Genomic DNA, 141,032 nt, shown 5'->3' with positions numbered 1-141,032 from the left:
TTTTTTAATGAGGTACGGGTCTGAGGCTCTAAATATTTGCGTCTGTATCATTGTTTTTGTAATTTTGTGTAGGCATTTGATTGCTTAACAACACTGCTTCTTTATGCTTGTCAAAATCCATATCTATTTTACAAGCTGGGTTTTTGTTTTTTAATTTTTGGAGAACGAGATGATGAGGAATATGCTTCCCTATTTGTTTGATTGCAGGTATGAAGGCATCGATCATGTACTAGCTCTAGCTGATCTTTCTCGTTCTCCACACAAAAATTCTATACAATTTAATTTAGTTTCCTGTATTTTTATTAAAAAAACATAAGGCGCAAGTTTGAGATTTTGTCCCATTCTCTATGAAATAGTCACAAAATGGGAGGAATTAAATAATGCACACTATTTAGTATAAAGGAGATTTGTTTTAGTGTTTTTTAGGCCAATGAAATATAAACATTTAGATAATATTATTTAATTTTTGCTAAAAATTAGTTTGATTTGATAGGATAAATTTATTTATAATTTCAAGTAGATTTTTATTATTAAAACATGTCATTTTATTTGAAAAAATGATAATAGTTGTTGGGAAAATTAACAAGAAATAAAGTTTAATAGTGTAGGGTGGGGCTTCGCGGGTCTTTGTGGGGCCTTAAGAGGCGGGGATGGGGCAAGAAAAATCCATGCGGGGCAGGGGTGAAGATCTCATCCTTCAGTCCCGCCCCGCCCAATTACCATCCCTAGACTTATGCATTGTGTGAGAGAGAGAGATTGTTTTCCAAATTTCTTTTTTGGAAAAAAATCTATAGAAAATAAGCCTTATTTTTATAAGAGTTTTCTATTGACTAAAATAATTTTCCAATGATCAATATTTTTTTATATTATCAAACACTGAAAAAGGTGAAAAACTACCTTTATAGAAGATTTTTCAACCATCAAAAAAGAAAAAGAAAAAACCCACCCGCAACGAGATAAAAAGTTAATGATAGTCCAAAATGTACAACCAGAAAGCCCAATAAGCCCAGCCCAGAAGAATATTCTCATCATAAACCGGTCCATCTCTCTCCAAACCAGAAACGCTGACTGTGACAAATACAAAATCAACCTCCCAAATTCCCAATTCTCCATTTCATTCATCGAATCAAGGCCGAGCGAGCTAGAGCTCTCACTGAACCCTAGCGAACAAGATCAAAGATTCAGAAGCGAGAGCAAAAGAGAGAGACCCAGCAAAGCCAAAATCGCCATGGATTCAGCTGCTAGAAGAAGCACCGCCGGAGGAGGCATCTTCGAAGGGCTTTACAAGGTGCTCATGCGCCGCAACTCCATCTACGTCACCTTCGTCGTCGTTGGCGCTTACTTCGGAGAAAGGGTCAGCTTTTTCAATTTCCGCATTTCAATTTCATTTTTTTCTGCTGAGAAATCTGATTGGAAAGACTAAGGAAAATTATATTCTTTGACTTTGATAGGTCTAGCTTTGAGTTCAGATCCATAACATGGTTGTGTAATTTTTTTTTTTTTTTTTTGAAACCCATTAGATTGGACTATTAAGAAATTACTGAATATCACCTTTGAAAGCTAATATCTTTCCCAACAGTCAAGTTGAGATTTATTTTTTGGTTGCTGTAGTGACTGGTTATGGTACATTTCAGATTCAAAAATTTTAGTATTACTTTGTGCCAATGAGCTCTCCCCTTGTAAAAAGCAAGGCGGAGAGTGAGGTTATGGGTTCGAAACCCAATGGGTTGGTGTGTGAATATCGAGAAAATATCTCATGTATCAGATGTATGCATCATCCCTCTATGTTGAATCCACATATCATGAGAGAGAAGTTGTACATACCAAATCCATAAGAAAATTTTTGTCGTGTAACTTCCCAATAAAAAATGTGGGTTTTTGCGCTGCACATATTGCTAGTAAATAAATAGAGGACTGGGAAATGTAGGTCATTTTTTTTCTTGTCATTTGTGGGGATTGAAATAGAAGCTTTAAGAGAGTTGGGTTACATTGATTCTCATACTGAAGTTTTTGGGTACTGGGTAATTAGAGTGTCCCGTTCGATGTTATTGCTAAAATTTTATTTGCTTCTGTATTGTCGGTTATTAAAAGAAGAATTATATGAGAAGTCTTCTAATATTTTCATAACTGGGTGCAGGCTGTGGATTATGGAGTTCATAAACTCTGGGAAATGAACAATGTTGGGGTATGTCATCTATTACTATAATAGAATTTACATTTATGGTTTGTTTGCTTGCTCTTACACATTGTTGAGTTTTACACTGCATTAAAAGCTTTATAATTATTTGGCTACTTTATATCAAAATTCTATTTGTGTGCTATATGAAGATATGTGGGCTTAAGAAATTATGCTTTTTTCCTTTCTTCTGGACCTGCTATGGTTGAGCTGTAGTGTTTGAAATGAGTTAGACTTGCTAATGCCATCTGCTGACAAGTTTGTAGAAATTTCTGTTAGGTACAGAGCATTGTACAAGATAGAATTGTAAACCTTTTATTTATTGATTGCATTGATTTCACTCGCATTCTGTTTTTTGTCTCGTTATACGGTTGGTTTTTGCTGTATGGCCAGAGGTTTTGCATGTCTTGATTAGGTTGAGTTCTTGCAAATGTTTGGATACTCAAGCCCTTGGTTGTACATCGTAACATCAGGATGGTCATGATTAGATCTTTGTTGACAAGCCAATCTGAATTGGGTTTCAAATTTTAATACAATTCAAGTTCAGATCATATTATTGAATATTACTGTATAGTAGGTTTTGACCCTGATCTTTCTGATTCACTTGAATCCTATCAGTTTCGGCCTTGTTATTGCAAATTGTTTTGTTTCCCTTATTCTATTTGCAATGGATTGAAATGATTTAAGTTTTAGACTTGTTAGACTTGTGTGCAGTGTAAGATTGGAAGAAGGAAATAAAATTTTCCTTAGATGTAAATTTGATAAAGTAGATATGACGTGAGACGGCAACACAAAGGTTGAATTGACAGATTTAGATTGCTGGAATTTACATGGGAGTGGGTTTATTGGATTTGGGATGGCTAGGATTAGGGGTTTATTGATGGAAAGGGGTTGGAAAATAGAAGGAAATAAAATTTTAATGGTAAAAAGGAATAATAGGATTTGAGGATGAAACAAAGGGGAAATTGAGTTGCCGGCTTGCCGCTCTAGGGAAGTGAATAGTAACCCAAGAACAAATTAGATTGTTTGTAGGATATGGTGTAAAACCTACTATTTGTACCCTCCAATAAATTATTGCCACATCAGGTTTTTTTTCAAAGTGTAACACGGATTATAGTTTAGGGTGCTAACCGTGCATTCTGAAAGTTTAGGGTGCTAATTGCAAGTTGTAAATTGAGATATAGTTTATGGTGGTAAAGTGTAATTACCCCAAAATATGGACTTCTTGAAACCCTAATAAGAGGGGTTCTACAATGAAGCTCAAACTAGATAACTAAACTAAAACAAAAATAAATAAAAATAAGACTCAGTGGACCATTAGTATAACCGATGCATGTAAACCAGAAAATTGCAAGATTACCCCTATTAAAATTAAGTAAAATTTATAAGAAGTCTGACTAGAGCTATTTAATTCCCAAAAGCATAATAAAATACAAGTCATAAACTCATAATCTACTTTCAAACGCCTTTTCAAGCTCCTAAATACCTTTGGTGTCATCTGACATGTGCCAAATTAATGTTTGGGTATGGTATTATATACCTCTAATTGGCAAAGTTGAAGTTCTATACTACTGTGCAGGCCAGAAACACTTGTGCAGTAGTTATAATTTCTCAGCTATAGTATTGTATAATGCTCTGTTTACTTCACTAGTCTTAGATTGTAATGCTGCCTGCTATTAGTTATCTATTGGCTTGAATTTATGTGCATCAGTGTATAATTGAAACTTAAATATGGAGGCTTCATGTGGTGAAGCAATAAGATCAGATGCATTAAGCTTGAGCAGGCACTTAAACCTACAGGGCCAACTCTTAAGTGGAGAATCTAACCAGCTGTACCTAGGAATTAGAATACCTTACCAAATTGATAAATTTGAAACTGAAGGAAATATATTTGAAGTATATCCAGTTGACAATTGATTTGTATTCAATAGCATGTGCTAGTAGAAAATCTGCTTGACAGTTAATATAACCTGTTATAACGTAACATCTAATTGCTGTTGAATGTATTTACTAGTTTTACGTCCATATTTGATTTGATTTCTTGTTATGCTGCAGAAACGTTACGAAGACATTCCAGTTTTGGGTCAAAGGCCTGCAGAAGAATGATTTTTTAAATACCTCTACTCGGCGTTTTTCAAGTCCCATACCTTTGGCAATTTGAAGCATTTATGTGCTTAGGTAGCATTTGCATGTTTGCAATAAGTGTAATATGCCTGTGTGCATTAGACATCTTTTCCAAGCATAGTTTGGGCTTTTTTGGAAATATTGAATTGGTATAAATTCTGGATGGCTACAATGATTTCTATGAGAACATTGTATTTTTCCGTTTACCGTCTCAGTTTCTTATCAGGTGATCTGCTTATGATTGATATGATAATGATGCTGATTTTACTATAAAATGAAGGAAAATTTGTGGAACCCATATTTATATGAATGTTTTGTATTCTCTGAACTCTTTAAAATAAAACAAAAAGAAGGAAGAAGAAAAAAAAAAAAAAACAGAAACCGATTGCGAAATGAAGACAAAATCAGGTGTTTGATTTAATGATAATAGAAGGGGGGGCAAGTTTTTATTATTATTATTATTAATATTATTTTATCAATTAAATGAGGGAAAGTTGCTAGGGGGCATTTGGATAATTGTAATGTAACACTCACATTGCTAGGATAATGTTTAGTAATGTGAAATAACGACGTTTGGTTTATTTATTTATGCACAATTTTACAGTAATTATCAATATGATTATTCTAAAGTGACTAAAGAAATCCCAAAACAAGAAATTAGCTAAATTATCTCAAAATGTTCAAATATGACCAATAGTTAAACCTAAGAAATTGGTCGGGTCAACTGTGTTAGGATGAAAAACTTATGTCTAAAATAAGTTGTTATTTTTATGACATTGGCCTAGTTTTTTTTTTAGAGAATTTTAACTTATGGCATCTACTATCTCTTATTCTAAAGATTTAATCTGTTGAGTTAACTGAAACTCACTCTGACATTGACCTAGTTATTTGGTCTCTTACAGGTCAAATTAACCATTTATCAACTTTTTTTTTTTTTTTTCACCTAACAAAAAATTTGAACACACTTCTAAACTTTTTTTTTTTCATACTTTTTTCTATACAAATAAAAATGAACAAAATTAAAATACTTCTTTCAATACAAATAAAAGAACAAAATTAAAAACTTAAGCTAAAAGTTGAATCATACATAAATCCTTTATACAAAATTAATAATCAATTCTTACAGTGTACAAAAGTTAAATCATGGCTATGTTAGTTTTGCCAAAAGAACCAATTCTATAATCTTAACGTCACGAGAGTCATCCACCTTCACAATTCCGTCACTGCCATCCACACCAATCAACTTCCCAGTGGTACCACGTTGCACACCAGCCATAATTTTGACCTTGTCGTTTTTCCTTGGTGCCACCACCTCCATTTCATCAGGAAGAGCTGTCATGGTTTCACCATTTTCGCCAAGAACAATCCTACAAGACCCATCCATAAGCACCTCTCGAACAATTCCAACAGCAGATTCTTCCTCTCCCAACCTGCGAACATTTACCAGTATGTCTGGCATGAAATATGGTCCTTCATTGTCACCACCTATAACAGGAGACATTGTATCCAGACCACCAGTTCCAGGAGTGCTTGGAAGATAGGAAGCTGAATTTGGAGTTGAAGGCAAGTAAGGGCTAGGAGCATTGACATAAGGAGAAGAACTACTATCATATGGAGAAGGACTTCCTGGTTGATACTGTGGAGTACTCGGTGTATAAGGATTCCATGCTTGATCACGCATAGGTGTATAAGGATTCCATGCTCGATCACGCATAGGTGTTCTCATGCCATCATGAATTGGTGTTGTTCCAGGAATATTATCCCTCATAGGAGTTCGAGAAGGATGCATTGGAGTCTCACTCCCGCGATATGGGGTAGAATTATAATCAACCACATTCCTTTTTTCAGAGATAAATTTGCGATCAACTGTGACAACTTTAGTCTGTGACTCCAATTCAACCCGAACTAATGAGCCCGTAACTTCTTTGACAATCCCATGGTAGCCTTTGTAAAGAGGCTGCCGGATCATCACTCTTTTACCAACCAAATCATCATGCCCTCGAGAAAATCTATTTGACAATTGAGGATTACTGCGAGATGGAGCACCATAATTTCTAGTACCATTGGCACGTGATCCTCCAGCAATAACACAACAATTGGCTTTAGCACAGATAAAGCCAGCATGCTCAAGGTGATGGCGATCATAGATGAACAAGACTCCTCCATATATATGTTGCACAGGGCCTTGTTTCCCTTTGCAAGGACCCGAAACGATCTTCACAACATCTTTTGTAGCTACTGTATTCTGATTCTGATCTTGCACACTGATTTTCTTATCAATCTTGAATTTGATCTCTCTCAATTTCACAAGAGCAACCTGACCATGTATGTCAGGAACTCCCATGAGAACTCGACAAGCTTCCGTACTTTCTATGCCAATTATTACACCAAAGCTCTTATTATTTAGAAGCACTAGATCATGAATCTCGTAGTCCCCAATTCTTGTGAGAGTACCAGAAGTAATTACCTCAGAGCTTTCCACAACATTGTCAGCAAATACACGAATGTGTTCCTTATTTGTATCAGACAAAATTACGAGGACATGTTGCTCTACCTTAACAACCATACCAGTTGTACCTTCCACTGTACCAGAGACAACCTTGACATGATTCCCAGGTTCGAAACACTTACAAAGCTCTTTTTCATTCACAGAAATAGTTTTAGGAAGGCCCTTCATATCTGGTCTGATGTGAACATTATCTTCCTCAACTTTCTCAACCCATCCTTTCAAGTTCTTGAGATCTCCCTTGACAACAATAACCGCATCACCCTTCACAAAATGCCCTTTCTTTCTATTTGCAAATAAAGTCGATAAATTGGCTGTTATATCACCAAATTTTTCAACTTCATCCAAAGTAGGCTTTATATTTTGAGAGCTGATTGATTTCATCGATACCTTTTTGTACAAGAAACCATCTTTAAACATCATGGCATCAATTTTGTCAAAATAATCTCCAGTCATTGGATCTCGACCGCGCTTTACAGTAATATTCAGTGCTCTAGCCTCATCAATGTTCATAAAACGTGGAGGAGGAACAACAACACCTCTTCCCTTCGAACCCGATTTGTTTCCAACAGCAAGAGCCTGCAAGTCTATCCTTGGAATCAATTTCACAGTAACTCTTTGCCTCACATTATCAACATTCACCACCTTTGCAAGATCTCCTTTATATGTCCCATTCTTGATTCTGACCCAACAAAGATCCATTGCTTTTGCTTTGTTTTCAACCGCAAGAACATCGGTCATCTCTTTGATAGGAACAAGCTTAGGCATTCCTTTCTGGGAAGCAAATATATTGCGCAAACCTTTGCAAGCCTCCTTAACATGGGCTTCTTTGTCAGCTTCAACATAGACATAACCTTTGAGATGATCAAGAGCAATAGCAGACCTAATATTCACTTCAGACCCTTTATCAATACACTTTTGCATCAAGCAAACAACCACTTCTTGTTCATGGCCAATCGCACATTTCACCATCCACAGCTTCGGGTCTTTAACAGAAGGCAAATAATATTGATGCTCTACTTCACCTTCTTCGTCTCCTTCATACTCTTCGCGCAAAGCATATCTCTCTTGGATTCTCTTCTCAAGAGCCTCAACATCTTCCTCTTGTTCTTCATCTTCTCGTGGCAGCAATGGGCGACGATACATTCTTCTACGACGATCATCATCATCGCCATCATCTTGAAGATCTGCACCGCCATCAATGAAGTCATCCTCGCCATCCTCACCTTCTTCTTCTTCCTCGTCAGTGTCGACCTGTGCCTCATCATCTATGTATCGAAAGCCGCTGCTCTTCTTCCTCTTCTGTTGCTTCTTGCCACTGCCCCCATCAAAATCTTCATCGTCGTCGTCTTCGTCATCTTCTTCATCATCATCATCATCCTCCTCGGCAACATCGTCTATGAAAACTGATCTGGGGCGCTTCCTGCTCGAATTGGCTCTCTCTTCCTGCTCCTCCTCGTACTCTTCTCTGTGACGACGGCGCGACATCTCTTCTATATGTCTCTCTCTCTCTCTCTTTTGAAAAAACTTTGTGAGTTTTCAGAGTGAAACCCTAGGTTTTGTAGAATAGGAGCTAGTGAGCTTATTTGAGTCGGTGAGTGAAGATGAGGAGAGCGGCCGTATTTATATAGGAAATTGTGCTTGGGGTTCAAGTAAAGTAGAAAACGGAAAAGGTTAGTCGGTTTCCTTTTTCTTTTTCTTTTTATTTATTTATTTATTTAAGGGTTTTGTCTTATTATATATTTTTTAAAGGGTTTATTCTTAGAAAACGGAAAAAGTTAGCAGGTTTCCTTTTTTCTTTTTCTTTTTATCTATTTATTTATTTAAGGGTTTAGTATTATTATATATTTTTTAAAGAGTTTATTCTCATTATATAATTTAATAATTCTGTTTAATCTGATCTCAAAATAATAAATAAACTAAATCTGTTTAATCAAATTATATATGTTCTTTTTAGGGTCCACTGTCACAAGGCATTGTTAAGACTTTCTTGAATAATCATATTTTTGATGTGATGGTCACTCCATAAGTATAAATATTTGTGAAATGTGGGAGGTAAAGGCTGAGATTTAAAAGTGTGTTTATTTGGAAATGAAATAGAGTGGATAAAAAACTTTAGAGAGAAAATGAAGAGTAAAAACTTTTTAAAGAGTGTTTGGTTGGAAGACAGGAGAGAAAAAAATTCTCAGGCCCACCAAAATGTTTTTCTCACAAAAATTTGGAGAAAAATAAGAAAGAGAGTGTAATTTGTTATATGGACAAAACTGCCCCCAAATGTTTTTTTGGGCAATGTTGGCTTTTTTTTTTTTTTTTTTTTTCCCTAGGCACTCTTTTTTTTGGGGCAAACGTTGACTCTTTTTTTTTTGGGGGGGGGGGGGGGGGGGGTGGTGGTGGTGGTGAAGAAGGAAGGGTCGTTGGCTCTTTTTTTTTTTCTTTTGCTTTCGTGGGACATTTGCCTTTTCCTTTTGAATTCCTGAGATAGTGATTGTTTTGTTTTTGTTCTTCTTATTTTTTTTTTTTCTTGTTTAACTAGATGTGAATTTTTTTTCTTGATACGATTTTTTTTTTTTTTTTGGCTTGTTTGTCACTTTTTTTTTTTTAACAATGATATGTAAGTAAATCTATACAAACTCATTTTTTTCATCCATCAACTTTTTCATTCCTAACCAAACAAAAAGGAGGCAAATTAAAATATTTTCTATCCTCCCACTTTTCTATCTCTCCAACCAAATGGACCTCAAATCTCCAGAAGGGAAACTCACACGCATATATACTTAGATTAGACTAAAGTAAATTTTCTATCTTGTATAAAATAAATAAATAAAAAGACATTCATTATATTAAATTTATAATGTTGTTTATTGCTTTTAGTTTAAAGATCATTTGTTTATTAGTTTTTATTAGTTTTTAGGTTATACCTATTAAAAAAAAAAAAGACATATCATATCATATCATATATTGATGTTGATTTTTTTTTAGAAACATCATATATTGATGTACTCCTCGTGACTTATGAATTATCAAGATAGTTGATTTTATTCCCTATAAAAAAAAAGTTTATTTTATGATAAAAGAAAAAAAAAAACTTTAAGTAGAACTCTATAATATAAGTTTCAAAAATTTTAAATTCAAGAGGGAGCTTCACACTCTTGGCATGATGGTCATTTTATAAATATAAAGTTATTGTGGGGTGAGTAACAAGAGCTAGAATTCAAGTCTCCAAAAGGGAGATTCATACACATACTACACTTAAATTATAATAGAGTATAATTTCTATATTGTATAAAAAAAATTAAATCTTAATTTCAATAAAATTCTATTTTCAAAATTTTCAACTAAAAGATTATGTTTTATTTAAATTATTTTGATCATTATCATAATTTTGTGTCTTAATTTAATTAAACTAACATCCTACATAAAATGCTTGTGCCAAGTAGATATTTGTATCACACAATGTAAAATTTTATTTTTATGTTTCATAGGACACAATATTAATTAATGTGATTTTACTTTATTCTTTATTAATTATCAAGATTGTTAATTTATTTTTTATTTCAAGTTAAAATATTAAATGACTTACTATTTTTTTTTAAGAAATGACTTACTAATTATTGAAATAGATAAATGTTACGTTAATAATATTTTCACAATAAATTCTAGGTGGTAAATTATTACTGGTTCTAATTTAAACCCACAATTGAAATTATTTCTATGCCCATCAATAACAGCCAATAACAACCTACCACTTTAGGTTTTGTTGCGAAATGTTATGAATATAACATTTCTTATTAAAATAAGGACAAAGTTTAGCTTAGAACATGTTTGAAGTTTAGGGTTCCAACCTCTAATAAGAAAATGATATTTGTCCTTGTTATGAGTAATCGATATACACAATTAAAGTTAAAATTAAGAGAAAATTTAATTAGATTCTAAATTGGATTTCAATTGTTGTCTAATTTTGCGTCATGTGTCTTGTAGGGCCACAGTTTGAGACCTAAACCAAAAGTGTATGGAATCTTGGTTTAATGAGCCAAATACAATGAATTTGTAGAGAATGAGTCAAAGAACTAGGTCCTAATGAATTGGACAATGGTTAGTATTAAATTGCACGGCGTTCAAACACGAACTAAGGATGCTGATATCAATAAACTTCCAGTTCAAGGAGGTTAAATCTGGATATAATGTTTACTCTAGAATATCAGAATGATTTAGATTGCTTTTCTATCTTTTCTCTCTCTCTCCCCCCCCCCCCTCTTCTCATAGAGGGTCTTTCACATTATATAGCTGCTCTTGAATCATCTTAATTCTACACTTGTTGATTATTTGAGTCCCTACTTGAGTACCAGTCCCATCAAACACCCCTTTCAGCCTTCTGTGAGTTGTGGAAACCGAGGCAGCACTGTTCAGAGGTCTTCTCCACATAAATGTGGCCAGAAAAGTAGTTGCAATGCATTTAATGTGAATGTAGCAGCTTTTCCTTAGATATTTTGAGTTTCCTTCCTTCTCGTACATTCATAGGGCATATTTAGTACATACTTGGACTACATTTGTTGTATCCGAGGGGATATTCCTCCTCGGATATCCTTCCATTCATCCCTCACTTATGAGATTTTAACTAGGAGCCCCTTAGTAATTATTTATTCCTCCTCGGACTTGTCTATGTCCTCGACAAGGCCCAAGGGCTAATGCACTATTTTGGGCCCTAGTCCCTACATGTCTTATTTAAAATTTTTTGAATTTTAGTTCTAAGTGAGTTAATGTTGTGCAAAAAACGAAAAGTTAATATAAATAAATCATCAAAAACCCAATAAATTAAAAAAACACAAAAAAAAAGTATAAAACTCATGTATATATAATTTGAAGTTTTGAACCCAGATATGAGTGTAATTGTAATTATTTTTAATTGTATTGTGCACAACTACATATGCACGGGTTATATACTGGTGTCTTATTATTTGAAAAATGATATTTGTCCTTATTATTTGGCTCCAACCACTGTATGCTATTGAGTATATTGTTGAAGAAAATCTAAATCTTAAATATAGGGGGGCAAAATAAAAATAATCCAAAATATAAAGGATCAAATTTACAATATTGTATTCTTGAACCCTCGGGACGTGGCTAGGGTTTTGATTTATAAGATCCAAATGCGCAAATTTATACTTCTCTTCTGCCATCGCTCACTCTCTGTACCGCCTCCCAAAACCCTTCTCTTCAGGTCCCTCTCTCTCTCTCTCTCTCTTTCTCAATCTCACATTCATTGCAAAGCTCTATATAACATCTTTGATCTCCAAAAATTGTTTAACAAAAAATCTTTGTTTGCAGAGGCATTTGAAAAAGGTGTAAAGCGATGAGTAAGCTCCAGAGCGATACATTGAGGGAGGTGATATCGCAGGTGGTGAACAATGCGAAGGAGAAGAAGCGCAACTTCACGGAGACCATTGAGCTCCAAATCGGGTTGAAGAACTACGACCCTCAGAAAGACAAGCGTTTCAGTGGCTCCGTCAAGCTCCCCCACATTCCTCGCCCTAAGATGAAGATTTGTATGCTTGGTGATGCTCAGCACGTTGAAGAGGTCCACTCTTTTTTTCTAACCCTATTTCCATTCATTTCTACTTTTTGTGTATATATTGTAATTGTGGGTCAAACTTAGTTACAACTCCTTATGTTTGCATTTGGATTTGAAGAACAATTGCTTGTTATTATGTGAATTTTTGAGATTTTGCTCAATGTAAAAACAATTGTGATGCAATGGATTTGAAATGGAATCTTTGTTATCGTTATTTCAACTCACATATTAGTAAAAATCAAATCTTTGTTTTTTTTGTTGTTGACATATCACATCCCATTTGGGTTATTTAAACTTAGGAAGCACGGACACGGGCATGGGTACAACACAGCAACACGAGCAATTTCTGAAAAATTATAACACGAAATGGCTGGTATGACAAGGATACGACATGGGTATGACACCCTAAAAGAAGGATTCGTGCTTCCTAGATTTAAACTAAAAATTGAAATCCAAATCCTTTGCTTTAAATGCTTCTGTCCAAACAAAATGTAGGTGTTGTATATGAATGGGTGTGCCACATTGGCTAATGAACAACATGGTTGAAATTAATTGGAGAGCTTTGTGTTCAACACCTAAGAATAAGTTAGTTTTGGATGTATATATGACATTGCACCTAAAAATTTTAAGTGCATCTATTTATTTATTTTAGGATGTATATATGAAATGTTCATTGGAGTTGTTGCTTCTACCGCAATGCTGAATGGTTCATATGTTGTTTCTGTTATTGTAAATACAGGCAGAGAAGGTGGGATTGGAGTATATGGATGTGGAAGGGCTGAAGAAGCTCAACAAGAACAAGAAACTGGTGAAGAAGCTTGCCAAGAAGTACCATGCCTTTTTAGCATCTGAGTCTGTGATTAAGCTAATTCCTCGTCTTTTGGGTCCTGGTCTTAACAAGGCAGGCAAGTAGTTTTTATGTTTTTTGGCTTTTGGTTATCTTTTTGTTGTTAAACAATGGGGTCAACTTCTCTTTTTGGTTGTGGTTTAAGAAGCTCTTTTGTGGTTCTGAGGCTTTCCAATGTGGTCTTGTCTCTGAAGCAGTTGGTCATTATTTCACATTGCTATATCTCAAAATGTCATTCGTTGGTTCTGTTTGATCTGTATGAATTTTGTAAATAAGGGTGGGCTGTTTGGTGATGCATAAGAAGCTCTTTTATGGTTCTGAGTTTTTCTAATGTCGTCTTGACTCTGCAATAGGTGGTCCTTATTTGACATTGCTATATCTCAAAAGGTCATTTGTTGGTGCTTCTGTGTGATCTGTATGGGTTTTGCAAATGTGGGTGGGTTCCTTCGTTCATTGTGCCAAGTTGCTAGGTGATACATAGAACTTTAATTGGAAATTAGGAAGCTTGGTGGCTTTTTATGTCTTTCAATTAGTTGTTTGTGATTGAAAATATTTTAATTGTCCAGATTGTGGCACATGATTTGTTTATTTGCAGGCATTAAGGCAAGGGACTGTAAAATAGTTTGTTTAGTTGTCAACCTTACCATTTACACTCTTTTCTGCGGTTATTCCAGAAAACTTTTGTACATGCTCTTAAGTATTAGTTTGACACAGATCTGCCTTTCCTTTACTGGTGCACTGGTTAATAACTTGATCTTCTGATTTTTTTTTTTTTAAATAAATTTGGTCTTCTGAAAATTTGGAATGCAAAATACTGACAGAATTTTATTCGACTGATTAGCAGGCTTTTCTTTGTGGTCCCCAACCTTTTGTTTTGATTATCATTGTACATAGGTTGGCTACTATTCTGTATCTTTCTTATATCACTGTGGATGTGAATGCAGGTAAGTTTCCAACACTGGTGACTCATCAAGAATCCTTGGAGTCAAAGGTTAATGAAACAAAAGCAATGGTGAAGTTTCAACTCAAGAAGGTTCTTTGTATGGGGGTCGCTGTTGGAAATTGCAGTATGGAGGAAAAGCAAATCTTCCAGAATGTGCAAATGAGTGTCAACTTCCTTGTTTCATTGTTGAAGAAAAATTGGCAAAATGTAAGTTCATTAAAAACATTCTTAGTGTTTATCTTCCCATTGTTCAGTGGTAATCAATTTTGTGCATTTGGTGTGTGCTTGAATAGGTGAGGTGCTTGAATCTGAAGAGTACCATGGGGAGTGCTGTACGCCTTTATTAAGTCCATTTTTGCTGTTTGTGAGAGTTATGTAGGAGAAGCAGCATGAGTGAATTGTCGTTTGAGCATTATGTTCGCAAGACATTCCTTGGGGAATTTTCCTGAGGTCCTTTTTGTTTTCTTTTGTTTTGGATTCTTTAGCTTCAAAGTTTAGTTAATGATGATATTTTTGTTTAAATTTGATGTTATTGGTTGAGCAAAGAAAGCTTCTTATGTTTGTTTTTGGTATGGTTTAGTGGCGTGATTTGATTCAAGTCCGTTCTGTTATTATTATGCTCATAAACGTGGGCATTTTTTTTTTTTATGTTTGAACTTCTCATATGATAAGATAGCTTCATTGCCTTACCAATTGAGAGAAGGAACCTAAGAAGTTTTTTTTTTAATTGATTTTTTAATGATGACAATATTTTACATGTAAAACATTTTCAAATGTAAAATATTTTATATGAAAAATATTTTCACTAAAATATTTTTATTTTACCGTGTTTGATTGTATACATGAAATGCTCTAAAAATCATTTTCAGTGTTTGTTTAACTGTAAAATGAAATTTTTTTCCTAGTTCTCAAAACCCACCAAATGCAAGCACAGTCACACAAACCACTGCCACCACCAAAACCATCAGCCACCAAACCACTACCAAATATTCAAAAAACACCCACCAACTACCCATAAAACAACCGCCAAATCACCACCAACCTCCAAACCATCACCAACTACCCAAAAAACAACCGCCAACAACACAAAAAATCTAGATCAGAAAGCCAAAAAAAAAAAACCAAAGACTAGATCAACAACCCAAAAAGAAAACTCACGAACACAGAACCTCATCTGAAAATTTAACAACCTAGCAAATCCAGCTACAGCGAGATCGGAGTAGCCACTGGGCTGGTAACACCGATGATGGTGGGTGGTGTTAATCGGTGGGCGGCACCACTGGGTTGTGGGAGAGAAGGATTGGTGGGTGAGGTAGTGGCTTGCGTTGGAGGAGAGAAGAAACAAGAATGAGAGAAGGGGAGTGTAACGAGTGTTGAGAGTGTGTTGGGCAAAAAGTGCAAAATGTTTTACGCTTTTTTCAAGTGTAAAATGTTCTCCAAAATTTTGCCTTATTTTGCTTCTTTGACAGAAAATATTTTCCTACAAAACAAATATGGTAAAATGTGAAAACATTTTTCTGAAAATATTTTACTTCAAAACAAATGGAGTGAAAAATTCTAAAACTACTACAAATTCTACTAGAAAAACATTACAAGTTGATGCGGCAAAAATGTGATGCTATTTAAACACCACAATAGATGAATGCTTGAATTACTTTTTTGTGATTAGTGATATGTCAGTTGGTAAGGTTTATTTTATAAACTTTCTACTATCCCTAGCAGCACTCGATAGCGAAGGCCGAAGGGTGCTAAGTTCTTTGCTTCAATGATTTTTACTGCACCAAGATGGCCTGGGTGGGAGAAAAATTACTGAAATCATTAGTCATGGCAACAGACCCCTGTAAGAATTCCCTTCTGCAATTTTTATAACTGGCATAGATTTGTTGTGATTGGGACAATATCACTGTCACCTTGGACCGGCATTCATATTTTGTTATCATGCATCAATTGCAACAATATCATTAGTAGTGAAAAAGGATGTGATTAATTTTTTACATTCATCAAGTTCATCTTTCATATGGGTCGAGCATAGGCTTGATATCAATGTAATCCACGTTTCCCCATGCTGGAATCAGCTCTATTTAGGAACTGTGCATTGGGGGAAAGAACTTTCAAAACATAGACGACTATGATTGATTCAAAACTGGCATAACCTGAAGCAATCGATGGCCGCACGGGCGTTTGGAGAATTATGGCTCCCTCCGCGATAGTCTGTTTAGTGTCTTAGGACCACCATATATGGAAAGCCCCGGGCCATTTCGAGACCGAAAACGAGTCTAGCCAAGTACAAGTTTGGGCAGCGCAACAATTGGCTAGCTTTTCATGTTGGTCCTGAGACACTTACTGGCTACATGACCAACCCACTGTTCGTATGTTAGCTGGTGATGCTGATCAAATGTAAATAGAAAGACATGAATGATATTCTTCATACGGCCTGCTTCACTATCAGTTCAGCTGAGAAGAACTCAGAACTAGAAAGAACCTGTTGAATGCTATGGGATGATATGGTTTGAATGGACCACTCTCAGGTAGTATTTTGTTCTGTCTTGCCACACTAGGAAGACTGAGAACTCAAGAGTCAAGACAAGCTATTAAGGTATTGTGGTTATTTTTTATTCCATCATAAAATGCAAAATTGAATGAATAATATCCATCTTCTGCAGATTTTGAATTATAATGATAGTATCTTACACCATTAATTGATAATAAAGTCGCATTAACATTAACGTGTAAATTGTATAATCTATGCCAAGAATGTTTCTTTACAAAACTAATATAAAAACTCATAAAACCTTTGAGCAAGGAGGCTATATCTACATATTCACTGAAGGATGGACTTAGGGGTTCTTCAATCCCATCCAACACGCTCAGCCATTGCATATAGCCCTTGGAGCTGGAACATTCAAAATAACCCAATTGCCACATAACACCCTTTATTCCCAAAAACCTTCCATTTCATAGGCATACCAATATCAAAACAAGGCAAGAAACATGCTTGCTTGGCCTACAATTGTGCCTCACCTTTCCCAATTGGCCAGGAAAAAGACTAAGGTAGTCAATGGCATATTGGTGCCATGAACCGTATTGGGCATTAAACTGATACCGCTACTCATCTAAAACATACCAATTAAAATACACAACAATTTTGGAAATTTTTTGACTGTTTCAACTGGTACAAATATAAAATGTTATAAAAATGTTATTTAAGCTAATACATTAGCTTCATGTACTTAAACTAATATTTGAGCCTATGTAATATGTTGATTTTAAATTATATGTTCCAAAAATAGCATGTGTTATAAATTTGAAAAACATCTTACAACTAGTCCTTCAAATCTAAAAACTTTTTAAGAATTTGAAATAACATCTTACACCTAATTATTTCAAATTTATATATTATTGAAATTCAAATCCATCCATGAATTTCACAAAATTTGTACTTTGTTGGTGAAAATACCATTTTGGTAGGCATGCATTTTAGGGTAATTGTCAAGTTGATCCTTGCTATTTTCAACTTGCAATCAATTTGGTCTCCATTATTTTCAATTTGCAGTCATTCTAGGTCCAAATTTGGGTTTGTTTTAGTTGCTAAGTTTATATGTGAGTCTACAAGAGTTGGAGATTGATAAATTTGATTTGTTTTTGGTTGTCAAAAAGTGCAAGAAAATGCAAAAAAAGATGTGAGTTGACGACGGTGACCAAATTGACTATAAGTTGAAAATAATATGGACCAAATTAACTACTACCAAAATGGTATTTTCTCTAACTTTATTCAAATCATGTAAACTAAAAACTAAAATCGAATTTAGAATTTGCTGAATTCCCTATATATTAAATAATAAAAAAATTGCTGAATCCCCTGCACTTGAGTTTCCAAGGACAATACACCCAAACCCACAAACATCAAAACTACTTTAGTTTCAGTCTAAAGAAAAACAGTACTAAAGAAACCATTAGCATATGTCACACCTAGAACATGAAGTGAGTGCATATTTTTATCAACTGGCTTTAATTTTCCCACTCTTCAACCACAAAATAAGTGTTCACTGACTTGTTTTTAAAATTTTATGTTCTTTCAAAAACCTAAAGTTTGCTCTCTCTAGTTTCAGCCAAAAGAAAAAAAGTACTAAAGAAACCGCATATGTTACACCTAGAACATCATGTAAGTTCAGCTTTTTGAGAAAAGCATGAAAAATGAGAAACATGTATGTTGTAAGCACAACTCACCAACAGATCCTGCATTCAGATCTCACCCAAACAAACCATTTAACAGTGTGCGAGAGATATAGGACAATGAGCATCAAAGATTAGGAACAATCACCAAATATAAAGACAATTAGGGGATACCTGTAAGTGAATAAAAAGAATCACAACCGTGAAATTAGGTAAATCTAGCTTGCCTGGGTTGCAGAAACAGCTACATATCAGTTCTCATCTGGTGATATCAAATACAGAGTACAAAGCCACCAATGCAACCTAAGGCAAAACGTTAGCATGCTAAACAGCATGTGAGAACATCATTGAATGAAAAAATTGATGGACAAAGAAGTATTCTTCCTGGCCTAGAAAAAAATAAAATAATGAAAAACCTAAAGTATATGCTTTTCACAAAAATCAAATGGAGGAGACTGGCATACATGTTATTATCAAATTAATAACCAATTTGCTGCCGTATTATACATCTCAGTTCAATTTTCAAGAAAATGGATGTAAATTGGAATGATAAAATGTTACGAAACCAATGTAGATTTACATATGCCAATCTGACCCTTTTCTTTTTAATTAATGTACTTCCAATATAAACCACAAGTTAATGGGGCTAACAAGTTTCAGACTTCATTTATATCAAAATACAGTGTAACACCACCTCATCGTAAAGGACAACGAAATTTTACACCACAATCACTCAACCTCCACTTGAACTTGTATGACAAACGAACTGATAATTCTAACACCAAGTATTACAAACCAGTGATCTTCACCATCTTGCTCCTCACCAAAAAAAATAAACAAATAAAATAAAGGCCAAGAAGAAAAACAGAGACTCACCATGAACCACAAGTGGAGTAATTGTCTATCCATTTCCATATACTAAATTACCAAAGTGAACAAAAACACAAATCTACAGACACAATGGCAAGGCCGAAATCTTCAACCATTATGAGGATGACCAATTAATGACAAGTGAAACTACAGTTTTTGCAAGAAAAGTTTCCGAGTGCTTTTAGCAGATTTGAAATCCTCAATCTAAGAAGGATTTGATTTTGAACCTGTATATCAGCTTCTTCTTTTTTGAGGTTGGATTATCAACGGTGAGCAATATTTTGCCTAGTTCATCAACTTTGTAGGTGTGTGAGACCACTGGTTCATCAGATGGAGCCTTCTTCGTGGCTTTCTGTATATTAACTGTATAAGCACCTTCAGCATTAGGCACGAATTCAGCACCATAGCTCACCTCCCAGCCCACTACACGAAGCTCCCAAGTAAGGATACATTTCTGCAATTTACCCCATCTCCAATTATTAAAAGAACAACTCTTTCAATCATCACCAATCATGCATATGCAAGCCAACATTACATATTAAGAATCTGAAGTTAGAATGAGTACACAAAAAAGTATGCAGAACACAAAGTTAATAATGTAATCAGACCTCATAGACTATGATTTCCACAGTTTGCTTGGTTGCTGGTTTAACTGTAATCTCTGTGGCTGGATCAGAAACACTGAAGTCCGGGTTACAATCACAGTAATCGACACTCAAGCCACCATATTGAACTGGCACTTGCTCGGGAGATATGTATCTAATTTACCAATCAACATCAATTCATAGTTAAAACCAGCCAGCCACAAAGAAGGATGCGAAATTGTAAAACTAAATTAAGGTCCAAAATATGTATAAATAAATGGTTATCCACTAACTTGAAAAGGGTTTCAGCAGATTTTGATGGTCCTGCAAAGACAAACTTGCTCTTGGTCCTCTGGGTCAAGAATGGATTGATGATCGCATAGAAAGCAAGATACCACCAAGGAACATTGATAAACACCTTAAGAAATGAAAAACCAAAAATCAAAACAAGTAATCCAATGAATCTAACAAAACAGAATCAACATAAAAGTCAAGCACCAAATACCCAACATAAACATTCAAATAAGCCCAAAAACAAAAACAATTGGGATATTCTGTTAGAACAATTGTTAAATCGATTAAAATAACCACTTCTTAATAGTTTAAGCTTTTAGGACAATCGGTCACTTATACCTGTTTCGCGACAAATTCAGGATAATTGTCTTGAAGCAACTGAAGAGCTTGTTTGGTAGCCAAACGGAGCTCTCGCTTTCCGGGTCCCGGAGAATTCTTGAGGTCATTAACCTGAAAGAGTGTGGAAACACCAGGTGGATAAAAATCAAGTTTCCTGATACCCTTCTCAAGAAACTGTACCCTCCATTTCAGGAAATTGTCTCTCTTCTCCACATCAGCAAACGCCTTTGCATACAACTCCTTGTTCTGAAACTCACCATAAACATTGTAACACACCGGGTGTCCTTCTCTGTCATATCCGTGCATGAACACCACTTTATCCCACTCATCCCCAAGGTCCTCGTTCACAAGCGCATCGATCCCGAACTGTTTCCTCCATTTGATCGTGTTCTTGATCATCAACAATGAATCTTTCACCTTGAAATCCCTGGCTCGTAAGAACTTGAGAAGAATCACATCGCTCCTGTCATCTTTAAGAAGAGGAATACCCCAGATGGATATTTCTCCTTCTTGTTCTTCTGCTTTGTTTTCCTCCACTTGGCCTTCCTGCTTTTGAGTGAACTGTTTAGTGTCCAGAGCTTCTTGGACGAGTTGCCTCAGGTCTTGTAAAGCTTTTCGCTCGGAATCTGAGAGATCGGATAACAGGTTGCTCTCTTCTTTGAAAGAAACAACAGAGTGAGAAATCTGCTTGGTGGGTTTCTCAGATTCCACAGTAGGAACAGCAACAGCGACAGCAGCAGCAGAAACAACCTCTTGCTCTTGTGTAGATGTAGTTTTCACCTCCACTGCAGCTGGCGGCGGCGGCGGCGGTGTGAGAAGCTCTTCTTTCACTGGGGGTGGCTGAGAGAGTGACCCTTCTTCTTCTTCTTCTTCTTTCGCAGTACTCTCAGACTCAGTCACTGTCACAGTGACAACAGCTGCTGGTGCTGGTGCTGGTTCTGGTGGCGGCGGCTGTGACTCTTCTTCTTTATCAGCCGCCACCGCCGCCGCTAGAGATAGATGACCATCGGAAGGTGGTGGGGCCACTGCTTGAGGTGGTGGGTTTGGTGTTTCATCGGCCATTTTGAAAGTGACTGCGCTTTTGCTTTTTTTGTTTTGTGAAAGAATAAAAAGAAAAAGAGTGACGATGAGATTTTTAGAATATAATGAGATGAGAGAGTTCGGTGAGACCGACAAAGAGCAAAGTGAGGTTGAGAAATGTCTGGAATCTAATTATAGTAGTAAATATTACTATAATACAAAACAATTTGCTTTTTCATCACCTTTTTACAATTTCCTTCAAAATATAAATATCTTGCCCAACCAAAAGTAATTATTCCATTTTCTTTTTAGGTTAATTGTTATACATTACACAATTGAAAACAGAAAGATAAATCAAATACTTCTTATTACACTTTGTGCTATAAATTTTGAAATTTCGTATAAGTTAACAGCAAACTTAATATAATAATAGTTATAATAAAGGATTGAGATGTACAATTTAAAAAGTTTAGGATCTAAAGTATAACATGAGTATAGTTTAAAATAATAAAGTATTTTTTGAACTAAAATTATGATTTCAATACGCATTTTTAGTTCAAAAATAAGATTATGTGTATTTTGTGTATAATAGAATAACAATCCCTCTTTTTAATAGTATTTATTGCAAAATCTTAAATTGCAAGTGTTCCCATAAAATAAATAAATAAATGCTTTGCACAAGAGTTTGGTGACTGGTGCTTTTATTCAATAAGGGTGAATGGGGTGAACTCTCTTCACTAACTACTGGGTCAAGTTAATATGTTTTTTCAATTAAACATTTTAATACTTAATTAACAAAATAACACTAAGACTTAGAGTTTTGTAGTTCAATTGATTAACATTTTCTTTTGGGGTTTTGAGCTTCTCCAACGAGTTCTTGACTGTGCAATAGTTGGTACTTATTTGACATTGCTATATCTCAAAAAGATTATTTGTTGGTGCTTCTGTTTGATCTGCATGAGTTTTGCAAATGAGGGTGGGTTGTTTAGTTCATTGTGCCAAGTTGCTTGGTGATGCATAAAGCTTTAATTGGATATTAGGAAGCTTGGTGGCTTTGTATGTCTTTCAATTAGTTGTTTGTGATTGAAAATCTTTTATTTGTAAAGATTGTGGCACATGATCTGTTTGTTTGTTTACTTGTGAACCTTGCCATTTACAATAGGTTGGATACTAGATTCTTCTGTATCTTGCTTTTCTCATCGATGATGTGACTGCAGGTAAGTTAACAAAAATGGTGACTCATCAAGAATTCTTGAAGTCGGCTAATGAAACAAAAGCAATGGTGAAATTTCAACTCAAGAAGGTTCTTTGTATGGGGTTTGCTGTTGGAAATTGCAGTCTGGAGGAAAAGTAGATCTTACAGAATGTCCACTTTGACATGAATTTCTTTTATTCTCCTAATGACTGCTGTTACTGTCAAAATTTGTTACGTTATCTTAATTGCACCTTTTTTTCAAGCCTGTATTCCATATAGAAGATAGGCCAAATCAAGGTCCAACGGCGTATAATAATGGATATATATCATTCTCATTTCTTAACAACAACAATGATAATAAGAACAACTACACATTAGAAAGAATGGAAATGACAACTTTTAAGAGATTTTTATAGAGATAATAAACAACAATAAAACAATAGTCAAATCATAAATTGATTCCTCGCATACAACATGTGAGATACTTCAAAAGCTTGAGGCCCTTGATTTTGAAATTTGATTGTAATACAACCGACACAATGGTTTATTCTTCTAATTTTTTTTGAATATTGCATACCTTGTATTTTGAATTAAACTATTAACTACCTAGGGAACTTAGACTATTCATTTATAGTTGGGATCTGGGGGATTGAGGGAATGGTTGGCAATGTGGGTTTTGGGAGTGTTGGCAATGAAGGCAAAGGCGGAAGTGTTGGCAATGGGGGCAAAGGTGGCAGTACCGGCTTTGGCAATGAGGGCAAGGTTGGCAGTGTGGGAATGATTGGTAATGTGGATTTTGGAAGAGTTGGGATAGTGGGAAGAGGTGGAATTGTGGGCTGTGGGAATGTTGGCAATGAAGGTAAAGGCGACAATGTTGGCTTTGGCAACGTTGGAAATGAGGGCAAAGGTGGCAGTGTTGGCTTTGGCAATGAAGGCAAAGGTGGCAATGTTAGTTTAGGCAAAGTGGGAATGGATGGAATTGTGGTATGTGGGAATGTTGACAATAAAGGCAAAGGTGGAAGTGTTGGAAACAAGGGCAAATGTGGCAATGTCAGCTTAGGCAAGGTTGGCAAAGAGGGTTGATCAATAGATTGTAAAAGTATACGAGTTGCAAGGCTAACATTAATGTTTGAGATGGACATTGCAATGAATATAAATAAGATGAAGTACTTGAAAAATGCCATACTATTGGAGTACTTTGTGTTACAAGATTGGAAGAAAAAGTCTCTGTTGTGTAACAACAAAGGTAACAACAAAGGAGGTAATGGTTGGTGGGGGTGATGATGGTGAGTGGTATATATTGAGGTACCGATAATAAATGTACATAACTTGCAATTTATTTTTCATTTAATGAATATGACCATTGAATGGAAAGTTACTAAGGCCTCTTATCAAAGTTACAAATGTATTTATTTTTAATCTTAAGAGTTACAAAATTTTTAATTTTGCTTGAGACTTATTCAACCGTTTAACTCATGTAACTCTTTAGCCCATAGTGCCTATTAATAGTCTTTTAACTTAAACACCCTTTGTCGAAATTATGGTGAAACTGATGGTCATTTTTGTTGTTGCACTTTCACTGAAAGAATACAGAAAAGACTATGTGACAAGTGTAAATTTGCCGTAAAATATACAAGAACTTGGGCACACACATTAAATGGACTGGTAATGGTTGCTGTTGTTTACTATACTATGAAGGAAAGTTAGAGTCAGAATTAGTCTTCTTAGGCAGGTTAGTTAGAAAGAAAGACTATCCGTTTTTTTTTACAGCTAAAGGACCCTTCAATGTAACTCCTGTGCTTCTTGTTTTAATGAGATTTCTTCTCTATAAAGCAAAAAAAAGAAATAGTTTCTCTTAATCAGGCGAGTGAGAGAGAGATGCTACATGCATCTGATACAAAAGAAACCACCTTCTAGGTAGTCTTCTTAATCAATAGTTGGATTTCCCTTATGTGTACAACTGATTGCCTAGTTATCTTAAGTTTTGTTCTGATGTTGATGAATGTCACAGCAAAAAAGGAATAGCTTGGAGAATGACCTAAGCTACCAAAATTAGCAACATAAAATGGAACTGGCAATCATTTTGGATTTTTTTTTAAATAAATAAATTTCAATAAGTTTAAGGACACACCTAATTTTACATCTAGCTAATATATTAAGTTATGCTTGGTGCATGATAAAATAATGTCAATGGTAGATCTATGTAAAAGTGATACTACTCTTATCATACGTTAACACAATAATATGGTTTGAAATTGGGTGTGTATGTAGAATTGTTGAATAAAGCTCAATAATTTCTATGTTTTTTTGAGCCCAAATTATGTGGTTTGAGTTGGATAACTGTGTTTTGTGTGAGCGTGTGTTGAATCTATTTGCTGTTTACTAAATTTAGCTATATAACTATTTATAAGAAGTCTCAATTGTTACTTGAATAGTTCTTTTAGGATATAATTGTGGTTATGGGGATACCAACTTAGGCTAATTGCTTACATAAACAACGGGGAAGTAACTTGAAAAAAAAAATATATATATATATATATATATTTGACTTAATCTAATCTAGTATGGCTTAGAGAATTCTCAATTTTGAAAACCAAATATAAATACATGAAGAGTTAAAAAAAAGCAAACAAACAAAAACAAACAACTTAAATGGGGGCAAAGAACTTTTAAAAAACTATGGGATAATTACAGATTACCCACTTATGGTTTAGCCCGAATTTAACTTACCTACCCGTGATTTCATTTTTGACACTTTACTCACCTGAGGTTACTTTTGTTTAGTTTCTGTTACCCACCTTTGTTAAAAAAGAGGGGTAAATAAGTCTTTTTACACCCATTTTATGTTTCTCTCCTCCCAAAACGAAGAAAAAAGAAAAACAAGATTAAAATATGGTATTAGTTTCTCACAATTCACAAACATGAAGAACATACACCCAAGAAACTAATACAAATCAAATCAAGCAATACCATCAAAGTACAAACCACAAATCTATCAAAATACAACCCCAAAACCCAAGTCAAAATACAAACATCAACACACCCACACACATCCATCAGTAACCATGCCTCAAACCCCAATTTTCAAACCCCAACAATCAAAAGGAACCCAATCCCTAAATCAAATAAACAAAAGAAGAAGAAAAATATAGCACAACATTTGATTTCACGTTTTATACCAAATTGGCTTCAAAATTAAGCCTACAAAAAAAAGTCACAAATTGCTAGCAACACATTGAAAATTAACATGTAGAGAGAGAAAAATCACAATTTCAACTTCTCTGTTGGAAAAAAAAAAAAAAATTAGAGAACTTTAATGGAACTTAAGAACAAATGATTTCAAACCTAGGCATATATTTGAAACCCCAATTTCAAATCCAGACATATATTTCAGGGACTTCTCAAACCTAGAAAAATTAAACTCAAATCAACCACTCCATAGATCTCACCCTCTCTCTGTCTTCTCCCTCTTTCTCTTTCATCCATCCATCCAATATATCATTGAAATATCTGTAAATACTGGAAAAATCCAACCATCAAATTCCAATTTACCCTCAATACATATATTATTAGAGTGAGTTAGCATTGGGAGGTAGAGGTATAGGTGGGCAAAGAAGACGCCGCGGCGGAGGAAGACGTGGGCGCTACGGGAGATGAGAAGCTCAGCGCGATTGATGAGGGAAGGGTCAAGCCTTTGACAGCCAAATTTATCAATGAGCTTGTCATAGTTGATCTTACCTTCGTCTTTGCCCAACACTATGCTCCTATCTCCGCCGCTTTTCTATCCATCAATCCCAAGACCCACGACGAGCTACTACCCATAGCCCCACAAACCCAGGTCCACCCACAGCACCACGACCCCATGCTGATCTAAAGCCCACCCAATAGAGAGAAACACAAACGAATTAAGACTGAAAGTGTTCCCAAACATGAACAGGTTGGTAATGCTCAAAACCTAAAATCTGAAGGTCTCCTTCTTCCTCGGTTTCCTTGCACGATGAAAACCCAAATGATTCTCGGACTAATAAATCAAATGGGTGCCATTGTAGCATCTAAGATCTAAGGTGGGTGAGCAAGCGTGAGAGAGTGCGTGGGAGAGGAGTGTTTGATCTAATTTCTTGTTTGATTTTTTGATAAAGCTTGTTAGAGTAACGGAAAAATTAGAGGTGGATTACAAAGCATAAACGGAATGAACCAGTAAAATGTCAAAAATGAGACCACGGATAGGTAAGTTAAATTCAGACTTAAAAAACTCAATTTTGAAAGCCAAAATATTGTTTCATTTTCATCATTGAATAACTTTCACAACTGCACTTGAATTATCAGACACCTGTGCAGAACGTGACACCAGAACTTAGCCTCAGTTGCATCACTCATGACATGTAAGATAATTTATGACACCTTATAATCATACAAGGATCAACATTAAGAAACATAGTAATAAATATAAAAATTGTAAAATTACCAATATTTTTTTTAAAAGTTACAAACTTTTTTTAATCTTTATTTGTACTTACTATTCCATCAATGACAACCAGTGACAACAAGTTCAATTAGTGACCTAAGAACCCGACTCATACACTAGATTAAAAAAACAATAACCAAAAAAAAAAAAAAAAAAAAGGAGATTCTGTATAATATAATTTATTTATTTATTAATGTCCAAAATAAATACAAAAACTTTAAAAGTACCTACATTTATTTATTTATTTTTGAAATTAGAAGCTTATTATTATTTTTTATAATCTTAAAGAAAAGGTGAAAATATCGCTTTGGTCTATACATTTTGGTAACAATCAATTTGATTCCTATTATTTTCAACTTGTAATCTATTTAATCCTTGTCATTAACTCACTAACGGAAAATGTCAACGTGGCAAGCGGTGTGTACTTTTGACATGTCTAAATTTAGCCATGTCAACGCTCAAAATGGGAAAAAAAAATGTCACATCAACATTTTATATATATATATATATATATTACCAATTTTATCTTTTCTTTATTTATTTATTTTTTTATGTTTACCATTTCTTTCTTTCTTTCTTTTTTTATGGTAACCAAATAGATTTTTATTTTTATTTTCTTAATTTTCTTTTTTACTTTCTTATATTTTCTTGGTAACCAAACGGTATACTATGATGCACCGACACGGACATGGATACGGTGATACGGCAATTTTTGAAAAACAAGAACATGACACGGTGTGGACACGGCAATTAAATAAATAATTAAATTTTATATTTAGGCATATTTTTTTTATATTTTTGGGAAAATAAGAACAAAGAGAGCTGCTTTGAGTAAGAAAGGAGTAGAAAAAAAGAAGAAAGACAAAAACAAAAAAGAAAAGAGAGAAAAGAGGTCAATGAGAAGTAAAAGTTAAAAAGAGAGCTTTTTTAATTAAAATTACACGTAGGAAATAGGAATAAAATAATGTTATAAAATTTAAAAGTAGAAATTAAATGAGGTAGGATATTGTTGGGCAACTGTTGTAGTGGCTGGAAGATCTATGTACTTATATATTATTTTATTATTTATTTGTGGTTCTAAAAAGTTAAAGTCTGATGTGTTTTTTATTAAACATTATTGGTTGCCAACTTAAACCCCACTAATGTTACTAAAAGACAAAATTAGTTATAAAAAAAAAAAAAAAACTAAAACAAAAGGCAGTCATCTTGGTTTTAACGAAACCAAGTCCTCTGCACCAGAAAGAAAACAAAAGCGTTGGAAAGAAAACAAAGGTGACGGAGGCTCTCACCTAACGCTTGAAAAAATTGTTCAAAGTGAGCAACTAGTCGGCGCCATGTCGGAGAAGCGAACGACCGTGTCCATGCCATGTCAGAGCCGTGTTGGAGAAGCCAAAAAAAAAAAAGAAAAAAAAAAAATTCACCGCTCAGACGTCGGAGTCCAGCGAGTCGTACCGGTATTAGTGTCCGACACGTGTCGAACACCAGTACTTTGCCAAAAATGGTGTGTCGGTGCAACCTAGACGGTATACCTTGCAATTAGGTTCACCAACACTAAACCTAGTTCCACCAGTACCGATTCCAAAGAGCCACCACCTCAACAGTTCAGCACCACCACTAACCCAAATCGACAAAGAGCAAAGTGAGGTTGAGAAATGTCTAGAATCTAATTATAGTAGTAAATATTACTATAATACAAAACATTTTACTTTTTCATTACCTTTTTACACTTTCCTTCAAAATATAAATATCTTGCCCAACCAAAAGTAATTATTCTATTTTCTTTTTAGGTTAATTGTTACACATTACACAATTGAAAACAAAAATATAAATGACATACTTCTGATTACACTTGTGTACCGTAAATTTTGAAATTTCGTACAAGTTAATAGCAAACTTAACATAACAATGGTCATAATAAAGGATTGAGACGTGCAATTTGAAAATTTTAGGGTACAAAGTATAATATGAGATGAGGTATAGTTTAACATAATAAAATATTTTTTGAACTAAAATCATGATTGCAATACACATTTTCCGTTCAAAAATAAGATTATGTGTATTTTGTGTGTAACAGAAGAACAATCCCTCTTTTTAATAGTATTTATTGCCCAATCTTAAATTGCACTAGGGTTCCCATAAAATAAATAAACAAATAAATAAATGCTTTGCACGAGATTTTGGTGACTGGTGCTTATATTCAATAAGAGTGAATGGGGTGAACTCTCTTCACTAACTACTGGGTCAAGTTAATATGTTATTTCAATTAAACATTTTAATACTTAATTAGACCGTGTTAAGACTGAGTCTTGTAGTTCAATTTATTAACATTTCTTTTTGGGGTTTTGAGCTTTTCCAACGAGTTCTTGACTGTGCAATAGTTGGTACTTATTTGACATTGCTATATCTCAAAAAGATTATTTGTTGGTGCTTCTGTTTGATCTGCATGAGTTTTGCAAATGAGGGTGGGTTGTTTAGTTCATTGTGCCAAGTTGCTTAGTGATGCATAGAGCTTTAATTGGATATTAGGAAGCTTGGTGGCTTTGTATGTCTTTCAATTAGTTGTTTGTCACTGAAAATATTTTATTTGTAAAGATTGTGGCACATGATCTGTTTGTTTGTTTAGTTGTGAACCTTGCCATTTACACTATTTTCTGTGGCTATTCCAGAAAACACTTGAACATACTCTTAATTTGACACTTTGCCTTTTATTTACCTGGGCACTGGTTAATATCTTGATCTTCTGAAAATTTAGAATGCTAAGATACTTGCAGAATTTTGTTTGACTGATTAACAGGCTTTTCTTTGTGTTCTATGACCTTTTGTTTTGATTATCATTATTCATAGGTTGGATACTAGATTTTTTCTGTATCTTGCTTTTATCATCGATGACGTGACTGCAGTAAGTTTTCAAAAATGGTGACTCATCTAGAATCCTTGCAGTCGGTTAATGAAACAAAAGCAATGGTGAAGTTTCAACTCAAAAAGGTTCTTTGTATGGGGTTTGCTGTTGGAAATTGCAGTATGGAGGAAAAGTAGATCTTCCAGAATGTCCACTTTGACATATTTCTTTTGTTTTCATTATGACTTGGGAAGCACGAATGTGGCGCCAGAGGAGCCGCACTCGCGTTCGACGCGGCGACGCGCGAGGGACGCCGCTGCCCTCACGTAGGTGCGGCATCGGGCCACGTCCTGCAACTTTTTTTTTTTTTTTTTTTTTTTTTTTTCACGACTTGCGCCAACTCGCGTTGACGCGGCTCAGACTCGGGCTGATTCGCGCCGACTCGGGCCATATCGGGCGAAACGGCCAAAACACACCATGCCGGTGCCGAACAAGAAAATGAAAACAAACAAAAAATGGATAAAAACTTGTGACTAACTGTCTCTTGAGCCAGCGAAGATGGAGAGGAAATGGGAAGAAGCTACACCTATTTTATTATTTGCCACATATATCATTTATTTTGTTTTTGGGTTGACCAAATACATGAGCCACTAAGCCACATCTTTTTATTTATTTATTTATTTATGGGAAGCCTCATCTATTTTGATACCTCTGTCAATAATTCAAGTGTCAAAAACTTTAGTGTACTTATTACTATCTATCTATTTATTTTATTACTATTATTATTATATGAGTTTTCTATTATTATTATATAAAAAAGTATGCTTAGCAATATATTAAAAATATAAATGAAAATATTTTTAATAATTTTTTAATTGTCGCACCCCGCCGCACCCGCATCCTACTTTTTCAAAAATTGCCGAGTCCCGCACTTGCACCCGCACTTGAATTTGGAAATGCACCCGTGCTTCATAGATTATGACTCTGTTGTTATTGTCAAAATTTGTAACGTTATCTACACGAATTCTTAATTGCACATGTTTTCAAGCGCTTACTCCATATAGAAATAGGGCAAATCAAGGTCCAATGGCGAATAATAATGGATACATATCATTCTCATTTCTTAACAACAACAATGATAATAAGAACAACTACACATTAGAAAGAATGGAAATGACAACTTTTAAGAGATTTTTATAGAGATAATAAACAGTAATAAAACAACAATCAAATCATAAATTGATTCCTCGCATATAACATGTGAGATACTTCAAAAACTTGAGGCCCTTAATTTTGAAATATTATTGTAATACAACCAACACAAAGGTTTATTCTTCTATTTTTTTTTTTTTAATATTGCATACCTTGCAATTTAATAAAACTATTAACTACCTAGGGAACTTAGACTATTCATTTGTAGTTGGGATTTGGGGGACTGAGGGAATGGTTGGCAATGTGGGTTTTGGGAGTGTTGGCAAAGAAGGCAAAGGCGGAAGTGTTAGCAATGAGGGCAAAGGTGGCAGTACCGGCTTTGGCAATGAGGGCAAGGTTGGCAATGTGGGAATGACTGGTAATGTGGATTTTGGAAGAGTTGGGATAGTGGGAAGAGGTGAAATTGTGGGCTGTGGGAATGTTGGCAATGAAGGTAAAGGCAGCAGTGTTGGCTTTGGCAACATTGGAAATGAGGGCAAAGGCGGCAGTGTTGGCTTTGGCAATGAAGGCAAAGGTGGCAATGTTAGTTTAGGCAAAGTGGGAATGGATGGAATTGTGGTATGTGGGAATGTTGACAATAAAGGCAAAGGTGGAAGTGTTGGAAACAAGGGCAAATGTGGCAATGTCAGCTTAGGCAAGGTTGGCAAAGAGGGTTGATCAATAGATTGTAAAAGTATACGAGTTGCAAGGCTAACATTAATGTTTGAGATGGACATTGCAATGAATATAAATAAGATGAAGTACTTGAAAAATGCCATACTGTTGGAGTACTTGGTGTTACAAGATTGGAAGAAAAAGTCTCTGATGTGTAACAACAAAGGTAACAACAAAGGAGGTAATGGTTGGTGGTGGTGATAATGGTGAGTGGTATATATTGAGGTACCGATAATAAATGTATGTAACTTGAAATTTATTTTTCATTTAATGAATATGACCATTGAATGGAAAGTTACTAAGGCCTCTTATTAATGTTATGAATGTATTTATTATTTTAATCTTAAGAGTTACAAAATTTTAAATTCTGCTTGAGACTTATTCAACCCGTTTAATTCATGTAACTCTTTAGCCCATAGTGCCTATTAATACTCTTTTAACTTACACACACTTTCTGTCGAAATTATGGTGAAACTGATGGTCATTTTTGTTGTTGCACTTTCGCTGAAAGAATACAGAAAAGACTATGTGACAAGTGTAAATTTGCCGTAAAATATACAAGAACTTGAGCATACATATTAAATGGACTGGTAATGGCTGCTATTGTTTACTATACTATGAAGGAAAGAGTCAGAATCAGACTTCTTAGGTAGGTTGGTTAGAAAGAAAGATTATCTGTTTTTTTTTTACAGCTGAAGGACCCTTCAATGTAACTCCTGTGCTTCTTGTTTTAATGAGATTTCTTCTCTATAAAGCAAAAAAAGAAACAATTTCTCTTGATCAGGCAAGTGAGAAAGAGATGCTACATGCATCTGATACAAAAGAAACCACCTTCTAGTCTAGGCAGTCTTCTTAATCAATAATTGGATTTCCCTTATGTGTACAGCTGATTGCCTAGTTATCTTAAGTTTTGTTCTGATGTTGATGAATGTCACAACAAAAAAGGTATAGCTTGGAGAATGACCTAAGCTACAAAAATTAGCAACATAAAATGGAACTGGCAATCATTTTGGATTTTTTTTTTTTAAATAAATAAATTTCAATAAGCCTAAGGACACACCTAATTTTATATCTAGCTAATGTGTTAAGTTATGATTGGTGCATGATAAAATAATGTCAATGGTAGATTTATGTAAAAGTGATACTACTCTTATCATAAGTTGACAACACAATAACATGGTTTGAAATTGGGTGTGTATGTAGAATTGTTGAATAAAACTCAACAATTTCTATGTTTTTTGTGCCCAAATTATGTGGTTTGGATTGGATGACTGTGTTTTGTGTGAGCTTGTGTTGAATCTATTAGTTGTTTACTAAATTTAGCTATATAACTATTTATGAGAAGTCCCAATTGTTACTTGAATGGTTCTTTTAGGATATAATTGTGGTTATGGGGATGCCAACTTAGGTCAATTGCTTACATAAACAATGGGGAAGTAACTTGAAAGAAGAAGAAGAAGAAGAAGAAAAAAAAAAATTATATATATATATATATATATAGGGTTGTTTTAACGGGCACCTTACGGTGCCCATTAACAACACATTTTTTTATAACTTTTTGGATAACATTTTCAGTTTTTGGCAATTTTTCTTTATTTCTTTTGGCAATTTTTCTAACAACTTTTTTCTTTTTCTTTTTAAATGAAACACAAAAAGGGAAACATTAACAAGCACCGGACGGTGCTTGTTAACATTTCCCATATATATATATATATATATATCTGACTTAATCTAATTTAATATGGCTTAGAGAATTCTCAATTTTGAAAACCAAATATAAGTACATGAAGAGTTAAAAACAAACAAACAACTTAAATGGGGGCAAAGAACTTTTAAAAAACAATATAAAAATCTCAATTTTGAAATCCAAAATATTGTTTCATTTTCATCATTAAATAACTTTTACAACTGCACTTGAATTTTCAGACACCTGTGCAGAACGTGACACCAGAACTTAGCCTCAGCTGCATCACTCATGACATGTAAGATAATTTATGACACCTTATAATCATACAAGGATCAGCATTAAGAAACATAGAAATAAATGGGGGCAAAGTTTACCGTACAAAGTAGGTAATTCTCCAGAAATCTCACATGCAATCAACCACATTTTAGCTTACTGCACAATCAGAACCACATAAAGTTTAATTGAACTAAATAAAGTCAAGATTGTGGACCTTGAACCTTGTTGGGTTACACTTTCAAAAATAGGGTTGGTATAAATAAATATTAAAAAAAACACTGTACTTGGAAAAAATTCAGAAAGATATATTCTCGAATTTACTTCTCCTAGGTCCTTTTCAAGTTTCAAAGATATCAAAAACCAACTTTTGTGCTATGAATAAAATTTAAACTTCTATAATTACATATGCCTACAGCAAAGAAAGGCTTTAGATTTTGGTATTCCAGGATCCAGGTTGCCCCTTTACATGGGCCAGAATGGTGCCTTGCACCATGCTAAATGCTATCAAAGACGCAAGGGAGGGCTTAGCATGGTATAATTTGTGTAATTGCATATCAAAAGCACCCATTAAATGTGTAACAAGCATTCAGGGCGTTATTTGTGTAATCATCTATCAAAAGCACCCATTATATGTGCAACTAGCATTCTTTTAAGCATTCATACATACAAAAAAATGCATTTAAGTCATTACAAAACGAATTGCAAAGACTTGAGAGATTAAATTTATTTATATTTAGTATAGCTTGGAAAATGACCTAAGCTACAAAAGAATGCAAAAGATAATGGAATGCAATCATTTGAATTGCTTCTTTTCTTTCTTTTTTGCATCAGAGCAAAAGTTCTTTTCTAGGACAAAAAAGGTTCTGCAAGTACATGTATTCTTTATTTATTAAAAATTGTCAAACCTCCGAGTAAGATGAAAAATACAAGAGAGGAGCTCAATGACGAATGAGTGGTTACAAGTTACAACTATGTTCTTACATGATTAATAGTATACAGAAATAGATACTCCTGTGAAGCCAAATAATTGTTATTGAAAAGAAAATATAATTAGCAACCAATTGGAGCCTAATGTAAACGACCTCTGAGCTGTGCAGGAAGAGAATATGGGGAAGGAACTTGAAAGAACGCTACAGTTTCACCATGAAAGAACTTTTACAACTGCACCCGCCCACTGCACTTGGATTTTCAGTCACCTGCACACAACACCAGAAGGTAGCCACAGCTGTATCACTAGTATGACATAAGATATTTGTTGACACCTTATGATCAAACAAGAATCAGCACTAAGAAACAAAAATGAAATGGGGTGCAAAGTTTATCATAGAGTCAAGACCAAGGAGGACCTTGAAACTTGTTGAGTTACAAACTAAATACCTAACCCTACGGTTTTTAAACTGGCTCCAGTTTACTGAAGGTTCATAATTTTGTGCAATTCTATTGAAAGAAAAGGATTTGTCCCTTCAAATTATGCAGAAAATAAATAAGGACCATTATTATATCACTTATTCACGTTCAAAAATTGTAACTTTGTAAGTTGTGCTTAGCAAAGTCTAGAAATAAAATTATTCCACATGATTGAACTGCATGACATGATGCTTCTAGAATTTTGTGGAATCCGATCGCTTAAGAGCATCTTCAGGAAGACCAAAACCAGTATAATGAACCATGTCGACTTAGAGAGTTAAGTTTTTTCTCTGAGCCAATTAAGACAGTACTAGGGCCTGAATTCCAGGTCAAAAACAGGAAATGGTTATAATATTCTTTTTTTGATAAGTGGAAATGGTTATAATATTCACTTTTGTATAATCCAAACAGCCTCTGCAGTTGAACTTTGTTAGCATTTCTTAGATATCTTTTGGCTACTACTGCCCACCTAGTAGAGTATGAACTTAAGCTCATAATTTATTAAATAGTTTTTTTTTTTTTTTGATAAGTAATAATTTATTAAATAGTTTAGGCGATTATATGTTATGTATAAAATGTTTATGCTATCATAGATCAAGTCTATCTTGTACAAAGTCCCAAAATTTCCCTCAAAACTCACTGCACATTTATGCACTTCAATAGATAATATGACAAGAAACACTGAACAAAGAATATTTCTATCAAAAGAAAAAGATATTTCTATGGAGCTTTGTCTTTAGAACTTTTGGGATTTCGTGGGTTCCCTCACGATCGGTGGCAGATTTCCCCTTTGGTTGGTGGAATTGGTTGGGGAAGCACTCATCTAGCATTTGGAATTTAGTTCCGTTGTGTTTGATGGGGTGTATTTGGAGGGAACGTAATCGGCAGACCTTTGAGGACTTAGATAGATACAATGACAAGATGCTTGCTCTTTTCACTAGTTCCCTTTTTGATTGGTCTAACTTCTAAGGCTTGGGGACTCACATCTAGTGATTCTCTCTATTTGTTCCTTAGCTCACTTTGTCTTTATAATTAGTTTTTCCTTTCTGTTTTTGCTTTTCTTTTCTTTTTTTGTAATTTCTGTTTTGCTTTGTGCTAGTTTGCATAAAGCAGTTTATTGAATATACTTCTTTCTTACTTTAAAAAAAAAAAGATAAAAAAAAAAAGAAAAAAGAAGAAGAAGAAGATATTTCACAGTTACTATGCTAATTCATTGATGAAACCTCTCCAAAACAATGAGTCACCCTGTTGTGATCACAAGTATTTATGCAATGTGTGCATTCAGATATCCAAAAACACAACAAAACTAAATTGACTTACCACAAAAGCTGCTCGGATAAGCTCCTCAACATAATCAACAGTCGCCCCTTTTATGAAATCGTATGAAATATTATCAACCACCAACTTAACTCCTTCCTTCTCAAAAACTCTACAAACATTTTTAGATAAGGGATTAAAGTGTTAAAAGTAAAAAATTAAATATACTTATTATACTCAGTTTACAATTAAAACCAAAAAGGTAACCAAAACACATCCACATACCGGTCATCTGAGTTGGCTTTGTCATCCAAATCAAAAACATATTGGAACCCAGAACAACCACCAGTTTCCACACACAAACGAAGCATCTTTTCATTACCCGATGCCTCGCTAGCTTGCAGCTCTTTCATTCTCTGCAGAAATTAACATCTAAAGGCATCAACTTTCTGACAACAAATATGGAAAACCCAGAAATTTTTGCCTCAGGAAATTTCATTTCCTACATTTTTAAAAAGAATATAGGTCCTGAGTTCCATTGATGCTTATATAAAACTCAGAATTCCCAAAAACTGTGCAGAAATTAACATCGAAAATGAAAAACCCAGAAAATTTTCTCCTAGGAAATTTCAGTTTCAACGGTTATGATTTTAATTTTTTGTTCCCTCCTTCTGGGTTTCATTAATGTTTTAATAAAACACATAGACCACAAAAATCCCATTTCATATTCTTCTTCCAAAAACTCCACACTTCCAATGTTTTTTGATGAGTCATTCATATCCATGAAACAGACAAATCCAATAAATATCACAAATTTGAAAGACCCAATACATAAAATTGAAGCAAAAACAAAACCCAAATCCCAAATTTGTGAAATAGACCAAAAAAAAATTTGAGAGAGAGAGAGAACATACTCGGACGCAATTTTCGGTCAAATGAATATCATCGGGGGAAGGAGATGGATCAGAAGGAAGGGATTGTTGAAGAGCAGAAGCGGAAGAACTGAGAAGCCTTTGGTTCTGTCGGATTCGACCAACCAAGTAAGGTGTTAGACGCTGAAACAGTAATCTCTGCATCTCTTTCTCTCTCTCTTTCTTTCTTTCTTTCTCAGAGACACATATGTTATATGTGTAGCTAAGCTAGCTTTGTTTTGCTGATTTTCTATTCCTGGGTTCCAAGAATTTCGATGCTGAGAGATTCTCGACCAAACTCTTTTCTCTCTCGCTTTTACAAACACAGACACAAATCCAAACCCAACTTCTTGGAGTTTTTGTGGCTTGTGCCAAACAAACACCCTCACGCCCATGTCAGCAAACCATGTCGTTCTTCTCGCTACTAAACTGCTTGTCGTTCTTCATACTAAATTTAAAAACTTTCCATTTTCGGTCCAGGACCAGACCGGACCGAACAGTAACTATATATACACACGCTTTTAAAAAGAGTTAAAAAAGTAGGGGTGGCCATTTGTGTTTGAGTGTCAGGTTTTTGTCGAGTCGATTTATGAGTATTTGATTAAATAGGTTGACCTTAACTCGACATGTTTATTAAACGAGTAATGATTTTTTAGCCCTAGCACAACATGTTTATTAAATGGGTCAGTCGTGTCAACCCATTTAACAGATTTTATCAAAGTAAAAAGAAAAAAAAAAATTTAGTATTAACCTTGTTAGGGTCATATTTTCTATGTATTGGCTAATTTTTTGACAAAACACATTTTACTTGTAATTGAGTAGATTTAAGTTTGGTTTAATGCATCAACAAGTGTGTTATTCAAACATAACAAGTGTCATCATTAGAGACATGAAGTTGATCCAAAAAACAAGTGAAGAAAACTATTTCATTAAAGCTCGACACTAGTTGATATCGAGGTTTAATGAGAGAGCTCGACACAAGCTTGACACAAGCTCAATCTATCAAGACTTACGAATTCAGAATTCTCAAATATGAATTTCAGCCCATAATGACTTGAATGATTAGGGTTTCTTTCTCTACAACCCTAGTCATATATAAGGTTTATTTTAAAAGTCATCAAGTATGGAAACATAGACTTAGAACTCATATACTCATTGCGAAGCTACTGTGTTTGTGCGCCTTAGGATTTTGTAATCAAGTGCTTCCTAATCTTCAACGTTTATGAAGTGAAGAACTTTGTAGCCAACAATAATCAATCAAGTTGCTAGAGTTAGTCACGTACTGGGATCCGTGCAAAAGAGTTAGTCACAAACTGGAGATTTGTGCAAAGCGAAGAAGTCTACTAGAGATCAAGTCCAATTGGGTATTAGAGTGAATGTTCAATTGTAAGTTGGTATTTAGGGATAGACTAGGGTAGTGGTAAGATTCCTTGTACTTGTAACCACTTGATTATTAATTAGTGGATTATTGAGAGTGGTGACCTGAAATTCACCTAGTAGGGTTTTTGCCTTGTGAAAGGTTTTCTCCATTTGTCAACAAATCACCGTGTTATTTATTTCCACTGCATATTAGTTTATTTGTTGATTTGTTGGTACCTCCACGATTTGCATGTAATTTGACCTAATTAATCAACTTTAGTAATTGAATTAATTAATCGGAGTCAATCTATAACCCAACAAATCCAATTGATTCAAACTATAAAAAACCAAACAAATAGATTTTTTTCAATATAAAATTTATAACTAATGAGTAATGTATTATAAATAATTATTCAAAATTAAATAATATCTTAATATTACAAATAATTAATCACAATATGTCATACAAAAAAACTACAACAACTAATAAGTTTATATATCTAGAATTTTGAAGGGTATATTGATAAAATGACATTTAAATAAATGGGTCAAATGAGTTTTGTGGGTTGGACACGTATATTAAATAGGCCAGTCATGTCAATCTGAATATGACATGATTCTGATAAGTCTTAACCCGTAACTTACTAATTTTGTGTCGTGTGGTGTAGAGCTTGCGGGTTGTGTCGAGTTTGAGAGTCATGTCAGATTTTGCCACCGCAAACCACCCCCCAACAAAAACAAAAAAAAAAAAAAATTCCAAAACCCAAACACAGGTTGCCATCACTCAATCTCACGTTGATTTGGTCAGTGACACTATCTGTCTTTAAATGGTGACTCTCTCTCTCTCTCTCTCTCTAGCCTATAATCTTGAATGAATATTTCACACTTCCTTTATACATGACCCTGTCATCTTCTTATGGAGATGTACAACTGAGCTGAGCTATCTTAGTTGTTTGCTTCTTTGCGTTGAGACTTTGATTGAAAATGAATATGGGTTCAATTGAATTTGTTTGTGCCAAGGCTGTAAGGTAGATTCCTTTCCCATGCCAAAATAAGTTTGAGGCTGCTGTTAGGAACTTTATTTTAGGCAGTCTGGAAGTGGTGATTGAACAAATGTGGACATTGTGGTTGGCCCAAATTATGTATTATATATATTTTTTTATTAGTAAGTTACACACATACAGAACAAGTCTTGAACTCACGACCTCACTCTTCCCCTAAAAATTTATTAGGGGAGGATGTGCCAGTTGAACTAGATCTCATTGGTGGTTGGCAGAAATTATATTTGTAAAAAGGAGATATGATTGCTCTTTTAAGACTATTCTTTAGAGTTCCATTTTTGTGTTTGATTTCTACATTGAAAGCTCAAATTTTTATGAAAACACAAGAACTTGTTTAGACCCCTAAATAAAAAAAAAATACGGCTAGATTGCTTTTACTCTTAATTAATCAAAGTACGAAACAAGAGTAAATAAAGTGCAATGAACCGATAACTACTCTAGTGCATAAACATGAACAACAAACAATAAAAGTAAAGCACAAGAGTAAGGGAAGAGAGATGCAACTATATGATAACACCAAGACGTGTTATTGAAGAGGAAATTGAAGAATTCGGCGAAAAAACCTCATTGCGACCCTCCAAGTCGAAATCGATTCACTAGAGAATAAAGTTAGAGTACACAAATAACAAAAGACCTTCCAAATTTAGTCTACCCAATGTACTTAAGCCCTCCAAGCTCCTGCTATTAACGGACTTCTCGGAGTCATGTCTTCTCTATCTTTCCAGATCCTGCAATACGCCTGATTGCATCCGCCAAGCCTCACCAGTTTCTTTTGGCAAATCTCCAAAACTTCCCAAGCTCCAAAACACTTACTACACTTTGAAAATGTGTGGGTTGTGTTTAGGTACAGATCTCCTACCTTGGGTAGTTCTTTATACAGAGACCCAACAGAGCTGCCTTTCTCTCCTATTACTGCACGATCTTGACTCTCACTTCTTCCACTCTTAGTCTCTTTTAACACGTTTCCAACAACACCCTTCTCTTCCTTAACTTCTCATATTTATAGCCAAAAATTAGTGGGGAGTTATGATTACTTTCATGGTTAGTGGGAAAGAAGGTCCAATGTCATTATTCTTAAGTGGGTGTTAGTTGGGAGTAGGGTGTGGTAAGAGTGGCATTTAAACTAGTCCCCACCTTAGTAGATCTACTCGGTAGCGATATTCCCCAAGGCACTACCGGATAGCCGAGAATCGGTAAACTCGAGCAGTTGCCTTAATGTTCGGTAAGTGGTGCATCGGGCGTGATCCAGGTGAGGAGGTATGGTGTGTAATAATTAAGACCGTTTGCTCAATGGGCTTTAAGGTGGTATGAGACCTGGGCCTATGGTCCTTGTGGGCCTAGGGCTCGGGCCTCAGGCAAAAAAAGGTTGGAGTCATGGGTCGCGTTGTTGGGTCGAAGCCCAAGGCCCAATTGGGCCTGGGGGTCCGGGTGTCATACAATAAGGTTGATGACCGTCCACAAAAAACTCAAATGGAGATCTATCGGATGAACCAAGAATTGATAGGAATGTAGAATTAGACATTCTTTCTTTTTGGGGGAAAAAAAAAAATCAATTTCAGTCTCCTGAACTAGCTTTCATGGTCTGTGATGTTGAGCATTCCTATTTCTACCTTTACTTCAAAATTCATTTTTAGTGTTGGGGAGCGAGTCATTGATCAATTTAGGAGTACACCTAAACCTGATGTTATTGAGTCACTAGTTTGCACTAAAGATTGGTTGTATGGAGATACAGGTAACACTATTTATTTTTACATTCACTTAATATTTAGTATTTATTATAAGACTTTTGCTAAATTTTTTATGTTTAAACTCATATTTTGGTGTAGAACTTGTACTGTTGCAATTAGATGATCTCACTGAAGATATCGTGAATCTGGATATCAACAAGAAGTGCAAGGATGACTCCTCATCAATTGATAGCTTTATCTCTTCTAATCATTTCTCTTTATGTTGCATTTTCTAAATATATGAACAATTGTTATTGTTGTTATGGAACATGAACTTTTAATTTGGAACTTGGCCTTGTAATTTTATTTTATGTAGGCACTTTTATTACTTTTTTGTTGTTATGTTTAGATCTCCTATTGTATCTACATTTAATTATTGGTGGCTTTGTTTGGAATCTAGTGTTATGTAATTCATGTAAATACATTCTTTACTTACACTCTCTCATCAAACTCAAACGCATTACTTAACTCAAAATAAATAAATAAATTCTCTAAGTGTTTTTAATAGGAACATTCATGATTCATATCTCTCATTTCGTTGTAACTATCGAATTATCCAAAAATAAATAATAAATCCTCGTAATTTTTTTTTTGGGTGCCCAAGACACCCATTTCTAAAATAAAAAATTATATATATATTTTCTTAAAATTATATATTTAATCCTTTAATTTTCATTTTTGTTTTTTAATCCTTTTCACAGCGGGACGGGCTTCTCTCCCGTTTTAATAAGGATGAATGTCACGTGGAAACAAAACAATCCAAAGGCCAAAAAATAAGCCATGAAATTCTCTCTCTTCTTTCTCCATGGAGAGTAACAAACGGGAGAGGAGCCCGTCTTTTCCATCTCTTCCCAAAGCTTGGAGTGGACTGCAAAATCGAAACTTTCTTCATAAATTTCCCTGCTTGCCAAAGCTTCTCGAGTGACTGTGTCCTCAAATCGGAGCAAGACTCGGTACGCTCTCTCTCGTTCGAAACTGGGTCTTTCATTTTACTCAATATTTGATATATATTGTTGTAAAATATTTGCATATCTTGTTTGTTTCAGTTTGATTGACAGTAATTGATTGATTTTAGCTTCCAATCTCTTGTACCCATCACAAGTTTTATTCTGCATAATTGCATTTAGATGAGAACAAGTTTTATTCTTGCATATCTTGTTATTCTTGCTTTTCTCCTCCTTGTGTTTGCTGTGCTTTGTTGTTATGCTATTTGTGAATGGGTACTTGATGGGTTGTGGGTTTTGATGCTTGTTTTCTATAATTCTATGGTTGGTTGCTGAGAAATAGAGGAATGTAATGTGTTTTCAACTTTTAGATATTGGGCCCTTTTGTTTTAACTCTGTGTTTGATTGCTGAAAAAAAAAAATGAAGGAATGTGATGGAAAATTGGTTTTTTTATGTGTAAATCTTGGATCCGTCTGTGTCTAATTTTGTTTTGGTGTTGATATGAAGGTGTCAATGATGGTGTTTGGTGGTGTTGATAATAGGGAGGTTCAAATTACCCATTAAGAGCGAGAGAGAATAGCAAACATGATTTGGGAATGCTCATTATCATTGATGCACTATATTTATGATGTAAACTTTTCATGATATAATGTTATTTTATACAAAATACTTTACATTTTTTTTATGTTTGGTTTTTATTTAAAGGATGTGAATTTAAATGCATGTCAATTTTTATGTATCATTTTCCATTCATGACTTAATTTATAAAACATTGGTCGGCAGTCGTGCACACACACAATTAACTGCAATTTTCCATTTGTGTTATTTTATGTTGTGTGACTGTATATGCTTGTAAAATTATTGATCATCTTAAAAAATGTTATTATAGCCACCCTATTTAATTTTGGTATCATTGGCAAAAAATGCTTTCTACACTTTTTAAAACCAGATTGCAATTTCGTTCAGCATAATTACATTTTAGTAAATCTTTCAGCATAATACCAAACACAAACTTTTAGAAAAATACATTCTTTTATGATACATTTTTCTAAATGCATTATGCTAGAATACATTCCCTTATTAGAGTTACCAAATGCAGCCTTATTGATTAGGAATCCCCTTCTAGAGGTTATATTTGTGAATGCAGGTCCTACTAGTGTTCTAGATCTGTTATGATTGCCTGTGTGTTAAATGCAAACTTTGTGATAGTATTGATGCATATGCTATGTGCCGTTTTTTAGAGGAGGATAGTAGGTTTGCACTCCATGCTTCTTCAAAGGACTGTTTTTTGCAATTCAACTATCCATACGTTATTTTTACTCGTGTGGTCAATGCAACAGTTATTTGAGTTTTATAGGCCATGACTTGGACTTTATTTTTCATAAACCAGCAGTGCTTAAGCTTTTGAACAGGGGAGGCAAGGCCTTCTTTCTGTACTTAGTTTAGAGGGGCTGGTTATGCTGTGCAATTTGATTAGAACCCATGCACTTATATATAACACTTGCTATTTTTGTGCTTCCAAAGAAATATTTATAACTCTTTATGGATCTAATGCTTTCTTGTTATTTATTCTAATGAATGGTTCCAGTTCCTAATAAGTTAGGCAAAGAACTGAAGTACTTTCGAAAAGATGCATGCCAGTAACTTTTCTAGTGAAGAAGAGAAGTTTCAGGTCCGAAAATTACAGATCTCAGACAAAAACAAGGGTTTCATAGAGCTACTGAGGCAACTAACTGTTTGTGACTCTGTATCTGACAAAGACTTTGAAGATCGATTTCGGGAGCTCAGCGCCCTTGGAGATGACCACATCATTTCTGTGATAGAAGATGAATCTTCTGGGAAAATTATTGCAACTGGGAGCATTTTCATTGAGAAAAAGTTTTTGAGGAATTGTGGCAAAGTTGGGCACATTGAAGATGTTGTAGTTGACTCCAATGCTCGAGGGTTGAAATTAGGCAAGAAAATTATTGCGTTCCTCACAGAGCATGCTCATTTGATGGGATGTTATAAGGTGATTCTTGACTGCAGTTTGGAGAATAAAGCGTTCTATGAGAAATGTGGCTTTAAACAGAAAGAAATTCAGATGGTTAAGTACTTTATTTGATTTTATTTTTGTATCACTTACAAACCATTTTTGGCAGCGGTTGTTGTCTAATTGTATTTCGAGAAATTTTTTTTTTTTCAATTGGAATGAGGCTAACTCTCTCTGTGCATGGTGTCTAATTCAGATTACTTATTTTATTGCAGTTGATTTTGTTGCATCAAGAAGTGAATCCGTTACAGGATATAGTTTTGCTGTTGTTATTAGTATCAAAATGCTTGATTATAATGTGAATTTGACTATTTGAGTACATTGATATACCCTTAACATGTTCTTTATATTTGGAGTAGCAAGTTGTAACCACCAAATTGTCAAGGCTGCTGTTATCTCTGGTTGCAAAGTGAACACGATAATAAATGTTGAAGCTTATTTTGCTTTGCTTCTTTTGCCTTTTATGCAGTGAAGACATAATTTGAAAATTGAAACCATCAATTTTTCCTTAGAATCAGATGTACAGTGATCAAAAAACGATTTGCTGCTGGCATGGTAAACGAGGCCCTATTAAACCTGACCTTATTTTTCAGATTTCGTGGATTACCACATCGACTGCCAATTTTTGCAGAAGCAAAACCCATCAACAACAAAGTGTGACTTGAAAGCCAGAAATCATTGCAGCAATTGCTGTAGCTAGTACTGACCTATAATCTTATTCAATATGACCTAGAATTATGTCTCAAAAGTTTTTTTTTTTTTTCTATAGGGTCAAAACTCAAAAGATAGTGCTTATTATGATGGTTAATCTTCATAAAAAAACAGCTTCTCCGGGGGAAACAAATAGTCTTTTTGGCTCTCGAAAAACAGCTGTACCTGGTGGAGAAAGTGTGACAAAGTGAAAGCTTTTGTGCTGTTAAGGATCTTAAGGTCAACATGGCAAATTGCAATAACAATGTCTTGGTTGGTTTATTTACTTTTAATTGTTCTTCTCTTTTTGAAAAATACGCTATCCTTTCATAAAGATAAGGAGACAACATTGTTGCTGAAATTGAACTTGAACTTTTTCCGCGTGACATTTGGGTGTCTTTCTTTGGAGTTGAAATAAAGTGGAAGAAAAATTTTGAAGAGAAAATAAGATATAAAACTTTTTTGGAGTGTGTTTGGTTAGATAAAGAGGAAGGAAAATAGATAATAGGGCCAAGTGTTTTATCTCCGGGCTTGGTAAAAAATTTACTCTCCAAAATAACGTGCTAGGTACTGTTTACCGTCTTTTTTTTTCGTTTTGTCTTCTTCTGTTTTACGTGTCGGCTGTTTCTTTTCTTTTCTTATAAATTTCCTTCTTTAGTTTTTTTTTGTCCTTTTCCTTTTTTTTAATCTCCTTTAGTTTTTTTTTTTTGTCGTTTTTTTTTTTATAATTATAAATTTCCTTCTTTAGCTTTTTTTTCCCTTCTCTGTACATTTTTAATGCTTTTATTTTTTTTTCATCTGTATTTTTTTCTTATTTTTTATTGTATTTTTTTTATCTATTAGAGGCATGAAAGTAAATTTATACAAACTACATTTTTTATCTTTTCATTTTTCTACTATCAAACCAAACACCATGAAGAAAAACTAAAAACTTTTTTATATATCATCTTTCTATTTTCTATTCTTCCATTTTTCCACCCCTCCAACCAAACGGACCTTTAAGTTGTGATTGCATTTATAGGGTGTTTGACAAACCACACAATTGGTTAGTTCTTATATAGTTTTCGAGCGCAAGTAATAGCTTATGAGTAATGACACTTCCATGGTATCTTAGTATGTGATCCAAATTCTATTTCTCATTCCTCCACTATCTACCCATCTCTAAAAAGAAAAAGAACAAATTTAGAAGTAAAATTTTTTTTCCACTCTAATTCCTACTCTACCAATGATCCAATTGTAACAATCATTCTAATTTATATGCTCATAGTGAGCTTCTTGAGAACATTACAAAGAAATTTATTTCCATAATTACATAACATATGTGAGACAGGAGAATTAAACACACATTTGAAGGAATTATCAACCTTGTTAACCCCCAAAAAAATAAGTTTCCACAATTCGACTAATATAGTAAGCTGTAATTGAACTAAATGTTACTTTCACGTGAACTCTTCACTGATACTATATTTATTATGCATCAATTATAAATTTGTAACAAGCACATCAATAAATAAATAAAATACAATAAAAAATGTATTCCTGGATTTTTTGGGCTGGTTCCCAGTCTTCTTCTTTTTTTCTTTTTTCTTTTCATTTTTGTATTTATTGATAAATTGATAAATCTTACAAATTCTTTGGACGTGGCAAAATGTGATTAGGCCATGCATCCCACATAACGTGATCACATCAACACATGATGCTACTCTTTTTTGATGGCTGCTCTTTCCTTGGCTAGTACACCTCAGCTTTACCTTTCACTTTCGTTTCAACTATTTCACCTGCTTATTTTGTTTTTTTTTGTTTTTTTTTTTTTTTTAAGCCTGCTTATTTAGTTATTAGAGCATTCACATCAGCTCTGTATAAATGTATAAAATACATATTTTGGTTACTTTTACACATTTTGAACCAAAAAACACACTACATCAGTCCATTTAAAATCGTGTATAATCATCTAAAATTTTCAACGAGCTACTGTACCGTGTAAATTTACACAGGCACTGTAGTATGTGTATTTAGTTTTTTATTAATTTCCGTTCGCACCAATTTTTCTCTCTCTTCTCCGTGCACAACGACCTCATCTTCTTTTCCTTAGATGCACACAAACACACCCACACACAAACACATCCACACAGAAAAATCAACACAGAGATACACTTGCTAAAAAAAAAAAAAAAGAGATACACAAACACACCCACACACAAACAAACCCAAACGGAAAAACAAAAAAGAGACAGATCGGTGCTTATCGGAACGATCAGAGCTCGTGGGTATGGGTCTTGCCTGATCGGAGCTAGGGAGATTGGTGCTTGTGGGTCGAAGCTAGGGAGAACTGAGCTGTGGATCGGTGCAGCTATGGATTGATACTTGTGATCGGAGTTGTGGATCGGTGCTGTGGATCGGTGCTACTGTGGATCGATGCTTGTGATCGGTGCTATGGATCGATGCTTGTGATCGAAGCTGTGGATCGGTGCTGTTGTGGATCAATGCTTGTAATCGGAGCTGTGGATCGGTGCTAGTGACTGAGATGATGTGGATTGGTTTGTGACCGAGAGGGAGAGAGATGAGTATAGAGAGATAGATCGAGAGGGAGAGAGTGGGTATGGAGAGATAGAAGAGAGAGAGCAAGAAATCAGAAAATACGGTAGAGAAAGAGAGAGCGCGTATAAAAATGGGTAAAATGGGTTAGTTGAGAGAAATAATAAAATAATTGAGAAAATTGATTATTTAAATAAGAGAGGTGATAGAATAGATGAACTGACGTAGGTATTTTGTAAAAGTGATGATATAAAATAGAAAAAATAAGTTTTTAGTGTAAAATAGATGAAATCTTTTAGATGAGCTGATGTGAATGCTCATAGTTATTACACCTTAAATGGAAACCAAAACAACCTGTTGGGTTGTGTATAAAACTTGAAAAAAAAAAAAATCCTTTCTTTTTTTACTTTAACCCACAAAGCCCAAACCCTCCATTTTTATTTTCTCTCAAATCTCAACCATTCTTTGTAACTATTTCGAGATTCAAAATTTCCACTATATGCTGTTGCTTTCAATTCCATTTCTAATCCATTACAAGTATTTGATCTTTTTATAAAAGAACGTGCCTTTTCTTTATTGAGGAATATGTTTTTATAAATGATTCTAAGCTTTCATTACATACCCATTTCCTTTCAAAGTTGAGGGTGTGAATTTTTTTTTTTTCTTTTCCTTTCTTTGTTTTTTTGGGTAAATGTAATTATTGACATGGGTTCGAGCTTGAATCAATGGGAATCAGACCCTTTGTTTTCTGCAGCCGAGGTTGTCCAAGACTCTGCAGACAGGTCAGTTTTTGTTTTCTGTATTCGTTTTTGGAAGTGTTTTTATTGCTTTTGAAAGCAAGAAAGTTTCCCTTTTGAGAAGTTCTTTGTGGGTTTAATGAAAATCTGAGGTTTTTGTGGCAAATGGGTGTTATGTTAAGCACTTAGATACAGATTAAAAAAAGAAAAGAAAAAGAACTTTGGTAGTTGCACTTTTGAGTTTGTGAATCTGTTGCTTTCCCATATTGTCTATAATCGTTCTTTTGGAAAATAAAGCAAGAAAGTTTGCTTTTTGAAACGGTTTTTGTGGGTTTAGTGATAATCTGAGCTTTCCCATATTGTCTATAATCGTTCTTTTGGAAAATAAAGCAAGCAAGTTTGCTTTTTGAAACGGTTTTTGTGGGTTTAGTGATAATCTGAGTTTTATGTGGCAAAAGGATGTTATGTTAAGCACTTAGATACAGATAAAAAAAAAAAAAGCACTTAGGTAGTTGCACTTTTGAGTTTGTGTGTGTTTGAATCTGTTGCTTTCCCATATTGTGTTCTTTTGGAAAATAAAGCAAGAAAGTTTGCTCTTTGAAACGTTTTTTGTGGGTTTAATAATAATCTGAGGTTTGTGTGGCATAAAGGTGTTACGTTAATCATTTGGGTAGTTGTACTTTTGATCTTTTTTTTTTGGGTGAATTTATTGCTTTCCCAGATTGTTTATAATCGTTCTTTTGGTTTTAATGAAAAATTAGGGAAATCTACAAGAAATAATGGAATGAGTTGGGCAAGTCTTCTAGGGGTGCAAATATTGTCATATTATGTAGTGCAAGTTTAAGGATCATACATTGCTACTTGTTTTGATTTTAAGTATAGTAGATAAGATTCTCTATGGCTCAGAATTTGAATTTCTTTTTGGTGGGTTCGAAAATTTGCATGAGGTATAAGAAGATGCTTCCCTAATGGTTCTTTGGAACTTCACCACCAAAAACAACATTTGCTTTTTGGTTGCTTTCTTAATCTGAAATTTGAAAACTCTTGAGCAGTTTGGATTGAGGGCGAGGGAGGGGGAGTGGAATAGAAACAAGCCATTAGAGTAGTTCTCTTAACACAACAAATAAATATGATAACTTCACACATTGCATATGCATTAGACACTTCCCTTTTTGTGTAATAGGTTCATCTTCCTAAAATATTAAGTTAATATGATTCAATTCTTTGCTTGGTTTAACATTTGGGATGATATTAATTTATCCTAGAATCTTTAGTTATATTGATCCAGTTCTCTGTTTTATTTTTGGCATTTAGGATGGAATCAATTTTCCGACTTTTGTTGCATGAGCGAAGTCTTGTTCAAGTTGAACATCCAGACCCAAAGCTTCTTTTGTCACTTGATTATCATAGGCGTGATCTTGCAACAACCCTTGAAACAGCAAAATGGCAGGTGTTTATTAATGTTGACCTCCATGTCCTATGTATATGTGTGTGTGTGTGTTTGATTCTTTACTTTTGTTTATCTTAAACTGGTTATTATCTCTAATCAGTTGGAAGATTTTGAAAGAGCAGTCAACTTGTCATCAATGAAAGACAAATCTCAAATGCGGGAAGACATAACTTCCGGACACAAGCAATTTGTCAGAGCCATCAGGGAACAAATCATTCATGTGGAGAAAAACGTGGAGGATACTTCATTGCGAGTTCCCATGAGAAATACTGAGTGGGTTAACTTGAATGAACAAGATAGAGATGGGTTAGCATTGTTTCTTTCTGGGGGAAATCCTAACGAAAACTTCAATCGTTATGATTCAGAAGACGGTAGTATGTTGAAAAGATTTATTGATCCAACCACAGCATCAAGTTCAAAAGACAGTGCGTCTGGGCTCATTGAACACAGCAGCAGAGAAATTGAAAACCTGAATATTAATGGGGTTTCACATATCAACCACAACCTTGATCCCAGGAAGGGGAATAACCTGAGGAGGGTGGGCTCTCATTATTCTACTAAGTTGGGTTTTGAAGCACCAGATTGTCTTCAAGAGACCTCTTGTATCAGACATGGTGAAGATGAGAGTTGGGACCTGGAAGCTAATGAACGCAAACCTAAAAACTTCTTCCATGAGAACAAGTTGCGAGGAATTCAGAGCAGATTGAATGTATTTGGTTTCTTGAATAACTTATGGACAGCATCTGTGAACAGGGTCACTAGGAATTATACGAAGAGGTTAAAAGATGGAGAAGAGCAAAGGGATTCCCCAACATACATTGACGTTTCTCATGGGGCACAGGTAATTTTAACTAGACCATGCTGATGACGCAATGCATATACACAGTTTATACCGCATAAATGGGTAATCAACCTCTGGCAAAGCAGTGAATACTGAATATAGTGCCGCCGGAAACACTTTGGTCCCATTTCAATGAATATATGCATAATGGTTTTATTTAGAATAATGATGATATTTTGTGGATGTGTGCTGCACTAAAATTTATGAAATTTTTTCATAAATTGTTGAAAGTGGAAATTAGGGGTAAAAGTGGAGTTTTTTGTTTATTTTATTTTATTTTTAAATATTTTTCTTTCTGTCTAGCAATTCACTAGTAAGGAGAGACACTACACAGTCCACAAAGTAGACTCTTTACATTAAGGAATAATAAGGAAGATTGCGTTATCATTTGGCTATAACCTGTGTTTGCACTATATGAAATGACCCCGTTTGCACTGACAAATGCGTTCCTAAAATCCACTTGAACAAGTGTAGGAAAGCACTTGTTAAAAGGGAATATAGGGTGTAGTGAAGTATCTTATCATCATTTTTCCTGAGATACAAAGTCATGCATTACATTTAATTTTGAAATGCTGCTATAGGATGCATATTATGATGATTATTCTTATTTGATAAGAAATTATAGTGTATTCACAAGAGGAAAAATGAGTACAGCCCCTGTACATGAGGTATGCAACAGATACACAAAAGAAAAAAGAAAAAGAGGAAAATAAGGCTAATATCAGTTCTCATCTGCAATGATCTGTCAGATGAAAGAGAGATCATTATGACAAATTTAAGGAGTCTGTGTCTGCAAGTGTATAAGCATGAACCACTAAACCCCCCCCCCCCCCCCCCAAAAAAAAAGAAAAAAGAAAAAGAAAACCCACCAAAAAAGAAGAAGCAATGATCTCTTATCTGACATGTTATTACCAGACATTTTATTGAGTCTTACTTTCTTGCTTGCTGTTATGGTAAAGGAAAGAATATAATTAAGAAGGTATAAGCTTGTAACTGCCAAGTGCCAAGTTTCAACTTTTTATTATTGGATAATTAAGAAGATGCTAGGCAATGGTCCTTGGACCAAATGGTATTTCCTACACCCATAAATAAGAAGCGGATGGTGAATTCACGGAATCCATTTTTTGTCGGTATGTGGACTATATTTACCTAAGAAAAAAGGAAGAAAATAAAGTGGAAGATGCTAGGGATTCAAAACCCCCATCAATTTAATGTGTTTTCAAATTCTTTTTAGTATGTGGGTTACACTCTTCTTTGTTTCAGTTGTGCATGAAGATAGAATATCACTTGACCATTTCTGATTCCGGCAGGATTGAATAAGATTTATATTTTGTGGATGGAAGTGCCAAGCCTTATCAAGATTTACTTTTCTTCGTGCTTATTGGTGTGGGTCTCTTTGACAGGGTCAGCATTTAGCTTCTGGATATAGCAATTCCCAAGGAACATACTCAAGTGTGTTGACAAAGGTTATGATCTTGTGCAACTGGCTTGGGGCATGTTGGGCAAGATATCAAAGATCTCCCTTCTATGTTCAAGTTAATAAAAAATCAATTCCATTGATATTGATGATATTATTTATAGTCATAATTTTAGGTAAGCACATTTGCACTTAAAATTCATTTTACTTTTCTACTTGTCGCTCGTATTAGTTATCAATCTAGTTAAATAACATAGAATTCGCCATAGGAAAAAAAGGTATTGTTTTGCCATGCTTATCTTCTGCATGAAATGCTTGCTCATGCAATCGCTAAGTACCAATGCCTTTGTATTTTATTGCACTGTAATGCTTCTTTTTGCTTTAAGACATTTTTTTTTTCTATTCAATAAGCTTATTCATTTCTTTATGCTCTTCGTACTATCATGGTATTTTATGCACTGCACCATTCTATCCCTATACTTCTTAATTGGTCAAAGGATATATTTATCATCTTAAGATCACATATTATAGGGTGTTTTTTTTTTCTTTTTTTCTTTTTTTTTTTCTTTTTTTTTCAACTATTGTGATCCAAGGAGCACCAAAAATATTTCAGATTTTAATTTTGAATTTGAAATTATTTTTCTTCTTGAATTTGGTTTTTAATGTTGAGATTTTTATGGGATTTAATTAGATATTTCATATGGATGTAATCCTTGAATACCTATTAAACTAGTACTCTTGTAATCATGAAAGACACTAGAATTGGAATTAGAAATTCATGGTATGTGTTTCTCTTTGTATGGTGGTGATGTTAAACACACTTAGGTAATGATGCCTAAGGTTTTCAGGCAGATTCTAGGTGGTGAAGCCTAGCATTTTTTCTGTTTATTTTCTTTTCCTCTTTATCTCAATATTCCTACCCTTGTTCTACATCATGTTGTGACTTGAACCCTACAAGTATTGAGAATATTCAGAAAATATGAAGATTTTCATTTTCATGACTATGCAGATATATAATTAGATATCGTTTCTTTTTCAGAGTTGATGTTAGATATAAAACTGATCTCTGCTTAAATATGCTCTTTCATGCAGGTATGTTGGTATCCCGAATAGCTTAAGGGCTGTATTTTTTGGTACATACTACTATCCATGTATAGGGATGTCTTTGCAATGCCTTAGCGATGGTGGGAATTATTGGTTCTGAACTGCTAATTTTCCTACTTCCTGACATCCATTTTTCTTGCCTGGGTGCAAACAACTAATCTGTTCTCTGTAGACATTTCTGTACCTTTGGGCATCAATTTATACCATTCATTGATCATGTGATCACCATCGTTTCTACTAGCAATGCATATTTGAAAGTTTTAGACTGATTTATACAGCACTTGTCTGTAAAAAACTGGTATTGGTTTTGCTAATGGGTGTTGGTGATGGGTTTTTACACAGGTTACAATTGCAGGCTTTGCTTTTTAGCACTGCATGTGTTGATACAGTGGTTGATTAGTCAGTGTCCATTCTATGTATTGTAATTAGTAGGAAAGGTCTATGGAGTTGTCATTTTCACAGTTAATGTTACTACCCTTCCTGGGCACTATCTTGGGTCCAAAGAGGTTAAAATGTTGGGTACAATCTTTGTTGAAAGGAACTCCAGCTCTCACTTCTCATAGATACATCCGCCTGATAGATTTGAAACATGACTATAATAGCTTCAGCCCCTCCCCAATTAGAGGTTCAATATTGTATAAGGGATATACAGTGTAAAATATGTAAGGTAATTTCTAGATAGGCTTTCACATGTGACTGGCCACATGGTCACAAAACAAGTATATAACAAAAACTATCAAATGATAACTTCATTCTACTTTATAAGGGCCTTGATAGAAGAGAGCAAAGTGGAGAAAGGAATTTCATCTGCCTCTCAATCATCTGGTCTTTATCTCTTAGATATACCAAATGGAAGCAATTGGACAGACACGTTCCAAACAGTTTTTCTTTTTTTGGGGGGGGTGGTGGGGAAGAAGTTCTGGGGGCAGATTTACCATTGCCACCACCCTCTAAAATCTTACTTTAATACAATATTGGTAATGCGACTTGCTAGTTCAAATATGGCTGATGCTCAGAGTTATATTGAAGCTTTGATGATTTAGCACACTAAAAAGTTTCCTCGCTCACATTGAATGTCATCTATACGACTATATCTATATAATATTTAAAAATTGAAGTGTATCATTTATTTTTGTTTCACTCTTATTGAGTCACATTAGCATTGCATTTTGGTCCTTTCAGTTTACTTTGATCCATTTTAATTATAAGATCAATTAGTAAATAACTAAATTAGTTAATTTAATTATTTTGTCCAAATCTACTAGGACATGAAGTCATTTAAGCATTTTTTAAATTAATACTAATCAAAGAATAAAATCTTTTAATAATGCATCTTATGAATGTTTTCATTTAAAATTTTAATATATAAAGAACATTTAAATGATATAGTTTATTCTTTCTCAAAAAAAAAAAGTATAGTTTATTAGCTAAAAAATTTACAAAAGTGATATGATTGGTTAGTTTCACATCAACAGTAAAATAAACAAATTCCTAATTATTTTTTAGTGATAATGTAGTTAGTATAAATTTTACTATATACAAGTCTTACAAATCTATATAATATCTACAAATTAGTGTAGCATTTTAGTCCACTTAGGTCATTTTGGTCCACTTCAATCCATTCATTTAATTAGGTCCAATTCGGTCAACTTCATTGCACCTAGGTCCATTTAGTCCACTTAGATCCATTTCAGTCCAATTTGGTCTATAAATTTTACTACTTATAAGTATTACAAATCTATATAATATTTACACATTAACGTAGTTTTTCAATCCATTTACGTTTATTCGGTCCATTTTAGTCCATTTCAATCCACTTAGTTCCATTCAGTCTACCGTCCAATTCAATCCCCTTCAATTCATTTGTTTCACTTTAATTCAATCGGTTCATTTCGGTCCATTTTGGACTAATTGGGCCTTAAATTGATTTTTTTGTAGGTTGATTTTTTTTTCTTCTTAACTTTTGGGTTAAAAAGTATGATATTTTATTTTATTTGGGCCAAACTATTTAGTTTTTGACTAAAAAATACAAAATAATAATAATAATAATAATAATAATAATAATAATAATAATAATAAGTATTAGAAATTAGAGATATGGAACCTAAAAAGACAATAAAAATTAAAAATATTCAAAAAAATTACCTTAAAATTCAAGCTTTAATAATATAGTCATTATATTTATATTTGAAAAGAAAAAAGAAATACTACAATTCTAAACTTATATTCATTTAAATTTAATGAAATATTAACATGTGTTCCTTGGAATAGGGGTGTATTTTTTTTTTTTTTTAAATATTTTGGATATGTTCAAATTAATCAACAGATTATGGTATTTAAAAAAAAAAAATTCTAATAACATCCTCTCCTTTTATAAAACAACAGTATAATTATGTAATTTAAATATTTTTATCATTTATATATGTATGTATGTATATATGTATTATTGTTGAATGCAAAATACATTATACCTTCCATTGCATAAAACTTATAAAAATAGAAAACAATTTCAAATAATACATGCACTATTTAACCTACAAATTTTACACCATATTCTTATAAAGTTTGCAATTAGTTTGTATAAAAATTAGTGCTACATCCATTCTATTGCCTTTTTTTTTTTTTTTTTGGTGTGTAAGTCAGCATTCATTTCAATTCACTACAAAGAAGTAATAGGTACAAATGAGAGTATTAATCGGTCCCAGCACCCCCTAACCGGGTTTTCGTCCCAACACTATGGAACGAGTAACTCAACAAAAAATAATTACATTTCACAATCAAATGTATTAGGAAATCCTAAGTTTCAAATATGAAGCAAATGATACTATTAAATACTGTCATTGGCGTTTGGTAATTTCACAGTAATGACCCATCTTCATTTGTATATGGCAATGGGAGGATATATTAAATCCAACTGAAATTATATCACAAAGCATCATTGCTATCCAAGCAGCATTCCTTGTTACCTCAGGATACTGCAGAATCCATCCTTCCCATACTGCAATTACTACCAGTAGGACTCAACTTGGAGGTTCACACTAAGATGATACTCTAAAGTTCTCAATGAAGAATGCTGCGAGCTCAAGTACCTGAAATTACACATGCAACAATGGAGTAATTATTAAGTGAGAGAGCACCACGATGACAATAAAATCCAAGGATTCATTTCCCTCCGAAATTTTAGCAATTACTAAATCTAGTTATACTTAGTTTTTGCACACCCAAAATGTATTGACTCATATTTAAATCTGTGCATTGCAGCTAGTTAATAGCTAAGAAAAAATGGCTTGCAACACCCCAGGAACCAACAAGCACCTATACAAAAATCTGCAGGGGACTGGTTACAAACCGTAGCATCATGCAAGTGCTTAACATTATATTCAAATGTATCATACGGACTACAATCTCTCTCACTCTCTCATCAAAGGCCAGAAATGTTAACTTTACCGAGTTACGGTGGCCTTGGTTCAATCTGACTTCTCTATCTCTCGAAATCTCGTATCCCATTCCCGGGCCTCATAATCTTGCTCAATTAAGTCCCTGTCAGTGCTGTAGACAATTCGATCCTGCCCTATGACTGTTCTCTGGGCCATGTCCCGAGCACTAAGGAGCTGGATAATAAAATGATAATTAATCAAAAAAAAAATTATAAGGAAAATCCAACACAGAGATGAAGGCAATGATGTCATTCAAGTCCAAGACCAAGTCCCACAGGGCACAATTAAATGTACAAGCCCCTATAAATAAAAATGAGACTAAAAATTGTTTCTCAGTTGTAGTAATAACGGATGCACATGGCTGTTTTTTCATAAACGCTATTCACATAGCATTAGGTAGATGGAGATTTTTGGACTCGGTACAACCTTTTATTTAACCACCTGACACATCAGCAACATAGAGAAAGTCTTTAACCTTTCTTTTTTTTTTTTTTTTGGCCCCCTAGATAAACACTAATGCAGTTACCTTCCGCCTTAAGGAGACATCAGGTGATTCAAGTGCTCGAGCACGCAGTTGCCTGGCTTGATTTCTCTTTTCTATTTGAGCATTCCTATTGCGGACGAGGAACCACCGGACCAAAGGAATTGCAAAGAAAGAACCAGCATAAATCTGCGGAGTTATTGTTCAATAAATAGATGCAAGCAAAGTTAAACCAACATTTGATAACATTGCCCAAAACCAAAGGCATCAATCTTATCTTTGCAAAAAAATGAGTGACACTAACACAATCGAAAAAAATTTAAAAATTGTTTAAAGGATACAATTTCAGCAAGTACTTGGATATGAGTTCACCAGCAAAAAACTTTTTTCTCATTGATTATAAGTTTTATACCATGAAAGCAAGTTTAGATTCTCAAAAGTTGAAGAAAGCCAAACATGGATGTGGTGAATCACAGATTCCATTACTGGATATGTAAAATTGCAACAAAGGACAGATACAAAATTCAAAAATTGCAACCCTCTGAACCACCAGCACATCAGTGAAGTTTGCTTGATTGGTAACTGTAATTAATTGCAAATTTTAGATACCCATCAAATATGGAAGCAATGTGATAATGCCACAATGAGATTTGTTAAAAACTTGACAAAGCGCAAGAGTTGTTAGCCACCAATTTTAACTGCAATAATATTACAAACTGATTACAATGGATACCTTCTTTTTGTGTGTGTGTGCACGCTCACTCGCATGTGATAACAGACTAGAATGAATACTTGACATCAAGTGAATGGATACACACACACAAATAACCGAAATCCATAATTATTCACCAAAGAGTAAATCGATCAAGCATATTTCTCTTGCCCTAAAAAACTCAAGGACTACTTTGACCTTTCCTCTGAAAACAAAATATAAATCACCCTCTCACTGTAAGTCATTAAATTCTTGAATGGCACAATCACAGAAAGCTGCTTATTCATTTTGAATTCGAGACAACAAATCATACCTGAAGGAGAGGAAATATGTCAGTGACGAATTTAATCAACCCGCTAGGTTTAACTGAAATATCCCTTCAAATAGAAACAAAAATAAATAAATAAAAATAAGGTGGGGATATTAGAGCAACATATAGGAAAAGCCACCGAGTAAGAATTATTCACAAGATATCCATACTTACTTCAACATGGTTCCAAGAATAATAATACCAAAAAGGTTAAGTCCACCTAGACCAATTACCATTGCTCTTTCTGAAGTGCTAGTTTTGCTGCAAAGCAGGAAAAAGTATCCATATAATAATTGAATCACAGGTGGAAATTTTTACCACATAATTTTTGGGGGGGGGGGGGGGACAATAAAGAACCTGAATTGCCATTTCCTCTCATTGAAAAACTTCTCAATCCCTCCAATCCAATCAGTCCATCTTCTTCCCACATATTCCTTTCGTCCACTCCTTTGAGAAGAAGCTGTACGCTGTAGAGATGGAAAACGATACAGAATATTCCCCTGCATTATAAGAAAACAGGTAAATGTAAATTAAACCTTTTCATGCCAGATAACAAGATGTGTGAAAATCTCACAGGTTGCAGTATCAGCATTAAGATATGAGAGCATGCATATCAACACTACCCATAATACAAATATGATTAATGTGATGTAATGTCATAGTTTCTTAAGAGATGAAACAATCCAAGGTCACAACAAACTGCATTCTGCAGACTTCATCATATTGACACATATATTATCTGGACAAGAGAATAGAGACCATATAATTTTCTTTCAATAAATTGTTCTAACATACCTCTTCATCTATTTCAGGCTGACCATCAAACCGTAAAAGAACAGGTAAGATGTATGAGTCATCATTCTGGAACCAACAAAAAAAGGAAATAAGTGAAAAAAATAAATAAATAAATAGCATATATGCAATGTAAGAACTGAAGGAATGATATTTTCAATTAGTCTATTAGGAGATTATTGATTGATGCCACGTCCAGGAATGAAGAAAAAGAACATTAAATATGTATCTTAATATTTAACAACTTGAATAATAGAAAATAAAAGATAGATAACTTAGAAACTATGAAGCACGGGTGCGTTTCGGGACTCGGGTGCGGGTGCGGGACTAGGAAATTTTTGAAAAAGTAGGGTGCGGGTGCGGCAGGACTCGGCAATTAAAAAATTATTAAAAATATTTTTATTTATATTTTCTATATATTTTTACTATTAAAATATTCTTAAAAAACACATTAATATACTTGATTCACAAAACAAAGAAAGAAGAAGGCAAGAAACACATCTGAGGTCAGAATTTCAGCTGCTCCGGCGAGTTTCAAGGCCGATTTCGGCCTGTTTTGGCCGTATTAGTCGCCGGCCGATACAACCCGATACGGCCGATACGGCCCGATTCTGGCCGAATCAGCCCGGTTCGGCGCGAATCAAAGCCGATTCGGCGCGAATCCAAGAAAAAAAAAAACTCAGACGCGGCACCGACGCGCGGTCAACCGCGTCGGACGCCGCGTCGGACTCGGGTGCACCACCCTCCCAGCCGTGTCCGTGCATTCTAGCTTAGAAATCAGTACCAAGCAAGAGAGAACAAACCTAGAAGTCAGCACCTAAGGTTGGTTGGAGTTAGCACCAACCCATTAGACAAATTTCAAGAGAAACTTTATTAAAAAAATCAAGTTGTTAATTGTTTCTGTAGGAATACAATATTGTGCTGATATATGACTTAACCCTGATTCTAATTGAGTTAGGAAATTGAAATTTTAATGCCTTGGGAAATCCCAATTATTGAATTACAAAAATAACCTTGACTCTAGAAAATTAATAAAAGACCAATACCCTAGTTAACTTTAAAAAATTTATGATTGACCAATAAAATACAATTTTGACTTTTAAAATTAAATAAAACCAAATTAAAATAAAATATAAATTTGTGCTTCCCACATCAATATTACAGCTGGAGATAAAAGAAAGCAACTAATATGTAGAGATAACATCCAAACACAGTTTGAAACCTTCAATTATGCTCTTGAAAGGAGGAGAGGAGGAGGGAGGAAAAAATAGAGACTGCAACAAGCTAAAAGTATTAAGTCCGAGACATTAAGATACAAGTAGCATCAAAATTTAAATACTGAGTTTCTGGGTGTATTTTTTAATGCCAACATGGGGAAATTTAAGTTTGATAGTCAATAAAGGTTTGGAAAAATAATAATTTTTTAAAATTTTTTGATTAAAAAAAAATTATATATATCTGATTTAAAAGATCCATGGGTTATAAAATGCAGAAAGAAGATAAATTAAGCATAGCCAAAAAAAGCAAGGTATCAGAGACTTTTTATTTGCAATGAAAGAGAGGCAATACTCCATCAATCTAATTACAATGACATATAAATGAACACACTAGCACTCCAAATTCAAGGCAAAAAGAACAAACACATAATTCATGACAAATAGATTACATCAAACATGAACATACCGTAGTTGCCCCTGTACTTTCTACGTCAAGATATGGAGCAAGTTCTTCAGCTGTGACAACACCGCCATTGGAGGATATGTATTGCCCAATCTGCATATGCATATTAAGGAAAATGATTAAATTATTGCATTCTTCTTCCCTTTTCATTTTTTATTTTTCTAAGTTCTACATTCCCATGCAGACCTATAATTATATCTTTCCTTTTCTCTCCTCTTTCTTTACTAAAACTCAAACCCCCCCCCACATAAGAAGTCAAGCCTGTGACCTGACCCTCAATGCCTTACTTATCCAGAGAGGACACAATTTGGTCCAAAGAACATTGCACCTTTTTTTCAAAAAAAAATTTTAACATAAAACAATATATTATTATCTGTAATGTTTTTGTGCGTGTGTGTGTGTCTTTGAGAGAGAGAGAGAGAGACAGAGACAGAGAGATTCCACTGGTCTAAATTATAGGATTTGATTTGAACTTGAGGGGTTTAGGGATTTGATTGCTATTTTAGTTGAGTTGATTTCCTTCCTTATTTGATGTAAATTGGGACTATATATAGACAACACTAATTGGTATGTTGATTTTTTATGAATAAAATTCTATTAGAGATTTTCCCTAGTTTGGTGATAATGCCAGGAAACTCTTAAGTGGTGAAGCCTAGAGTTCAGGCAGCTCCAGGTGCTAAAGACTAAGGTTGGTGTGTTCTTTATATTTCTTGCACACGAGCTCTTTGGAAACTTTGCATCAGAATAACTGTCTTAACTTTCCAATAAATATCATCACTAATTATAGCCCCGCTTCTTCCTTTTTGTTTGATAGGTTATTATAGCCTCACTAAACTGCTCTTTTTGGAATGAGACACACAAAGAAAAATGGAGGTATAACATACCGCTCAAGAGAGGGAAGAGTTTGCTATAAAAAAATCTAAATGATATATGACTTTGACAAGGGAAAAAACTAATAGCAACAACAACAACCAACGAGCTTATATAAAATGTTAAAAGCGACAGACAAATTGAGTGCTCAAATATTACCAACTTCCATCTCTCTTCTTCAATTCCTTGATTTGGATCACCATCCCCAAACACGAATGAGAATATCTAAAAGATAATCATTTATAAAGTGAATATATATTTCCTTTTATCAACAGTAGGAGATAGCCAGCAACAAATAAAAATAAGAATCCTTTTAATCACATACAGATTCAATGAAGTTCATCTTGTTATCATCTGTTTGTATTCTTCGCCTCCTATAGTAATAAGGATCCCAGTACCTTGATAATATAAAACAACAAAGAGGTTACATAAGGCTCTTGCACATTCAAGTGTTCACTTACATGAAACTCAATTTGAAAGCCAATGTTCATCCTTTTTCAGACAGAAATATCATATATACATATCTTTATCCTCAACTAATATCATCCATTTACCCCCAAAAAGTCTAATAAGAACAAATAAATTTATGATCACCAGTTCACCACAATAAAAACCAGCCAAATGATCCTCACATTTATCTCTCCCCAAAAATACTTCATCAGGGAGACATTTAAAAGACCACTCTCAAATATGCATGAATGATTAAACACTCAAGCTTACCATTATACCATATTATAAACACCAGACAATACCAATGAGCAAATCTCACAATAATTTTATAATAACCTTAAATTTTCACTTTGTGATCCCCTCAAATACCATTTGTCAGATCAACTGGACCATTTGAAACTAAATTGCCAACCAGTCAACCCTTGCCCCTGCATTTACACTCTTATGAAACGCAAGATCTGTAATACACCCCTCAAAAGTCTGAAAGTACAAAAATATTACCAGAACAGGTCTGCTGGACTGAGGTAAAAAGTAAATCCCGAGTCATAAGATCGGCCTCCACGTCTTCCACGACTATCGTCTTCACTGTCAACAAAATTCCACTATCATTGTCTTCATATTCAAGGGGTTTATTTATTTATTTTCTTTTTAAATGGACATCTTATCGAGATAAGAACATATGAATGATTTGAAAAACTAAAATTCCAAAGATTACCTTCTACTGCTAGAAAGAAGTGCAATAATTGTGGTATAAACAAGAACAATTGAAGCAATCAGTGCAGTACCAAAGGAAACCCTTACTAAATACTCAGTCGTGGCCTGTCAATTCAAATTTGCACCAAGCACAAGTTAAAATAAAATAAACCATTATTTCCTAGTAAAACCTAATCACAACACCAAAATTGTAACAAGAATCAACACCTTGGCCTTCTCAAACAAAGGCTCAACTTTGATTCTAAATGACTTGGCCGCAAGCTTTGTGCGATAATCTTTCGGGAAAACATAGAGCACGTCACCCTCGTCCGATACCTGTTAGAGACCATCTTGAAAAAACAATTGCAATCACAAAATCAAGAACTCCAATACTATATCTAACCAAGCAAATGTATCACCACTCCCAACTTAGACTCTACACATAATCATACACTCCATTTGTTACCTATAAAAAAAAAAAAAAAAAACCTTACGCTCTGAATGTTTCAGCAGAAAATGCATTCTTCACTTTTTAGTGTTTGGTAAGACCGTAAACGCAAGTCAATGGAAAATGTTTTCTGTGCTCAACAGAAAATAAGCCCAATATAGCAGAAAATGTTTTCCGGAATGTTATTTATTCAAGAGATCATCACAAATAAACTCCACACTACAAAAAACTCTTCCATTAGTAACTTCTCTCTGTTTGCCTCCACTCTCTTCGTTCACAGACCGACCAACCATTGACTATTATTGACTGACCATTGACTTCTTTTTATCAAACAACTCACTTTCTCACTCAATTTTTTGCTTAGATGCAAATTTTGGGGCATGAATGAAAGTCTTTGCTCATATAATTGAAAATGTTTTCAGGCTCAATTCCAAGGCAGCAACCAAATACGTGAAAATGAATCAATTTATCCCAAAAATACATTGTTTTCTATTAACTATTTTCCGTCGAAACAAACGCAGTGTTAAATAAATTCACTAACACAATAACACAAACATTTCACATACATCCAAAAATGTGAGTGTGTACCTCCAAGAAGCCATTGGTGTCAGAAGCAAGCGCTTGCAAGGCCTTCTGAGCTTCATTCAACTTGAGGCCAGCTTTGCTCGCCACGTCACCAATGGTAACTCTACCTCCGCAAGCATCGACGGCGTCCATAGCTCGCTTTCTCACATCGGACGGTAGCTTGTCGCTCTCCACCGCACCTCCGGGCCTTATCGTCGAAGCGACATCGACGCTGCTCGCTTTCACAGCTCCGGCACGTACCAAAACCCTAGGCTCCCTACCTTTCCAGGCGATTCCGAGAGAAACTGGTGGCGTTTGAAATTGGATTGGAGGTCTAGTGGAATTTGAGGGTCTAGAATTAGAGTAGAGGCCACAATTTGGTGATATTATGAAGCATGTGGAAATTGAGGCCATTGATTTTGAAACTTTTTTTGTTTTGTTTTTTTCTCAAGTTTTGGCCATGGAAATGGAAGAGAGAAGGCTTCGCACAGTTCTTTACTGAACTGAACTGGTGTCTCAGGGCTTGTGGTTCAGAATAGGTAGGAGCTTTGGATTTTTTTTTTTTTCTTGGATTGAGCTAAAGCCTAAAAGTCAAATATTTAAATACTAGATAAGTCTTTTTATTTATTTATTTAAAAAAAACTATATATATATATATATTTATATTTATATAAATGTATAACTCTTTAAAGGTTGTTGTAATAATTAATTAAAGATGTAAATCGAACTTGTGTACCTTCTACGGTAGACAAATTTTATAACATTTATTAAAATGATGTAATGTTTCAAAGAATGTAGTCAATATACGCAATTTTATACATTCAACAAAAATAATTTTTGTTTCTAAAAAAAAAAAAAAAACAAACATAATTTTTAAAATATACACAATTCGATATATTTAACATTTGCAATTTTTCAAATAATGTACATAAATATGTACAATTCTTTATATTAAAAATACACATTTTTCAAAAAAATGTATGCAATTTTGTACATTCAATGTACACTGCTTTCAAAGAAACTATATAATTTTGTATATTTAACGTACACAATTTCTAAGATTATACACAATTTTATACATTCAATGAAAAATTGTATACAATTTTGTACATTCAATATACACAATTTTTTACATTTAACATATATAGATTTTCAAAGATTGTATACAATTTTATATATTCAACTTATACAATTTTTAAGAATATACACAATTCTATAACTTCAATGTACATAATTTTTTAAAGAATGTACGCAATTTTTCTACATTCAAAATATACAATTTTTTCAAAGAATGTACACAATTATGTATACTCAACATACAACGTACACAATTTTTCAAAAAATATACAAAATTTTGTATATTTAAAGTATACAATTTTTAAGAATGTGCACAATTTTATATATTGAACGTATACAATTTTTTTTTTAATGTACACAATCCTGATTCCTGTACATTTAATGACCATAATTTTTCAATGAATTTACTGAATTGTCAATTCAACGTATACAATTTTTCAAAAAATGTATATAATTTTGTATACTAAACCTACACAATTTTAAAGAATATACAGTATTATGTATATTCAATCTACATATTTTTAAAAACAACCCAAAGAGATGAATAGAGTCCCAAATAATGAGAGAGATGTAAAAAGCAAGTCCGAACAAGGTAGGGATCCATATGTAAACATAGTATTTATTTAGATACGCTTGAATAACTCTTTCTCACAATTCGAATGTATATAACCTAACCCTATTCCGGTTTGCCCCATTATGGAATGAACTTACAATCTATGATCTAATGATTGAGTCGATTACATGATTATAAGTTTATAACCATAGCCCATTTCCATTTTGGACAGAACAGATCTACTAATATTCCAGTTAGGTTAAGAGGGATCTTGAACTAAAATAGATTCTAGAAGACAATTTTTAAGAATGTACAGTATTCTGTATATTCAATCTACACATTTTTTAAAAACATACAAAATTGTGTACATTTAACATATACATATACAATTTTAAAGAATATACACAATTTATATACTTGCACTAGGAAGTCCATATCACGTCATACCCATTAAGCAACACTCCTTGTTCGAAAAATCAAATAATAGCAAGAGCCTTGCAGCTCAAAGTTGGCACTTTTTGGTGTGTCTATAACATTCACCGTTCAATCTTTCCTCCTCTTTCTATCTATCAAATTATCAAAAAAAAAAAAAAAAAATCAATGAAATGAATGAATAGTTCACACTCCGAAACCCAACCTTCTCTACAAAGAAATATCTCACAAGTCAGTCTCGGAAACTCACAACACCCCAGTTCAATTGCTCACATGCCATTGCAACACCTTCATGAAACTTCCTCTCCCAAAAGAACCCCCTAATTAAAGATTTGAAACTAACCAATTTGGACTGCACCCTTCTCCTTAGACTCCCTAAACCCCAAAGCTAACCCGAGCCTTGAATTACATCAATAACTACTAATAAAAATACCAAACGCATAAAAACCTGGCTTAACCAATACTTAGTTCTGGTTAAAACACCTTCAAACTACTAATAAATTTTCACTATGTGGATCGCAAAGGACAAAATTGTGATAGATGAAAAACAAAACTTAGAATTCAAATAAATATGGATCAAAATTGCTAGGCCTCTATTGTCTAGACAAGATAATTTTATAGTTGAACCAAATCTCTAATGTAGCATATGGTCCCATCTAGTCTCAGATTTTGCTTGAGTCCCTTCCAAATATGAATCTCCTTCCCCAATCAGAGATCACCAGCATTCTTGTCCTCCAACTGACTAGCTTGCTGTAAGTTGATACAACCATCAGACAATGACAACATGGTAACAACTTATTAGATCGTGGAAGCAAATGGGAATTAATAAATTACCTGGCATATACTGAGTACCAGAGCCACTGAGAGCTATGACCAATCGAGACCCAATCTCCAGGAAGTTGGAATGCAGCTTGTTCTCCTCCCAGTGGTGCAAATTGCCCCAAGTGCCTATACCTAGAATTAAAACCATCAAAAAGTTAGCTACATTGCAAGGATAATCTCCTGCCTACCTCATTGTGAAATTGGATGGATAAAACAGACACACATGCACGCGCACACACTTATTTCATATTGATTATTGTGCTGATAACTTGAGAGTGCGAAAGTAAATACACTTTGTACACAAATTATTAAGTGCCTTGCTCCTATACAAGTTACCAGATATCTTATATAAACCTAAAAGATTTCAGTTTACAAGGTTATTGTATTTTGCATGCAGAAAAGCCATTATCCAAGTGAGAGCTGAGACATAGCTGGGTCAGTGACTCAGTCTAGAGACTTGAAAATTCCAGAAATAGCAAGAAAAAGATTCAAAATACTTCCATAGCAAACCAGTCAAGACGACTTTACATAAAACTAGAACATGACTAGTTTGACACTGGCAGGTACATTAATGTAAAACAAGATTATGACTAGTTAAGTGCTGCATGTCTTTTGCTATCAAAACCTTAATATACAATTCTCAATCTTATGTTCAATCACCTGTGACAAGTAGTTCTAGTTGTTATTGACTGAATTAATTCTGATGTTCCAGCTTGCATAATGTCATACATACATTCTGTATTGCAGGAAAAATAGAAACAAAATTTTGTGCAAAGTTCTACTTGTACCTAAAGGGATGAAACCGATGACGTCCAGATTCCCTAAACCTGAGAGGACCTTCAGGATTCTTCTCACACTGTTCCATGCGATTGAAACAGTCTGCAAGGTATTGGCCTTGCTGATAAGCAACCTAGAATATTACAAGGACACAAGAAGTCAAGAAGTGAGAATGTTTTTAGCAGGAGGTCAAATAGGTTATGCAAAGGAAACTAAATCAAGTACCTGAGCTGTTGGAGGGAGATTTTTCATCTGAGAGTCCACTTCAGTCAGAGCTGTCTTAACGTTATCAATTTCAATGGGCTTGTTTTGGTCATTCTCTTGAGTATTCTTCAGCAACGCAGCAAAATTTTTCATCTTTTTCTTCTTCAAATAAAGCTTCACTTGAGGGTACCTCTCCAGGATGTCATCCATAACATCATGAAAGTCCTTTATATTTAAAGTACCAGATTTATTCTTGTCTGCTTTACTGAATATGGCGGAAATATCTTCCTGAAAACAAGTTGTTAATAATAAATGAAAGATTTAAAAAAATTAAAAAAAAATCTAAAGAATTATAAAACATCTTCCTCTCAGCTGACTTGGCGAATAAAAGATATTCATGATAACTTGTAATTAAATGTAAAAAGACAATGACAAAAATGTATGTAAATGAGTTATACACAATTTTGAGTGCTCTCTATATTCAAAAATACACAAATAAGTCAGGCTGTAGATATCATACCATGACTCTGCGCTGGTTTACTGTTGCACAATCCCCAAGGGCATATACGTTATCACATCCTTCCACCCTCAGCCATTCATCAGTAGCTAACACACGTCTGTTAGTCTGCTCAAAGGAATAGAAATTCAAACAATTAGAGTAAAAAAATATACAAAGCTAACACCAATTATGATTGGAAGTGAAGGGAAAAGAAATCAGTGTAGTTTAAGAGCAACACACCTGACCAACTTGCTTCATGAAATCCGCTATTTCAGGGCGAGTCCCAATACCAGTTGACCAGACAACCATTCCATAAGGTATGTTTACAACCTCGCCAGTTGCTCTTACTTTAGTAGATATTTCTTTATCGGATACTTTTACGACCATTGATCCTGTTTTCACATTAATACCATCTCTTTGAAACTTTTCTTCAGCAAATGCGGAAATTCTCTTGTCAAACCTGTAACGTTAGCAGCAACTGAAAGCATTAGAAAACAAACAGAGAAAGAGAAGCAAGGACTTGAAACAATTACACAGAATTAAATTGAAAATGTGAAAAAAGCAATGTACCATACATGTTCAGAATATGATTGCCAGCTTCAATGAGGGTGATTTTCACATAGTCTTTACTTTGAGGGTATAACTTGACTAAATCATCATAGACATAGTCATGAAGCTCTGCAGCAAATTCCACACCAGTTGGACCACCACCAACAACTACAAAATGCAAAATCCTTTTCTTCTCCTCTTCACTTATAGAAGGAAGGCTTGCCCTCTCAAAAGCATCAATCACTGTCTTACGGATTCCCAGAGCATCATCTACTTCCTACATAAAGTATTTTATTTTTTTAAGTTATAACAGAGTAAAAGAGTAAAATGCTGCTAGTATATTTTAATTTTTACTCCAAGTGAAGATACCTTCAAGAAGTGGGCATGCTCCATAACCCCGGGGGTGTTGAATGTATTTGATTGGGCTCCCATGGCTATCACCAGGTAATCATAGTCTAAAGCAAATTCTTCTTTTCCATCAAAATTTTTGTCTTGACTAGATTGACAATAAACTTTCTTATTCTCTGCATCAATCTTGTAACATTTAGCTTCCTCGAAGTGGACATCATAGCTTTTCTGCAATGTAAAATCAAAGAAAGGTGTCATCTAAATAACTCCAGTTTCCCTGGAAAATGACTAGCTCAAAAGGCTTAAATTGCTTGACAATTTATATAATCATAAGCATTCAGCTTTTAGCAGATTTGAACTATATTAACAATATTATACACATGCATACTATACCATACAGACACAATATGATGCGGAAGGATAGAAAATTATTCAAATGACTTGCTCCTTACTAACCATTCTAGATAAAAGACTCATCCCATTCTCATACAATGAATTTTTTTTATTTTTTATTTGAACTTGACTTTGTAACATACAATCTGATATAACACAGTAAAACTCAAGCATGTTTTTAAGGCCACAGAAAAATTTATGACAGAAATGTCAATAGAAACGGATGTAGATGGCATAGTCATTTCATATCTCATTCATTTAAGATTACCTTCTTGGTAATACTGCGAATGGGTTCAACAATGCTGCGTGCTTCCACTGTGCCACAAGTAACACTAGGTAACAAAGGAGTGAATGCAAAATAATTACGAGGTGACACCACATGAACATCATATGAGGGGTTTTTCAATTCTTTCAAAAAGCTGGTGCCAGCCCATCCAGTTCCAACTACCACCACCTTCTTTTTCTTGAATTCACGTTGAATTGATTTAGCATACATAGATTTTTGTCTAGCATCAGAAAATGCCATAAGACCTCCACCACTGCAACAAATAGAAGGTCCAGATTAAGGGTATGAAAATTCAATAATAATAAGATAAAAAAACCAATTAAACCACATAGCAACTAGAGTGGGAAAAAACAATTTGATAATAACAACAATTGAGGAGGAAATTTTTTTTATTCCATTTCAAGATCCAGAAACAAGCATTAAATAGAAATCAATCAGAGATAGTAGTCAATAGTAGTACTTATTGTCAAGTTTTTAGTCTGCAGTTAAAGATGTACAAATACATAAAAATTAGGAAACCAGTCAACTAAAATTTTAGTATCATTAGTTTGCAATGGTTGTATATACCACAAAAATCTTCTAGCTACTGACCCTGCTCTTTAAATGACTGTCTTTCATAATGCAAGATTTTTGGACAAGAAATCATGAATCACAGTCACATCTTTAATTCAAGTATCACCAATTTCTTTTCTTTTATCTTTTTAGATCAAAGTCACTAGAACAAGCTGAATTCTATAAAAACACACAATACAAAGCACTTAATTTTCCTGCAACATCCAAATAATGAGTGATTCAGCAAAAAAAAACATCCAAATAATGAGTGAATTGGTATAATAATTTTTCTTCTTGTATACAAGTCATGTAAATCATGCAAGTCAAACTAGATTTGATTTTAGTATTTCCTTCAGCTTTTAACCTCTATGGGTCCGTTTGGATTTGGGAGCCTAAAGGTGCTAAAACCCAAACGCTCATCTTAAACCCAAAACATCGTTTTGCAACATAAGCACACCCTATAGGACAAAGCAAGAACCTGGGAACAGGATTAAGGACCTGACTAGAGACTGCCATATGATTTGGACAATGTTTAACAGTATATATCAATTTTTATTCATCCCACAAGATAAAACAATATAAAAAAACAATGACTATAAGAAATAAAATATCAGTAATTTCTAGATGAAACATAACACACTTTTTCTCTCTCTTTTTCCCATATACACAGGGCAAATCCTATGTTAAAAAAAAAAACCCATTAAAATAATATGAGGGAGTAAATTTTTTCACTTTATATGTAGTACACACACATAAATATAGCCAACTTGGTATTAAAAACTGTGTTTTTCATGCTAAATATTAAACAAATTCAATGAGTTTGACACCAACAACAACAATCTTTTCCATCAACTTCAGGAACTGCAAAGATTGTAGTGAACACAAACCTTAAAAAACAGGCCTTTCTAACAAAAAAAAAAAAAATAGTACTAGAACTCCTACAATCTAAAATATAAAAATTCCATGAATGCAAAAAGCATTAGACCTGACGGCAGTGACGGCACAGACAACAAGAACTCTCCCGAGCATGGGGTGAGTTTGAAAAACCGTAGGGAACCTTTGAAAGAAAGAGTAACCACTCATTGTGAAAACCCTTTATTTTTCAAAGGAAAAGAAAGAAAGGGTTTTGCAACAATGAGAAAAAGAGACAGTAACGATGTAGTGTGCCCTCTATATATATATGTAAGAAGAGGCAATGTCTGAGGAGTAACCCTCACGCAACAACGTAATAAACATTCTCAGGGTTTTGTGAGGGTTTATATTTTTTTATTAATTAATTATTATTATTATTATTTTGTTTTTTTGTTAGTTCTATTTGACTTGTCAAACTGGGTTGTAAAACTATTTGAAACGAGGTGTAACGGTGTAATAATTTTTTTTTTTGAACAGAACGTGGTGTAATAAATTGGGAAAGGATCCTCTGTATTTTGTGACAGTGATACAGTATCTCTAATAAGCCTAAAATGAAGGAAGCAGATTATTTTGATTGTTTTTTTTTTTTTTTAGAAGAAGTGTAAAAGGCTTAAAAGTACCCAGTTTTGTCATTAAAGTGATTAAATTAATATAAATTATTATGGCGGTTTTATTTCTCAAAAAATTATGGTTGTTGTTGGGGAATTTTATAGGGTATTTATGGTGGTATATTCGCTGCTGCTCCTGAAGTGCAATCAACTTGGTTCATGTGACAGGAGGGAGTTACCCATTAGGCAAGAGGTATTTAATTATTGACTTCCGGTAGGATTTTTCTTCATTTCTGGTAGGATTTTTCTTCATTCTCTAATTATATCACTGATTTTGCCAATAAAGAATACACTACTCTCTCTTACAGCATAAGAGCAAGTTCTCATAAATTTTGATGGCTAGCTCTTCCTTTCTTTCCCTTTCGCGTGAAGAACAAGAGGAACTGGCTCACAGCAACAAGAAGGTTAAGAATGTGAATCATGCAGGATTCAGTGATAGTAGTGATTCAAGACCATCATCTCCAAACCAGCCCCAAGGTATGTGGAGTCAAGCCATATCTTTTAAGGACAAGGTTGTGGGTGAGATTCCTGGTGCATACACTCAGGCTTTTAACTTTGGAGACCTCATGAAGGACGATGAAGAGTCAGATGACGAAGTAGAGGCTCTTAGGGAAGGCCTAGTGGCTTTAAAGTTCTCGAGAGAGCTCAAACAGAAAATCAGACACCCGTGGGCAAGGGCGTTGATTGTTAAGGTATATGGAAGGTCGATTGGATTCAACCTCCCTACCTAGGAGAGTACTTGGGTATCCCTATTAGACAGTCGGGCATGTCTTATCGAGAGTATAATTTTATTCTTGACAGAGTAAAACAAAAATTAACGGGTTGGAAAGCTAATTTGCTTTCTTTGGCGGGGCGTGCAGTGCTTATCCAAGCTTCCTCAGCGGCTATCCCTTCCTATATAATGCAGTGTGCTACTCTTCCGGGAAGAGTTTTGGATGGTATAGACCGGGTGAACCGAAATTTTTTGTGGGGTAGTACGGAGAATCAAAGAAAGATGCATTGGGTTGGGTGGCAAAAGGTTACTAGAGCTAAGGAGGAAGGAGGCCTTGGTCTTCAAACGGCAAGAGGAAGGAACATTGCTCTCCTTGCAAAACTGAATTAGAGGTTGCACACAGAGCAAGATATGCTTTGGGCAAGGGTCTTAAAGCAAAAATACTGTTCTGGTAGGAGAGCAAGGGCCATAAATACTGATCGTCTTCCGTGTTCTCAGGTATGGACAGCTATAAAGAGAGGTAAGGAGGTGTTCAATAAAGGTAGTATGTGGCTGGTGGGTAGAGACAGTAATTAGAGTTTTTGGTTTGGGAATTAGATCAAAGGGGGTCCCATTCGTCATAGGATCCTAGGCCCGTTGACCCGTGAAGCTGAATTACTTGAGGTAAAGGATGTTTTGACTGACTCGGGTTGGGATTAGGGTCGTATTCCTTTTGCTCTACCTCTGGACATTAAGAACTTGATCCTAGCTACTCCGGTGTCTATCACAAGCAGAGGGATTGACAGATTAGTTTGGGTTGGTAGTACCAGAGGTGGATTCGATGTTAAAAGTGCTTATAAATTGGTTGAGCATACTAATTATGTGCCTGCTTTGTCTACGGGGTGGATTTGGAAAATTAATACCTTACCTAGAATTAAAACCTTTATTTGGAGATGTGTGCATGATAGTCTTGGTGTTAAAGGTTGCCTTGTTAGGAGGGGGATGGGTACTGATGATTTATGCCCTATTTGCCAAGTAGATAAGGAATCAGTCTTGCATGCTCTTTGAGACTGTGCTCGGGTTAGGGCTGTCTGGCTGCAACTGGGAGTTAGATACACAAATCAAGTCTTTTGGAGTAGCGATCTTCAAGAGTGGTTAATAATGAATGGGAGTAAGGGTAGCAAGGCTATGTATGGAAGAAATCATTGGAGTAAGCTATTTTCTTTTGCTATTTGGATGATATGGAAAGGTAGAAATCAAACGATATTCTCTGGTAAAGCTCAGAATCCGAAGCTCTCGACTGAAATTGAGAATCTGTAAACCGAGTTCATGTATTGTGCTAGCTCTCCAAGGTGGCCTATGCCAAGGGTGGTAGTTGCATGTCCTGGGAAAAGCCCCCTAAGGGATGGACCAAGTTAAATACGGATGGGTGTGCTGTAGGTAGTACGGGCTTGGCTGGCTGTAGAGGAGTTATGCGTGACAGTCATGGGGAGTGGATTTTTGGGTTCTCAAGGCATATAGGGATCATGAACAGCTTTGTGGCTGAATTATGGGGATTAAGGGATGGGCTATTGCTGTATAGTAACTTGAATATTCCCTCTCTTATTGTAGAACTGGATGCTAAATCCATTGTGGAGATTTTTTGCAAGACGAGTTATGTCAATGATGTGATCTCTCCCATCTTGGATGACTGCAGGATGCTCATCACCAAGTTCCAACAAGTGCAATTTAAACACTGCTTCCGCCAGTCGAATCAATGTGCAAATGCACTTGCCAGGTTAGGTGCTGATCAAGACTTAGATTTTAGAATTTTTGAAAGTCCACCTGTGGACGCCTTTGTGTTCTTTGAACAAGACAACAATGGTCTGTGCTTTAACAGATTGTGTTCTATGTCTGTTGCTTCTTCTTAGTTTATAATATCATCTCTTTCACCAAAAAAAAAAGAGCAGGTTCTCTCAATGAAATTTATGGAAAGTAAAAAAAAAAAAAAAAAAAATCCATTCATTTTGGGGGGGGGGGGGTGGGGTGGTAAATACAGATGCAATAAACTAACAAAAGTTAGGGACTAGACAGATATTAGAATCCATGAGATTTCTCTTACAACATGCCCATAGCGGGAACAAAAAATAACTCATAAGTCTAGCTGAAGAGATCGCTTTAAGCAAGCCAAGGCATCTACACTTTTGTTTGCTTCCCTGAAGGAATGCACAATTTGAGAGTTACGCACTCTCCGCAAGGGCGACCTGCAATCATCCACATATGTATTCCATTCATGAATAGTATTAGTTACGTCCCATTGCAACTTTGCCCCGCCTATGGATTAGTTCTCTGTGTTGCCCTACTCATTTGCTTGGCCTTCTATTCGTATGTTTTGAGTTGATGCCATGTGTTTTAACTTCTTAACTTTTTTTTATATGGATGAAGTTTAGGTCCAATGCATCAGTGCACTAGATACGATACGATGCAGACACATGTAACCTTTTTATACATAGTCCAAATATGTTAACTTTTGTTAAATGAACTTCGCAAATTTTCTTTCCAAAAAGCCAGTAGTTGAAGAAGATGCAACTTCATCAGATTGTTAGGGTCCTTTTATGGTATGGGAGTATAAGAGCTAATGCGTAATTAGTGTTCAATATAACGTGAATAGCCAATGTGACAAAACTACTATTACATGTAACTCTGTTTAGTGCCGAACTGCCGATCCAAAACATTAAAAAAGTTAAAAGATGAGTTATATGTTATCATGCGACGTGGCAAAAAAATTAAAAAGTTAAAAGATGAGTTATATGTTATCATGTGACGTGGCAAAACTTACCGTTAAGATGCTATCTTTTCCTTGTGCAAGGAAAATAACCAGAGACCATCTAAGCATGAACATGTCAAACGAGAACTAATGAAGTTTAGTTTGGAATTCCAATGACTTTGGCACCATTGGTATTCAAAAAGCCAAAATGAAATATATAACTGGCATAAGAGCAACCACAGTTGTCACTATACAATTTACACAACTAAGAACTGCAAAACAAGAAGTTGATTCAAGTTTAGGAAGGCTGATGTATGTTTCAGTGTAATTGAGTTGTAAGTTGTAACTAAGTATTTCTTCTATCATTAAATTATTGTCTGTATAGAACCCAGTGACATTGGTCATCATATATGAAAATATTTGTCAAAGTGATTATTTATCAAAGAGACATTAGGATTTTTTTTTGTGTGTATGTGTGTGTGGCAATAATAGACAAAACATATGCGACTGCAATTGCAAGAACCAATACAACTTGAGGTTAATTACAAATTTAAGGGCCTCCCAAATGTTGCCTCAAATTCGGCTTGAATCTCTCCCAACAATGAATCTTCTCATCCAATCAGATACAACTAACATCCTTGTATGCCAGCTCAGTTGCTTGCTAAACATAGGAAAGAATTATAACAAATCAGATACAATGATGCACACACTATTACCATCTCAAAAGACAAACACATGTAAAAATACCAGAAGCAGAAGATAATTACCTTGCATATACAGAATGCCAGAGCAATGAGTGCCGTGGTGGCGTGGCCCATTCAAACCTAGTCTCCAGGTACCTCTGCAGTTGCCTGCTATCCTCCAAAGGGTTAATTGCCCAAAAAGCTTGTACCTTGCGGTCACAAGTTGCCAGCACCTCATTGGTTAGGGAGGGCCAAAATAAGTTGGCGAAAAACACAAGCAAAATAAAAATGTCTGTTTGGGAACAGTTTATGCTTTACTTGATAAATGAAGACAGCTAAGATCCATGACAGATGAAGACAATCACAAAAGAAAATTCTCTTAGACTGTGATTAATATCAGCAAATACTTTACTTGATAACTTTGTCAAAACATCTTTAACTATCTTGACAACCTTGGAAAGCTACTCAAATGGAAGGTATTCTCCAGACTCCAGTCACAGGTGATGACTACAAATGACACATGAGAACAGATAAGGAAGGAATAGTTTTTTTTTTTTTTTTTCTTTTTTTTGGTGTAGGGGGTGGGACAACTTACTCCTCTGTAATTGGCTATTCACAACAGTATGCAGGTATCAAACATGCCAGATAGGTTTAAAGATCAATTTAAAAACTAGAATACTGAATTAATTGCTTGCTGCTCAGGTATTATGATCCAGTCATACAATCCTGATAGATCTTTTGCTTGACCATTTTCCAAACATACTTATCAAAAAATGATTTTTTTGCTTAGTGAAGCAGAAACAATGAGAGAGTGAGAGAAGGGGAGGAAGATTAATGTGTCCAATGACAATTATATAGTTTGAATATGTCATTTTTGCTAAACAAAACAGACCTCTTTCTCTGAAATTGGCTAAACTATTTCTGTTAAATACTGTTAAAATTAATCATTCCACGTAGTGGGTTTTTGGATGTCTGAGAAATGAAAGGCTCCATTGAATTGTTACAGTACTTTAATTCAGAAACTCATTCAATTGTGATCCAATTTCTAGATATAATCTCACATTAGCTGTCATGTCATACAGTGGCCATTTAGGATGATGTTTCTGTATGGTAAAAATTATAGGCTATATATATATTTGATAAGTAATTGAGATTTTATTGCACATGAAAAATACTCCATGTTCAGGAAGATGAACATAAAGCACCAAGAGAAATACAAGCAAATCAATTAGAAGAACTAACAGAGATTTGGAAATAAAGAATGGAAATACAATTGGTAAAGCCCCAAGCCTGAGACCATTCAAACAAAATGTGAACCAGCAAGGACTTCAATTGCAATTCAGTTTCTGTGGACTTTAATTTGCCATAATCTTTGCAAAGTTTTTCTTCTGTTCTTTGTTCTCTGATGTTTCTAAAGTCTGTTGAGGTCTAAAATAGGTCATAATGAAATAAGCCCAAAAACAAAAGAACAAGTCAAGCCCAAAAGGAAAATCTCAGGCTAAGCCCAAAAGTAATAGGCACGGATGACCCATGGGAGGCAAAAGGAAGGCCCAGAGGATCCTGAAGCCCAGAAAAGGAAGAATCATCCCAAAAAAGAGACCACGGCAAAATATAAAGAAACAAGGATCCTCAAATCCCTTCAAGCACAAATAAAAAAAAAAAAAAAAAAAAAAAAAAAAAAAAGAGAAGACTGGGACAGATCGGTAGAAAGAAGACAGGAAAAGAAAAGAACAAGAAACGCAAGCGACCTTTCATGGCACAGACAACAAAAGGGCCTCGGGAAAACCAGGACATAGAAGAAAGAATGGCAACGAATGACTTTCAAAAATGGCAGAACAGGATTCCGCCCAAATAGGAAAGAAAGGAATACGCCAGAAATGAGGATACCGAGAAGGGCATACCTCAGCACGTCCCAAAGAGGATGGCCAACCAGAAACTTTCGAATGAATCAAAACCAAGAGAAGGAAAGAATGAGAAAAAAACGGCAAAGGGACTTACCGAGGCGACAGAGACAGAACATGCTCTGTTTGCAAAAGAACAAAACAGGGGAACCCGGGACACCCAAAAAAACTCCATTATAAAAGGAGGGGACGGGTCGTGAAGAAGGCAGCAAGAAAAAGGAAAAGAAACACACAAAAAAGAAGAAGAAACTCTCTAGGAAGAACCATCAGAAAAATCCATCCAGAAAGAAAATACTAAGGGAAGAACGAAATACTTCTTCCCGATATCCTGTAAAGGCCACTATTGCACATACTCGGATTCAACAGGAATCAAACTTTGCAAATTTTGAAGGCTGAAATAGCCATTCAAGACTGCAATTTTTGAGCTTGCTTGGACCTTGTATCACGTCCTAGTGAGCTTTCTGTAATCAAACAGATAACTTGTTAATGAAATACTGCCTCATAACTCCCAGGATCCCCACAGCACCTTTTCTTTATCGTTTTGCTAATCCTGTCTTTGTTCTGAATTTACGTTGCTAACATTTTTGGGCATTCTACGATATCCTTGTTTGTCATTTTTTTTTTATATTGTCAGGAGTATTCTCTGTACCTACTTGATTCTTAAACAGCTCGTTAGCTGCGGTGAGTCAAGGCCCGGTCCACCAAATCCCTCTTTTTATTTGGGCCCGGGATCCTTGGGCCTGAGTATCCTAAAAAGGGCACTCTCACAAAGTCATAGCAGCAACAAACTAGGAAATAAGACCAATTAAACAATTGGACTGGACCTCACTTTCCAATATAGTAATGAAATACCTTAATGATTCATTTAAATATAAGTATTTAGAAGTAGTGATTTGCTAGAAGTATATGTCTTTCCTCCTTTTAAATATTTCTAGGTGCATAGCTGTCTAGGTGCATTTTTTTTTTTGGTTTAAATGGTTTGAATAAATAAAGGGAAAAGTAATTATATGTTCTATTGGTGAAATTTATGAATGCATTTGAGTTTAATTATTACGTAGAATTGAAATGTTTAGGTGTAAAATCTCATTTCAAATTCGTAAAGCAGCCACCTGTATACACAAAGATGAAATACATTTGTGTCCCATTATTTGGATAGCAAAAAGTCATAAATCTACTTCAAATTAACCCAAACAGCCAAGCCAGTATAGGAAAGATATGTACCTGTACAGCAGCAGACAGACTTCACGTGCAAATCTACATGAGAAAGGAGTAACTTAAACCCTTCAACATTCCCCTGGGGTTCTTTCAGCAGATCTCTCACATCCCTCAGATGCTTGCTTTTTACATAGAGATCAACTTGGGATACCTTATGAGGATGTCATGTCATCTATCACATCTTGGAATTCTTTAACAGTTAAGGTACCAGAGTTGTCTTTGTGAGCAGCTTTAAATGTGCTCAAGATATCTTACAAAAGACAGAATGATAACAAAAATGTAATATTACTGTGGATTACGAATGTCAGTTTAGACTTCAGAGACACGGTAAAGATATCTCCTCTAAGTTCATCTCAAAAAACAATAATTTAGACACCATGTATGTTATTTTAAGACTAACAAAGGTGAATACAAGATGTATTGGTGCTAATGCAACCAAGTAACCCACAACATCAACAATTTACCGGCACAAGGAGCTTGCTATCATCACCAAATACCTAAATCTCTGATGACTAAGACAAAAGAGGACATTTTCCTCATTATCAATCAAGAATTTACAATTGTTTCCAAACAAGTGCAAGCACTGAAATCAAACCGTATTTGAAAGATGTTGATACACTCAGTTACCAATAACATTGGCTTGGTGCTGCACAGAACTTCTTGCATTAGCAAGTCCATCCATCAACCTATTATATGTAGCAATATTGGGTATGAACCCCCTATCCAACATCTCATCCACCACCACTTCCCCTTCCTTCTGCTTTCTCTCTCTTGTATAACCAGACACCAGAATACTATAGGTCATTCCATCTGAATCCAAACCCTTGCTTGAAGCCAGCAACCTCAATCTATTTGCTTCCACAGTTCTTCCCACATCGCAAAGACTTTGAAGGAGACAATTAAAGGTCACACTATCCGGAATTATACTCTCTTTAAGCATCCTCTCCGTCAGTCTAAATGCTTCATCAATTCTCCCTAACCTCCTCAATCCTTCAATCAAAGTAGTACAAGCAATCAAGCTTGGAACATTTCCTTTCCCCCATAACTCATCCACAACCTCCAACGCTCTACCTGCATTTCCCTTCCCACAAAGCGCCTCCATTAGACCATAATAATCATACCCATTAGGCAACACTTCTTTCCTCGAAAAATCAATCAATATCTCACACGCCTCCGAAACCCGACCTTCTCTACAAAGCCCATCAACCAAAATCTCACAAGTCACACTCGAAAACTCACACCCCAATTCAATCATCTCATAAGCCATTGAAACACCTTCATCGAACTGCCTCTCCCTAAAGAAACCCCTAATCAAAGTGTTAAAACTAACCACATTTGGACTACACCCCTTCTCCCTCATCTCCTTAAACAACTCCAAAGCTAACCCGAACCGTGAATTCCTACAATAACTACTAATCAAAATATTAAACGTATACACATCCGGCTTAACCCGGTCCTTAGTCATTGTATCAAACACCTTCAGTGCATTATCATGCTTCCCACATTTCACAAACCCATGAATCAAAATATTATAAAGCGCCACACTAGGCCTCCCATCAATCAGTTTTTTCATAGATTCAAAGGCAACAACAGCATCATCCAACTTCCCAACTCTACAATAAGCATTGATCGAAAATCTGAATATGGGTTCGGTTCGTGGGCAAGAGAAAATACCGTCGGAGCAAGGGCAGGGATTGGAGGCGAAGAATTGGAGGAGGGAGGAAAGGTCGGCGAAGCGGTGAGAGATGGCTAGAGTGCGAGCCATCCACTCGAAAGTGGAGTGGTCGTGGCGAAAGGAGTCGATGGTGGAGGCCCAGTTGAAGATGTGGAAGTCGAAGTGGGTGAAGGAAGGGTGGTGGTGGAGCTTGTATTTGAGGAAGTGGAGGAGGTGGGTGGGAGTGAAGGGTTGGGCGAGGTGGGCGGTGAGGTAGTGGAGGAGGTGGGTGTGGGTGTGGTTGTGGTGGCCGGAGAGAGTGAGAGTTGGGAGTGGGGTGAGATGGGTTGGTGGTGGTGGTGGTTGTGGGATTGGAGAGAGTGGTGGTGGTGTGGAGATTTGCAGAGCTTTTTTGGAATTGGCATTTAGGAGCTTCTTCAAACCCATTTCTCTTGACAATTGGCAGAATCAGCCAACAACACTACGCTCTGTAATGGCGGGATGGTATATGGGCGGTTGGGTGGGTTTTGAATAATTATCTATTCATTTGAATAAAATTTCTCACCAAAATTTCTTGTATATCTTTATATTGAATGTGTATTTTGAAAATCAGGCCGTTTAATTGCATGTTTTTATTATATTCTTCATATTTGTAAAATTTTAAGAGGATCAGATTAATTATTATGTCATCAAACAAATGTTAAAATTTCAAGTTTTAATAATCTAAAATTATGTATAAAAAATAAGTTTATTAATCGAATAGTAAATAACTTCCAATTTGAACAAAATTTGATATACATAATAAGAACATAAGAAATATAAAATTTAACGGTTAGACTTTCAAAATTCATAATATATACAGATATATACAAGAAGTTTGAAGAGAAACTTTGTTCTATTCATACATATAAATATATTCTTATTTTTTACTCTTTACTTGCCTAATTCATTTAGGAGTAATTATTTAGTGTTCTAAGAGCACAACAAGTGCGTGTTCGACTCTCTAACATAATAGTAAATTTCACTAATTAAATTCATATAGACTAAATATTCAAGTGAGAAGGGAGAGTATGCATACGAACAACTAATTTGGGCTACCACAAGTAATATATAAGGATCACAAGTTGTTATTCTTATTGGTTAGCCCTACAAGAATTTGGCATAGACCAATACGAACAAAAATTAAGAATTTTGTGTAGAGCACTTGAAACCTCCCTACAAAGGGTGATCTACATTGATTGGATGTGATCACAAATAATCTATACGAGGGTTGCCAATTCACAAAAATTACTGATCAACTCTTATGTTTTTGCACTCATGCATAGAAGGTTTGAACTTGCACGAGGTTTGGGGTAAAGGGGCCTTTGCTAATGCACTCTCAAAAAGCTAGTGTGAGGGTCATTATCATAGATATGCGGGATAAGTGGTGGTTGCCTTAAGTAAGAAAATTCATGCTCCTCTTAGGGCACTTGAGATTGAAGCTAAAGCTATGGAGGTGGCAATTATATTTGCACATGATATAGGGCTACAATATGTAGTTTTTTAAGGTGAATCTCAACTAGTTTGTAGTGCATTGCAAGGGAGGACTATCGCTTCATCGGTAATTGAAATATCATTGTGGGTACACTAGTGCACTTGTGCCAGCCAACCCACATTCCGGCATAACATGCTAAATCTCTTGATGACCTTTTTTTTAAAAAAAAAAATTTTATTTATTTATTATTAGCCTAGATAGAGGAAACCCAAAAGTTCATAGAAATTATACTTGTCAATCATGTAACTAAGGGTGTTCAACACCCCGACTCAACCCAACAAGCTAAGCCACTATCATACCGTTTGAATTAAGGTGAAGGGATAGCAATGATTTATGGGGTGGCAATTGGAGACGCGTAGGGTTTTCTAACGTCGATTGATATAGTTATCGATGATGAATCTAGAATTTCAAAAAGTACAACACTAATCGGCGTGTACACACACACATGTAAAAACCTGTATTTCACAACCTGAATATTTCTCCATTCCTCAACCTCTCTCATGATTCTCTCTCTTCCAATCTCCGGTGGCGCCCGTTGACCCAAATCAGTGATCCTCCTTTAACTTTCATCCTTAAACTCTAGTTAATCAAATGTGAGTCTTAACTCTAATATCTATCGTGGCTTGTAGGTTTGATGTTTTTAATTTTTGATATGTAGGTTTTTGATGTTTTAACATATGGGTTTAGATCATAGATTTTTGAGTTTAGATCTTAGATTTTCAAAATTCTCTCTTACTTATGGTGGAATCCGATGAAACTAGTTTTTGCTTTAACATAATTTATCCTTGACATTGTTGGAAAATCACTTCAATGACATTGCAATGGTTCATGTTTTAAGAAAATAGACGAGGTCGACACGAACCCAAAACCCCCTATACTAACTACAACAATCAATTATCACCCTTAGATGTAACCATGTTTAATTCTTTCAATAAAATTTATAAGCTTCCCATAAATAAAAAAAAGTATTGTAGCTAAATATCACCCGAAAAAATTCCACATATGGCTCCCAAGTACTTTTTAATTTTCTATGAAATACTATAGGGCTTTAGTCAACAAGTTTGAAGAGAAACATGTTGTAACATTTTCAAAAAAAAATTCAAAATATTTCTCCATCCTATCTCTTAATCCATTTCCTTTAAAAATTATAATAAATATTTTAATCAAATGTATTAAAAGGTGAGAGTGAAATGTAGTATATTTAAAAAGGTGCGTGTAACTTTAAGTAATATTACATCTTATAATAATTTTTCATTAGATGCAAATTTTAAAAAATTCACCATTAAATTACATTTTTTTCTTATAACTTTTATGCCCACAAAATTTCAAGATTATCATAGTTCTATAATAATTCTCATCTATAGTAAATACACATCCAGTTATTACAAAATTTATCTAAAATTTCAAAATAACAAGATCGATAATTTTATGTTTAAATTTCAAGTTTTGATATATTTAAATTATGTGTATAATATGAGCTTATAAATCAAATTGATAGGTGTAAATTAATGGTGTAATCTTAATATTAATTCGATAAAAAATTACTATTATACTATATAAGATTTTTGATAATCAATATAAAAAAAAAAAAAAAACAGCCCACTAGAGGGAGTAAGAGTAGCCGTTCTGAATCAGCTGATCTCCGATTCCGTCCACTCCTTCAAACTTCAACAGTGCAACCGAAAACCCCAAACCTGGGTATTTCTTTTGTCTTTTTTTTTTTCCTTCACTTCTATTTCTTTCCTTATTAGCATTACGTTTTGTTTGTTTGTTTTTTGAATTTTCCCCCTACTACTACTATCTGAATCCATAGCAACAATGCACAGCACGATGTTTCGGACCCTCCGTACAACACCAACATCAACCTCCGACCTGAGCTCGCTCCGACCTTTAGGTTCTTCTTTCCACAGCCGAAACAAGCATAGAATCGTCACAGCTATTCCTTGTGTTGGTTTCTCACGGTCACGCTTGTCTATTAGCTGTTCGGTTCGTTTCCGTCCTTGCATTGATATACACAAGGTACCAGAACTAAATATTGGCCAAATTTTGTATTGGGTTCTCAATATTTTTGTCATTGATAAATTTTAGCACAAATTTTGTCAGTGCCTATAAGGTGCTTGATGAAATGTCAAGGAAACACAGTTTAGAGATATTAAAGGTTTGGTAACTCTTATTCTGTTTTACGATAAAGGGTGTCTTTTACATATTGTTTTGTCTAAAATATAATTTCTTTACTACTGGGTTTTTGGATTGTCAAAAGGGTATGAGGGAAGATAAATTCTTCTATTGTATGCGGTGGCCAATGTGTATAAATGGGGGTGGATGGCTATGATACATTTGGTTATATTCATGCAGTGGTGCTAATTTGAGGTGGGACCTTGGGTAATTTTACCTGATTGTTGTGTTTGAAATATGTGTTTTTTTATCAGGGGAAAGTGAAACAAATTGTTGGGTCAACCATTCAGGATTTGAAGGAGGATGGGTCAGCTCCTGTTACCAATTTCGAATCAGATAAGTCAGCGGCTGAGTTTGCCAATTTGTATAAAGAAGATGGACTTACGGGTGGTCATGTCATCATGATTGGAGCAGATCCTTTGAGTAACAGTGCAGCCATTGAAGCATTGCACGCTTATCCCGGTAGGTCTACGCTTTCATAAACTGGTGAATTTGTTTGCTGTCTTCTGATATGTTGTTTTTGTGGTTGCTTTTGTTGACTGATGCCATTGAAGACTAATTAAGTTTTTCAACTTATATTGATGGAAACTCAAGTTCTTGATTATAGTCTCTTTTTTTTTTCCTCTTTCTTTTTTTAAAAATAAAATAAAATAAAAGAAGTAAAATCTATTAGGATGATTCTCTCATTTTGACTAGAGTGCGACCAGATCCGGTTAGATTTAATGAGAATGACATTAGGCTTCACTTAGCATGATCTTCGTTTCACAATTTATATGTGATCACAAACTACTTTAAGTTACTGCTATTCACCTACTTGTGTATCTATTTATCTTAAATAATTAGAACAGACATTCTGTTAGCTGATCAATTTTTGTCTAGGACTTCTTTATACATTTTTGGGATGTGATTTTGATTTAGCATTCGCACCACTTTAAGTGCCTTATATGAAGACATTCAACCCTTGGAACCGAGCATTTCAAGATAAAGTTGTTTTTCCTTTGATCTCTATAATTGATTATAAGTTTAAAACTTACAGACTTTTCCTCTGCTGAACTTACTGCGAGGACTGGTAAAAGTAGGCGGTTTGCAAATTGGGGGCGGAATCAATTCTGACAATTCGTTGAGTTACATAGAGGAAGGAGCTAGCCATGTCATTGTCACATCAGTATGTTATAAATTGTTCTTTAAATTTCTGTTTAAAACTTACGTGGAAAACATGAATAACTACTTAATGAATCAATATAATTCTGATCTCTCTCTCTCATCAAAATGCATATGAAATTTCAAGTCTCTTTTTTTTTTCTAATGTTAAGCATAAACATGGGAAAGCCTCATAGGCTGACTCATTTGGGCCAGAAGTACTCCTGGTACCTGTTTAAATATTTCAAGCTGACTTACGTGTGGTTTGTAGACTGCAACAGCAGCAACACCCCGACCCCCCAAAAGAATGGAAACCCAACAATCAGCATGGTAGGATATATTTGTTTGTTACCTTCTATGAGTTATGAATTCTCCTTGAACTATGTCAATGCTATCAAAATGATAAAGACTCTTTTACATACTTCGTTCTAAAAGCCACTTCCTTCTAACTGTTATATGCATTGAGTTATTAGCATTGAACATGATAGAAGGAATGTTTTTAAATAGCCATTGAAGTGGTGCGAGGGTTAAATATAAGATTTGCATCCATACTCCTTACCTTGGGTAACGACATATACTTTTCTCTGTATTGGAAGAGTGCTCATGTGATGAAACTGGATTTCATGTAATGCTGGTTAGAGCATAATGCTTGTGGAACAATGTTTACATGGAAAATAATACCAAGAATTTGAGATAATCTAAATAAAGAATTTCTCTGGGTTAAAATTTTAAATTGGTCATCATTTACTTCTTGGTTTCATTACAGTATGTATTCAAGAATGGACAAATGGACCTTGAAAGGCTTAAAGATCTTGTTCGTGTTGTTGGAAAGCAGAGGCTTGTGTTGGACCTTAGTTGCAGAAAGAAGGTATCAGACAATTTCAAATTGAGCATTTATGCAGTGCATAACTGGTTTTCCAGAGTGAGGTTTTAGTCAGAAATATCTTTAGGCATGAATATGTTGCATGTCTTACAAACTTATATTTGAACCAGGGTTTGTACTGGTTTTTTGTATTCATTATTTTATTGGTAACTAAGAGACATATCAGCAGTGTTGGTGAAAGCATGACGCACTAAAGTGCAAAGGCCTTGGAGCCTAGGCAAAGCAGAAGCATGCGCCTAATTGAAGTAAAGCCCATATATATATATATATGTTGAAGAAAAAGGTGTATAATAACTTCTGATAGAAGGATTCACAGTATATAATCTATATTTCTATGCCTATAAAAAAAGGATTCACAATATGTAATAAAAAAATTAAAAGAGTAAGATATTTAGCCTATTAACTCAATTGGTTTGAATCTTATGCAATTGCTTTTTTCTTTTTTTTTGATAGGAGTCTTATGCAATTGCATAAAGGTTATAGGTTCAGATTCTAAATAGCTGAGTTCAATTTCTTAAATTTTCTATGTAGTGAATTTGAAAACAATTAGTAATAGAAAATATAACAATCAAGTGATCAATTAATCACATAAAATTTTAAAAAATTGTTTGTAGTACTTTTTATTTTTTATTTTTTTCTGTTTGTAGCTCTGCCTCATATACACATCCCTTGTACTAGGGTTGCTTCATTTCACTCCTTTATTAATGGAATATTTTCTTATAAAAAACTTAAAATTTAGAAATAGCATTTTATATAATTCTTTTGTGATACAAGATCAAAATGAAGTATGTGGTTGAATCAAAAATATACCCAAAAGGCAAAGACCAAAGAGCACTTGAATGGTATATGCCTAACATAAGCAATGCAATCCAATCCTAAAGTATATAATCATCAGTTCATCATTTGCATTAAACATTAGACCATAATCAATTTCATCATAAGATTTGTAACTCTCATTTGCTGTTTGGTCCTTGCGATTTCTTTAATTTCTTCTAGAATGTATCGTGATGATGAATAATGAGAAGTTGACTTGTGTTGTGCGTCGAATCATTAATGAGCTCCAGCTCAACTTGCACCTCCTCCCTTATAAGTTCTAGGGAGAGGGTGAGATCATGGGTTCAAAACCCATTTTGTGTGTGTAACTTACCAATAAAAAAGACCAAATCAAGAACCCATATAAATGTACTTTTGAAAATATGCCCTGTTTTAGCTGTCTGAAGTGCTTTGGCTGTAGATCTTCGCATTTTACATTTTCAAGTGTGCTTTTATCAATGCTGCATGCTCTAGGCTCAGATTCTTACACATAGAAAAGCATACATTAAGAATAAAAAATAATAAGTTTGATAATTTTGTATAATTTTTTTCCCATTTGTTTGTTAGTTGATGGGATATGGTGATTGCACCCATTAAATGACACTTCCTCTTCCTACAATTGTGGGATGGAGGGTAAGATTGCGGATTCAAGACCTATGGAGTGTGTGTTTAACTTACCAATAAAACAAATTATTTGATAGTTATTCAGTTTCAATTATTACCTTATATGTGTTGATTTTGATTTGAAGGAAGGTAAATATGCAATTGTAACTGATAGATGGCAGAAGTTCACCGATGTATATCTTGACGGAAAAATATTGGATTTTCTTGCCAAATATGCGGATGAGTTTCTTGTCCATGGTGTTGATGTTGAAGGGAAAAAGTAAGTCCTAAATGTTGCGGTCCTTAATTCGACCATAACTTTTGTCTTATTCCTTACTTTCAAACTCCTATACTTAGGATTCATAAGTATCTAATCACTTTCAGACATATTATTTGTAAGGGATCGTTACTGTAATTGGGGTTTACTTTGCTTATGGTTGGCATGCCAAAGTGAAGGAAATAAAAAGACTGTCTTTAATTGACAATAAAGATTGTAAAGTGTCTTTGATTTCCAAAAGAGTTCATCAATATAATATGATTTTGATTGTTTTTTGGTTGCAGGCTGGGAATTGATGAGGAGCTTGTGGCATTGCTTGGGAAGCATTCACCGGTGGGTAATGTATTAGCTGCATTTATTAACTGTCATTTGTCTTGATGATTGTCTTGTTACCTTCTCATTTCTTTGTTGTCATATGATGAACTGATAATGCCCAAGGCACTGGATTTACCAAAATCTTTCTCATGCCTGAATTACCTTCATTTGAACCATTCTGAAATAGCGTGCCTGTAAAACATAATTGTGAGTATTGTACTCACCTACAAAAGGGTAAAAACTTAGGCGCAGTTCCTTAGCTACAGTATATTAGGTGCCCTAATTAAATTCAAACAATGCATTGAATTTAATTATTCTTGGAAAAAATTCTTATAAAAAAAAAAAAATTCTTGGAAAAAATAACACAATTTGTACATTATTGGTTAATGCAACCATGTGCTTGAATTATTTTTTGATGACATGGAACCTCACCAAGGCAAGACCCATCCTTAGAGAGTAAACCACAGATACATGACTCCACCCGCTAGAACTGTGTATCAGATAATTTAGGGGAACTCCTATTGGGGATTTGAACCTAGGATGTTTGGGTCTACAGCTAATCCCAAGCCTTCCACCACTAGGCTCCTAATGTACTGCACTTAAAGAACTATACCTAAGTTCACCCCCCCCCCCCCCCCAAAAAAAAAAAGCGACCATGATATTTTTTCTTTGGACCTATAGTTTGCAGCCTCTTCGAAGTCCGTCTGTAATGTATGAAGTCACTAGGCATGCATTCCTATATCGTTCCTCTCCTATATGCATGCTATCTTACATGAATAAATTGTTAATACATCATGGTCTGGTGCCAGATTCCTGTAACTTATGCTGGTGGTGTGACGGTGATGGCTGATTTAGAGAGAATAAAGGTGGCTGGGATGGGACGTGTGGATGTTACCGTGGGCAGTGCTTTGGATATTTTTGGGGGCAATATGGCATACATGGATGTAGTTGCTTGGCATTCTCAGCAGGAGGCTTTTACAGTTTAGTGCCTCCTATTGTGTTGTTTGTGTTTTTTAGTTCCATGTCAGCTTTCGCATCTCATATGCAATTTAAGCAAAGAGAATTAACTTATCAAATACTAAAAATTTGAAGGAGATTCTCAACCTTCTGGACTTGCAGAATTGATGTTGGGACTTGAAGAGATGTTGGCAACCGGAAATTTAGAAGATTAATGAGAAAAGAGAGGAAAAACTAGAAAAACTATTGAAATAAATTAAGAATTGATTTGTCACTTGCTAAGTTTCCACTCTTGGTTTTACTCCATATGACCTATATTGCCCTGAATCCGGCACCATTTTTCACTTTCAGGGCCTTTTTTTTTGTTTGAGAATCTGAGTGTTAAATTCTAGTTCCCTCTTATTTTCACAACAACCCGTTGTGGTTTCCAATGCATTTATGGCTGTTCATTAATTTGATTAATTTCATTCAACCCGCCAAAAAACAATGGCAAATCCAAGCATAGAATGTGTGTGGTTACTGCGTTAGCTTACTAGATCTTTCAGTATAATCTCAAATCCAAAAATTAAGCTATACAACGTTTTTCACGTGTTAAGATGGCAAATTATAATTGGTATCACTTTTGCATTAACTTATTGTAGACACTATTTCAATTGTGCTTCATGGCCCATGCTATCTTAACATTTCTTGAAAAGATTTCTCAAACGATTCGATTGATGGGATTTGGTATTAACATTTCTTGAAAAGTTTTTTTGAATGATTCGATCAATGGAGTTTGGTATGATATTCATGAGATTAATGAGATTGGTATTTAAATATTTTTTCTTAGAACGTATTTGATTTGATCCTATATGCAGGTAGTAAAAATGATAATCGTAATTTGGTGAGATTTAAGAAAATTAAATTTTTCCAAAAAATAAAAAGTGGTATCTGTTGAACCTACTCCATGCATTCCACTTCGTGTCACATATTAGGCTTGCTCCGTAAAAGAGGCTCCTAAGATAATAATATAAAAATAAATAAAGAATTCAAGGGAAGAAAATGCAGAATTCAAGAGTTATGGAATTCAATGGGAAAAATATACTGAGTAAAATGTCATTATGGCAAAAGTATCCAATAATTACCACATAGGGTATGGCTTGATAGTAAAAGTCTTTGTCCCCGCGGCTAGAGAGGAGCGATTCGAGCAATAACTCTAACAAGATCTGTATGGTACATGTGACGTGAGGTTGATGAGCTCACACTAGAGATTTTTTTTTTTTTTTTTAGAAAAAAAAATCCAATAATCATAGTATTTATTATTATTATTATTATTATTATTATTATTATTTATTTTTCAGAATTGCCGGGAAAAAATGAAAATTTTAACCACCACTTCTTTTATGAGTGAACCTCCTCAAATTCTCACTTTCTCTCTGCAACAGAAATTCAAAACACGCATACACAACAAAAAACAAAAAGATGCTTCTGTGCAAGCCTTCACTTCTCACTCTACCTCAGCTCAGAACCTCAACTTCGACTCCAAGAAACCCTAAAAGATCGCTCTCGATCATCACCACCAACTCAACTTCACCGACACAGCGGCGAAGAACCATGTCCGCCTTCGAAGCCCGAATCTCTCTAGTCTTCGCTCTCGCTTCCCAAGCCTCCTCTCTCTCCCAGAGACGTAAATGTCCACAACCAATTCCTTTTCACATTTTTTCACTACTTTTTAAACAATCTATGCTTTTGCTATTCGAATTTTGACGTTGTCTTCTTTTCGTGCAGTTTTAGTGGACACAGCTACCGAGGTTGTCAAATACGTGTCCCCGAAGAGGTTCGAGAGTCGAACTCTCGAGGAGGCTTTAATGGCAGGTAAAATACAGTTGTCGCACAAGTTGATTTTGATGATGTCCGTGTCCTTATTTTGATATTTGTGGACAGTTGGTTGTTTTTTTTTTTTTTTTTTTGAAAAATTTATATAAAACATCGTTAATTGTGGGAAAATGCTAAAGCTAGTACCAATTTTACTAGAGCAGATTGGTATCACATTAATCACATGATAATAAGTAAGTTTCTTAATTACTTTTTTTGGTTTGTGTTTTGAAAGTGGAAAATGTTAAAGCTTCGGGTCAATTTTACTATAAAACGTTACAAATTGACATGACAATGAATGTGATTGACTGATTGGTGAGATCTGTATAGTGAAATTTATGCTAGTTCTACTCAATAACGAAAGGTTTAAATTCAATGGTTCTTGTTAACTAGTGTCCCATGATTACAGATCAATGATTCATGGGCACATGTATAGATTTAAAGTGGTTGTGTATGCTTTTCTTGGTATTTGTCCATGGTTTTATTTATTTTTTTTGGAAAAAGAATAAACAAACATGATTTAATAGTGTGAAATGCATCTTGTGTTGTCTATCTGTTATGGAATTATGAGATTTTGTGTTGTCTTTTGGGTTTTTGATGTAGTTCCGGACCTAGAGACGGTGAACTTCAAGGTTTTGAGTAGGGGAGATCTTTATGAGATAAGGGAAGTTGAGGTATGAATTTGCTACTACAGTATGCTCTTTACTCTGCCTTGTAGACTGATGGTTATTTTGATTTGGAATTGGGAATGTTACGATGAATATGAATAATTGATGGTCATGTTCATAAGCACAATAGCAACAATAAATTATAGAATAATAAGATAACAATGAAAAGAATGATTACAATATTTATGCGTATGATGTCTAAATTGAGAGGTTAGGCTTTGGTGAGATGGCAAGCGCCATTCACGAAAAGTGATAGGCTTTGGGTTTGAGTCTAGGAATTAGTCTCTCCAATAAAATTGGGGTAAGGCTACTTACCATAACTTCTCTCAAACCCCGCAAAAGTCTAAGTTTTGTGCACTGGTTATGATAATATCTAAATTGGGGTTGTGATTGTGGAAACAGCCATACTTTGTAGCAGAGACAACGATGCCTGGGAGGACTGGATTTGACTTCAATGGAGCATCTCAATCCTTTAATGTATTAGCTGGGTACCTGTTTGGTAAGGTAGTCTTGAAATTTTTAATGAATTGCTGTCATACTTTCTTGTAATGTACTTATCTTTTTTACTTTGCTTAATCTGTTGCCTTTGCTGTTTGTAGAATACAACAAAGGAGACAATGGAGATGACCACACCTGTTTTTACGCGTAAGACCCAATCAGATGGAGAGAAAATGGAAATGACGACTCCTGTGATAACAAAGAGGGTATGATATTTTTTACATGCATCATAATTCATATGTTTAATAATTTTTGTAGTTTCTGATGATATGGAATTTTGATATGTTCTTGTATGTTTTAAATGGCACTCGTGGTGCCTATGTTTCTTTTCTTTTACATTTCTCTCAGAGTATGCTCTTTAAAAAATAAAAAAAAATCAATCTTGTCATATGGTCATAACTTGACCTGTCTAAAATGATTATATTTTAGTTTGGCATTACCTCAGACCAGCTAAAAATTACAGTCTATTAGCTGAACCTTTTTCTTTTTTAACGGATTTTTGATCATGACATTATTACTTTCAAATATCAAAGATTGCTCTTGGACTCTAATAATCTATCTAGTTCTTTCATTTGATGAACAACTATAAGGCCCCAGTTTCACATATTGGTCCTTAATTGTATGGTTTGGTTGTTTTTAGCCAAAAGCCAAGGAGGTCTTTTTGCTTGGTCTAAGTGTTGGGTTTCATTTTTTTCTTCTTCTTGTTTTGCAATTTTATCCTAAGTACCGTAGAAAGATGTCAATTGTTATAAAATCCTAATTTGTAGTCTTTTTCAATATTTTGCGTTTGGTAGGTTTTATTTTTTATTATGACCTGATATTATTGCAAATGTTTTAGCTGGAAGATCAAGATAAGTGGCAGATGTCTTTTGTCATGCCCTCAAAGTATGGTGCCAATCTTCCGCTGCCTAAAGATTCGTCTGTGACAATCAGAGAGGTGCCAAGGAAAATTATTGCAGTTGTTGCCTTTTCAGGTCTGTCCTTCCCTTTGTCTGATAACCCCTGAGCTATGTGGATATATAAAGTGGGTTAAGAATCTTTATATGTACCATCATTCCTATTTATTAAATATTGGATGTTATTTGTTACCAAGGCTTTCCAACATTAGAACATTGGATCAGACTTGAGAGCATGTCGTTAAGTACACCTGATTGTATTTAAGTTTCTATGCATTTTTAGGTAGGCATTAGTGATTGGGTTGAGATAGCGGAAACTCTGCTGCCAGTTTGTTGTGAGTGTAGTCAATTATAGTGGGTTTTTGCAACACAGGAAAAAAAGAAAAAAAGAAAATTAAAATAATCATGCATGGAACACAAAGATTTATGTTGTTCTGCCTTAAGCCTGTGTCTAATAAGAACAAAATTGAGTTGAAAGTTTCACTGTTTCGCTAAAAAATGGGAAGATCACAAATGTAGCATAGACTCTCACAAAATCTAAACCCCAAATAAGCCCAAAGCTGTCTATCTCTCTAAATTCACAAGGCTATCGTATGAGGAAAAAACTAAAAGGTAACTATGTATATGTATAACCCCAAACTTGGCTTGTAATGCAAGGAGGTTGGTACACAATTCAAAACCAAAATGGAATGGTATTTCAAGATATAGCTAAAATCGGCTAGATTGTTGCCGTGGCAAACACCCAAACCCCAGTTAAACTGACCCTGGCAAATAATCCTATATGAGCCAACTGGAGTCCTGCACGTGATGCAACTCCACCTAATTCAAGCGACCTTATAACAAATTGGATCATAGTTGTAGTGGGTTTTGTTTAAATTGTGAGCTAATATAGTACTCTAATTATTTCAGAAACAGAGAGTAGCATATTATTCTTTATCAAAGTGGATATGATATATTTATATTATTTGTCCCTTCTTAATTTCCATTAGGCTTTGTTACTGATGAAGAAGTTAAACAACGGGAATCAAAGTTACGAGAAGCTCTGAAAAATGATGCACAGTTTCAAATTAAAGAGGGCGGCTCAGTGGAAATTGCACAGGTGAGATCCCTACTGAAATGTTAAATGCAAAAGGTCTCTGTAAACGTTGATTTCTGGACACTTTGTGCGTGTCAATGACTTTCTATATATATGGTTGCAGTATAATCCACCATTCACACTTCCATTCCAACGCCGCAATGAGATTGCTCTGGAAGTAGAAAAGAAAGAAAAATAGCAATGTAGCAATTTTAGAATCTTGAGGTATACTAAATTAACACACTTTCTGTAAAGTAAACAAAAACAACTTTTTGGATGTCCAGGCATTCATGTTCCATAATGTAATATCTTACATAATTGATTTGAAGCTTTTGCTATGTGCATATAATAAAAGATCCTTCTTGCTATTCCATTATGCATCATGATATGGGTATCAGTTCTCAGATGCTGGAATTTTGTTAAGATCATGTGTTTGGCTTTGGTGTTATTTTAGTTGCATTGCTTCTGAACTACATATGAATCTTGTATGACCATGGTTGTTCGTGAATAGCTGAATGCTAGAAAAACCTTATATCAGTGTTATTTGAATGTGAGTTGAATTGGGATCTTGAGATGAGAAATAAGAAAAATCTACAGAAGTGCATACCCCTTGCAACGACTAGTTTAAAGTAAGCAACATAACCAAGTCTAACAAACATATAGACTTCAACAAAGGATTTTTATTTACCACAGTTGAATTACATTGGATTGTCAGGAAACCGTGAAATAACAAACAGAGAAATTTGAAAATTTAGAAAAGATTCAATTAGACTTCAAATTGGACATGAAAATGAGTCTCTTTCTACTTATGCTATCTATGTATTCTTCTCTGCACAACAGCAGTCTCTGCAGCATAACATCCAGAAAATCAGCAGATTTCCTCTTATTATCCTGCAAAGCTCTGCAGCCTCTCTCAAGATTATGGAGTTGAAAGCACTAAAAGGACACAAACCCTTTTCTCTTCATTAGCTTTACACGAATGTTAAAATAAACAAACTTGCATCTTCCAATGCCCTTTTTGTCCTTTCATGTTTAAATGTTACCATCTGCGCAAAGCACCAATGATTTCATATACAGCTTTGTATAAACTAAAATTATAAACTAAAATGTCATTACAATGCAGGAAAATAATCTTAAATATTATTACATGTTCAACGTGCTGCTGTACTGGTGGTCTGGTATAGAGTAGGACACAACATAATCACAAAAGTTATCCAAAACAAGATTATCCTCCAAAAAAGACAATCAACTCCACTCATGACAGAAACCCTTCATGGCTTCGATTAGGACTTCACAATAGGGATTGCTTTGGAACCAAGTTTATTTCATTGTAGTTCTTTTATTTGAGCCTCTTTGTTTTGGGGTTGTATTTCTGAACCGTGGTTATCTCCTCTCATTATTTCTCAACCAGATTTCATTTCAACTTACATCATTTTCCTTTATCGTCTCTATATGTTAGGATGTCTTAATCTTAGTATAATTTCGTTTGGAGGTACAAAGCTTTCCTTCGGTATACTACTATACTGTCCTAGTAAATTGTTAGGCATGAAAATAAAACGAAAAATGTGCCAAATTGTGACTAAAATGAAATAAGTGGAGTAGAGATGTAGAATCATCTGTATTCCATCAAGATTTGGCCAATATGAATTTTTCTACCATATAATTCTTATTAAGCTAAATTGAACAAACATAGGAAAGCATGTGGAGAAAATTACAGGAAAAACTAAACGTAATTAACTTAATACAAACAGTCTATTGAACTCCAAATCACCTAAATTAGAATAATCCTAAGCGAAGAAATTACTCAAAAACTAAAAATTCCTATTAAAAGAACCATTCAAAAGATAAGGAATTCCTCTCTTCACCTAAAAAGCATTTACATCGAGTGGACTCATCCTAACATGTCCATAGAAATATCCCAAAGCCCCTCAATTTGGAATGTCAAGCACATTAGGTACCTGTATAATATATAAACATATAAAAATCGCATTCCTGCACAGCCCCACACTAGTACTAAGGACGATGCATGACATTTCAAAATAGTATCCAGAAATGTACACTGAAAAAAAAATGTGTGACTAACGTTGCTCAAAGCTTCAAATCATATACAGGTAATGTCTGGTCCAAAAGGCTGAGTTAGACCTGTAATGTCTCTAACTGATCAGGACTTCTATGGGGATGGTTACGGAGCTAAGTTTGTCTCTTGTGGTTCTTTCTTTCAGCCTCTTTGTCCGTATTAGTTTTGCTTTCACCAGTCGTGATCATTTTGTGTTACAAAATCTCATTCATTGGATTTTTTAAAAAGTTTTAACCCAAAGTGTCCGACATAAAATTTTCAGTTGGGAAGAGCGGTGAATTGAACCAATGTCTCCGTTAGAAATACTAGTATGTAGCTCGTGTATATGCACAAATACAATTAAAAATATTAAAAATAATCACAATTACACGGTTCAAATTAGTATTTTTTTAGAAGATATTCAAATTATACATAGTATTAGTTTATATTTTTTTTAAACATACATTTCTAAAATATGTAATAGTTTCTCATTATATATATATATGTATGTATGATTTAAAATTTAATTAGTTTTAGATTTTTCTATTTTTGCACTCAATAATTTATTTGCCACAAAAATTAAAAACTTAGATGGACATGTGGCAAAAAATTGGACTTCAATTGAAATCCAATTTAGAATCTAATTGGATTTGGACTCTTCAATTTTTACACTCAACTAGTATGTAGCCCCGTGCTACTGCACGGGAATGGATATATTATTAATCATGAGTTTATTTATGTTTAAAAGGCTCAGTTAAGTCTAAATTTATATTATTAACCAGAAAATTTCATTAACAAAACTTAGCAATATATATATTTTACACAGAAAGATGAACCTTGGTGACAATGTTTATCCAAAAGATCCATTCACGGTTTTGAATCTTCAATCTCTATTGGTGATTGAAATTTTCGCAGCTTAAAAAATTTTAAATTAAAAAAAAAAAAAAAACCCTCAGAGTTGTACTCATTTTGTAGTTTTACAATGGGTCATTTTGTAACATGATGAGTATTTGTGTGAAGAAAAAACCTCTGAAGTTCTATGGCTGATAAAAGAAATTCTCTCCAATCTCTTTTTATAGAGAGAGGGGTTTGTGCGTGTTTTTATACATCCTTTATAGTTGTATTATCACGAAGCAGGTCCAATGGATTTAGATTGGTACTACCGATTCCCAAAGCATGAGTGTTTAATGTATTATTAATTTCATCTCATTGACTTCTGCACATGACAGCAAAATTAAAAATAATTAAATTGTACACGTGTATAGTAAAATTGGACTCCAATTTCAGATTCTAATTGAACAATTGGAATGATAATATATGATAGTAACAACAATAGGAAAATTCAAATAAAATTTCAAATAAAATTGTAACAATCTGAATAAAAAATTCCAGTAGAAAGACAGGGTGGAGTGATCCACTCCAAGAAGGCGACCAAACTTGCGTAAATATAGAATAATAAATCTCTCTCCGGAAAATTTATATTGTTCATAACCTTTACCTTCACTAAACATTTTAAAAACATAGTGACTCACATCTGCCATCCAGACATCTACAACCGGGTCCTCTCCAATTCGCGTGAGATTCCATTGATCACTAATTTCCTTTGTAGCCTGTAAAAAGTATCATCCATCAGTCCACAGCAGTGCTTTCTTCATTGTTATAGGTGCCAAACCTGAACAAAAAGCCAAATATAAAGATGGTGAATTTTAGGCATAATGTACATCTAATCACATATTAGCAATTTATAACAAATGTAGAGATGCAAACTTTGTAAGTGAATAGTAAACAAAACTCAGCGTTAGAACCAAGAAGAAAGCACTTTAATCCGAAACTCAGTGTAAATGTAAAGATACAAACTTTTTAAGCAATTTATAACAAAGATGCAAACTTTGGTTTTGCTATCTTTTTGGAAATTATGCAATGTACCCAAACCAAATTCTTATCACCGATATTAATCTCTTTGGTTTTCACATTTGACTACAAAATCAAGAAAAAACTTAATTAGCACAATAACTCACTTGACCCGATACATAGAAGTGATTTTAATGAGAATGAGCCCACATACATTTAGTTACATGATGCAAAATTTAACTTCAATTTCAAATTCTAGACACATGGCACAAAATTAGAGTTCTAATTTGGAATTCAATTTCACACTCTCTCTGCTTCACCTATTATTTTATATATAGATATATAGATAATTCGCTTGGCACCCCATCAAAAAAAAAAAAAAAATTCGCTTGACACATGAAAGAATTTCACACACATATATACTTAGATTAGATTAAAATATAATTTTTATTTTGTATAAAAAAAATTTACAAGGTACCAAATTAAAAATTAAATAAAAAACGTGTCACGGAATTGTGAATCAAATTAAAATCTAGAAAGTTACACCCTCCGGCACATATTAGGCCACGAGTGGAATGGTCATGTCCCGATCACAGTACCAAGTACACAGTACACACACCCTCGCTCACATGCAATGCTAAGCTAAAGTTGTTCGATCAACGACACAAGTTATAAATATCCAGAGACACAAACCACCAAAAAACATTCGCTCTCTTCTCCCTCCTCCACTCTTTTTTGGCCAAACTGCAAAGCAAAAAAAACCATGGCCACAGCTCTCAACCTTTCACCACCACCAATTTCACTTCTGAGGCCACTCTCGTACCGCAAAATACCCAAGATCACCACCACCATTAGAGCATCAACAAGCTCCTCTGAAACCTCTCCTCCTCTTACTACTTCCACCAAAGACCAAGGACTTTCCTCCTCACCATCATCATCGGCAACTTTTGCTCCTCCACCTGATTTCAAGCCACCGGTGCCGCAGCGCTTCGGTGTCAGACCTGACAAGAGATGGGAAGTCTTCACCGCTTCTCTTGGCTTGTTTTTTCGCCTTGGGACTGGTGTTTTCGTTTCTGGGTCAGTTAGCTTTCTTTTTTTTTTTTTTTTTGTTGCTTTTGTTTTTTCTGTTTTCCATAATTTATTTTTAAGAGTTGAATGGGCCAATTTATCTTGTGTCTGCTTGGTTTAAAAAAAAAATTCTATCCTCTAGGGTCTTTGACTGTAAAAAATGCAACATCTTTGTCGTTTGTTTATTTTTTGGATGAACCTTATATAGGATGCCAGTGTTGTAAATTCACCTTCTTAAAAGATAAATTTTTGGAACACGAAGGAATTTGAAAGGGACTATTAGGCACCAAATAGAATTCACTAGGAATTGAAAGGATTAAGAATTGGATCATAACATTTCTGAGGAAACAAGCAAGTGCATAGACAGGACAATATTGTTATACTATTTGGAAAACCATACAAATCTAGCTTCAAAATCAACTCACGTTAACATTTGCAGATATTTATGTTATAAAAATCTACATTGTTGAAAGTGTTTTATCATACATCATTATCTCTTGAATGTAGCTGTGGACACTTACATAGATTCCCTAATTTTGTTACTTTGGTTTTATACTATGGCAGGTATTCCGTGTCCTTTGTTCCCAAAAATGAGATTCCACCTGGCCAGTACGCTCTTGATGCTGGCGGTAACTTGAATTTCACTATGGCTACTTCTTTGTCATCTTATAATTTGTTACATTTGTGTGCTTGTAGTTAAAATGCTAGTAGAAGTGAATGTTCCTACCAAATGTAGAAAAATGATATGACGTCCTGAGTTTATATACATCTATATTGGGCACTATTCAAGAATTCTAATGTGTTGTTTGTGGTGTTTTCTGTCAACCCTATACAAAGTTCCACATAATTTTCTGATGGGAATTTTCTGTCACATTCATGCTATATATGTCATTATTGAATCTTATTAAGTATTCTTGTTTGGTTTACAAAAGAAGAGGAAGTTTTCTACTATTTTGAGATGTTTTACATCTCCCAAAAGTTTAAGTTGTTTTTGTATTTATATGTTGAATATGTTGACAATTTACTGGACGATGGCGCTTGTGAATCCTTGTAATAGTTAGAAACACAATGATGCAACTTGTAGTTCACTTGGTACCATCAAACTGCAGATCACTTTTGAGATTTACTCCGAAAACCCTTATGTAATTGTTTCTGCCATTTTATGCCAATATTTTCTGTGGCTGACTAAGTATACTCTGATTGTTAATAGCACAAATCTGAAAGGATATTTTAATGCTGATATAACTCTCTGTAGATAACTCTGCTCATCTGTCTTCCTGATTTCTTCGTTCTTGGACCAAATTACAGATTCCAAGGCAAAAGAGACTTCAAAATTAGGCCCTCGGCCAGAGAAGCCTATTGAGATATATGAGTTTGAAGGGTATCATTTTCTTCTCCACTGAATTTGTTGGCAGTAATTGACCTTGATGCTAACTTTCTTTTCCAGGCCTTTTTATCTTCTTATATTATTCCCCTTGTAATTTGTTATATGCCCATGTGATGAACAAAGACTGACAGCATCTTCTTCCCCTTCCTTCATATATGGATTATCATGGATCATGTAAAGCTGTCCATTTTGTCGGAAGGTAATATCAGCATCCTACGATTTCTGTTTGATTTTTAGTGATATATTAAAATATTTTCCTTATCCTTTTGTAGTGCATAATTTTGTTAAAATTGTATATGATGGAAATAATATCCCACTTGAAACTACCTCACACTTCATGTGCATGACTGCTGTATTGCACACATAACTATTGGATGGTGGTGTTATGTCTTAGATGACAGAATGATCTCAGGCAATAGGCAATAAGTTTAGCTTTTAAAATAAAATCTTATGGTTTTAGGTGAAAGTGTAATTGCATATATCTTCTGAAAGATGGAACACTATTGAGATGGCTGCTGACCAACAAAACAAAATGCGCAGCTTCTCAAGAATGTGGTTGGACATGAGCCGAGTATGTTGTTTATGGGCCATAGAAATGTTGGACATTAGGAGCATCATATATGTTTTACCAAGAGATCCAAAAGATTTCTCTATCAGAGCCTTTTTTTCCCCTGAAATTACTTTCTGTGACTTTTTTTTAATGGTTTGGACTAACAATTAATTTTGTACAGGTTAGGGAAATCATTGCAGTGTTGGATATAGATGTTCTATTTTATCCTTGCCCAAAAAATGGTCCAAACTTTCGCCGCAAAGTTGCTCAGATGGGTGGAAAACAGCAGTTCCCTTACATGGTAAGATTTATTTATTTATTTATTTTTAATTTGGTTTATTAATTTGTTCCCCTCCTCATCCACACTTCCAAAAGGAAAGAGTACTCATAATTTAAATGGGAAAATTATTTTAGAAGCAAGAGAAATCCTAAGTTTTAATGTCTTGACATAGGGCTTTGGAACATGATTGAGAGTTACGAAAAGAGATAAAGAAACTTCCCTTATTCTTTAATCAGTGTCTAGTTTCTCATAACTTCTTTTTTACCAAGTCATCAAACGTTGCTGGTGTTAATGAAACTGTCACAAATGAAATTCGATTCTGGTTTGCCAATGTTTTGGAAAGGAAAAATAAGGAAAAAAAAGATAAATTGATTTGAGATTTGATTGATGAAAAAAAACCAATGTGAAAGGCTGTGAATCAAATTCCTTTATAGATGTTTAATCTTGTCTCTAAATATACATCACCTTTGAATAGATAATTGGCTCAAAATTAATTAAATAGCCTTTTAAAATAAAGATAAGATAAAGGACTATATTATTTTTACTAAAGTGGGTAAGAAATCCTTACCATACTTTTTCCTAGTCAAATCATCTATGTTACATTTTTTTATTTTTTTACTTCTTGATTTTCTTTTGTATTTTCTATCTTCCGTGACATCATGTCCTGGGTTTAACTTATTATGATTGGGTAGTATCTTCAAGTGGGAGCTAAGCTGCAAGCTTCTTTCTCCTGTTGCAGGTGGATCCAAACACGGGAGTTGCAATGTACGAATCAGATGACATAATTAAGTATTTGGTTGGAAAATATGGTGTGTAGTCACATTGACTTGTGCTCAATTGGTGCATTTTGAATTGTCAATTGTTTTTTCATTTTTTGATTCAGTTATTTCATATTAACAAGAGGACCATACATTTGAAGCATACTACTCAATATTTGGAGATCTCTATTTTATACAAAAAACTTGAGAATGTCCTCTTTGTGAAGTTCGAAATTTTTTTAATTTGATATATTTTCCTGTTCTAGATGAGCTTTTTCCATCCATGCCTTTTTAGGTACTACCACAACTTATTTTTGGTTTCTCTTAATTTTGGAAACTTCTATTTTTCTTGAATGAGAAATTGAATATAACTGTTACTTTGTTATTTCTGCTGTATACCACAAATAGTTTACAAATAATGCTGTTTGGTTTCTTTTGTGTAGGTGATGGAAATGTTCCTCTCATGTTGTCACTTGGTCTACTGACGGTTAGCTTGTTTTTCTTTTGTAGTAATTCTTCTCAATCTGTATGAAGAGTTTTCTGAAGTATATATTATTCATTGCTTTCTGTTTTGCTCTTGTAGACTTTGACTGCAGGCCTTGCAATGATTGGTCGCATGGGGAAGGTAAATTGAATTTGAACTCATTGCTTGCAATAGTTTCAAATTTGTTTTTCCAATGTCTAAGAAGAAGCTCTTTTGACATGCATGTTGGTCTTTAATATATAATTTTTTTTTCACAGTTTTTTTTTTCTTTTCTTTAAATTGGAATAGCAATAAACTCTTTTCACGTGCATTTTCTGTCTATGGCAGGTCAATATTTCTTCTAGTGAAAGTTCTATAAAATTTAATTCTTTCTTATGTGAACCTTAGATTATCAAGATTATTGGTCTAACTATCAGCTATACAAGTAATAGCTAGTAAATCTTGCTTTGACCATCTCTCATTTATTATGCAGGGGTCTTCTTACATTCCATCAAAACTGCCACCTAAACCACTTGAAATATGGGCATATGAGGTTTGTAGACTTTTGAATGATAATTTTGGAGTTGGGTTCAAAATCAGTTTCTTAGGCGCCTTATTTAGAAATTCTTTTTAACTTCATTGTAGCATACATGATGATATAGTGTAGGTATTTTGTTTACTTATAAAACTTAATTTGAAATGTTAATTCTTTCCTTACAGGGTTCCCCCTTCTGTAAACTTGTACGTGAAGTACTTGTAGAGTTAGAGTTACCACACTTACTTCGCAGGTAGGTCCATCTGTGGTGATCTATTTGGTTAGCTACCTCATAAATGAGTCTTTGTTTCAGTTGTTTTTAATGATGTGATGCCTTTCCAGTTATGCACATTCATTTGCCTGCTGTCTTTTATTATGTTGGCAATTTGGTGCGATATCTAGAGTGCACATTCTGAAAATTATGATTGTAGTTGTACCTACGAAACTCTTTTGATGAAAACAAGAACGGGTGTAAATGTTAATACCTATATCTAATGAAATAATTGCAAAATTTCCAATTAAAAAAACTGTTTCCAGTTTCCCCTATAGGTTGGGATAATATGGTTGTTTCAAGCATCCTACAAAGTACAAACTGTAAGGTTTTGAAAATTTATAAACTTGTAATGTGCTTGTACACTATCAAGAATGAGATTCTCTCAATTTTTTTTTAGTATCCAATGCATTTCATGTGCAAATTTTTTTTAATGCTTGCTACATATGTACTAAGTCTCTAAATCATTCATTGCCATCTAACATATTTCTTAATTGTCATAACATTTCATATTTTACTGTTAATATTTACCCCCTCTCTCTCTCTCATGCATACACACACACACACACCACACATGCACACAAAATTCTTTTGATGAAAACAAGAATATGTGTATATTTTAGTACTCATATCTAATGAAAAAGTTTGAAAATGTATTATATAGCGCGAAGGTCCCAGCAGAGAGGGGGAGATCTCTATAATTGTAGCCTCTCTAACACATATACAAATTCCTTCGCAGAGTTATATGCCGAATCGTAGGATGCCCAAAAAGCTTTTGTTTTGGACCATTCTGAACCCTCGGCTACATTCAAATATTTTATCTTTCTCTTACCTATCCAAAAATATAAAAAAAAACAGTTACAAAAATTCCTATGAAGTTAAACTGTATCCAGTTTCCCCTGTAGATTGGGATAATATGGTTGTTTCAAGACTCCTACAGTGATAATATGGTTCTTTCTCTCATATTTTTTTAGCATCAATGCAATGCATGTGCATTTAATATTTTATATGCTTGCTACATATATACTAAGTTTCTAAATCATTCATCACTGTCAATCATTTAAACTTCAATATTACCATGAGTGTTTTGTCCTTCCCAGTTTAAGTTGTGTTATGTAATCTTCATACTTTATTATGTTTCTGAGTTGGAAATTGTTTTCATCAGTTTTTATGGGGATTTTATTGATTGGGGTTGCTTTTCATGTCTTTCCTTTGCATCCATAGTTTTATATATACTGAATCATGAAAGATACATTTCCATACTGTTTCTCCTTTTAGTTGTGCTCGTGGCAGCCCAAAACGGCAGATACTATATGAGAAAGCTGGACACTTTCAGGTATTTTGAAGTTCCTTTCCTCAAAGTCTATCATATCTTCTTTATGAGAAGTATTCCACTTGCTTCATGATATGGCATCAGACAGAAGACATAAGTTTTACAACAATTTTTGGCAGGTACCTTATCTAGAAGATCCAAATACTGGGGTGCAAATGTTTGAAAGTGCAGAAATCGTGGAGTATATAAAAGCAACTTATGCTGTTCAATAAGCAATGCTTTTCAAAGGTTTAGAGATTTTGTTCTTTTTTCTCTTATACATCTCTTTCTTCACTTTTCTTTTGAAAATGTGTGTTTACCTTGTTCCAATATATATACTCTGAGATGTAATTATTGTATATTATCATATTCTTTCTAGTGGAATTAAGTGCCTCAATTTGGTGTGGGCTGTACTAGACCAAGTGGTTGATAACATGGTGCTGCGATCTTGTGTTCAATTTTTATTAATGTATGTATAGGAGGATGGTTTATTATTTTCAGTTGATTGCATAACTTCTGCTACAAAATCTATTGCCCTCCAAATAGGCAAAGTAGTGATAACATCAGTGTCTTTGACGCTTTGGCATTTTACTAAAGAAGTGGGTCAAAAGAGATCCCATCCAGTTTTCTCTGATTAAAATGAGAAACCCTGCTCAAATTCAGAACTCTTTTCTTAAAAAGTTGTACTTGTGGTGAACCCATTAGTAAAGCATGCCATGTTGAGGGCTGCGAAGTCAGGAGGCAGTTTAGTATCTATAATGAGACCCATGAGAAGAGCATTTTCTCATGTAGGACAAATTGCGGGAATCAGTAGATTTAGGGGAAATTGTGGGTCTATGGTTTAGAATTGTAGAAGCAAGTGTTAAGATTCAAAATTTACTAGGTTTTATGAGTTTTTTAATGCCTATTTTGTAGAAGAAAGCATGTGTGGGGTTTTAGGGTTTGATAGGTAAAAGAAGGTCTTGATTTCGGGTTGTAAGGAATAAGGAAAAGAGAGGATTGTATAGTGTTCAGGGCTGTGCAAATAGTACTCATGAACAAAACCACAAGAAAGAGAAGGAAAGAAAGACGAGGAAGGGAGAATATAAATTGGGGAAAAGAACAAAAAGACCAATGTGCCTCAATACTCACAAACTCAATATTTGATCAACTCCATCTCCCTTTGGGTCCATTAAGAGTCCATTTGGGAATAACTTATTTGGTTGAAATTGAAATTTTTTTTTGCTAAAAGTATTGTAAATAAAACTAAAAAGAAGCTGAAATAGTACAGTAAGACTTATGAATAGTAACAAAAATAAGCTAAATAGTAAAAAAAAACTGATTTTTTAAGTTAATGTCAAATGCAACCTAAATGTACACACACACATGTATAAATGACATTTTAAATTTTTTTACTTGTAATATTAGGACTCTTGGTTTGACTAGTACATTAAACATGTAATAATATACTAACTTGGACTCCAAGGAAATAAAGCCTAAAATACTAAGGATCTCTTAAAAAATTGACTCTAATAAAATAAAACCAGAATAAAAAACTATTTCAGCTCTAAATGACTTAGACCTTGATCTTTAAAATATCACATTACTTTCGCTTCAATTGGACTCACAGGGGAACCCCCTAAAATAATTGTTGAATAGGAAATATTTGCAAAAGTAATAGCAAATCAATCTTCCATTACTGCATCATTTTCTCCATTACTCACATTGTTGAATCTCTGAACTCACAACTTTCTGCCAAGTGTTTGTTAACAAAATTTTTTATTTGCTATTATTTGGTTAATTCTATCTCTTTTTTGTTCTAAGTGGGCTCGTTTTCTTGCTTTATGCTCAAGATATTTAATCAGAAAGTGTCATTGATAGCAACATCAATAAAAAAAAAAGAAAAAAGGAAAAAAAAGAAAAAAAGAGAGAGGTTAAAGTAGTTGCAGGGAGAATAGAAGAGTTGGAAAAGGAAGATAAAGGAAGGAATTATCACTTTAAAGTGATGGTGGAACGATAGATGCGTCTCATGTTGGAATGAATCATGTGGCCCAAATGGTGTTATATGGACGAAAATAACTTAAAGACTCCAAATTATTGGAATCTATAAGCGTTTTTAATGGAGGATATTGGCTTTACTTTACTTTTAAGCAGAAATGTGGTAGGCTTGCATTTCTTATTCATTGTGGACTACAGATAATAACAAACAGGAAGCCCATTGAGTAGAGGTGGTGGAGATGTTATCAACCCCAAATGGATAGAACGAGGCACTTTTATTGATTAGTAAACTTCACTGACAACCTACTTTGATAGTAAAAAAGAGTCAGGAATCAACTTAGTCCAGCCCCTTGTGATTGGAGTTGGGACATTTTTAAGTAGGCTTATCTAGTGACACCACTTTTTTTTTTTTTTTTGGTTGAGAAATGACACCACTTTTATTATGCACTTCTAGGTGTTTTCAATGGAGACATCGAGAATTCAAATCTCCCTTCCCCCAACTAATGAATTATCAATAAGCAGTTATGAAAAAAAGTTGTGTCTTCTTGTTTCATTTATTTGTCCAAAATATTTAGAAGCATATTTTGTTACATCAACAGGAGAATCAATAAGTTTCTAAAAAAAAAAAAAAAAAACAGGAGAATCAATAATGTGCTACCAGATTTTGCAAAGTGTAGTCTATGGTCCTCATATGGTGGGGGAATTGAAAGTATATCCAAGACCTTTTCCACAACTGTAGTGGAGAATCTCTATCTATGTTTTTGAAGCTCAGAAGAAAAGAGTTGTCCTGGCTCCTTCTCTCTGTGTCCACTTTATGTGACTCTTGGAGGTTGAAGCATTACATGTTCATCAATGACATCTTGTCATGCTCTCACTTATCATAAAGAAAAGAGGTGCATCAACTGCATGGTGATGAGGCATCTGATTCCTGATCTTTGTGTACACTATTAATTAATACAAGCATGCATGTGCGACTCTGTTTCTTGCTCTTTGCCTTCTTTGACTCCAACTTTTGTCTGTCAGAGTGTAATCATGCAGAATTGCAGATAAATGGACTAGCTACTATTGAATGTTGATCTTTCAATTTCAAATATTCATCATGAATTTTTTACTCATCAAGTTATCATATTGTTCCAATATTCCTGTATTCTTAAAATCAATTTTGTTTAAGGAAACAAGATTGAAAATAATTGATGTGATAATATGTTGAATTTATTGCTATATAAACCTCATTGTCTTTTTTGTTTTTTTCCTCTAAAACTCAAGTGGTTGGTCTAGTAGTTATTTAATCCTGAGTTTAGTCTCTTAACCAACACCTTGAAGCCACTTTTAAGAATTCATTTTGATAATCATGAGCTTCAGGAAAACCCTAAAGTTAGTTGCCATCATGAGGAGTTGAGGAGAACGACCATCCACATCTCATTTTTGTTTGTTAATACACATGTATTCTGCAAGATTTCATTGATATAAAAAAAAATAATAATAAAAAAAAAATAAAAACTATTGAAATTTGAACTTCACCATTATGATTATAATGTAATTCAACATCCTGACTTCAAAATTTTGTCACAAATTTCTTAATCATACCAATAACCTACCAACTTTTTTATAAGGTGGATACCTATATTTATTATTCCAATTCCTACTGCAACTCTGAAAGAGAAATTGCAGTGAAATTGAAAATGTTGAATTCCACTTTGAGAGATGATTGAACTAAAATGTATTAAAAATAATTATTTTATAATTATTTGGCTAATATTAAATATGTTTATTTTATTCATTATGTATTAAATTTATTCTGAATTTTAGTACTTAAGTTTAAATGGTGAAAAGTTTTTGTATCATGTTTTGACTCTCCAATCATAAAATTCTAGATCCGCCAAGAGTTTGTACCTCAATTAACACCTCATGGTATTTTTAATGGAAATGTCTAATATTTAAATCCTTCCTCTCTGTCGTAAGTTGTAACTAACAATTTATCAAAAAGAAAATCTGGATTCATGGAGCTCCAGATTGTACATTAACTAAAAGCTTGAGTATTAAAATACTGTTTATTCTGCAAAAACTATAATATAGTTAAAGTTTTAGCGGATCTTGTATTGTCTCTTGGCATACCAGAAAGGACAAGAAGCACAAGCATAAATATTTTGAGACAAATGTGACTGAGAGTTCACTAATATTGTGACACACATGGACTTACTTTGGCTTGTGGTGAGTGCTGTACCTGTAGGCATTTTTGTTTAAAAGGAACCAAACCATGTAAAACATTATACCAGGGGAAGGTGATATCTATCTTTCAAAAATAATAAAGCTGTGGTTGGGGCCTATCGGATATTCAATTGGAATTTCTCTTTAATTTTGGCCCTCAACCTTGCTAGATCTTGTAAGATTTTTAGGCCTCAGAAGTATCTAGCCTCCTGAGAAAAGAATGAAGTGGCTGCCACTACAACCTTCATCATGGGCTGTGGGTGTAGGGGTATGGATATTTTCATGATGAGAAAAACTAGAAACACAAAAAATTTCATAATATTTTAGTAAATTGTGAATGGTGAAACATTATTTTCACATGAACTTATCATTGACATTGTTTTTATTGTATATCAATTACAACAAGTTACTTCACAATTGTGAAAAAAAAAGTTTGTGAAATTTTATTCTGTACTTTGACATAATTGTTTCTTGTTAAAGGGATAAATGATTAAATGCTAGAAAACTTGAAAAGCTACTTTTCCCTGACACTTGAGAATGACAACATTCTTATAAGAATTGGAAATCTTGATAAATATTAATGATAAAATATTGGGAATTTTCACTTAGTACGGGACTAGTTTTTCTTGCTTATTGATTCTTAAGAAACTCTTTGAAATTAAGATAATTTCAAGGACATGATCTGGAGTCATTATCTTGCTTAATTCCATGGCTTTCTCATTCTTCTAAGGTAGAATGGATAAACGCTAGAGAACTTGAACAGCTACTTTGTCCTTAGTCTTGAGAATCCATTTGCGTTGACCAAAAATGTTCTAATAGCATTGATGAAAATGGAGAACTTGAACAACTACTTTGGACGTGTTTCATGGCCATGTGTTGTATGCACTTGAAAGACTTCATAGGGCTGCAAATGAAGCGTCTTGCTCACGAGCATGAGAGTCGACGGACCCAGATGGGGCCCAGGGCCCCCAGGTCCAATTTTTTATTTTATTTTTTTTATAGTTATAATATATTTTATTTTTGTAATTGAGCCCCTTTCAAAATCTTAGGCCATTTGATTCTCAAAAAAAAAAAAAAAAAATCTCAGGCCATTTTCTCCTCAAGAAGTCTAACTAGCCTCACTCAAATACCAACTATCTAATTCAAAATTTTAACAAAAACAATCAAAACATTCACAATGGTGATTGTATTTTAGTAAATATATATATATATATATTACTAACAAAGAACCAAAAAATCATGTGTTATTGGAGAAACTAAAGCTAAATTTTTTGTAACTATAGTAAATTAGTATAAATATCAATTGACAATAGCAAGTTGTTAAAAATAAAATACAATATTTTATGAAGATTATATCTCTTCTTTCAATTAAAAAACTCAAATTTTCTCTATTCATTTATTATTTTAATGAGTTGTTTATATTATTTTAAATGAAGTGGTAAAAAAAGAAAATAGAACATTTGATATTGGGTGTATTGTAAAGTAAGGTGGTAAAATAGATAAAGTGACTTTTTAAAATGCTATAAACTAAAATTTTCAACACCACCATTGTGAATGCTCTAACTTCAACAACAACAAAAAAATCCTAGCTAGTTTAGTATTAAAAAAAATGATTTTGTTTTTGTTTTTATCTTTGTTGGTAAGTGATTGCATCTTAATGTATTTAGTAACAACGATTTTGAGTATTTATAAATTTTTAATACTATATGGATGCTTAGTTGGAGTTTTTTTATTTATTTATATTTCGTCCCCCTCTAGCTTAAAATCCTAGGTTCGTCAATGTGTATGACTAGCCATGGAACCATACTTTGGCTTCTTTCAGAAGTTTCGAACAATTTGACGCATGAACATATATACTTAAATAAGACTAGAAGCAAAACTCAGCTAAGGAATACAATAGATGTCATATGAAAAATGCTATACCCACAACATTTTCACAATAAATTGGCAGGTTGTTACAAGTTGTTATTGGTGGAGCAAAAAAGTAATTTTAGTAATAGATGTAAATTATAACCAATAATAACTAACTATATATAATTTGTTGTGAAAATATTGTGAAAATATTATGAATGTAGCACTACTCATATCATATACTCTTGAGTTATGTTTATTATTCAAACTTTTTGATAAATTACTACTAATCATCAAATGTTAATGAGTCTTAATTACGTACAATTTTGAAATTTTCAAGTGAGACTGAGAAGTATAGTGGAGACATAGTTTTTTTTTTTTTTTTTTTTTTTGAAAAAAAAGTTTAAATTTAAAATCACTTATTGGAATACTATGATAAAAGATTCTATAAAAATAAAAAATAAAAAGAAAGGAATACTATGATAAACTTCCAGTGATCCAAAATTTTAAGTTATTGAAAATGAGTAAATTAATAATTTAATCATTATTCTAACAATTACTTAGTCTATTTATTCAAATTCCGTTTGCTTTACATTAGAACTCATTAAATTTGTTTCTCAAAAAAAAAAAACTCATTGAATATATTGACCCTCTTTTCAGTTAAATTTGTTACAACTAATTATTAAACAAAGAGTTCTTAACAAAAGTCCACAATATTCTCAAATTAGCATACTACCTCATATATATATATATAGGAAAATGCTAACGAGTGTCCTTAGGGCACTGGTTAAGAATCTAATTAAAGAAAGTTTTTATAGGAAAAGAAAAAAAAATAATTAATATTTTGACAGCTTTTTACATTTCCCATAAAAATGATATCAAAACTTTCTTTAACTGAATTCTTAATTAGTGCCTTAAAAGCACTCGTTAGCATAACCCATATATATATATATATATATATATATATATTGAACACAAACTACCTACCTCATATATTATTTACTTTTTAGAAAAACCAAGCCTATTATGGTGGGCGTTGATAAGCATTAAGCGTAGGCTAATTTAGAAATCTTGTAAAATGGTCACGAAGTTTTGCTGCGTTTTTAGCTTTATTGTAAACAGATCATGCTCTGAAATTGAGCCACTCAATATTGCATGGGCACGCATAAACGAGTTGAGGTAGGTATGAGTTGTGTATCATTTACACACGACTGTCAACCTCTTGCACTTTGTGCTTTAATATAAAATTCATTTCTCTGCCACGAGCTTCAACAAATTTCAGTTCCTCAACACATTAGTGGATGGTAGGGGAAACAGAAAATTGATTATTTTTTGAAAGGCCTAACTGTTGATGTGTATCACGTAAATGCTATTTATAGTGCACTGCCCAATTCCTTAGTGGATGGTAGGAAAAACCAGAAACTAATGGTGTTGGAGACCCCAAAAAGAATAAAAAAGAAACTAATGGTGTTGGAGACCCCAAAAAGAATAAAAAAGAAACTAATGGTGTTGAGGGCATGAACTGTGTTTTGGTTTCCTTGGTGGGCATTCAAATTTAATACACAAAATTTGATCATATTACTCTGCCTACCCTTCACTTGGGAGAAAATTGATTGGATCTCTGTCTAATAATGTACAACTTTACAATCTCAATTATAGTATTGAATCTATTGACCTTTCTAATAACACTTTCAACTAGTGCTTTTGAGTTGTGCTGAGGGTAGTGATGTGGACTGGGATATTAATATGTGGTTTCAGTTTCGGACACCAGTCCCAATAAAAGCCAATGAAATTATTATCTACTACTACCCTTGTTTCCATCAAATTCCATTTGACTTTTATATTGAACCATGTTAGAGTCTTAGGGACATTCTTACAAATTGATTTACTAACTTTCAAACACAAAATAAAATTTTGTAAGAAAAATGTTTATAGCTTTTTTTTTTTTTTTCAATTTTATTATAAAACTCACAAATTATAGTGATAACAATTTACTATCATATTAACGTAATAAATAAAATTTTGAATTATCTATTTATTTTATATTTAAAAATTCAATCATTAATTTGTAAGACTTATTAAGTAAAACTTATATAGAAAAGTTGATGGATATCCTAAGAGTATTGTTTTATAAAATATTTTTAGAAACTCTTTATGGGAAAAGAAAAGAGTAATTGATTTTTTTGACACATTTAATATTTTTCATAAAAGTGGTATCAAATTTTTTCTAAAATAATCTATTAACAAATGTTTAAAAAGTACCCGTTAACAAGACCCAAATTTATAATATCTATAACATTCTTTCAAAAGTAATTAAGAAAATTATTTATTTTGTTATTGATGTAGCACATGTTATTTTGAGAATGCTACATTATTTAAAGTTGTAAATAACATCACAATGAATACACTTTTAAATTTGTAATATATAATTTGAATAATGAAAATGGATCCATTTGAAACCATTTATGATACAGAGAAACTTTTTTCTCAAAAAAAAAATACGGAGAAACTTTTTACTTGTTTTTCTTTTATTAAAATTAAAAAAAAAAAACCAACTTTTAAAATAAGTAATGTTTAATCTATTTTTTGAAATAACGAATTACTAGTTATAAAATTCTCATCACCAATTAATTTAAATTTATATAAACCAAATTAAAAAATATATATTTTATAACAAAACAAAGGGTAAGTTAAGAAAGCTATGCAAACTGTTCCTGTTGAGGCTAGTTGTACAAAAAGTTAAAAGTAGTTTTGTGGGAATCTCTAATTAAGAAATCTAAACCTCTTTTGTTAAGGACAGAAAGCCAAACTGTTAATGCAGAGCATGAGGCAGCACTACACGTGTATATATATAGATGCAGACATAACATTAACACCAAGCTAAGGTGCTCCAAGAGTTTCGAGGCAAAACTCAGCCAGATTTAGCAGAGAGCTTTCTAAATATATCACAAATAGCACTTAGTGGTGGTGGGAAAGGAAAGAAGCATTACCACAAGGTGATCCCTCTACAATATACGGTAGTTAGTGGTTACTAGTGAGCAGTATAATCATAACCTTCGTCTTCATTTTGTCACAGAGAGCTGAGTTTTTGGTTAGAGATTTTAGATTGATTAGCAGTGGCAATATGTCTCTTAGAATTTCCTTCTCGGTTCTTGCAATCACATTGTTGCTTGTTGGAACTTCTGCAGATGATCTTGTAGAAGGTATGCTTTCTCACTTTTAGACGGAAAATCATTCCATACGTCTTATATATGTATATTAATTTCCTATTATAACGGTGTAGGACATATCTAATGCATGCATGAGATAATTATTTCATTTTATTTTTTCCGTTAAAAAGTTGTGTTTTCTCAAATAAATTATAGACTGAGAATATTTATAAATCCATACAGAGTATTACAGACCGAGCATTTTTTTTCCAGCTAAGTCATTTCATATGGGCTGAACATTTCTCTTTTGGGAAAGGATAGAATGAACATATTTATTCATCCATATTTTGGAGAATCTAGGCCAAATGCTCATTTTTAATAGCGACTAATGTTGGAAAGTATGCCATGTGAAAATTAAAGAGAACAATGGAGAATGGTAGAAAATGCAAGTATAATAAGGAGAAAAGAAAGAGAAGAATATACGTGGTTCGGCTTAACAGCCTACCAAGCCATTAAACCTAAAAGATCTTGATTCACTTGACTTGAGATAATAGACTACAAGAGAACCCATATTTATGATGGGGCTACATATAATAGTCAACCATAATTTAAATTTAAATTGCATATTAATTGTCTCAATCCCATAATTTTCTCTTGCAAATCAATCTCTTGATTTGGTTTTCATTAACATAGAAAGTGAAATTTACTTTCCAAACAACTAATATATTTTATGATTGAAAACTTTCCAATGTAACAGAGCTTAATTCAATTTCATTTGGTTATACCGGAGTCCATGGCCCTGAAAAGTGGGGAAGCTTGAGTCCATTATTCTCGGCATGCTCAAATGGGAAAAGGCAGTCCCCTGTGAACATAGTGAAGAACAAAGTTGTTCGTAACAAGAATTTGAAACCCTTAACCAGAGATTACAGTACTGCAAATGCCACACTGGTCAACAATGGGTTTAACATTGGGGTATGTTCTTAATTAAACTTCGAAATGGTTTTTCTTCTTTGCATTTTTTTTTTTTTTGGTAAGTTATATAAATTTACATTATAATTAGCTTTTTGTTGATTTTCTGAAAATATGTTAAAAGATAGCTGTAAAGTAGTGACGTTTTAAAAAGCTTTTTATATATTTAAGGTCTTGTTAATGGTACTTTTAAGACAATTATTAATATAAACTATTTAAAAAAAGTTTTGACACCATTTTTATAAAAAATATAAAAAACCGTCAAAAAAATTATAGAAATTGTTTTTTCTTTTCCTAAAAATTAAAAAAAAAAATCATAAACTAATATCCTTAAAGTATCTGTTAATTTTATATATACAGAGAGATGAGTTCAAATTACACCTGGTATGACTCTACAAAAGTTACACATTTTTTAAACCCTAGATTTCTAAGAAATTTAATGGTTAGAAAATTAATTGCTTTCCATTTTAGCTAACGTAATTAATTTGATAGAATATTATATTATTTTCTTTTCTACTTTCTTTCGCTCTCCTAATGAATTCATCTCTAACCTTGCACAAAAGCATATACTCAACGTTCTTGAGTTGTTCATGGTAATATGTATAGCTTTGTTTGTGACAGTGAAGCAAAATCCAGTAGTAGAAGCCTGAATACCTCAAAATATTTAACCTTAGATGATTAAAGCATTTACAAAGTTCAATAATCACGTATATTTTTTGCTAGCCTTTTATTCAACAAAGTTGCAAATAGTGGTTGACCAAAAATAATAAAAATAAGGTGTATCTTAGAAATCTACAGTTTAAAAAAGGTGTAACTTTTATAGAGTTATATAAAGTGTAACTTGAACCCATCTCTATCTTTCTTTCTCTCTCAAAGAGAGAGAGAGAGAGAGAGAGAGAGAGAGAGAGAGAGAGAGAGGTTTAAGTTAGATCTGGTATAACTCTAAAGAATTACAAATTTTCTAAACCATTGGATTGAAGTAGATCCAACAGTAAAAAAAATGCACTCATTAATGCTAATATTCAAATATGGACCTCATTTATTATCCTTATTTATAACATTCTATACCTATCTCTAATCCCAAAAATAGGTATATTTTTCTCTCTGCTCTCTCTTTCTCATCCACTACACATTTCTCTCTCCTCCATTGCTCTTCCACCTCCATTTTCATAAGGTTCCAACTCCATAGCCACATAGATTTAATGATCCTTAAAATTGTAGTTCTATTCTAATTTGAAGGGTTTGAATCCAAAAAAGATGTTCCAACTTCAAGAATAAAAATATGATATATTGTTGCATAACCACCCACCTTCTAGACTAAGATGGTTCTACAAGAATTTACAGCATAAGTGCATGGGTGACAAATTCATGCATACCACATATTTACACCAAACTAGCTAGGCAAGGATGCACCATTAACCAGTTTTGAAGAACAAGTTTTCTTTTTATTTTTTAACAACTAAAAATGAGGCGGATTGTTATTGTATTATAACTTCTTTGATGATTTCGAGAATGAGGTGTATCGCCACAAAATCCTTCCAACCAAATTGTTTATTGTGTGAGAAGCCATTGGCACAATAAGGTTAGAAGACATAATTTTGGCATAACCATACACAACCCCAACAAAAGTTGCCCTGAAACATGTTAAACAACAAATCTTGATTAATTGGAGCCCACAGTGCCTGAATATGGAGGTGGAATCTTATGAAAATGGAGGTGGAAGAGCAATGGAGGAGAGAGAAACGTGTAGTGGATGAGAAAGAGAGAGCAAAGAGAAAAATATACTTATTTTTGGGATTAGAAATAGATATAAAATGTTATAAATAATGATAATAAATGAGATTCTTATCAGAATATCAGCATTAATAAGTGCATTTTTTTGATCGTTGGATGTGTAACTCTAAAGAGTTACACCAGGTGTAACTTGGACCCATCTCATATTTATATATATAGACAAAGTTTAGCTACAAAATTAGTTGTAGCCTTAAGCTACAAACTTACTTAATATCTTTTTATTGGAGGTGAATTTTGACAAATCCTCCATTGAATTACATTTTCTTCTTATATCCTCTATACTTGCAAAATTTCAAAAAAATTAAATATCAATAGCTATGTCATCAATGCATTTTTTAAATTGCAAGTTTTTGTAATTTAAAATTATGCACAAAATATAAGCTTATAGATCATATAATAAATAATATCCGATTGACACAAAATTTAACATGTATATTAAGAACATAAAGAACATGCAATTTAACAGTTAGATTTTCAAAATATGTTATAATATTTATTTTATTAAGTGAGTTTGTAGTCTTAAACTACAACCAATTTTGTAGCTAAACTTTGTCATATAAAGATATGCATGTTTCAAAAAAAAAAAAAAAAAGGTAATTCATAAATATTTTACCTTTGTATTGTCCTCAAGTGCAAGTCCCTACAAGGAAGCAGGGGTGCCATATATAAGCCCTCCACAAGAAACATTTGATGCCTAAATAATAATGAGATTCCATTTTAGCTTGAAGATGTAGAACCTTTTGGAATATCATGATGATAGAGAGTAAAATAATTTAACCATTCTTGACTATCCAATTTACTCAAATGTTTTTATTTTTATTTTTATTTTTATTGCACAATAATGATATGGTAGAAACAATCTAGAAATTGGATACTCTAAAACCTTAGTATTAGAAACATCAAAAACAAAAGTGATAAAAGAGACTAATGAATGATAAATAATCCAATGCGCCTATGTTTCACAACTGCTACTGATCCAATGCGTGTGCCCTTTGCCTATGCAGTTGTTTTTTGAGGAAAATGTGGGAGTCTTGGTTGCAGATGGGAAGAACTTCAGCTTGAAGCAAATGCACTGGCATTCTCCTTCTGAGCACAGGATTAATGGAGAACAGTATGCTCTCTCTCTCTCTCTCTCTCTCTCTCTCTCATACACACATAAGATGCAAACACTTATAAATTAGGTGTGAAACTGAATAAGATTGCGTTTAGATTTGAGGATTTAAAATCAAGAGATTGGAAGAAGAATTGTTCGTATAAATTTAACAATATATGACGATTTATTGTTTTGAGAGTAAGAGCTTTTGAAATATCTTCTTACATTTACATTTCAAATTTAATTTAATACTAATAAGACTTAAATCCATCTAATTTTTATTAATAAAAATTGTAATTTTATACTGTACCCAAATCACTTAAATTAAAAATTAAAATCCAAATTCTTTTATTCATATGGTTCTATCAGAATGAAAAATAAAGCATACTAATCCACAAGGGTCCATTGATGTAAAACCTTATGTGTTGTATAATAGGCTCAGTCAGGGACGGAATTATGCTTGGACCATGGGGGGCAATAACCCCCTGGCCCAATGAGAAAAGGCAAAATATATAATATATAAAGCTTGTTTTTTAATTTTTATGCTCTATTCTTGTTCAATACTTCCATGCTTTCACAAAAAGTACATTTTCTTTATTTAAATTTTTATTAAATTTTGATTCTTTTTGTGGATTTTTGTCTGGATTTTAAATGATTTATGAAATTTCTCTTAAAGCATTAGTATAGGATAATTGTAACTTAAGTGTTTGATGAAGTTTCCTAAAGAAGCTTGGGATAAAAAAATACACACGTACACACACATACATATATATGTATGTATATATTCTTTTATAAGTTGCTTAGGTAAAACACATGGTTGTCTTTGGGTTATAACAAATTTTTTAAGCATTTGGGTTTGAGTGTATCTCGCCTCTGGGCTTAACTGTGGGATTGACAAGAACTTTGAGCCCAAAACCCAAAAGGTTTCAACTTTTAAAGCCAGCTGAAACTTAGCTAGAGGAGCTTGTCTCTGCATAATGTTGAAAAGCTTTTATCACAAAATCATGTTAGAACTTTCTGTTACTCTCTTATCTACTGTTACTACTTGCAATATGACTAAACAATTGATAACTACAGATTTCCAACTGAGCTTCATATGGTCCACAAGGCAGCTGATGGCAGCTTCGCAGTTGTGTCAATCCTCTACCAATATGGCGATGCTGATCCCCTACTTTCCAAGGTAATTTTTTTTTTTTTTTTGATATATCCTTTTGAGTTGAATTAGCACTTCACAATTTAAACATAATTCCAAACCAAAACAAGGAAACGGGAATTTTAATGTTTATTATGATGGTTTATGATTGCAGATTAAGAACGAGTTGAATGAACTGGCTAAGGAAGTGTGTGCAAAGAATGAAGAGTCTCATATTCCTGTCAAGGCCTTGGATACAAAGCACATGGAGAAAAAGACCCGCAAGTATTACAGATACATTGGTTCACTCACCACTCCTCCATGCACCGAGAATGTCACCTGGAGCATCCTCGGCAAGGTAATTAATTGATTGTTCATGCCATTCATGAACAAATCACACACAAGCGTGCACGTGCACACACATACATATAACAACAGACGGTTTGATATGGCTAATGAACGTGCAGGTGAGATCAATATCAAAGGAGCAGGTCGAGCTTCTTCAGGCACCTTTGGACTCTACTTGCAAGAAAAACTCAAGGCCTTTGCAAGAACTGAATGGGCGACAGATTGAGCTATTTGCTGAGCTTGGCGACAGTTAATCTTACAATCATTTTCACCATCTAATTGACATCAATATCTTCTGTAAAGGGGACCAAAAGGAATGAAACCAAAAAAAAAAAAAAAATTGCTTTATGTTTTCTTAGCTTATATATGAATATTCAGCGGTGCCAATTAACCAGTAGAGCTACAAACCTTTTAGCTTCATCTATTAACACGTTATGTACATTAGGGAATGGAAATCTACTTGAGTAATTTTCTGTCTGGTTTAAAGTCTGCATTATTCATAACTATTGATTTGTTTATTCCACCGAAACTTTTAGTGACCTCAAAGGGTGACATATCACATTCTTATCCACTTCCATTCCAATCCACACACCCTAAATCAGGACCATATATATTTTCATCTTTTACAGCAACAAGAAATGTTCAGCAATCTTGGGAGGAATAAAGGGGTCAATTTCATTCTCATCATTTTTCTCAACAATTTTTTTTTTTTTTTTTTAATTTTAATAAAAGATTGCTGATAAGCAAGATTATTTGAACTTAAAATGACTTATTCAATAGTGCATCAAGTTGATACTTGATTTTCCATGCTGCTATACTTCATTATTTGTCAAACTACGACCTACACAGAAAGTCCTCTCCATCGATCTCATTCATCACTAGAGTTGAACAAGCTTACTGCATAAACGTCAATGACTGTCTTAGTGATTTGCTCAAGTAGCATTAGTCAAAAATGGAAACCTGTCCTTTTTTTTGTTTTTTTATTTATTTTAAGGACCCATTTGTTAACAAAGTTTTCATAAGCAAATCAAAACTTCAATGGGTCATCTCCACATCTCCATAAGCAAGCTGGTTTTTTCAAAATAGTATTTGTTTTTTTTGGTGAGAATTAATGTGGGAAAATTGAACATAATTTTGACCATGGTTTATTTATTTATTTATAAATTCTAGGTGCAGATTTCTGGTTTTTTGTGTGACTAATTTAAAGAGAATGCATTTTTTTTTTTTTTTTTTAAACAATTTAAAGAGAATTCATGATGTTAGGTAAGGCAGTCACTCTCAATTGGAAATAGATGATTAGTATGATGCCAATCTAGTCAATATTCTACTACAGTCTAGACCATTCACAAAGTGGCATCCACGATTCCACATTAGTAGTCAATGGCGCCGTTGCCCATACAGTGAATCGGTGGCTAAATCCTCATCTATGACTTGAACAGTGGGTGAAGGCCACCATCAAAAACACACTGGCAAAGACTAAAATAGTAAATTTACACTTGAATACTAATCAATGACTCTACAGGTAGAACATGACACGTTGAATTGAATTTTAATGCAGCAAATGGGTTCAAACAAAAAGTACTGGGTTAAAAGTGTCTTCAACAACAACGACGACCCAAAAAACTAAAAAAAAGTAAACAGATGTTTTAAGGATAAGGATATTGGTCTACAAACTATTTTAAAATTTTTGTTATGAAAAAAGAAATTGCAATTAATTGTTTTGATGGTTTTTTATATTTCTTATAAGAGATGGGTTCAAGTTACAACTAGTGTAACTTTACAAGAGTTACATATTTTTTAAACCGTAAATTTATGAGAGATCCAACCGATAAAAACAAAACATCATTATCTATTACAATATTAAATACTTACCTAATTAATAGCCTCTTCATTAAATATTTCTTATGTCTCTTTTTCTCTCTCCTTAGTAAGTCTTTTTTTTTTTTTTTTTTTTTTTTTTTTTTTTTTTCCATTTTCTTTGCAATTTCTCCTACATTTCTACTTTCTTAGTCAATTACGTTCAAGGATAAGTGCATAAATAAGGAGAAATAAAAAACATCAGTAGAGAAAAATGGATGAAGATAGTAAACCAAATTTTATCAGATTGTATAGATTACGATAAGATAGAAACTATCAAAATTTGATCCGATTAGAATTTGTTTGTAATTCAAATTCATCCTAATGTTTACCTCATATGACAATAGTATGGCTAGAGGCCTATAAGTTCTTACAATCTTAAATACCTTTCTCTTTATTAAATGTCTCCAGATGTAGAAGAGAGAGAAACTCAAGATAGGCCCAATTGTTTAACTCTACTACCGCTGACTTTCCATTTAATTCAGAAGAAGTTAAATTATTCATATTTTTACAAATATTGAAATTAGTAGAATGACACTCATACAAACAAAACTTGTGTTTGCAAATTTATTATCGTACCAACGGAAAGAAAAAACCAAAAAAAAAACCAAGCAGTTTCACAAATTTATTACTAAGAGCATAACAGGATGATATAATTGGAATACATTTAATAAAACATGGAAGCTTTTGACTTCCTTTATTTTATTTCACGGCAGAAGCTACAGAAGAAACTGCTAAACAATTTTGCAGTGTGGCCATTCAGTTCACGGCAGAAGCTTAATAAGGAAAAAGGAAAAAAAGTAGGAACGTAGGAGAAATTGCAAAGAAAATGGAAAGAAAGACTTAATAAGAAGAGAGAAGAAGGAACATAAGAAATATTTAACGAGGAGAAAGATAATTAGGAGATTATTAATTAGGTAAGTATTTAATGTTGTAATGGATAATGGTGTTTTGTTTTTATCCGTTAGATCTCTCATAAATCTACGATTTAAAAAATGTGTAACTCTTGTGGAGTTACACCAAGTGTAACTTGAACTCATCTTTTCTTATAAAAATGATGTTAAAACTTTTCTAAAATAGTTTATTAACAATTGCCTTAAGGGCATTTATTAAAGTGACAAAAAAAGAAGAAGAAGTGAAATATTACAAGCTATGCTAACTAGTTTTGATTTTCAATTTAAAAAATATAATAATTGCGTTGGATAGATTTGCGTATAGAATTGCAACTATTTGTTGGATAAGAGTAACGACTTTCCCAACTAACATGATTTCAATGAATTAAGAAAGAGAGTTATTAAAGTTTATCGCTTTACTTAATAAGTCATCATTCATGAGATCATCTTCGAATTTGACGAAGTTATCCATTTTTTGAGTAAAAAATTTGTAAGTTATTTCCGCAAACTATGTTTTAGGGATAATTTTAAATTAAATCAGTAGTTTCTTGAGAAATTATTTAAATAAGCAGTTTTAAAGGTTTCAAATTAAATCCTTTATAAAGTAGAATTTATAATTTTATTAGTTTTATATGAACTAACTACTTTTAAATTCGTAACAATTTATATATTGAACTTTTCGGTTTTGATTTGAGGTTTTGATTTTCAATAATAATATTTAAAGAAACTAGTTTATGCTCGTTTGTTTAGAAAACAAGTTAAGTTCAAGCCATAAGCTTGGGCTCGATTATTAAACGAGTCAAATTCAAACATAATTAACACATTTGTGAACAAGCTAGTGAACATGAAGACTTGATTTCCCTATATACAAATAATTTTTTATATGTATACTTGTTTAAAAATATATTTATATATACTTGAGATTAAATTGTATAAATTTGTCAATAAGTTAATATGATTTTTGTAAGGACGCGATTCGTGACGGACCGTAACAGTGTCGGGTTCGCACGTGAAAAGGCCCCTAACAATATCATTTGTAGAGCGTGGGTTTGGAAGGCTAGGCCTTGTTCGATAGGCGGTGGGTTTTTCGCGGTGTTCGTATGAACTTAAGCTTTCCTACACCCCTGGAGTCTTTCTCCTGGAGGTGGGCTGGGAGGCCCTGGTTTCTGGCCATTTTTCCCAACCCCCCAATCGGTGCACCTTCCTTTTTATTATATAGTCCGTCTTGGCTGATCCTGACCCTCCACTTGTAGGTCAGGCAGGAGCTTGTTCCTGTGTCCATCCCATCAACTGTCCCGTCTAACTTTCTATTAGTTGCATGGATCGACGTTTGCACCGCCCAAACGTCTTTTCTCATTAACCAACTCTGGGTATTGGCAGGTACATTTACTGAAGGGGGTGGGACGCACTTTCCTTGGTCCGAGTTCACACTCTGCTTCCCTATGGGCCCCATTCCGTTCACATCCCTTTGAGGGGGCTGTTTGGGGATTGCCTACACCAAGGTGTTGGTCTTCCTGTTGAAGCTATGGAATGCCGATGACAGGGTAAGTTCTCAGCCGTTCCCCTTGCTACCTCGGCCACTGAGCATTTGCCTTCGGCACGGTACCTCCTCGGCACGGGCCCTGGGCCCAGATAGAGTTTGGGCCGGACTGCAGAGCTCTCGGACCCACAATTTTAAATAATTATTTGTAGTAAAAGTTCATAGAATTGTAAAGAATAATTTAATCAAGTAACTCGTAAACAAGCTTGAAGTTGAACATAAACTATTATTTGGTGATGAGCTCGAGCTTGGCTTGTATTAGAAAAAAAAAAAAAAATTAAGTGCACAAACTTGAACTTTTAAAACTAAACTTGGCTTGGCTTGGCTTGTTTACTGCCCTTTTAACATGAGATTTTAAAAATTTTTTACCCTATTTCCCCTGCATAAGAGCATCCACAGCAGATGTTGTAAAAAAAATGCTATTTTGCAACACCAAACACCTACTTTATTATTTTACCACATCATTTTACAACATCATATTTATCAGATGTTTTATAATTCAATTTTATACATTAAAATAATATATACTACTCATTAAAATAATATACTATCTCAGCCACCAACAACAAACAAATACCAATCACCAAGCAACAACATCCACCAACCATCACTGTCGCAACAACACCGACCAGCCACCACCGGCACAACCACCACTTCACCACCACACATTCCCAGCAAGGTAGCAACCACCACCACCACCACCCCACCATCACACACCCAGCAAGGCAGAAACCACCAACAAAACAGGAAAAAAAAAAAAAAAAAAAAACAGCAAATACCAGTCACCAAGCACAGCCACCACCCAAATGCCAAACCACCACCGATTCAACACCACTTCAGCACCGATTCAAACAAACAAATACCCATCGATTCAAACACCGATTCAAACAAACAAATACCCAAATTGCAACAAAAAAAAAAAAAAAAAAAAAAAAAAAACCCACAACCAAAGAGAGGCAGAGTGGCTGAGCGTGAGATCGATGGTGGCTCGGGGTGTGATCGGTGAGATCGAGCGTAGTTAGAGCGTGGCTGAGCGTGAGATCGAGTGGCTGGAGCAAGATCGAGCTTGGCGGAGCGTGCAGTCGTCGTCGGAGCTACGCCGTCGTCGCTGACGGTAAACATTTCGGACTGGTCGAAGAGAGAGGGAACCGGAGAGTGAGAGAGGAGAAAAGAAAAAAATGAAGAAGAGAGAGGGAACCGGAGAATGAGAGAGGAGAAAAGAAAGAAAATGAAGAGAGAGAGGAGAGAGAAAACGTAATATAAAATAATAAAAATTTTACAACATCTGTCCGTACCGTTGCAAATTTGCAACGGTACTGTTCATGTGTGGTATAATTTTTACCATTTGGAACATCTGATAAACCTCTATTTTTGTGTTTGGTGTGCTAAATGTGCCAAAAATTTGGCATTTGGCACATTTAGCACATCTGCTGTGGGTGCTCTAAGAGGGGTTGTTTCTCTGTGTGAAACTTTTCTTTTGGCATTTGCTAAATCTACTTTTTATTAAGACAAAATTTATACCATCTGATGTATATATCATAACCTAATACATTAAAATAGTGAGTGAAATGTCCTAAAACCAAGTCAAATAAGTTAGTTTATAACTACCCAAAAAAAAAATTATTAATGTTGTTGAAAGGGACTTAAACCCGAGTATTATTTTTTAACCGATTTGAGCAAAATAGAATTCAAATCCAAATATCATTTAATAGAGACTTTTACAAGGAAAAAAATTTACAGCTACTCATTCAACAACACTCAATATATATTTACAAAACCTTAGAGCCTACAATACAAATTTAAAATTAAAAAAAAAAAAAAAAAAAAAAAAAAAAAAAACTGTGTAGAAAATTGTACTAGTGACTATTATCACCTTTCACCCCGCGGAAGGGGAAACCGTTATTCAACGTGCCACGTCATCGCAACGACAAATTTTAGAACAAAGTGTGGGCTCCACAGATATTCCCAATCGCGACCGCTAGAGGATTGGACTCAACCAATCACATCAAACCACGTCATCGGCCCAAGCGTCTGATCTTCTTCCGGATGCGAACCGGTTCATTCCGCCCAAACCGGGCGTTTCAATCTCCGATAAGCTCCCTCTCGGCGCGTCGAAATCGGAAGCCGTACTGTCACGCGCTCTAATCGCCGAACTCTTCCTCGGAGGCGATTCGGACTCAATCTGCGGCGCGTGAACCCTAGGCGCCGGTTTGTCTCGCCGACCGGCTCGGAAAAGAGCACGAAAAGTGGCGAAAAATCCGGATTTTCGTTTCCCGGCCGATTTTTCTATCTCGGCGATCCGTTCTGAGGAGAGTTGCCGGTTCCTTAGTCTCCGATTTCGGTCTCTCTTCGATCTCACCCTTCCCATGCAAGAAACCTTCGGCGACGACGGTTCAACCACCGAAGAATCCGATTTGCCTACCGATCCGGACCGTTTCGGAAACAACCGAGTATTTCCCTGCTTGTTGTTCCGGCGACTCTTCGTGTCGACGAAACAAGACTTCTGAGGCTTCGGCAAGCCGAGAATCGAAGCTTTGGACTTCAAGTTGAGGTTGAGAGAGAACCGCTGAGAATTCGAGTTCGCACTCGGATTCAGATTCGGATTCAAGTTCGTCGAGTTTACGTTACCTTTTCCCGAATCTTTTCGCTCGTAAAAGGCGTGCTGGTCGAACCAGTCAAGCTCAGCGTCTTTCGAGAGCCAAAACGACTCCGGCGGGAAATCCGAAGGTACCTCCGGTTGATCCGACTGCTCCGGCCGGTGATCTCCGTCGGCGAGCGTTTCACAGGCGATTTTCCTATCGGAGCCGCCGGCACAGGCTGTAACTAGGTTCTCCAGATCCACTTGTGGCATCGTCAAGAACACAAGAACTCTGCAATGAAATTTAGAAAGCAAAGAGAGAGAGAGAGAGAGAATGTTGAAGAAGAAGGAAGGAGAAGTAGTTGGAAACTTTGAAACTTGAAAGAGAGGATTTTATATATAATAGAAAGAAAGAAACAAACAATTTTTTTTTTTTTTTTTTTTGTGTTGAAATTTTGTTAGAGAGAGAGAGAGAGAGAGAGAGAGAAATATTTTGGAGGGAGATTTTCAACTTGTTGACTCGTGCTGGCTGGTTTTGATCGTTTTGCTTTTTTATGTGAGAGAGAGAGAGAAAGGGAGGTTTTGGTAAAAAAGAAAAAGAAATATATCTTTTTTCTTTCGTCAAAATAATACGAAATTGAACCGTACGAAACGTCGTTTTACTTTAATTATTATATATACTGTTATTTAAAAATAAATAAAAAAACATTAATTTCCTTTTGTGAATGAGCTTTTAGCTTAGTCCAGCGTGGCTGCTTATTTTGGAAGAATGTGTGAATCACCGTGGCTTTTTTTTTTTTTTTTTTTTGACCGACAACCACTTTGTTCATAATATTTTTTATAACAAATTTTATGTAATAAACTGTTACAAGTTGTGACTGATGGAATAAAAAAGTAATTTAAGCAATAGGTTTAAATTAGAACTAATAATAATTAATCACTTATGATTTATTGTAAAAATATTGTAGACGTAACACCTCTCTAAAGTGAGAAATTACTAGGTTTATCGAAAGATTGTTGTAGTGGTCTTTCTTGATTTTTCCAACTAATAAAATGCTGCCATTCATGCAAGTGCGATATCACTTGGTGGTTTATTATTTTGTTTTCTTATGTTGATTAGGAAGTTAATTCACACACTTGCATAGGGCATGTGTTAGTAAACTATTTATCATCAATGGATTTTGTTGAAGCTTAATTTATAAATTAAGTCAACTTATTTTTTTTAGGTACAGTTTTGAATGCATCTTGTTTTTTTTAAGCATAATTTGGATATATCCAACTTATTTTTATCATACCAAAATTAAACCTCAATCTATATTTAATTTGTTATTTTTGACTTTGAAGTTTTTTTTTTTTTTTAATTATAGGATTTAAAATGTAAAATATTTTTCCTCATTATGTAAAATGCGTAAATAGGCCCTTGGATTAATTCAATGTGACTGCTTTGCTTTGAAGAATGTGGTAAATAATTTCTCTTGCTTCGTCATGCAAGCATCATGACCTTTTCAAATTTTTCCTAACACATTGTATGATTTATAGATCACAATGCTTACTCATTAATATATGTACTATATTAGGGACCATTTGTTGTAGCTTAATTTATAAATCAACTCAACTTATTTTATTAGGAACGGTTTTTAATGCATCTTATTTTCTTGATTATAATTTAGTTAAATTCAACTTACTTTTATAAACATAAATTTTTTGTACGAATTAATATAAATGCTCTAATATTCATTTTTGGATTCAGATCTTCTAAATTTTTTTAGGGTACTCTACCAGTAGATTTTCTTAAATTCTAACCACTCTTTTATGATTTAAGGGTCTAGATTCTGCCATGTCAGCATTCCACTAATAATACTTTTAAAATAATAAAATAATGTTGCAAACAAAACAATTAAGATTATTCTTAGTGGAATGCTAATATAGCAAAATTTAGACCATTAAATCATTAAAAAATTGTTAAGATTTAAGGAAATCTATTTGATAGAGTACCTTAAGAAATATAGATGATCTGAATCCTTCATTTTTACTTCCAAAAAATTTTATGATAGTTTCTATCCTTTATCTCAAAAATTCATCATTCACTTCTAATGCAAAAGAAACATTTGGGATACTAATAAGGACAGGATATTTACCTGTACGCCAATTTAATAAATTGTTGCTTTGAATTTCAGCCTTCTATTTATTGCTAAATGGAAAGGTAATTAATGAACAGATAAATCTTCTAAATAACGTGAATGGCTCAACTAAACCTCAAACAATCTAACCACACAATTATATATATATATATATATTTAAATCCAAAATAAAATAATAATATAATATAATGACCACTTGGTGTCATTTTTTTTTTTTTTGGGAAGAGTGAGTTTCAACTTATGGCATCCACTTCTGATGATAGTTCTTTAAGTGGGGATTGAAACCTAAATCTCTTATATAACCATTAGAAACTTTATCAGTTGAACTAATTATAACATATAGTTGGTGCCAGATCTTATATATGTATATAACAACTCAAATTTTCTGTGCCCCATACTTGTTAGTTTATTTATACTATATAATAACAAATAATTCTGGAAATCCTCTAATTATAGGAGTCAGAGATTTGCCATCTTGTCCCCATTCCTGCAGTGAATCCAGCCTATTAGAAATACGTGCCACCGTCATGTTCTAAAAATAATGACAATAAAAATGATTGCTTGAATAATTGTACGTTGATTGAACTTTCAATTAATGTGCAATAATCAAAGTTCTAGTTTTTTTCCTTGTAATTTACGAGGTAGATTCCCTTTCTATGCCTTTATAACCAATCTCTAAAGCTATGGCGGCAACATTAAGCTTTGCTAATCGGTGGCTTTAGATACATAACAAAACTGTTTCACCTATAAATTTTTTTTTTTTATTTATTTAATTTAATTTTACAGTAAGTGGTGGAGGCTTAGGAGAGGATGTACCAACAACAAAGAGCAATTGATTCAAGTCAAGAGAAACTAAACATAATTTGTGTTTAGGGTATCGTATTGATGTCATGTTGATGTCATATTAGCCGTTTTATGTTATAATTTTTAAAAAATTATTTGTGTCACTATATTGTATTAGTGTCCGTACTTCTTAAGATATATATAAGAGTGAGCTAATTCAAATAGTGAGAACTAAATAAAATAGAAGAATAACTAAAAAAAAGATTAGCAAAAGTAGTAAAATTTAGGAAATATTATTCTAGATATAATAGAATTACACACATATTCCCCCAAAAAAAAGATGTGACCAATCTTGATTAATTTGTTGAATATCTATAACGTTGTTTGAAATTTTGGGACCAAAGTTTATGGGTTTTTTTTCTTTCTTTCTTTTGCTTTTGGTAATAATTAAGTGGGGGAGAGGAGTTTGATACGTAATTCTCCCAAATAGAGATTGGACAATGTATAGCATTGAAAATTCGAAACACAAACTTCTTTAGGGGGCAATTCTAAGTTTCAAGTACAAATTTTTGAGGCAAAAAAGGAGGCCAATGTATGCAGAATATGAATAAAAAGATTAAATTAATTAATACACTTTCTATATTTCAATGTGAGCTGCAATCCATAGTTAGTTTTGATTAGGCTCCAACAACTAACAACTCTCGTGACTCATGAATGAGTCGTATCACGTAATTGATGTCCTTGGGGGACTTATTTAAAGGAAGCAATTTTATATGGAGTAAGGAAAAAAATTGTCTCTACAAATAGTAAAAGCCACAATAGATGTCTCTGACTATATTTAATTTTATTATATATAATAAAGAACGTCGAAAAGGATGTAAGGGATTCTATTTTTACCAATTACGATTCACCTTCAATAATAAAATAAAAAAATATAAATGAGAGAAGAGAAAGAAGAATCGAGCTTATACACAGTTTTTGGATGTTTGTTTATAATAATGTAGTTGGTACAAAGCAAAAAAAATAAAATAGTTAAACTAATGTTAGATTTCACACCACTTCAACTTAAGGAGAGAACTTCAAAGGTTTGAATTAGTCGTTCTTGATACTAAGTATGAAATTTTTTGTCAGTATTTTGGGGTCACTTACATAAAATTCTTCCTTATAATAACTTGATGTATGTAAGACGGAAAAATTTTATACACTCAAAAAAATAATTAGATATTCGAAAATATCTAAACACCTTAAAAAAAAAACTTGAGGAGAGAGAATAGAATGGACCTTTGTAGTTTTTTCATTTTTTCAAAGGCAATTAATACTTGGTTTTTAAGGGTCAAAATAGTTATAAAAGGGAGCACTGAACAATGGGAGGAGATATTTTATAATAACATGTACCACTTTCTTTTTTTTTGATAACTACGTTCTTTTGGAATTGTGTGGGTGTGGGTATGACGCACATGCATACATGGGGTACGCACATGCCCCACTTAAAAATTTGATTGATATGAAATAACATGAAAAATATATAATAATAAAATAATTGATTGAAAAAAAAATACAAATCTAATGTAAATTTATGAAGTATTGTAATTTTAACAAAAGTTACATATTGTTTGTTAAGAGTATTGTAACTCAATTGATTGATGCATGTAAAAATTTTTAACAAAAATTCAAGATTTAAATCTCTCACCTCTTAATTATCAAATTATAAAATAAAATAAAAAGTTGCGTATTGTGTAATATGGAACTAATAAATTAGTTAATTTTTTTTTAAAGAGTTTCAACTTATGGCGTTCACTTTTGATAATAACTCTTTATCATCAGACCAAAACACCAATCAATTTTTAATATAGGCAGAGATTGAACCTCAAGTATTTTATTAAACTATAACATGGGCTCACTAACATTTCTAGGTCTTTTATGCTCCTCTTTCAATTAAAGAAGTGATAGTGACCCATCATTCCATTAGTCCAACTTACTTATAAACTATGCAAAGAAACAATTGCCAGAAACAATTTTGGCAATGATTCTTTAATTAGAATGATTTGAACATTCTTGCTTTGTATTTGACTTGCCAGAGGATGCTGAAATTATCAAAAAGACCTATATTTTTAGTTACACTAAGTATATAAATGCTGTACTAATCCATTATATTTTGTTATTCTATTTTACTTGTAGTTTCCTTTACTCTTCTTGAGCATATATTCAGTCACGCACACCTAGTTAGGTATGATAATTGTTGTGGTAGCTAGGAGGAATATTATTTAGAGGTTGATTAGGTACGACCTGTTACAAATATTGGTGTACGTAAGAAAAGTCTTCCAAATATCATTTATGGGGCATAACAACAAATGAAGCTTTATAAATAGATGACCTATTGTTGTTTCCTGCTATAAACATTGACATACATTATTGAAAGATAGAGTTTTAAAAGAAAGAGAGGAAATGGAGTACAAGAATTAATCCTTGTGTCATTGATGTCCCATTGGTCTTCACGTGTAATTATATCATATGGTGGTGATGGAAGAATGGTCTCTCAGCTTGAGAAGAACTAGTAATAAAAGACATATGAGTGTTGTACAAGTATGAGTGTTATATAAGTATACGTTAACAGAAGAAGAAAAATGACTATTTTTCTCTCAATATTTTTTTTTCCCAACCTAATTACACCATGAATACAACTATTTTTTACTAATTTTTTGAGGTGATGATTGGTGGATAATATTTCTAAATTTTCACACAAACTCACTACTATAATCATTTTTTTTATCCACCAATCATAACTTAGGACTTGTATTGAAAATTTTGTGTCTATGAAGTATGAAGTATGAACCTTCTCTTTTATATTTTGTGTATATGGTAGTTGTGGGGCCCAACAATTCATGGGCCAATTCCATTTATTCATTGGTGCCTAAGGCCCGAGCCGAGAAGGGTTATAGCCCAGGATCATTAAAACAAATACTAAATGGCCTTGGGACACAACCGAGGACGACTCAGTCCTCGACATGTCCGAGGTCCCATAAGAAGAAAGGGTAAAAATGGTACAGAAACAACTTGGGAAAAAAATCTAAAATATCTGCGCCAATAGAAAAGGGTATGCTGGAAAGAATAACGACCAGGGAAAGCTGCCTTTACTGTCATTCAATACTCTGCACCTGACAAAGCCATACTCTCCAGCTTTTTCAACCACCCCCAACTACTCCGGGTATGGGCTGATGGGACAAGTATCAGTCTTGGAATGTCGATCCTACATGTGGACGAAGGATAAAAAAACACAGGCTAGTATAAAAGGAAAGGGGGACAATCAGGACAAGGGGCTGGGAAAAATGGCCAAAAAACCAGAGCCTCCCAGCCCACCTCCAGGAAAAAGACTCCAGGGGTGAAGACAACTTAACTATGTATGGATATCACGAAAAACCCACCGCCTGGTGACCAAGGCCTAACCTTTCAAACCCACGCTCTACAAATGATATTGTTTGGACCTTTTTACGTGCGAACCCAACACTGTTACGGTTCGTTACAAAATCGCGTCCTTACAATTGGCGCCGTCTGTGGGAAAGGCTTGTGTGTTGGCATAGGCGGTAAGTCGAGAGAGTTCCTTTGTCATTTCTAACAGCTGGTTATAGAGTTCTAGTGTAAAGTTCCGCTAGGGGCTATGATTCTTGACTAGGGGCTACGCTTGGTAGTGTCAATCGCGTGGATGGTTCTAGGGGCTTGGCCGAGGAGCTAACTCCCCTAAAGCCAAGGTTCCACGCCAAAAAAAAAAAAAAAAAAAAACTGAGTTTTGGACAGAACCAAGGTATTGTATGGTCCTCGGACTCAAACCTGTGGGGAAACCAACTACTTGGATGAGAAAACTGAGTTTTGGACAGAACCAAGGTATTGTATGGTCCTCGGACTCAAACCTATGGGGAAACCAACTACTTGGATGAGAAAACTGAGTTTTGGACAGAACCAAGGTATTGTATGGTCCTCGGACTCAAACTTATGGGGAAACCAACTACTTGGATGAGAAAACTGAGTTTTAGACAGAACCAAGGTATTGTATGGTCCTCGGACTCAAACCTATGGGGAAACCAACTACTTGGATAAGAAAACTGAGTTTTGGACAGAACCAAGGTATTGTATGGTCCTCGGACTCAAACCTATGGGGAAACCAACTACTTGGATGAAAAAACTGAGTTTTGGACAGAACCAAGGTATTGTATGGTTCTCGGACTCAAACCTATGGGGAAACCAACTACTTGGATGAGAAAACTGAGTTTTGGACAGAACCAAGGTATTGTATGGTCCTCGGACTCAAACCTATGGGGAAACCAACTACTTGGATGAGAAAACAGAGTTTTGGACAGAACCAAGGTGTTGTATGGTCCTCGGACTCAAACCTGTGGGGAAACCAACTACTTGGATGAGAAAACTGAGTTTTGGACAGAACCAAGGTATTGTATGGTCCTCAGACTCAAACCTATGGGGAAACCAACTACTTGGATGAGAAAACTGAGTTTTGGACAGAGAAAACTGAGTTTTGGACAGAACCAAGGTATTGTATGGTCCTCGGACTCAAACTTATGGGGAAACCAACTACTTGGATGAGAAAACTGAGTTTTAGACAGAACCAAGGTATTATATGGTCCTCGGAATCAAACCTGTGGGGAAACCAACTACTTGGATAAGAAAACTGAGTTTTGGACAGAACCAAGGTATTGTATGGTCCTCGGACTCAAACCTATGGGGAACCAACTACTTGGATGAGAAAACTGAGTTTTGGACAGAACCAAGGTATTGTATGGTTCTCGGACTCAAACCTATGGGGAAACCAACTACTTGGATGAGAAAACTGAGTTTTGGACAGAACCAAGGTGTTGTATGGTCTACTCGGAACCAATGGTCGGAAACCTGTGGGGAAACCAACTACTTGGATGAGAAAACTGAGTTTTGGACAGAACCAAGGTATTGTATGGTCCTCGGACTCAAACCTATGGGGAAACCAACTATTTGGATGAGAAAACTGAGTTTTGGACAGAACCAAGGTATTGTATGGTCCTCAGACTCAAACCTATGGGGAAACCAACTACTTGGATGAGAAAACTGAGTTTTGGACAGAGAAAACTGAGTTTTGGACAGAACCAAGGTATTGTATGGTCCTCGGACTCAAACCTATGGGGAAACCAACTACTTGGATGAGAAAACTGAGTTTTGGACAGAACCAAGGTGTTGTATGGTCCTCGGACTCAAACCTGTGGGGAAACCAACTACTTGGATGAGAAAACTGAGTTTCGTAAGGTCGGCTACTTAATAAAAATTCTAAGTTACTCAGTCCTCGGCTCAAATACTATACAAGGTTAAAGCTATTAAAAGTGTTAAGAAAATGGTGAAACGTCCCACTATTCAGCAACCTACAGGGGCTGTTCATTTTGCAGGTGGTATGTCTTCGGATGGTTACTTCCTACACCATATCGAGCATTCAGTTGTCGTATCGGCTATTTTTGGGGTAAGTGTTGTTTTCGCAGATTGGCGTTGTTATGCCAAACAACTCTATTAAAGTTATGATAATATCTTTTCCTTAGCAAATATTTTGACCCTAGGTGTCATTAATTCAATGCTATATTATTGTGCCGAACCGCACTTGCAAGTTCATAATAGCGCCTTTCTCTTTGATAAGGGATTACGGCCCCAAGTATTGTACTCTAAGGTCGGCGGTATTGTGCCAGGCCGACTTAGTAAGCTCATCATAATGTCCTTTCTTTTTCTGCCTAATAGGAGTTTCAGTTCTAAGTATCACTTGTTCGATTCAGTTTATTAAGCTGGATTGTTTCTATAATCACAGAGCAAGATCTTTTTATTAACTAGGATTTTGGTCCTAGAGGTCGGTCAAAGTTTAAAAATAAAAAGAGTTCACAAGGTTGTACGTCTATTCATCGCGTTATCATTTTGAAAATATAGAGATAGAACATGCGAAGTAAAATAGTAACAATTTTTATTAATATAAAGATGTATTACAACGTATAAAGAGGGGCTTAAACAAGCCTATACAAAAGGTGGATTACCAAAACAATAATAATAATTAAAAAAAAACAACAACAACAATGCAGACAAGTAAACCGTCAAATGCCTTTTTAAACTCGTCTTCGAAGTCATTCCAAACTCTGCCCCAGTAGCGCCCATATTGAGAGAAGGACCTTCTTCAGAAGAAGATGGAGGAGATGAATGAAAAGAAGGAGGAGAAGAAGAGGGAGAAGGAAAAGCACCAGGATGGATCTGGTGGGGGAAAGAAGAAGAAAGAGAGGCAAAAGGAGACACCAGTGAACGAAGAGAGGAAAAAGTAGGGGCACTTAGTTCCTGCCTCAGTCCTGACTCCTAACACGCTGGTGCCATGTTAGTTATGCTCATGAGAGAGCGGCTAGTACTGATAATGGGTGACCCCAGCTCAGTCACGCCAAATGTTTGACGTGACGAGCCCCTGCTTCGGATTTTGGCTGAGAGGAGGGTAAAAAAGATTTTGAGTCTCCGCCATCCTTGCCCTGACCGAGCCATTTTAAGCTTTGTAAGAATGTGGAGTTTCTGGGAGGGATATGTTTCTTTCATTATTTGCTCTTATCTCGAGTGTATCACGAGCTAGGATACAACTAGTGAATAAAGTAAACTCTGGAGGAAGCTAAAGGTTTCAGACTTCAGAGGGATTGAAAGGGTCTCTGTACGAGAGAAATATCCTTTTACCTCCCTTCTTATACGAAGGGTGGAACGGAAGGTATTTAATCCGTCCAGATTCCAAGAAAATTGGTAAACGAGAATGTACCCGTTCCACTTCCCCGCATCGTCAACAAACCATCGAAATTAAATAGTCTCGTAAATGTAAGTCATTAAAGGCGCGTTTTGGACAACCAAACGGCAGGAACGCGTTGTGAATGAATTCAGATGAATGTTCCGTAGACCGGTACGTTTCCTGGGCAGATAAAGAAACGCCAACGTTAATAAAGAGGCTGAGTTAAACGAGCCATAATAAAGGCTAGGTATTACCAAAACCCTCCTCTCTAACCAAGAGGTCGGACAGTAGGGTTTTGAGGGGTTATTGTGGGGCCCAACAATTCGTGGGCCAATCCCATTTATTCATTGGTGCCTAAGGCCCGAGCCGAGAAGGGTTATAGCCCAGGATCATTAAAACAAATACTAAATGGCCTTGGGACATAGCCGAGGACGACTCAGTCCTCGGCATGTCCGAGGTCCCATAAGAAGAAAGGGTAAAAATGGTACAGAAACAACTTGGGAAAAAAATCTAAAATATCTGCGTCAATAGAAAAGGGTATGCTGGAAAGAATAACGACTAGGGAAAGCTGTCTTTACTGCCATTCAATACTCTGCACCTGACAGAGCCATACTCTCCAGCTTTTTCAATCACCCCCAACCACTCTGGATATGGGCTGATGGGACAAGTATCAGTCTTGGAATGTCGATCCTACACGTGGACGAAGGATAAAAAAACACAGGCTAGTATAAAAGGAAAGGGGGACAATCAGGACAAGGGGCTGGGAAAAATGGCCAAAAAACCAGAGCCTCCCAGCCCCACCTCCAGGAGAAAGACTCCAGGGGTGAAGACAACTTAACTATGTATGGATATCACGAAAAACTCACCGCCTGGTGACCAAGGCCTAGCCTTTCAAACCCACGCTCTACAAATGATATTGTTTGGGCCTTTTTACGTGCAAACCCAATATTGTTACGGTTCGTTACAAAATCGCGTCCTTAAAGTAGTAAATAGTAATATATAGTTAGATTCAACTCTTTTTATGTCTAAAAAATATGATATTTTCAAAAATCATGATTTTAATATGTAATAATACATTCGGTAAGAAATCAAATCCCTAGCTAGTAGTAGAGACAAGGTTTACCAACATCCTTGGAATTTAGATCCAGAATTTAGCCCATCTTTAACATCTACCACCAAATCTTGTGGCTGGTCTTCACTAACCTCAATATCTTAGATTCTAGAGGAATATAATCAAACACAATAATGAACAGATTGACACCCCTATTTTAAGGAGATGACCTGATATTAGGGGCATAAAATCCATAGTTTGTAATACTTTGAAAGTTGCAACAGTCCTGTGATATGTTGCCACTTCCCCAAAATCCTTTTTTTTTTTAATTCCTTTTTTATTGGCAGGTAAAAGATATGGATTCTATTATTAGGTGGATCATTTTGAGATATCCCACAAAGTCAGCAATTGATAACAACTAATAAACAACGTGAAAATCGGATATCATGACATATCTGAGGAACCATTCATGTTGCTGCCTTTTCACTCAATTCCTTTCTTTGTGAATGTGCAATTGTGCATGCAATGTATGCACTAATTAATAATGAGAATTGGGATGTCTATAATATTTTCACAATACACTATCACAACAAAAATAAATATAGATGTTTATTTATAGGTTTTTTTAGAAGATAGTCTTAATTTAAATCCACAACTTAAATTACTTTTTTTTCCTACCTATAACAACCAATAACAACCTACCACTTAAGATTTGTTGTGAAAATATTATAGACATAATATTTCTTTTTAATAATACAAATTTTACAATATTTTTACAGATTGTTGATGGATAGCGGTAATTATAGTTCAATCCAACATTTTCTAGCGAGTAAGTGCCACAATGGTCACACCCATGGGGTCCGCCACAATGGTTGCCCCCGCTCACCCATTTTGTTTATATAAAAAAATAAAAAAGATTGTTGATGGAAAAATTCTTATTGGTTCTCATCTAAAAGCCCAATACTAACATCACTTATTTATTTATCAATAACCGATAGCAGTTATCAAAAAATAAAAAAATAAAAAATAACCGTTAGCAGTTTATAAAAAAGTTGGTGGGTTTAACATTTTTCTATACCACTTTTTATGTTTCACGTTATCTTTCACTAATCACAACATACCATGTAGCTTTAACTTTTGACATTACAAGATCTCAAGCATTATTTTCTGTTTCTCATATCAGATTTTCTCTTTCCATGAGTAATATACAGAAATGGATTTTCCACTCTAGCCATCAATTTAAACGCCCACAGAATTTTGATTTTATTTTGGTTGGGGTTGTGGTTGGGGGTGACGACTTGATTAAATTGTTCAAAAAATGTTCATAATTTCAAGACACTATAATTACCTTTTGGTCCAACACATATTCATTACAACCGTGCCTAACAACTATGAATTTCTTTACAATCTCCACCTCAAGTAATATTTGAATTCAAGACAATTAAAATTTTCAGAGGTTATTTTATAATACCATTCATCACGGCCTGTGCTCAATTTGAGTTTCTTCATCATTCATATTGGGTATTCAATCAATTCAGTTGGGTTTCTAATTTTTGTGCCATGAAAACAATTATGATTATCTTCCATATGTCAACTCACACGAATAAATGTGCCCTAAGGAGTGGGACGAATAAATGTGCCCTATGGAGTAAGTACTGACTTTTCTCCTACTAGCACCAAGCAAGAAAGGTCTTCAGTCAAGTTTGTTAATTATTGCCATATTGATAACCAGTTTAAGTCTAAAATTCTACGTTATATTCGTCGCTCTCTCACAATGAGTCAATGACTAGCATAATGAAACCAGCTGTTTTTTTCAGATTAAGGTAATGAAACTGATACCATATCTATACAATTATACTTACTAAGCCAAAGAGAAAGAAAAAAAAAATGCATTCCTTTTGTAAGGAAATCGTTTTTATTTGTTTTTAAGAAAAAATTAGACACACAAAACAAGTTTCTACGGTTGTCAATTATGACTAATGTTGCCGAGAATCATATAGCTCAACTAATAATTCTTGGTGTTTTTAATGAAATGTCAAGAGTTTAAATCTCCACTCTCCCATTCGAACTATTGAATCATCAAAAAATATTATGACTAATATTTTATCATTTTTAATGACATTCATGAGCACTGTATTAGTAAATTAAGATTAATTTTTTAGGTAAGGCCATATGACTATGACAGCATGACATATAAGTATGGAGCTAGAATTTCGAGTTAGGGGAGGTTGATGATTTGTGGACTATGGTTGTTTGGGTTTATTTGTGATTGTGATGTTGTTTGGTACGTGGAAGAGACCAAGTTTTATTTTTCTTGAACCCAATTTGAATGAGGCCTCTTGGCCCGTCAGTGTGTTCTGCATGTTAATTTTTTTTTTATCATGTTATATTATTTTTCTAAAGTACAGAGGAGCAAATTCCACCCAGAAAAAAGTTGGAATTTTTTTTAATTGGATGAAAAAGAAGAAGTTGAAGTTGAAGTTGATTTAACAAATGTATTCTTTTCTTCCATAATTAAGTCTAAGACTTCAAATCCAATAGAACACCGACTTTGTACGTTTAGTTACCCAATATTGACCATCTCTCTTTCTTTGGTTTCAACAAAACCATAATTAAGTTAATCTAATGTTTTAAGTTCTCTATACCATACATAAGAGGTTTGTAAATTTTATCCAAAAAAAAAAGAGGTTTGTAAGAGTCCTAATCTAAATTAAGACCAAGCTACGTCGGAGAAAGGAAAAATAAACAAAGAAAAAGTGGAGATAGTGTTGTGGTTGCCTGTTGGTCCAAGAAGCTTAAGTCAAACCACGTTAAAGGTCTACAATATAATAGTAATACTGTAATACAGATAAAGACATACACAGAATGTTTTCTCTTTGGCTTCAATTCCAAACAAAGCCGCCGCCGAAAAGGTAAAACTTATGTGAGCAATGATGAAGCTTCTTTGTTCTTCTTTTTCTCATCTTCCAGAAGATAAAAAGGCTATACAACAAAAGCTTTCTAATGAAGAAAGATAGAGATTAAAAGAAAGAAAGAAAAAAATACATAAAGTTCTCATGCATACCACAATGCTACTGCAGAAAGCTATAGTAATCAAATTTCAAAGAAAAATGTTGGGAATATTGATCATTGATAATATATACATTTTAATGATAATGACTGTGGATTAGGTAGTGTTGTTGTTTGAATATTGTGGAATTTGGTATATCAACCTGTTTTCTAAATAAATGAATAGCTTCAAAAGGAGGAAAAATTTAGCTAGATTGCCATTTGCTAGAGTGTCATATCTCTTTTGTGTTGCCCATTAAATTTCAATAACAATTGAAAGTGAAATGAAACACTTTCTTCTAACAAAAAAGAAATTGAACACTTTCGGTGGATCTTTTAACATCAAGTCTTTGAGTACCATTATCAACCTAAAAAAAAAAAAAAAGACTTTTGAGTAGCAACCATGTGAATTTAACCCACTAGCAAGCTCTACCCAATCCAATCCAACCAAACCTCTCGAATAGGTTTTTTTTTTGGGGGTTGAATCTAATTTTAAATTGTTATTGAAATTTGGGTTGAGTTAGATTCGAGTTGGTAAAATATTCAAAACCAAAGTAACCTGATTCAATATATATGTATTTTAAATATGTTAGTTTAATTTATTTTGAATTTTGGAAACTTAGACTAATTTGTTAGTTAGATTTATTTAGTATTCAGAATTTTTTTTAGTAATGGTATACATTTTTTTTTTTGAAATATTGAGTAATAGTATTTTGAAAATTTTAATTTTGATGAAATAGGACTCAATTGTATAATTATAATAATTTATTGAATAATGGATTTAAAAAGTTAAAAAAAAAAAAAGCAAAACCAATTTTTTTATAGGCTAGATAAAATAGCCCCAACCTGACTACCTAATCCAACCTAACTCACTCTCTACAAGTTTGGTTGGAGTGGAGTTAGATTTTAGAGTATCATTGGTTGTGTGTTGGGTTAGAGACTTTTCAACCATAGGGTCCGGTTTTGTTGAAAATATCCCATGCGTTGGAAAAATACTCCCTAATAAAAACTGTGATTAAATTCAATATGCAAAATGAATTTATAGTTGCAAAT

General features: G+C 34.1%; 16 protein-coding genes, 1 non-coding gene and 1 pseudogene across 20 annotated transcripts; 11 read left to right on the top strand and 7 right to left on the bottom strand.

Annotated features, from left to right (window-relative positions):
- Positions 1 to 162: 162 nt before the first annotated feature.
- LOC115954354 lies at positions 163 to 249 on the top strand (annotated as a pseudogene).
- An 806-nt stretch (positions 250 to 1,055) lies between these two features.
- Positions 1,056 to 4,514, top strand: LOC115954255 (cytochrome b-c1 complex subunit 9-like). Its single transcript, XM_031072168.1, has 3 exons — positions 1,056 to 1,354; positions 2,138 to 2,185; positions 4,232 to 4,514. The coding sequence occupies exons 1-3, from the start codon at positions 1,229 to 1,231 to the stop codon at positions 4,280 to 4,282; spliced, it is 225 nt and encodes a 74-aa protein (XP_030928028.1). The 5' UTR covers positions 1,056 to 1,228; the 3' UTR covers positions 4,283 to 4,514.
- A 915-nt stretch (positions 4,515 to 5,429) lies between these two features.
- LOC115953778 (putative transcription elongation factor SPT5 homolog 1) lies at positions 5,430 to 8,381 on the bottom strand. Its single transcript, XM_031071575.1, has one exon. It carries the CDS (start codon positions 8,292 to 8,294, stop codon positions 5,448 to 5,450), a length of 2,847 nt encoding a protein of 948 aa, XP_030927435.1. The 5' UTR covers positions 8,295 to 8,381; the 3' UTR covers positions 5,430 to 5,447.
- Positions 8,382 to 11,914: 3,533 nt separating this feature from the next.
- Positions 11,915 to 14,737, top strand: LOC115953779 (60S ribosomal protein L10a). Its single transcript, XM_031071576.1, has 5 exons — positions 11,915 to 12,024; positions 12,132 to 12,381; positions 13,115 to 13,280; positions 14,167 to 14,372; positions 14,459 to 14,737. The coding sequence occupies exons 2-5, from the start codon at positions 12,157 to 12,159 to the stop codon at positions 14,510 to 14,512; spliced, it is 651 nt and encodes a 216-aa protein (XP_030927436.1). The 5' UTR covers positions 11,915 to 12,024; positions 12,132 to 12,156; the 3' UTR covers positions 14,513 to 14,737.
- A 4,182-nt stretch (positions 14,738 to 18,919) lies between these two features.
- Positions 18,920 to 21,611, bottom strand: LOC115953290 (patellin-3-like). The gene is made up of 4 exons (XM_031070892.1): positions 20,426 to 21,611; positions 20,086 to 20,210; positions 19,817 to 19,967; positions 18,920 to 19,662 (listed from the first exon to the last, which is right to left on the bottom strand). Exons 1-4 carry the CDS (start codon positions 21,485 to 21,487, stop codon positions 19,408 to 19,410), a joined length of 1,593 nt encoding a protein of 530 aa, XP_030926752.1. The 5' UTR covers positions 21,488 to 21,611; the 3' UTR covers positions 18,920 to 19,407.
- A 9,776-nt stretch (positions 21,612 to 31,387) lies between these two features.
- Positions 31,388 to 31,813, top strand: LOC115952027 (N66 matrix protein-like). Its single transcript, XM_031069123.1, has one exon. The coding sequence runs from the start codon at positions 31,388 to 31,390 to the stop codon at positions 31,811 to 31,813; it is 426 nt and encodes a 141-aa protein (XP_030924983.1).
- Positions 31,814 to 34,634: 2,821 nt separating this feature from the next.
- On the bottom strand, positions 34,635 to 37,721 carry LOC115952526 (iron-sulfur assembly protein IscA-like 2, mitochondrial). The gene is made up of 4 exons (XM_031069695.1): positions 37,352 to 37,721; positions 36,723 to 36,853; positions 36,501 to 36,609; positions 34,635 to 34,969 (listed from the first exon to the last, which is right to left on the bottom strand). The coding sequence occupies exons 1-4, from the start codon at positions 37,511 to 37,513 to the stop codon at positions 34,904 to 34,906; spliced, it is 468 nt and encodes a 155-aa protein (XP_030925555.1). The 5' UTR covers positions 37,514 to 37,721; the 3' UTR covers positions 34,635 to 34,903.
- Positions 37,722 to 42,253: 4,532 nt separating this feature from the next.
- LOC115952558 (glucosamine 6-phosphate N-acetyltransferase-like) lies at positions 42,254 to 44,791 on the top strand. Its single transcript, XM_031069731.1, has 2 exons — positions 42,254 to 42,448; positions 44,029 to 44,791. Exon 2 carries the CDS (start codon positions 44,071 to 44,073, stop codon positions 44,542 to 44,544), a length of 474 nt encoding a protein of 157 aa, XP_030925591.1. The 5' UTR covers positions 42,254 to 42,448; positions 44,029 to 44,070; the 3' UTR covers positions 44,545 to 44,791.
- A 3,309-nt stretch (positions 44,792 to 48,100) lies between these two features.
- LOC115951363 lies at positions 48,101 to 53,720 on the top strand. Of its 2 annotated transcripts, XM_031068579.1 has the most exons (5): positions 48,101 to 48,479; positions 49,749 to 49,884; positions 49,985 to 50,725; positions 52,129 to 52,318; positions 53,235 to 53,720. In XM_031068579.1, exons 1-5 carry the CDS (start codon positions 48,403 to 48,405, stop codon positions 53,258 to 53,260), a joined length of 1,170 nt encoding a protein of 389 aa, XP_030924439.1. In that variant the 5' UTR covers positions 48,101 to 48,402; the 3' UTR covers positions 53,261 to 53,720. The 2 variants fall into 2 exon arrangements, with proteins under 2 accessions (XP_030924439.1, XP_030924440.1); XM_031068580.1 differs by lacking the exon at positions 52,129 to 52,318.
- Positions 53,721 to 55,858: 2,138 nt separating this feature from the next.
- Positions 55,859 to 64,248, bottom strand: LOC115953257 (uncharacterized protein At5g03900, chloroplastic). Its single transcript, XM_031070850.1, has 14 exons — positions 63,708 to 64,248; positions 62,900 to 63,007; positions 62,694 to 62,797; positions 62,480 to 62,563; positions 61,854 to 61,926; positions 61,688 to 61,753; positions 60,662 to 60,751; positions 58,982 to 59,047; positions 58,544 to 58,686; positions 58,361 to 58,447; positions 58,190 to 58,253; positions 57,210 to 57,353; positions 56,694 to 56,857; positions 55,859 to 56,335 (listed from the first exon to the last, which is right to left on the bottom strand). Exons 1-13 carry the CDS (start codon positions 64,095 to 64,097, stop codon positions 56,714 to 56,716), a joined length of 1,563 nt encoding a protein of 520 aa, XP_030926710.1. The 5' UTR covers positions 64,098 to 64,248; the 3' UTR covers positions 55,859 to 56,335; positions 56,694 to 56,713.
- A 1,738-nt stretch (positions 64,249 to 65,986) lies between these two features.
- Positions 65,987 to 71,318, bottom strand: LOC115953743 (external alternative NAD(P)H-ubiquinone oxidoreductase B2, mitochondrial-like). The gene is made up of 10 exons (XM_031071509.1): positions 71,161 to 71,318; positions 69,606 to 69,876; positions 68,966 to 69,172; positions 68,623 to 68,873; positions 68,288 to 68,507; positions 68,069 to 68,173; positions 67,570 to 67,836; positions 67,356 to 67,477; positions 66,580 to 66,699; positions 65,987 to 66,495 (listed from the first exon to the last, which is right to left on the bottom strand). Exons 1-10 carry the CDS (start codon positions 71,256 to 71,258, stop codon positions 66,408 to 66,410), a joined length of 1,749 nt encoding a protein of 582 aa, XP_030927369.1. The 5' UTR covers positions 71,259 to 71,318; the 3' UTR covers positions 65,987 to 66,407.
- Positions 71,319 to 75,541: 4,223 nt separating this feature from the next.
- LOC115952389 (pentatricopeptide repeat-containing protein At2g36240-like) lies at positions 75,542 to 81,117 on the bottom strand. Its single transcript, XM_031069554.1, has 3 exons — positions 78,938 to 81,117; positions 75,900 to 76,024; positions 75,542 to 75,793 (listed from the first exon to the last, which is right to left on the bottom strand). Exon 1 carries the CDS (start codon positions 81,030 to 81,032, stop codon positions 79,551 to 79,553), a length of 1,482 nt encoding a protein of 493 aa, XP_030925414.1. The 5' UTR covers positions 81,033 to 81,117; the 3' UTR covers positions 75,542 to 75,793; positions 75,900 to 76,024; positions 78,938 to 79,550.
- Positions 81,118 to 83,722: 2,605 nt separating this feature from the next.
- Positions 83,723 to 89,564, top strand: LOC115952181 (1-(5-phosphoribosyl)-5-[(5-phosphoribosylamino)methylideneamino] imidazole-4-carboxamide isomerase, chloroplastic-like). Of its 2 annotated transcripts, none has more exons than XM_031069256.1 (8): positions 83,723 to 83,817; positions 83,946 to 84,138; positions 84,549 to 84,756; positions 85,374 to 85,459; positions 86,201 to 86,302; positions 87,880 to 88,013; positions 88,295 to 88,343; positions 89,135 to 89,564. In XM_031069256.1, exons 2-8 carry the CDS (start codon positions 83,950 to 83,952, stop codon positions 89,309 to 89,311), a joined length of 945 nt encoding a protein of 314 aa, XP_030925116.1. In that variant the 5' UTR covers positions 83,723 to 83,817; positions 83,946 to 83,949; the 3' UTR covers positions 89,312 to 89,564. The 2 variants fall into 2 exon arrangements, with proteins under 2 accessions (XP_030925116.1, XP_030925115.1); XM_031069255.1 differs by having other exon boundaries at positions 83,933 to 84,138.
- A 1,075-nt stretch (positions 89,565 to 90,639) lies between these two features.
- LOC115952174 (heme-binding-like protein At3g10130, chloroplastic) lies at positions 90,640 to 94,646 on the top strand. 2 transcript variants are annotated; one of them, XM_031069247.1, is made up of 8 exons: positions 90,640 to 90,948; positions 91,050 to 91,136; positions 91,740 to 91,810; positions 92,207 to 92,308; positions 92,404 to 92,508; positions 93,141 to 93,276; positions 94,188 to 94,297; positions 94,398 to 94,644. In XM_031069247.1, exons 1-8 carry the CDS (start codon positions 90,744 to 90,746, stop codon positions 94,470 to 94,472), a joined length of 891 nt encoding a protein of 296 aa, XP_030925107.1. In that variant the 5' UTR covers positions 90,640 to 90,743; the 3' UTR covers positions 94,473 to 94,644. The 2 variants fall into 2 exon arrangements, with proteins under 2 accessions (XP_030925107.1, XP_030925106.1); XM_031069246.1 differs by having other exon boundaries at positions 90,696 to 90,954; positions 94,398 to 94,646.
- A 4,104-nt stretch (positions 94,647 to 98,750) lies between these two features.
- On the top strand, positions 98,751 to 105,302 carry LOC115953067. Its single transcript, XM_031070545.1, has 12 exons — positions 98,751 to 99,257; positions 99,813 to 99,877; positions 100,557 to 100,629; positions 100,816 to 100,834; positions 101,367 to 101,486; positions 102,205 to 102,274; positions 102,667 to 102,710; positions 102,807 to 102,848; positions 103,180 to 103,239; positions 103,407 to 103,474; positions 104,771 to 104,828; positions 104,945 to 105,302. Exons 1-12 carry the CDS (start codon positions 98,944 to 98,946, stop codon positions 105,035 to 105,037), a joined length of 1,026 nt encoding a protein of 341 aa, XP_030926405.1. The 5' UTR covers positions 98,751 to 98,943; the 3' UTR covers positions 105,038 to 105,302.
- Positions 104,156 to 104,304, top strand: LOC115954366. The gene has a single exon (XR_004083903.1). It is a non-coding gene; the product is annotated as a small nucleolar RNA snoR145 (small nucleolar RNA).
- Positions 105,303 to 113,706: 8,404 nt separating the features above from the next.
- On the top strand, positions 113,707 to 119,910 carry LOC115952543 (alpha carbonic anhydrase 1, chloroplastic). The gene is made up of 7 exons (XM_031069713.1): positions 113,707 to 113,836; positions 113,917 to 114,043; positions 114,747 to 114,961; positions 117,757 to 117,863; positions 118,923 to 119,025; positions 119,153 to 119,335; positions 119,445 to 119,910. Exons 2-7 carry the CDS (start codon positions 113,965 to 113,967, stop codon positions 119,577 to 119,579), a joined length of 822 nt encoding a protein of 273 aa, XP_030925573.1. The 5' UTR covers positions 113,707 to 113,836; positions 113,917 to 113,964; the 3' UTR covers positions 119,580 to 119,910.
- Positions 119,911 to 125,299: 5,389 nt separating this feature from the next.
- On the bottom strand, positions 125,300 to 126,561 carry LOC115953274. The gene has a single exon (XM_031070867.1). It carries the CDS (start codon positions 126,464 to 126,466, stop codon positions 125,621 to 125,623), a length of 846 nt encoding a protein of 281 aa, XP_030926727.1. The 5' UTR covers positions 126,467 to 126,561; the 3' UTR covers positions 125,300 to 125,620.
- Positions 126,562 to 141,032: the final 14,471 nt, after the last annotated feature.

Source organism: Quercus lobata, chromosome 7, assembly GCF_001633185.2.
Source record: "Quercus lobata isolate SW786 chromosome 7, ValleyOak3.0 Primary Assembly, whole genome shotgun sequence".
NCBI lineage: Eukaryota > Viridiplantae > Streptophyta > Magnoliopsida > Fagales > Fagaceae > Quercus > Quercus lobata.
The sequence above is the reverse complement of the archived record's forward strand: the minus strand, read 5'-3'. Positions and strand labels throughout refer to the sequence as shown.

Bases quoted from the DNA above. Each gene is read 5' to 3' on its own strand.
- LOC115953274 (XM_031070867.1), bottom strand. From the start codon at position 126,466: ATGCCACAAGTGGATCTGGAGAACCTAGTTACAGCCTGTGCCGGCGGC.
- LOC115953290 (XM_031070892.1), bottom strand. From the start codon at position 21,487: ATGGCCGATGAAACACCAAACCCACCACCTCAAGCAGTGGCCCCACCA. The intron at 20,211-20,425 runs GTATAAGTGACC...TCATTTCTTAAG, and splicing joins CTGAATTTGTCGCGAAACAG to GTGTTTATCAATGTTCCTTG. The intron at 19,663-19,816 runs GTCTGATTACAT...GGTAAATTGCAG, and splicing joins TGGAAATCATAGTCTATGAG to AAATGTATCCTTACTTGGGA.
- LOC115952543 (XM_031069713.1), top strand. From the start codon at position 113,965: ATGTCTCTTAGAATTTCCTTCTCGGTTCTTGCAATCACATTGTTGCTT. The intron at 114,044-114,746 runs GTATGCTTTCTC...CCAATGTAACAG, and splicing joins TGCAGATGATCTTGTAGAAG to AGCTTAATTCAATTTCATTT. The intron at 114,962-117,756 runs GTATGTTCTTAA...TTGCCTATGCAG, and splicing joins ACAATGGGTTTAACATTGGG to TTGTTTTTTGAGGAAAATGT.
- LOC115952526 (XM_031069695.1), bottom strand. From the start codon at position 37,513: ATGCAGAGATTACTGTTTCAGCGTCTAACACCTTACTTGGTTGGTCGA. The intron at 36,610-36,722 runs GTATGTGGATGT...AAATGTTTGTAG, and splicing joins AAAGCCAACTCAGATGACCG to AGTTTTTGAGAAGGAAGGAG. The intron at 34,970-36,500 runs GTAAGTCAATTT...TGTTGTGTGCAG, and splicing joins TTATCCGAGCAGCTTTTGTG to GTGACTGAAAATCCAAGTGC.
- LOC115953779 (XM_031071576.1), top strand. From the start codon at position 12,157: ATGAGTAAGCTCCAGAGCGATACATTGAGGGAGGTGATATCGCAGGTG. The intron at 12,382-13,114 runs GTCCACTCTTTT...TTGTAAATACAG, and splicing joins ATGCTCAGCACGTTGAAGAG to GCAGAGAAGGTGGGATTGGA. The intron at 13,281-14,166 runs GCAAGTAGTTTT...ATGTGAATGCAG, and splicing joins TCCTGGTCTTAACAAGGCAG to GTAAGTTTCCAACACTGGTG.
- LOC115953067 (XM_031070545.1), top strand. From the start codon at position 98,944: ATGGCCACAGCTCTCAACCTTTCACCACCACCAATTTCACTTCTGAGG. The intron at 99,878-100,556 runs GTAACTTGAATT...ACCAAATTACAG, and splicing joins GTACGCTCTTGATGCTGGCG to ATTCCAAGGCAAAAGAGACT. The intron at 102,711-102,806 runs GTTAGCTTGTTT...TTGCTCTTGTAG, and splicing joins TGTCACTTGGTCTACTGACG to ACTTTGACTGCAGGCCTTGC.
- LOC115953743 (XM_031071509.1), bottom strand. From the start codon at position 71,258: ATGAGTGGTTACTCTTTCTTTCAAAGGTTCCCTACGGTTTTTCAAACT. The intron at 67,478-67,569 runs GTACTTGATTTA...GTAATATTCTAG, and splicing joins ATCTCCCTCCAACAGCTCAG to GTTGCTTATCAGCAAGGCCA. The intron at 66,700-67,355 runs GTACAAGTAGAA...TTTTAATTCTAG, and splicing joins CATCGGTTTCATCCCTTTAG to GTATAGGCACTTGGGGCAAT.
- LOC115951363 (XM_031068579.1), top strand. From the start codon at position 48,403: ATGGGTTCGAGCTTGAATCAATGGGAATCAGACCCTTTGTTTTCTGCA. The intron at 49,885-49,984 runs GTGTTTATTAAT...ATCTCTAATCAG, and splicing joins TTGAAACAGCAAAATGGCAG to TTGGAAGATTTTGAAAGAGC. The intron at 50,726-52,128 runs GTAATTTTAACT...TCTCTTTGACAG, and splicing joins ACGTTTCTCATGGGGCACAG to GGTCAGCATTTAGCTTCTGG.
- LOC115952181 (XM_031069255.1), top strand. From the start codon at position 83,938: ATGCACAGCACGATGTTTCGGACCCTCCGTACAACACCAACATCAACC. The intron at 86,303-87,879 runs GTATCAGACAAT...TTTGATTTGAAG, and splicing joins ACCTTAGTTGCAGAAAGAAG to GAAGGTAAATATGCAATTGT. The intron at 88,014-88,294 runs GTAAGTCCTAAA...TTTTGGTTGCAG, and splicing joins GTTGATGTTGAAGGGAAAAA to GCTGGGAATTGATGAGGAGC.
- LOC115952027 (XM_031069123.1), top strand. From the start codon at position 31,388: ATGGTTGGCAATGTGGGTTTTGGGAGTGTTGGCAAAGAAGGCAAAGGC.
- LOC115952389 (XM_031069554.1), bottom strand. From the start codon at position 81,032: ATGGGTTTGAAGAAGCTCCTAAATGCCAATTCCAAAAAAGCTCTGCAA.
- LOC115953778 (XM_031071575.1), bottom strand. From the start codon at position 8,294: ATGTCGCGCCGTCGTCACAGAGAAGAGTACGAGGAGGAGCAGGAAGAG.
- LOC115954255 (XM_031072168.1), top strand. From the start codon at position 1,229: ATGGATTCAGCTGCTAGAAGAAGCACCGCCGGAGGAGGCATCTTCGAA. The intron at 1,355-2,137 runs GTCAGCTTTTTC...AACTGGGTGCAG, and splicing joins GCGCTTACTTCGGAGAAAGG to GCTGTGGATTATGGAGTTCA. The intron at 2,186-4,231 runs GTATGTCATCTA...GTTATGCTGCAG, and splicing joins GGGAAATGAACAATGTTGGG to AAACGTTACGAAGACATTCC.
- LOC115952558 (XM_031069731.1), top strand. From the start codon at position 44,071: ATGCATGCCAGTAACTTTTCTAGTGAAGAAGAGAAGTTTCAGGTCCGA.
- LOC115953257 (XM_031070850.1), bottom strand. From the start codon at position 64,097: ATGGCCTCAATTTCCACATGCTTCATAATATCACCAAATTGTGGCCTC. The intron at 61,927-62,479 runs GTAATATTTTTG...TATATTATCAAG, and splicing joins AGTCCAGCAGACCTGTTCTG to GTACTGGGATCCTTATTACT. The intron at 57,354-58,189 runs GTATGATTTGTT...ATAACTCCGCAG, and splicing joins ACATATTTCCTCTCCTTCAG to ATTTATGCTGGTTCTTTCTT.
- LOC115952174 (XM_031069246.1), top strand. From the start codon at position 90,744: ATGCTTCTGTGCAAGCCTTCACTTCTCACTCTACCTCAGCTCAGAACC. The intron at 91,811-92,206 runs GTATGAATTTGC...TTGTGGAAACAG, and splicing joins ATGAGATAAGGGAAGTTGAG to CCATACTTTGTAGCAGAGAC. The intron at 94,298-94,397 runs GTGAGATCCCTA...ATATGGTTGCAG, and splicing joins GCTCAGTGGAAATTGCACAG to TATAATCCACCATTCACACT.